Below are 121896 nucleotides of genomic sequence, written 5' to 3'. Positions count from 1 at the left end.
AAATCATGGAGAGCAATTGTCAAGATTACGAAAAAAGAACAAAAGACTTCCACAAATGCACAGTACCGTGGCTTCAAATGTTTGACACATGGAAGTGATTTTCAAAACGGATAAGAACAGTAGACAACTAGGTATATACACATTTAGAAGGAATGAAAAATGCATGCTTGTAGAACAACAAGCTGTTCAGGAAGGTTCTACAGATATTACCTGAATGCAGATCCTACATCCAAACGTCTGGCAATGGATTCTAAAGCAGCAGCTCCTGCTTTAAAGGGACCTCCTCCTTAACTTCCTCCTCACCCCAAAGCCTTCTGATTGGACGCTTTCTTCACCTGCTTTACCTGTTAACAAGGCGGTTTCCTTGGTGATGCCATTCAGCTGCTAACGTTGCCTTTAACACCCTCTGACTTTTCCGAATACTTTCCGAGTGCTTTGTAATTACCACAACTAAATTAAACTAAATGATGTAAAATACGATTTTTTGTCAAATTAGAATTAAAAAAAGGAAATCATCGCCCTGGCAGCTGGATAACAATAGCAATCCATTGGTAAACAAGTGGAACTGGTGGAGCAACCATATAATTAGACGTAATCTCAGGGTGCTAATTTGATGAGGACTGAAAGCAAAACATCTGCAACCCGATGCTGCTTTGACTATTGTCAAAACTATTTACTTATTTGGTAAAAAAACTAAAACTCAAACTGGAAAATGCAGATCAACTGCCTCCACCTACACAAGGAAACATACAGCCACTGCACCCTCCTTCTTATTAGTTGGATACACAATACACCACACACCACTTTAGCACTACTCATTCGTCAGATGTCTGTGGTTTCAAAGAATAAGGAAGACAAAGAGAACGCATGAGGTCTCAAGTGACAAGAAACTGGTTGTTCAGCCAAAAAACATGAGCCTGCAAGGTTTGTCCAAAAAACATGAGCCTGCGAGGTTTGTATACATCACCGAGATGTATGAAAAGAATGCACAGAGCTTATCCCTGTGCAAGATCTACAGGGGAAAGAGCTTTTATAAACGAGTAAGGGTGGGGTGTCCCTCAGCAGATACATGTAGAGAATGGATTAATAATAACGATAAAAAAGCCTTATCTCCAATTGTATAAGAAATATCACCAAATGGCACTTCTTTAAATCTTCATGTGGATTTACAGAGACAGAGCCATCTAAAAACCAACTAAACTGACTGGAAAGCAACATTTGTCCAGGAATGGGATGGCCTTTGCTGGAGGAAATTGTATGTAATTGCTTTAAAAGCATGGAGCTGGTACTCTGACTTTCTCCTCATTACTTCAATATGGAAAAAAGAACCATTCGAACAAATGGTTCAGGACGGCCATAACGTACGCTACATGCCAACCACTAAACTGAAGTTAGATTGATACACAGTTTATGCAGCTGTGTTGTATTTATTGCTATAAACTGTAGTCTGTCTGCTGGGATATACTTGCCTGCCCTCAGCAAAGTATCCCGTGCTGGATGTACGTGATGTTGGGAAGCCGGGAACCTGTGACAGAGCAGCTGTCTGCACTGTTCCTACACAGGGATGTTTGCTGAGGATGCAGGCACTGGTGAAGCAGTAAAAGCTGCATAGATCCTCAGAAACAGGTGGACAGGTCAAATGTGGACACCACAGAACTTAAAGAGGAACTCCACACTAATAATATATATATATATATATGTGCAAAAAAAAAGAAGCAGATTGTCATGGCTGGTAACCCTTAAAACCACCTCAACATCTCTATCCATGCTACTGAGGGATGGTTCGTCAGTCTCCCTCGTGTCCCCTAAACCAGTGGTGGGCCGTTAGGGCCTGCAAGGCCTTCTCTGCTGGCCTAAACAGAATCACAAACTATATCTATTTTATAATTTAATCATTTTTCTGAAATACACTACATGTATTATTATTTATAAAAATATTTTTCCCATTATCTTATGTTCTCATTGCACAGCTGTCTTCCTCAGTTGCTCTGCTTCCAGTGCAGCTTGTTTTAAGTAGGGCTTTTATCCAATCAGATTTCACCTCTGTGTCTCTAGGTGCAGATTAAAGTAAATAGGGACCATATTGTTGATTGTTATAGTGTTCAACCAATCAGATCTTTAGTTTGACATGTTGGGCGTATTCTTTGACGTATCAGAGCCTGCGAGCCGGCCTATAATGACGTCAGCATTACATGCTGCTCAGTGTCCATGTGTAGCTCTGCCGCGAGGTGCAAAGTGTGCTGTGATTGGTCAGTGGGCGAGCACGTGACTATCGTGAAACGAAACTTAACAGCAGAGGCTGTTGGGTAGTGAATCACATCACGTGATGCAGCTCAGCCAATCAAATATGGACATTCTGATCCGAGTAAGATGAACCACACGCCATGACACAGGGGACTGAGACGAGGAAAGACATTGCAGAGCAGTACGTACAATGTTGAAAGTAAAATCCTATGATAACCTCTTTGGGTCGCGGCTTGTCATTCAGGAATGACGGTAGAACCCAGTCAGACCAGCTGAGGACGTTATACTTTCCTGAATTTAGGCTTTTGCATTTTCTAAATGCTCGAGCATTATTCAAACGACTCCTACCGAAAGGTTTAATACGAAGATGTACATAGTTACAGCCTTAAAAATGAATAATAGTTGTGGCGCCATCATGTGGTTATAAGGTGGTATTTCAGCTGCAGGACAGCAGTGAAGGCCCAGGTATAAAATGAACGGCCCGCCACTGCTAACTCGTATGCCTTCAGTACAGCATCCTTGACCGATTTATGAGTTAGATCATTACCTAAAGCTGCATATGCCTCCTTGGCTTTTTCTGGCAACACACACTGCAACAGCAAGGTTTGCACAGAGTCTGACCAATTTCTTGCCTGTGCAATCCACTCAAACAGTGAGAAAAACACATCCGGATCCTTCTCGTTAAACTTAGGCAAGAGATGCAAATTACTCACAATATTACGAGAATGCGATGATGAACTATTTCCCATGTGCAAAACATCTCCAGAAAGCTTACCCTCTCTAATTAACGCCATCTTTTCCTGTTCTATTTTGTACAGCAACCGCTCAATTTCCACTTGCTTATCCACTTCCACTCTTTGTTTCTCCTTCTCATGAGAAAACTGTAACAAAAGCAGTTATTTTTGCTGCTCATAGGTCAGGTTCCCTGATGGAACTGAAAGTGCCGGTGCTGCTATTGACTGACCCAGTCCCTCTTGTTTAGCCACCAGCATCCCTCTCTCAACCAACTGCTTTTTAACCATAGCCTTAAGCCGTTTACCACCAAAACCACTTCGATCAATATCATACTCTTCTGCAATCTTGAAGAGCTGATCTGTAGAGCAACAATCCAGAACCTCCTCACATGGAGCATCAACAAAGTCCTCTACCCCTGCCATGATAGACCAGGTCAAAGGCCACCACAAAACCAGACAGTGTTTTCTAGGTCAACTAGTGCCGTAAAAGAGACAATGGTTTGTCCCCCAAACTGATGTGGAAGTCCCTCTACCTAGACTGCCTATCCCAAACTAATCTGCCTCACTGAACCCTAGTCTTCATGCAGATTAGCGGGAGGCTTTTTAAACACTTAAACCAGTAGCCCGGTTAGGCCCCCAGCAAGCTGGTTACTCACCTGACAGCTATGGATGTGTCCCCGAGACAACTGCTCTGACCGCACACCACACAAAAACAACAAATGATGATTGTGTGCTGGACAAAACCATTGTTAATCAGAACATAATATCAGCCTCAAACCAATCAATATGGACGGACGAGCCCCCACTTGTCACAAACCGGGCCGAACGGCCATGACAAAAAAGGGAGATGCACTCAATGAAGCAGTTTGTCTATTATTTATTAGGTTTAAAGTAATATAAAAGACAAACATAAACGAACAGAGACATGTGAGGTCAGTCATTTCAGCAGTGTAAGTGAGTGGGTGGGTGCGTGTAAAGTGTACGTGCAGTGTTGTAGTGAAGAAACCAACCATAACCGCAACCAAAACCAAAGTGGGTGTCTCAGGAAGGATTTAAAGAAGAAAGCACTTCCTGTTAGTCAGAGAAGAAGGAAGAGAGGCGAAGGTAAACCATCAGAGTCTCATCATGAAAGTCTGTCACACTCTGATCTGCTTCTTCTTCCTCTGTGAGTACATTCACTTTGTATTTCTGTCTCTCTCTCTTCTTCATGTTGATCTTGTATTGTTACTGTTGGGCTCTGGCCTATGGCTTAAACATGTGCTGTGGACAAAGAAGAACCAACTTTCTCCGCCAGCGCAACGCTGGCCACGAGGAAACAACGGCCCTTCAACCCTACTCAAACCCTCACGAGCCATTTCGCTGGACGAAACAGCCCGCGATAACGAATCTGCATCAGCATTCGTTCAGTGCTTTCTGCTTCTTTTTATTTTGTGCACAAACCGGCACAGAGGAGCCGACGAAGCCTCGCTCCTCTCCTGACCGATGATTACCGGGAGACCTACGGACCACGTCGTCTCAGCCGAAGTTAAACTGTCCTCCCTGCAGCGAGGACAGATCACGTCTGCGTTTGCTCCAGAGCGAGCTGCGCCACGACAGACCGAAACAGCGCCGCTGCAAAGCCGCGCTGCAAGCAGCCCCCCCCCCCTGTCCCCCTTCCCGACGAGGAAGACGGACCATTTTGCCACAAACACTTCCACGTTGCAACGAAGCATCTACAAGTAAGATTCTTGGCATTTGGGCATAGCTTAGCTTAAATTAACGTAAGTTTAATTCAGGCCATTCATTTATATGTTGATATCCCCGTGTTTTTGTGTGTTTAAATTACTGTCGCGTGATATCGAGATATTGCGCAATCATTACGGAACAGAGAAGTTCCGTTGTATTTGTGTATCAACTATGACTGTTTGCTTGGGATTTATTTGATTTCTTTTCATTCATTGTCTTCCACTCCGGGTGGAAGTTCTCTTTTCATTAACTCGACTCGGTGAGTGAGCTGAGGTGCGTGGTTTATCACGGCATAAGTTACCGGCAGTTCAAAGACGACAGCGGTATATTTATGCATGATAGAACCAGCAATCAGGCTCCCTACCACATCGCACGCCGAAGCGTGATTCACTTCGAGTTCTCGCTCCTTTTTTCTCTTTCCTCCTTTCACGAAACACACACACATACAGCAGCCTACTGCCATTTTGGTCCGCGTCACTCGACTCCGCCATCTTTGTAGTTTTTAGCTGTAGTTCTTAAGGCCCCTCCCCTTTGGCCAGCGTCACTCGACGCCGCCATCTTTGTAGTCTTTAGCGTAGCTGTAAGACTCCTTCCTGTTCACCCACAGACACACACATACACATACACACACAGACATACACCCTCATCCATTTTATTCATTCTTTAGTTTAGGCATATAAAATTGTATGATAACGTTTGTTGGTTGCAATATTAATTGATTTGATCATTTATTATTTTGATTCAATAAACTCTGTTATACTTTCAGGAGCAGTCGTCTGTGATTACTTGTGCATATGTATTTGATAAGACTGTATGTAGTAGCCTGTGCTCGAACTTAAACCTTCACTGTCACTGAATGTGTAGTCATACGCAGACTATTGACATTATGAGTGACTACTAATTATGAGACTTAGTTTTATCGTTTGGTTATTGGTCCCTGTTCGCAGGGTGGTGCCCCGTTTATATTAATAATCATTAATAATTGTTACATACATCAATAATTCTATTGATGTCAAGAATTCAGTTTCTTAAATGCTGATAACCCAAACACGCTCCTTTAGATCCCAACATTACTTACATCTTGCAAAAGAGATTTTTAATCTCAATGAGACTACCTGGTTAAATAAAGGTTTAAAAAAAAATATATATATATATATATATATATTTTTTTTTTTTATTCAAAACGTAGTCGGTTCGTCATGCGTACCGAACCGTGAGCCTCGTACTAAACGGTTCAATACGAATACGCGTATCGGTACACCCCTATTGTAGATGGTGAGTTTCTGCTAAAAGTCGTGAAAACGTTCTTTCTTCTATCTTCACCATGAACACGGATTCATAGTCACATTGTGACAGGTCTGCTGTGAAGTAACTGATGAGACTGATTCACATCATCATTGGACTAAACACACATAACTACTGATTGTTTGGATCTCATCTCAGAGGCAGAAGCTGAGAGATGAACGTGTGTCATTGTGGATGCGTTGAACGTTATTATCCAGACTTGTTCCTGTTGACATCAGTGTGACAGATGAACACTTTGTGCTGAAGAGAGTTTTCATCGACATGTCGTCGGCAATTTACTAGTATTCATCCAAGCGTTCACCTGGCATGACATATTTATATTAACTTAATACTGTCAAATTAAAAATAGAAACTCTTATTTCATATGCAGAGAGATTAACATGTTATAAATCCGTCTTTATGCAAGAGACTAGAATAGAAAGTAAAAAAATATCTTACATATTAAACAATATCGATTCAATAATTTACTTTTCATAATCTACACTTTAAAATTGTTGCAAAAACATCACTAAAAAAGAACAGTTGAACTGTGATTATGATGCATCGAATCTTGAGTGTTGTGTTAAACTGTGAGAGTCACAGACTGGTGGAAGTGGGCAGCTCCCAGTGTACCTGTGGATCATCATCTTAACTACAGACAGTAACTAGTGATTGATCATCTTGTCAACAGCTATGGAGATTATTCTGAAGAAACAACCTTCTATTCAAGATCTGGAGGAAACATCATAGTTGGATGGTTCTTTAATGAAACCAGGAAGTACTTCTGTAAGGGAAGATGTAAAGAGGAAGACATTCTTGTTGAAACAACTGGTAAGAGAGCTCAGAGAGACAGATACAGCATCAGATATGTAAAAGGATATAAGTCAGGAGGATTTGTGTATGTGGGCATCACACCGCTGACCAGGTCTGACTCAGGACGGTACCGCTGTGCTCTGGACAGGACTTTGTTTCCAGATTCCTACTATGGGTTTAAGATCGTTGTCACAGATGGTGAGTTTCTACTTGAAAACGTTTGTTTGTGTCTCTGGAGGTCTGAAGCCAGTCAGTTTTTTAAATATATATATACACTCAGCTAGCCGCTAGCCCAGGGGTCGGCAACCTGCGGCTCTTCAGCCCGTCTGTTGCGGCTCCCTGAGTCTACATCAGGGGTCTCCAACTGGCGGACCGGATCCGGACCCAGGCCCTAAATCCGATAGATAATTCGGAATTATACATATTGGGCACCGAGTTTATACTTTAACGCGTCTTATTCAGCCGTTACGGGACTTGTTCGGCGGTACAGGAAACACACACCAACCAATGCGTCTAAATCACATCAGGTGATGCAGCTCAATATGAGTATTCTGACAAGTTTCCTGACTCGAGCAAGGTTTACACACACCGTGACACACGGGGGAGAGACGAGGAAATAGAAAGAAGAGCAGGGAAATTGCTCCGATCGAAGAAGATATCTCGCATGACTTTCTCCAAAAAGAGAAACGTGTTCAGAGAGAATATAATTTATAGGCAAGAATGAACAGAATCTTATGTTAATTATTCCCACAGGCAGTTAAATCGTCTATCCCTGTCAAGCGCTTTTCCCCCGTGAACGCGAACGGCTAATCATGATTTTCAGACGCCCGCCCTCTGTAAACTATCAATGGATAAATCCAAAAAAAGAAAAGTCACGGAGGAAAATAGAGTTTGACTCTGCGTGGACGTCTTCATTTGCTTTCACTGGCAACGATGCTGGCTTACCTGTACGCTTCCAAAACAAGCACACAGCATGTGCTGAAAAGTGTCACGCTGGAGATGAGCGAAAAAGAGCGATTTCTCAGCTGCTGCAGCAAACTCTCCTCTTCATAAGAGTTTGGTATTGTTATATCAGGTAAAATAGCAATAAAATGTCAAGAATTGCCTGAGGGAGAACCGGAGGCTGAGGCAGATGCAGAGTTTCCTCATCTAATCTTCATCGTCTGATGATCACAGGAAACCAGGATCCTCACTCGAGACCTAGGAGCCCCTTTGACAGAATTAGCTAAATATTTGTTTCATTATTTTCTCTCAGCACTTTGTATAAAATGCTGACTAAGGCTTTAGGGCTGTCACTCTCTGACATGTTTGGTGTACCAGCTCCGTGTTGAACAGCAGTGTTGAACTAGTGTACCCCAATGCTCTTACAACCCAGATATCCACACAGAGTCCGTCACATATAACTTCATGTTTCTGTACATCTTGAATTGATTCATTGCTTCCTTTAAATGAATGATTTCTTGCTTCATACATTTGTCTTAAATTCTACCAGAATGAACTCCAAACATGTGACTTTAATAAAGGCATGAAAGAGTGGTGGAAAGAAAAGCTTGGAAGTTAAGAAGGTCCTCCGGGAGTTTGCCTTTTCTCCATTTTCGCTCAGCCTCTCTTAGGCTCCGTCTGTCAGTACGCACTGAAAACCAGCTCAACATCTCTGTCCGTGCTACTGAGGGATGGTTAGTCAGTCTCCCTCGTGTCCCCTAAACCCCCCATGTCACATGCTAAGTAACCATGAGGCCACGCCTCCTGCAGTCGCTGCTCCCTCACTCCTCTGTTGAATTCTAAAAACATGCTGGGAGGAAGGGCTCCAGCAGAATTTGAAGGTGTAGTCACCCGTTAACACTTAAGACACGCTCCACATGTGCTCCATTGATGCAAAAAGGGCATTTGTCTTCAGCCGCTATGCGCTCAATGGTCTCCTTTGTTTTGAGGGCCAGGTGCTGGACCTCGTCCCTGTAAACCGTCTCTTCGTCACAGCCCTGTGGAACTCCAGCGTTCTGGCTCAGAGTGAGAAGAGGTGTGGTTGTCTAACCTCGTTCGGTAATGATTGCCTGAAAACCATCTTCGTTCATTCTATCCTTTAAAATACAAACACACATTTGTGTATTGTGCATCATGAGTGTTCGGCCTTGCCTAATTAGTTGCACACCATGTACACGAACATACCAATTTGGTTTCTCTTTGATTTAGAGCTAGAAAACAGCTTAAGTAGATACAAATAGATAAAGACACTTGAAAACAGGCATTCCAAGTGTATACAGCAGGGAGTTCCACTGCTTGAATTAATACACGAGTGCTTGAAAACATTTAAATCGTACCTGTTCCACGAACCCTTGTTAGCTTGCTGTAATGTTTCTGTTTTATAATAACGTATTACCCTTTAAAGAAAGACATTCAGTACTTCTTTGGACATTGATATGAATGTCGTTGACATTTCGTAAGGAAATGAATCTGCCAAATGACACCCAAGGTGGTAGTTCTTCTTCTATAAGATGGACAACAGAGTTAGCACAGTACCATGTCGGGCACCTGACCTGATTGATTTTACATCCAACCTTTTTTCTTTGGCACGTACAGTAACACTGTGGTTTCTACACAGGTGCTTTATGTCCAGCTACAATTTGCACCTCACACCATTAATATCGTTGGCCTGACATTTCAGTGTTTTCTATTTTTTCAAACTTTGTTTTTCCGTCTACTCCCAGCTGTTTGCAAAAATTATATTACACATGTGAAAACGACAAAAGAAGAAAAAGAACAAATACAAAGTGAGTACATGAGAGCAAGTGGATTCATACTGAGCTATATTGTGACATAATATTAATATTTACATTTTTTTTCCATTCTGTTTACTTAGCACACTTTTGAGAACATAACATTGACTTACATCAATTTCCTGGAGACTTACCCTAACCATACCCACTACTAGCCTGACCCTAACCTCGACCTAACATTAACCACTATCTTTTCTTTCCTTCCAAATCTGGGACACACGTTTTTGTTTGCAATCGCACAAGCTGTCCCCAATTAACTGGTCTCTTGTCTGAATTGTGTCCCCCGAAGGTAGCCTAAGTCAAGAACACACATACACACTTTCATACTTTAAATCTGCTTGTCCATTGCCCTTTTGAAGGTCCATCCTGGCTGGGCTAATGTCCCCCGTTTCCTTGCTGTAACCCGAAGAATATTAAGGTGCATGTGACTAAGTCTGAGTGTACAATGTTCAGGGGTTACTCACACTAGGGCAGTTGTAGGATCCCTTTACAGGGAGTATGTTCCTCTGCATGATTTTTACTGAAGCCTTCTCCTAGCTTTCTCTGCTGGAGTTTCAGTTGACACTGCCAATTCTCTGCCAAGTAGGCCACAAGCTCAGTTGTTCCCAGTTCCAAAGTGCACTTTTATGAAAGCAGCCCTGGCTTTGCAAGGTAACCCGATTGATACGGAGAAGAAAAGGGAAAACAAGTTGGATTTCTGTTTCCTAGTCACTTGAGCTCGACTATGACTGCAGACATTTGGGACGTTATTATTGTTGGCGCAGGACTATCTGGGCTGAGCGCAGCTCATTTGCTCAGAAAAAGGAATGCCAAGTTGAAAATGCTGATACTGGAAGGAAAAGGTTTGTAAAAATTCAAAGCAATGGGTAAGCTGAAATGAGGGTGATTTGCTGGATTCTTCAGCTATGATATTGTCTCTAACTAAATCATGTCTGGTGTGCCATGCAGATCGGGTGGGGGGTCGCACAGTGACCACTGAAATACCAGCAGCCAATGGTGTTGATCGCTGGGACTTTGGGGGGCAGTGGGTAGGAAGGTAAGGTTGATCAAAAACTGGAGGAATAATCACACATCACATCAATGTAGCAGTCACCTCGTTAAGATCACAAGGATATTTATTATCTGATTCTATAATTATGTCTTACAGGGATTTTCTAGATGACAAAAACAGAGGAAAATTCTGCAGTTTTGAATTTTTTGTTTTGTTTATGACACTGAAAAGCATTTAGTAGCAATTTGAAATGCAGAAGAGTTCCACCAGACACAGAGAGGAAACAGTGGTTAGCATTTTCACATGGCTCAGGTTCTGGGGTTGAGCCTGCCGACTGAATGCAAGCTAAGATTGGCTCCAGCCGTGTAGCAGATTTTGAGTAGTTAAGGCACGATGATTTATTGATTGCGGTTTGGAAACAACATTCAAAGTTAGCCCCTCCTCCCGGGCTTAACAAGGTTTATGGTGCTCACAAGAAACAACTTACCGTAGTTCACTTGTAGTTTTTCGTGGTTATATTCATGTTTTGTCTGTGCTGCTGTCCGCCATTTTGTTAGCTTTTGTTCAATGCACGCTTGTGATCTAGCACCTGGTTGCTACGTTTTCAATAAGGTTGACGTCAGAAACTTACCGAACACAGCTACATTAATATGAAGGAGGAACACAGGTAGAGTCTATGCAGATACAGACGCAGCCACACAGTCCTAGTGGGTCATAAATTGATCATAAGTTGATGATTGAGAGGGATTTTTTTTGTACGAAATCCTGCTCAACCTAATATTGACGTCACTCAAAGCAACAAATAAGGTGCACATAACTGCCCATTATCTTCTTTAAAAAAAAAAGCATTTAAGCTTGCTTCTCTGTGAAGGTTTTTGCCTGTCAGCCGTAGTAATGTGTCTGTTTTCAACATCAAGTGGACCACTGTCACCAATCATACAACGACCAGCCTATCTCAGAAGTGTCTCATTTCTCCTACATTTGTGGGATTATTGTGCAGTCACATTATAAGAGACATTGCAGTCATGATTCAGACCACATCTGTCACGATTTATGTTTTGATTTAGTTATTCATCCTGCTTTATTGAGATGTTCCGTGTCTTGCACTTTCTTTCCTGCCTCTGTCTGTCTCACCCCTGTGAGGGTCTGCCCTTCCCCTAATTAGACACAGCTGCCTTCAATCAGCTGCACCTCCTCAGTCTGCTTCACTTCACTTTCTGCGCCTCTCTCTTCCTCTCGTGATCGTCTGCCCCGCCCTTCATTGAAACCTGCTGTGTCTAATCACCTGCATTTAAACCGTGTGTGTCCCTTGGCTCAGTCTTCGTCGGTCTGTCGTCTGCCTGCCATTTCCTCCCGGTGTGTTTCGCGTCTGCTCCCCTTTGCCGTGTTCCTTGTTCCTTTTGGATGTTTCATTTTCATGGACTTGTGATTCACACGTTTTTGTGTTGAATCATTTTTTGTAGTGATGGCGAGATGAAGCCTCATGAGGCATCGAACCACTTCAGCCAATTTGTTCGCGAAAGGGTTCATTTCTCGAAGCTTCATGTGCACACGATACCACCTACTGGCCAAGTGTATAATCACAGGCAGCTGTATCTGAACCACATAATGTGATGCATTGAATTTTTTGTCTGTTATGGCTGTTGGGAATGACTATGAATTACAAAAATGTATGACCAAATAATTTCTGTACGTAAATTATCACATATGTGCATAATAAAATATTTTTTGAATGTATTCTGTGTGTGTACATTTTCCCAAAATGGTAGTATCATATGATCTGGCAGGTTGTGTAATAATATTATGTCACTTTAGGAAAATGGCATGGGCTTAAGCAGGCAGAGGACAGTGAAAGTGCTTGTGGAACTAGGACGAGGGGACTGAATATGCTTGTGTAACTTGGACAGTGATGTACAGGACACGGGACATTTTTTTTGACACAACCTCTCCGGCCTTTGAAAACACCCTTTCACAGGGTACAGAAGATGCTGGCGTGCACAAAAACGCAAGAGCAAGTCTACATACATTTTGATACAGGAATTTTTGCCTCTCCCAGTACTCCAGAGGCAAAATCTGAACCACTTCCCGAAGCAGTCACGTGGTACAGCGAGGCTTCGGACGTCATCATTTTTGGCTCCTCCCCTAAATGAAGCAAGCCTCGATACGCGCTTCGAGGAAACGCCCCCTCCATTACTCGACACACGCTTCGAAGCGTCGGCACATCTCGTAACATTAGTTTTTTGTTACAATTAAACCCACACTTATCCAACCCTCCGTTTCCCCGAGTCTCCCTGCATTTGGGTCCAGCCCTTTCATTTTCTGCAAACACTTTACAACATCAAAGAAACAAACTGCTTTGATTGAAGTTACCACTGCTTACATATTTGTATAGTTGCTAACTGGACTACAACATGTAGTCAACTGTTGGAAATAGCACAGCTCCACTAGAGAATGTGTGAAGTGTGTTGTTCAGGAGCACTTTGATACCTTGCATCTTTCAGGTGCTCCATGTCACTTCACACCTTGGCATATATTTTTTTTCCCCAGTTGCTCAAGCAATGTTGTATTCTCAAGCCCACTTCTCTTAACTAAGAATAAATGCATTTCTGATGTTCAGCTGAAAGTGTTAAAACCCTACACCAAATCCTCAAACACTGTAAACCTAAGCATATATAAAGTGGCTTCTTTTCTTTCTTCAGCACCCAAACACACATCTTGGAGCTCATAAAGGAGCTGGGCTTAGAGACGTTCCCACAATTCAATATTGGCAAGAAGGTTCACCACACGGGAGGGCCAGGTGCCAAAGTTCGCACCTACAGAACCAGTATCCCTGCTCTATCCCCAGTGGTGCTTCTGGACCTCACCCAGCTCCTGTGGAAGGTGAGGCAAGCAGACTTACACAGCAATATGCTGTACTTCTGACTTTGTTTAATCATGGCTTTCCTCCCAAATTCTTAGAAATGATATGAATCAGTCAAATAACTCCTAGTGGAATGATTTAATTAATTACTTGTTGCATGTGTACCAATAACAAGATGATATACAGCATATTAGAAGCCAGCTTTTACGACAATATCTTTCTATAATCCGCTTCATTGAACAATATCCTTACCATTCTGGGAATCAATAAGCAGTCCTAAATGGTTGTGGTGTGGAGGCTAAAACTCACCCCACAGAGAAGGAGGCCAGAGCACACGTGTGTCCTCTGCTTTGTGCAGACGACACGCTCCAATAAGAAATCTACCAAGACTGGTTTACAATTATAAGGAATTTAATTCCACTGATGCAAGTACGATTACAGTTAAACATTGGAGTACATACTCCTATGAAATATTACAATATAAACCCACTTTGGAAAAAAACTACCTCTGGTCCCATGAGACACAGCTGTCCCAGGAAACCGCATGCTAGAAAGAGGCAGAAAAAACACTTCTAACTCCGCCCACATATTCGTTTGCGACTCCTCCCCTTCCGTCTATCTCAATTTCTATTGGCTACCTCCTCTCACACCTCAGTAAACGCCTATCTCACATCTCTCTCTCCTGAGCAGCTAACACATTCAAATCCTGTCAGTTATGACTTACTCCCTTCTATGATAGTCCTTCAGTATATAAGTTAAACTTCTGCAACTTGGCAGAAGCTTCATTTCTTTTAGCTACTAATCCTACATCACTTTATGTTTATCTTAATTATGCATTCCCAAAACCCTTATGTTTATGACTAATTATGAATTCTTAATTATGAATTATTAAACACTTTTATTATATCTACTAACTACAGTTTTTTGCTCAAATTTCTTACAGTGGTAATGGTATTTTACATGTATAATGCTGTGTGCTTTCAGATGAATACAACAAGCATATATGAATCACACAACAAAGTACCACAAAATGTCCTGCCCAGGATAAGTGCTTAGAGTGGGAAGCAGAACATGTGCAGGGAAAGCCCTGACAGAATCATGCGTGATCATGTTTTGTCAACTATACTCCTTTTTGTTCTGTATCAATTGGATGATTCTTTTTTTTTATGGTGAAGCATCATGTGTGGGTGTGTTGTAATTGTACTTTGCACTCAGATTGACAGACTGTGTGCCACAGTATGCGTCCAGGATCCTTGGAGGACTCCCAACGCTGTTGAACTGGACAGTATGACCCTGCATTCATACATTAAGCAACATGCTTGGACTGCAGGCATGTTTAAAAGTTGCTTTCGCTATTGCACCCTCTGTTTCCTTCAACAGAGCATGTTCACATGTTGACCAAAGTCAGTGACTCTTGATACAGTGTTCCATATACAGTATTTGTACACAACAATTATGAGTCTACAGGCTGTGATGTCGGGAAAAAGATGAAGATGTATAATAGTTGAGGTCAAAAATGTGTCTCTGATCCTTAAAGGAGCTGTATTTAACATTCCTAATGATACAGAAGCAAATAACGATTTGATATGTAAAAATATATATATTAAGAATAAAGACAGGAAAACAACTCCATCATTAACTTACAAAGTACAGCTGAGGCTAATAAGAATGTCGTACATTTTGCTGGTCATCAACTAAGTACTGCATACATTGTCACGGATAGAAAGACATTAGCTGGAAATATTGAATGTCCGCACCAAATTTCATGCCAGTCCATCTTTTATTAGCTGAGGAATTTCACTGTATAGGTGTTAGCTATGTAATGGTTCACACCTTGGCAGGACACTGATATGGTCTGGGAATGCATATAATTACTGCATGTGTGAGAGCTACAGTATGTCTTCATTCATCTGCCAGAGCTAAAAGAAGAGATGGGTCTGTGTAGCAGATCTGTCTTTGGCATGGAGCCATCGCAGATGTCCTTCCTGTTCTTCCTCATGTATGCTGCAGCAGCTGGAGGGGTACTGCCACTGCTGGAAAGCACTCCGGGTTCTGCGCAAGAGCTCAAGATAAAGGTACACAGCTGATATCCTTCCACAAACTCCAGATTGTTGACGTGAGAGCTTTTTCAAAAACAAAGACCGCAGTGGCTTTCTTCTCTCCTTTAATAAAATGTCCCGGTAAACCCCTCAACAGAGTCAGAACATCTTGTACGAGCACTGTCTTAACAAACACAGAGCCTTTGTTCATCCCAGACGCATCATCGATTGACACAGCTAGAACACTTGGAGTGGTTTTGCTGTTGATTTTCCTATTTTCTCTCAGCTACCTGAGCAAGTTACGGTTCCATGCTTTCTATGTTTGAGCCATTGCTTCTAAACCTTCTCTCTCCACAGAGTGGTGGAGTGTGAAATGGCTAATGGCCAAAAGGGGAAGAAAAAGAAAATTGTAACAATGCTTTTTTAGTTACAAACCTCTGTAATAGCAGATTTTCTCCCCTCATATTTATCTGCAGCAATTTTCTTATTTTGGCATTTCAGCTGTGTCCTGAGGGAATTATTACAAGTAGCACTGTGAGCATGGCAACACCACAGATGCAGTAAGAGCAGCATCAAATGTAAGGAGCTTCATCAGTTGTTATTGGACTTACTCCAATTATTTTGAATACATTTTATCTGAAAATGTAGATTAAAGTCAGAACTCTTTGTGTGTATTTCTTCTTTATACTTCAAATTCAAGCGTACATTTGGCTTTTATTTTTCCTGTTTTTAGGATTTTTCATATGCTTATCACATTAAAAAAGTTATTTTGAACCATGGGAAGAAAAAGGTTCCCACTGACTGTTCACTGCAGAATAACCAGGACATTGTTTACAGAAAATGGTGTTGCTGATGAGGATTTATTTTAAATGTAGCCTACAGTTCTAATTGCGCCAGAATAAATAAAAAGTTGTATTGCATTGGGATGTCAGCATGTCTCATATGAGGCAGGTCCATATAAAAATGGCTCAAATAACTGAACTATCTGCATAGGAGGAGTTTTGTGTTTTAATGATTTGGCTGAAGAAACCCTTAAACGTCAAGCACTCTGCCCACCCCGGGTATCAATGGTGTAGTTTCTGTCTCTCCACAGGGAGGCACCCAACAACTTTCACAGTGTCTGGCAGAACGTGTCGGTGGAAGAATGTCCGGCTGGGTTCTGCTGTGACGGCCATATGGCAGGTAGAGTACAGTAACATCTCACTCAGGGTTTGATGAGGCGCGACACAGAGATAACAGCTTCCACAGAGGGGAAATAGGCCGTCTCCTGTGAGGCCACGGCCTGTTCTGCTTGACTGTCTTCCTTATCCAGAGCTGAGAGACCAAGAAGGCTCCATGCACTCTGAAGTGGAGAGCTTTGCCTTGAAGTGTTGTTTGTTCTTGCTGATTATGTATTGTTTGTTAGTGCATAGATTATTGATAACTGGATGGTACAATATCCAATGGGATTGCTGGATTTTAGACGATAGAATATTAAATTGAATACCAAAATCGGTTAGAGGACTACATTTTCTAATATGCTCCAAAGTAGAGCTGAAACAATTATCGATTTGGCAATTATGTCTGTCACCAAGACAACAATGCCATGAATGAACTGGCTGCAGCCTCTTTAAAGGAGAGTATTTTGTGTTTCTTCTGTTTGTATCACGGTAAATTTACTTCTGCAGGACATAAGCAGATTGAAGATGTCAGCCCAGACTCTGGCACAGAGCGGAAACATTTGTCAATTAATGAATTAGCGGATCAACAGAAAAACAATCGTCGATTATCTGAGTCATTTATTGTTTAAAATATTTGTGGGGCAAAAATGCCACAAAAGTCACAGGGTTGAGCCTTTCAGATGGTTTACAGCGTTTTTCAGAATTTAGACTCTTCAAGAAGACGCCTTATGTTCTACAAATCGTTATTATGATTAAACAATTACAAAAATGTTGGCAAATGAATCCATAATGAAAATAATTGTTGCTTCCGGCCCTACATTGTACATACTAAAGAATAGAATAGAATAGAAATGTACTTTATTCATCCCCAAGGGGAAATTTGTCTGTGGCAGCAGCAAACAGGGTTACACAATAAAATAAAATATTGGGTATGGAAAATGCACAATATATACAATATAGTAAAATAACAGAGCAGGACCTATTAGATTTAAGAAACAAAGTAATACAAATGCACAGTATATACACTGAATAGAATTGTATTAAGTTAACTAAGTAGGAAAAAAAAAAAAAAATCAATAAATAATAAATCAATTCATCAATTACCTGAAATAATAATCAAATTAATCAATATTGAAAATAATCACAAAGTGCGGTCCTACTCCCAAGTACTAAACAGTAATAATATGAACACGGATGAGATAAGGAAGAAAAAAAGTAGCATGGGCAGATTGACAGGAGGCTTTAGCCGGTCCCAGCATGCATTGGGTGACAGGGAGGGCACACCGTTGACATTTAGTCATGTCTGTCAAGAGCACACAACTTGACACAAATTGACAAACAAACACACTCACAGCTACAGGAGATGTTCAGTTTCCAGTCCATCCTAAGCTAAACTGGAGCACCCGGAAGAAACCCACATCGGCACCAGGAGCACATGCAAACCTCACACAGCTGGCCGGGTGGGCTTCATACCAAGGACCTTCTTGCTGCAAGACAAGAATACATACAAATCAAAACATATATAAAATCAGTATTCTGGCTTCTTTAGGACATTGAGGAGAGCTTGTCCAAATAGGGAAAGCTGGGACACCTTTAGTCTCTGCTCTGAAGGTGGTTACAGTGGTGCTGGACGATATCAACTCCTTACGCTTTACTGTTTTAATGGTGTGTGTGTATAAAAATATCTTTTTTAATAATCCTAACGTTACTCAAGAGCCAGTCAAGACAAAAAAAATGCAGGAAATGTAATTTTCAAATTTTCAGCATCCAAAAATATACAGCTGTTTTACAATCTCAGAGGAGAAGTGCTTTCTATGTTGTACACAGTAATGTTCTGTGGTGGGTGAGTTTTAATTATCACCAGAGGCTTAAGTTAAGTGCATGTGAGACCAAGGGAGCAAGCACACAGGAGCTCTGCAGTGATTCAAAAAACCCAGTGATATATATAGTAGAACATTTTGCCATCACATTTAAGTTGATTTTACTACGTCATTAGTTTAAATTACTACAACATCCATAAAAATACAAAACACAATCGAATAGAATGAAATCAGTTTGATTCACAGAACTATGCCTCATGTATAAATATATAGAAACCTATTGTTGCTTCACTGTTACATGATACTACTGATACATGACTACTGTAGTGTGTCTGTCTACACTATGTATCACAGGCTCAAGGTTAATGTGTAGACATATAATAAAACACCGGCATTATTGGTTTGCAGAAACGCCGAATTCGGCTGTGAAGATATAAACATTTCGCCAAAAATAATTTCAGATATGCAGAGTGAGATGCTTAAAATATACTGTAAAGAAGTGATGTGAAGTACAGAACTGAAATTCAGTTTGTGCATACCATATTTTAAATACTCTTTTTTTCCATAATCAGTCAGCAAATCACACTAATAAATAGCTCCATCACACAAGAGGGGATGTAATGTACTAACAAATCTGTGCAGCTTGCTTATCAAATAAAGCTGTGTTTCTGTTTACGTGTGTCGACAGGATGCTGAGTGGGCCAGGGTGACCACCACGACCAACACCTTCCTGTGCAGAGCTGTGATTGTCACCTGCCCCCCTCATTTGGCAGGTCAGTGTGCGTCTCCCACCTCCGTCGACTCGCTAAATTAAATTCTCACCGATGCAGAAGGCAAATATCCTCCCCTCGCACTACTACATCAGTCAAATGTGGTAAAATGTGCATCCATGCTGATACAGGACTTTGATTTCCCGAAATCGTTTTGGCTCTGGGATGTGGCAGTCACTTCGGTTGAAGTCGATTTGTTCCGAGGTCGGGCTATGGGCTGAGGAATTGCCTGGATTGGATTTTGAACCAGAGCAAAAGTGAAGGCCAAAACCTTTACTGGGGCCTAACTTGACATTCGTTATAGGAGGCAGTGGGAAGTTGAAAGTGACAAACACGTCATAACCGAGGAAAAAATTGACCCTGACAGTAAACTGTTCGCAAGAGCCAAAAAGTTGTAATTGCACCAAATAATAGCCTTTAAAACCCATGCCCTTTTTAATTAACAACAAGCGTTACAGCAACATCTGTCGATTTGAATGCAAATCCATTTTCCATGTTGCGGCAGTGAGTTTGAGGAAACATATAGATATCATATCTTGAGTAGAATCCACTTCCTTTTCTCTTGTTTTTTCTTGGTTCAGAAAATAGAAAACCTGCATTCCAAACTCAATTGGTGGGTAACATAGCAGTGCCTTGGAGTTGATTTAATGTTCGCAGTCTGGCTGGTGCTTGTGACATACTAAGACAGGAGTCGTGCTGGTTGATGCCAAGGCTGGAGCCGAAGTAGTTCTTGCCAGGTTTTGAAGGGGCCGAAGCGGAATCTGAAGCCGGGATTTACACTGGGTCTGTGCCTGCATGTACTAAGCTGGCAACAGATCTGTCACTCAAATCCTCATACTCATAGCCATGGACCACAGCCAGGATCCTTAATGAGACAGGTTTGAAAGCAGTGTTGAATTATGCAGCATGGATTGCTCTGGCTCGGATGCCACTGGGCCACGCTTTGGCCTTAAATCAGTTCGGGTAAATTGACAGGGGACTTTCAAAAGCCAAAGTCAGGCCAGTGATTGAGACGTCACCTCTGGGATAAATTAAAGGGAGGATTGCTGCTTGAAGTCATCTGTGTGACATGTTTTGTTTTAATTTCCTGGAGGTGAATAAACCTGAGGAGCCTTCCAGTTGGTGGGGGAGCGAAGGACAGAGCTTTAATGGTGATAGTGACTGTAGACGATTCCTCGCCTGGACAGTAAAGAGTACATTGCTCCATAACCGCTCATATTTAGTTCCTTTGTTACAGACGTTTGTTTCTGACGTTCTTAATTATCTCAGAAGTCACTTGCTTTTGATGCAATAAATCGGTAGATGGATGACTGAACAAAGAAATGAATACTCTCTTGGGTCCAAGAGGTGCTTGGCATCAAAAGACCCCCCCCCCCCCCCACTGTACACACACACACACACACACACACACACACACACACACACACACACACAATCGCAACTGCTGGATATGAGCTGTTCGTTCCCCAATATGTCACGTTTGTCCTGTTCTTGGCTCCTGGATTCATCTCCCCATTCATCCATCCATCTTTTATAATGAGTTCCGTCAGGTTTTTTTTCCCCTCCCGTTTTTTGTTACCACTTCTCTCACTCACCTCAATGATTTATGAACTGTTTGGTTTCACTGCATATGAGATTGCCATGCAAGAAAAATGAGGACTTTGCCATGCGGTGTGTTGAATTTCGATGATGTGATTGAAGTATGTGCATATATTAGTAAGAATAGGTTCCCATGTATATTTATTATGAGACTGCATTGTATAAAGACAAATACTAATTAAGCTTTCACAGCATGCGGTTGGAGTATAATGCAATTAGGCGTACAGTCTAACATTCAGCGGTAGTTACAGAGACGGCTCTGCAGTTACTAAATTAACATTTAGTTTCAATGTGTTTTTCTGTCTCTCTTCATCAAGTAGGACGTTCCTTGCAGATGATGCCAACCATCTGTCTGTGTGTGCACATTTGTGTCTGTTGGCATGTGCGAGGATATTTATTGTTAAGTGGGTGAAGCCAAAGCTCTTGACGTCTCTTGCAAAAAGTCGTCGTACCTGACTAAAAGCGGGATTTCATCTGACTGCGAGTGAACTTGACAGGCAGCCAAGCAACACTATATGTGATGTTGCAATTTATCTTCTAATGGAGGAGCTGCAGTAACGACAGCAGGCTCGGGCGGTGGTGAGGAAATGATTACATCTGCCACTCACAGTTTAGTCCACAGGCTTGTTTGCACTAGTAGAAAAACAGGTAAGCAGTGCATTAGCACTGATTTGCCAAGTGACGCTTTGAGTCTGGATTCTAGGCCACGGATTTGCTGTGCTGTGAATGAAACTAATGGAGTCTCATTTAGGGATTACACATTAAGGAAGAGCTGAGGTGATTGGGAAGATAGCTAACGCGATGCGATTTCCATCTCGCTGAATTTAAACTCTGTGGAAATGAATTAAGGGATCTGTGTGTTTTGCATCTCTTCTGATGAGCAACATAGTGTTGATGTGCAGGCTAGTATCGTACATGTGGCTTTGTTCAGCAATGGGAAATGTTAAAAAGCGATATATATTATGAAAAACTTTCAGCGTTGCGCACACACAACATAAACTCTCTTCTAAAGTTATAATTTCTGTGTGGTATGTTGAGGCAAATACTGTTGATTGTTCGATTATTCAGGATCTCTTACATTTGGATGTCGAAGAATTTTGACCAAGACATTTGTGATGACTAAAAGGTCATAGTACTCTCAGGTGGACGTTCTTCGTTATGGTGACATTGTTTCGGAATTACTTCAAACATATTCTTAGTACGTCTGGACTGTAATCAACTGATACTGATCTGTGAGAGACTAATCGACCAGTAAGTCAAGCTCTGTTTCTATGTAACATTATCAAGAGTTTGAAAAAAAAAATTCTAATTCTCAATTAACAGCAATTAAAAAGAAGGAAACTAAATAAATGAATAACAGTCAACTCAAAAACACAATTGATTTGCTTGCGAGGGACTGCGTGGGGTGTGGTAAGATCAGATTCGGCTGACGGCGGTGACTCTCTTATAATGTGTTCATGTACCCAATCCCTTTTACTAACAAACTGATTGAGATAAGAAAAATGTTGTCAGGACCCTCACATCACAATGAAATGCATCTTCTGTTTGTGGCTACGCTTAGTTGGCCGTTTATTCATAGGAGATTAAAAGCCATCCAATATTGAACCACAGTTCAATGAATTCCTAAACTAATGAAGGCAATTTCAGCCAAAAGGGGTCATCCTCCTCCTATTCTCATCAGGACCACCAATGATCAAGTAATGTTGGAACTGCAGTGCAGATGGGGGATGGTGTCTGCTGCTCCTGCCGTGCCTTCAATTTCCATAAGTGTCAAGGGGCTACGCACGTAATTCAACAAAAGATCTGCGATGTAACGTGCCCACAGATACAGGAATCCATCTTCAGCGTTTGGATTAAGTGGTTGGTGAATATGGCCCTTAAGATTTATGAAGGCTGTTTATTTCTTCTTCTTTGGTATCCATCTGTCTTTATTGCCTCATCTTTTTGAATTTACCTTCTAGAGTTATAAGAGGTTCTTATATCTTTGTTTTGAAGCAAAGCTTTGACAGTATACTGTAAAGGCTGTTTCTCTTGTCACATGGCCATTTTCTCAGCCACACACCTCACAAAAGGTTTTTCATACAAGTACTTCTCCTCCTGAACGGGCTGTTGCATCATAAGCTGTGCACTGCTCGATTGGCTTTTTAGGATGAAAGAGGCGATCCAATTTCACAGTATATGCAGACACAGCTATGAACGAAACTTCAGCTCTAGCTAGCTTTAACCATTTTTCATACCTTTTAAGGTTTCTTTGCACCACTCTTCATAAATTGCCATTTGGCAGCTGCATCTCTGAAGCATCATCCCTTTGATGTCATGTCTTGATTTGAGCGGCTTTCCGTGTTTTACTTTCCTCATCGCTCTGACTGTCAGACACTGAAAGTGCGTGTGCGCTACGGTAAAACTTCAGTGTGTGAGAGTAATGGAAATGTTGAAGCCCCTTGCTGAAGGCTACCACAGATGGAACGCACAGGTCAGTGAGAAAGTAAGGTCAGCGTTGTCCAGTAGGGCATTAACATATCGGAGTGAAATGCCACAGTATTCCAAAAGGAGAAAGTAAGAATAAGACGGACAGAACGACAATGAAAAGACTAAAAGGAAATCACTCTGGGGCAAGCGGTGCCCTTAAAAGTCAGAGTACAAAGGGTCAGGAACCAGCAGTCGCACAGATTGCCCCGGAGCCAATAGACGTCCGTGAACCTGCCGCTGGTTTCCAAAGATGACAGGTTGATGCAAAAAGCCGTCTGATAAAGTGTCAAATGAGAGTACTTCAGTTCAGGGATGGGTGCGGGTAAGGATGGCGTCACCATCCTTTAGGGGAAACTTGCTGTACTCCATGTCTGATCCAAGATGAAACCTCCTCGTTTCACTTGGAGGTTTCATCCATAAAGCAGGGATTTTTTGCCAAAAATGGCTCAGGATACTGATTGCCATCATAGAAATTGTTCATAAGATAAATAGGTTGTTCTTGAATACAATTATTTTTTTTTTGCTGCTGTTCACATTTAAAAATCCAAGTGGTAGAACCATATAAATGCTCTTGTGTGAGAGCGAGAGCGAGAGAGAGAGCGAGAGAGAGAGAGATGCACGATTATGGCTAGAATGATTATTTTGATCAGTACTTGGATCACAATTATTCATCACGATTATGCATTCATTATAGGGACAAAATATTTTGATTGCACTTTCACATTTGAATAAAGAGAGCACTGCTTTCACTCTCTGCATTACAATAGGACTGGTCGTTATTTAAAGTGCATCTCCTTGAAACAAAACTAAATTGTATCAACATTCCCTACCCACAATAAAAACAGAGCAGTGCTTTCACTTTCACATTGTGCTACATTCCTGCTAATTAACAAATTGTCTGCCCATAAAACACCAGCATATCATTCGTCTGCTGTGGACTGCAGTCAGGACATTCAAATACGGTTTTCACAGGCGTGCGCAGCAGCATGGCAACTCTAATAATGAACCTAAAATGAAGCCAGAACCTGTTCTTCGCATGCCACCATTTGCTAATTCACATTTGTCTATTTCACGAAAAGCCTCAAATGTAAACCTGTTGGTGGCACTAGATAAACAGTCAGGGGATTGCTAAAGTCAGTAAGAATCCATGTTTTAGTGTTTAGACCGACTACACTCCGACCTCATAAACTTCTGATTAGCTGGAGAATTTTTACATTTTCTCTCGTTCAGCTCGTGTACCATCTTTTTGTATGCTGGCCTGAGTAGTTTGAAGGTACGCCCACTCAAAAAACACTGGACAATTTTTCGAGCGCCTTTTTCAGCCACCTTTTGGGCACACAGCATCAGATTAGTGTGCACTCATTTATCGCGTTATATAAACTGCCATCCCTTTGAACCTGCTTATTCACATCATCCTGATTTAACTGCGATGCTGAGTTGTGTTGAAGTTCCACGAAAGCGTCACTGCTGATTAGTGCACGTTTAGATCGAATGACAGTGCTGTCACAGTGGAGCACCATAGCGTTATAAAGAATACGGTGACAGAATATGTCTCATTTAACCATCAATTACTAAATAATGAGGTAGAAGGCATTTCCTGCCATCAACTTAGAAGGCTTTGGTGTCAAAACAAGCAGCTTTATGGATATGACACCACTTGACAGGCCTTGTGTCTTGTGTACAGTGCTGTCATTTGAACGTCTAACTGACCATGTCAAATTAGTTTGGAGCCACTTATCATGTCACTGTTTTTCAATTGTACAGCTTTGGGATCATCAATTGTGTTTATCATTAAGGGCATTATTTTGAGGTTGCTGACAGGCTCTTGACAGTTTCTAAATGATGTTTCACGTCTTCCAGTGGTTCATTCGTTAAAAGCCTGGCTTTTGGCCAGATGTCACTTCACTTGCCAGAGCAAGCACGGAAAACAGGCTGGCTGGCTTCTTCAGCATGCGTGACATACAGTACCTCCAACAGTACTGATGAAGTTCCTTGACTGCTCTCACATCAGTGAGATGAAGCTTTTTACGGATATAAGTGCCCTGCAGCATAGCAACAGCCAGCGTAGTGTTCGAACATGGGGATTTCTAAGCGAGGTCATTAATACTACTCAATGATTCAAGATAAAACCACCCTGGTTAATCGCGGGATCAGCGTGTGCCGTCTGTCTTCGCTTATTTTTTTATTTAAGTCTGTCTCTAAAAATAAAGCCCACATGTTTTTTATCTTGTAAAGTACATCAAGTGAGAACAGAGAAGGCGGCTTAAATGGAATTAAAACTAGCATGTTTTGTGAGTCATAGTGATTCAATACTTTTGTTTTCCCCACAGCAAAGATCCACTACCAGCCAGCCCTACCCAGCCAGAGGGAGTTCCTCACCCAGAACATGCCTGTGGGCCACATGATAAAATTCATAATTACCTACCAGACGGTGAGTGACAGAAGATAAATCACAATTGCACATTCGTTCACATAAATAGATACACATTTAGAAACATTCATTTGAAACAGTCATTCTTTGTCGCAGCTTTGACATGTTTTTCCTCCCCAAAGGGTTTATCTTTAATTAACAGTGAATACAACTGTTCTAACTCTCACAGGCTCTGCCCTGTACAGGACTCGATGCGCAATTCCCTCCTCAAACACGAGTATGCATTTGGCCTCTGAAAATTTCCATAAGCACAGCTGACCAATCACACATGCCTACCCAAATGCCCGCTGACTGATCTTCCTAGCTATGGGCCCGACATGTCATGTAATCAATATCAATTTCTCAAAGAGCACATTCCTCTTCACCTACCCTGCTCCAAATGACAAGTCATTGACCTGCACAAACGGATATGACGTTTGGATGCTCAAGGTAAAAAAAGTCCAACACACACGGGTCGTTTCCGCCCCACCTCCAGTAAAGGGGGCATCGAGAGGATCACACGAGTATGAGCTATCAGACCCGGTGACACAGCGCTTTGAAAGCTATCTCGGTGTGATATTCTCAGACGTGTCACGCGGTAAAGCAGCTTTGAGTAGCATATTTGCGGGCGAGCATGCAATGATGTGTTCAGAGGCCTCATCACAGGCTCTGCCTTTTCCACTCTACTTACCTTTGTAGCTGCCACTTCTGTGTTAATACGGATTGGCGTGCACAAATCATGATCATACTGAGGGATCTGCACACCTTAAAACAAATCGTGATGTACCTACATCCTCGTGTTCCCGCCCTGCTGCTCCTATGGCGCTCACTAAAGAGGGTGTAGAATGTTGAGCAACAATTTGTGCTATATGCTGTTTGATTTGCACATTTTTAGATAGGTGCCTCCTGATCAGCCAGCTGCATTCATGCAAATTTCTAGTGGGCGAATGGATAGTATTACCCATAACTATTTCAATTCATGGTTCATAGAAAAAAGCATGTATAAGCACTGCTTACATGGAAATGGTGGCTGCGACTCGTTTCAAGATTAATTGTTGCTTGCAGATGCATGTAGATAAGATAAGATAAAATAGACTTTATTATCCCGAAGGAAATTTGTCTTGGAAACATACAGTATCTACTGTTAAAACAATACAAATAACATATTGCATACATACATTACATACAGACTGTCGCCAGTCCACATACACGCACACACAGTACCTACCACAGCCAACAAATAAAAGCATGTGAGTCCTGAGCTCTCGCATGCTCATGCATGGGTTTGCAAATAAGCTGTTTTGATGAGTGAAATTTGTTAAATTAATAGGGGACCTTATGTCATGTTGCAAATTAGTTAAATGGGCCCTTTAATTTGAATATTCCCCACATTTATTGAACCTCATTTATGAAATAGAAAGCCTGTAGCAAGCAGCAATCAATCATTTTGGCACAAGTTCTTTATAGATCTCACACACTTTGTTCACAATCACTTCTTGCACATAAATTTTGATTTGTTGAATATTTTCCATTTTGCACTCCACAGCCATATGATTAATCAACTAAATGTGCAAATAAAGCAGACTTAACGAAGAGCAGCAGCTAAGGGGCAGAAAAAAAGGATGCCCCCGACCAGTGCACTGAATACTGATCAAGGCAAAGCGGAATTACAACCAAAACCAAAACGGACAACAAATATCTTAATTACTGATCAAAACGGGTGCAGACTATCAGATTTAATTCGGTAAAACAAGCCAAAGGCAAAGTCACACAAATTGTCTCTGAATTTAGTCCCTAATTATGATATAATTCACTACATTTACCCTCCGCAATTTCTTTTTTAAGGGTCCAAATTGTAAATGTATGTAATAGAGTTCCCGCAAAAATGTTCCCAATCGAAAAAAAAGACGTTTGTGTCTGTGGCACCTTTGTTGTGTTGACAATCCCACAACACATTGCTGACCATTCTGAAAATGTAAACATTTCAGTCTCAATGAAGCTGTCAGCGATGACACAAAATGGCTAAATAAGGGTCTGCCATTGACTTGGCTTTGGGCTGAATGCAAAGATCTGGACTTCCCCAAACTTGTAGAGTCATACACTTTACATCAGCATGCGCGGGTACTCTAGAATTTCCCGTCCAAATCCAAAATTCATCAAGTCTTGAGTAAACTTGACTGTGGACCTAAAGGTAATCTGCTCCAAGTGCAGGCAAAGGGTTAAACAATTGCTGAAGATTCTTTGCTTCGAAGCTTCGTTTAATCCATGTAAACAACGCACAGTGTTTCACAAAGACGATAATTACTTCTGCACAATGCTCTAATGCTGTGCACCGTACTCGCATAACGTAAAAAAGATGTGGTCGCTGGTTGGAAAATCAAGAAAAAGAGAGGAAATAGCGAGGGGTAGAAGACGAGTCAGGGCAGAGAAAATGAAAAAGCGTGGGATCATTTCAAGCTGAAAAAAAACAAAAACTCTGTACAGCATGTCTATTGTAAAACCAAATTAGTCAACCACAATAGCACGACGTCAGTGTTCAGAATCTCTGCAGGGCATAGAGTCTGATTTCAGCCACTCCTCCCAAATGTATATCTTACAACCCTTGGCCTTTGCCGTCAATTGTGAGTGTCAGTATACTGGGTAAAGAAGCATATTGGCCATGGCATGAAAACCTTAATGAGCAGAACAATGTCCACTGATCTGCAGGCCTCTCACCAAGGCCAAGGTGTACTGTGTGACCTGAGAAAAGCTGTTCATGTTTGAAAACCCAAAAATGTCATCGACTGGAAACAGGTCTTGCATGAAAGAGTGTGCCGAATACCTCCATAGTGTGGTGAGAAACTGATCAGTTTCAACAGGAAACAGCCGAGTGTACTTTTTGCCATTTATTGAGCCTAAGAGGCAATGATAGTTTGGAAGTTAAATTCTTGTGATTATAATAATAACCCGAACTCCAAAATACTCAAGTCCATGTTTCCTAAAGTTATGTTCTGAGAGAAATTAGGTACGTTTTTGCACCTCATTTGCGTTAAAAAGCTTTGCGATAAAGATGCATCCAAGACTAAGCACACACTAAATGACAAGACAGCTGAGTAAGCAATTACAAACAAGTCAGAATCTGTATGTTGGAAGGGTGATGTCGCTGCCACTGTTCAAACCGCTCTATCTAATGTCTTTGTTTGTCAATCAGGTAATATTGTCTGTGTTTGCATTCAATTTAAAAATGCATTACAGGAACGCAAAACTGATGCATTTTATTTAAATATTTTTCTTGTGTAACAAATAGGCTACAACTTAATTTTGTTTTGCAACCCTGTGTTGCATAGCCAAATCACAATACATTATCCTAAAATCCTTCAGATGTCCTCCTACAAAACAACATGCATTGGTCATGTCAGACTCTACAATCTCCCAGGCTCTTATTCTTTCTGAACACTGTAGTGCAGGGGTCTTCAATGTTTTTCAGGCCAAGGACCCCCAAACTAGAGAGATGGAGCAGGGACATCCGACAATATATATTGTATTCAATTGTGTTTTATATTAAATGGGCCTAGTACCGTGTATACCTCTTTATTGTGCATTCAATACTAAGCTATTCAAATAATACTCAGGTTCATATATTCATGTTTTTATTTTAAACATGTGCAAGGTACAGTGAGTCGGGAGGCCGTGCCACTGCCATTTATAAACACACCTTGTCAACTGATGTCAACATCAACATTGTCTGTCAATTGCATGATAATCATGCACACAAGCTATTCAAATTGATGTTTTCATTTTAAACGTAAATGTGGAAATGAAAATGAGTGATGGCCTATTAGTGCCACTGCCATGCATAAACATACCTGTTATCTTGCATACAATACTGAACTATTAAAATAATGGACACATTCATTTTTAGAAAAAAAAGGTTTTGTAATTGTTTTTCTTTTTCTAAATTGTTTATTCAACCAAAAATTTCGCGGACCCCCTGCGGTACCTCCGGACCCCCTAGGGGTCGTGGACCCCCTGTTGAAGACCTCTGGTTTAGACTGTAGTGGGGCCTAGGTGATACTACACTCAGAGCTGAATGGAAATGGCGTGCAATTCACTCCATTCCGGTTTAGGTTCAAAATGGCACAAGTGCACAGTGCATAGAAACAGCTGCCAATAAAAGGACATCAAGAAGCAGCAGCAATGGCTATTTACGGGAGAGGAAGAGCGAGTTTTGTCCCGGACACGGCTATCTTACTCCCTGCCTGAAACATGTCAAAGAAAAGTGGTTTAAAACCTACCTCCCAGGAAATCACTCCGAGACTTTGATAGCAGATGGCAGCAGACGACACCTCTCTAGAAGATTATGGAATAAAACTGAGCTGAGTGAGCAGTTCACTGGAACACTATTGTCCCACCACTTGTGCAAGCCCAAGGACTTTGCATTTTCAGCAGGAATAGTTGAGTCTGCATTCCTGCCTAGAAGCACCAGCATGTCCCTCTCAGGATCCAAGTCTTGAGAGGCAGCCTCAGGCTAGGCATCACATCTGTCTCTCCACTTACCTCTGGCAATGCTCCCCAATGTTAGTTCTTCAGGGCAACGCCCGTAGCAGCTGTAAAAACCACATTATACGAAGCTTATGTGAAGTCTGGATGTAAAAGACTGAACAAAAGCAAATTCTACAGCCTGAAGGTGCCTGTTTGTGCATAGCATGTATAGGTAAACCGCTCCTATCCCAGTAGTGTATTGTTATGTGATGACAGGTCAGGCTAAAGATGGCAGCAACCTGTCTTGATGTATACACAATGAAATAAAAAAGACAAAAGGTACACTGTTGCAATTATAACCTGGGAGGTAACTGAGGCAGCTGAGCCCAGAACAGTGGTTTGCAGAACCCTGTCCAGCATGCTGTGCCTCTTCTCCTCAGTGTCTCCTGTGGTCTAGAGTTGGATGAAGGTATGCCATCATATTTCATGGCTGGTGATAACGCAAAACAAGAGCTCTTAGGACAAATGTCCTGTGCAAAAAGGGGATAGGTTTGGCCCTGAAGAAATAATTAGAAAGAAACATGTCATTTAGAGTGCTTTTGCTACTTCAAATCATTTTTTCATTGTAGAGAAAAATTGTAATGCAAGAATCTTCTTCTTACATTAGTCATTTAGCAGACACTTTTATCCAAAGCGACTTACAATAAGAGTATTCAACATAGGTATTCAAGAGAACTACGAGTCACCAGAAGTCATAAATGCATCAAAACAGTTATGTGAAATATCTTATATCTTATATCTATATATTCCTCACACAAAACGACCGTAACTTCTATTTATTCCCTGTGCTGGGTGAATTCAGTCTTCTAAATGAATGTGCTGGCTCGCTCTATAATGAGAAACCATGGCAACAGGGACGCAGTCAAAGCCTCAGTTTATAATTTATTGCAAGATGTTAAAATGCTATTTTCTAATTAACAATGAGTTCAATATTATTTTCAGCGACTCGTCCTCTTAACACAAGCTGGAAGAAGTAACTTCTGTATCACATAACATCTCACATCCATCTCACATCTCTTCATTCATAATGCATTAGAACCTTATGGTAATGCTTGTTCCAGGTATTAACACACGCAGGCATTACTAGTAAAACTGAGTTATGGCTTGGAAAAAACTTTGACTGTAAAATGCATGAAAATAAAGATTAATGGTCTGAACCATATTTATTTGGCAAGTGGCCGTTCAGTCAGGAGCACTCTTGTAGATTTTTATCCATTTATTGCAAAAAATGAAAATACAGTTATACTTGGCGCTGGTGGCTCTGCTTTTAAAATGCTCCCCAGATTAGCCAAGCAACTAGCCAAAACAGTTATGTGAAATATCTAGTATGTGTAGCAGCAAGCCTGCTGCACACCTCAGCTGTCAGGTGTAACTTCATGGGATGCATGCATCCCAAGAGAGGTCATACTACCTAAATCAAGCAGTGAAACCCAGCCAACCACTTTCAATTCATTATCATGCATGGAGGTACTAATGCTAGTCTCCAAGGTAGCACTCATTGAGCTGCGATTATCTCCACAATTCCTGGGTGAACATAACGTTAATAGGACCACTGAAGACCACTGGCCCATAGCTGTCAGAGTGGATGCTGGGACAAAAACAGCTGCGGAGCTACACCGATGTGGAATGAGTGAGAACTGTATGGGCGAGGAGGGACTCCACATCGTTTGCGGAGACAGAGTTGGGTTGTGAAGCAAGACCTTGATATGGCTTTTACTTTGTCGGTCAGAAACAAGGGTTTGTTTTGCCTCGCGCCACAGGACGCTGTTGCAGGTCGAACCTTTACCTTCCCTGTCAGTGTTTGAATGTTTAGATGGAGTACTATCATGCAAAGGATCGAAAGAGTGCGAGTTGGTTGTGAATTCACCACACCGGAGGAACCCAGTTTGTGTACTAAAAGGTATTGAGAGGAGAAGACGTTATCATTGCTTCCTGGATGCTCTTTTTTCAGGCCGTTGAACAGGAGGCGAATGGAGGCATTCCCGGGTAGGCTACATACTGAGGGATCTGCACATCTTAACCCTTGTGTTGTCTTAGGGGTCAGAAATGACCCGCCACTCTGTTTAACAGCATAGGAAACCCCCTTAGTGACCTTTTTTTCAACTTGAAATTCGATGACTTTTCCTAGAATCACCCCAACATGAGAAAAAGTTAAACATTGCCTTTGTTCATATTTCCATAAAAGCTGTACACCAACAGGGTACAAATCATGTCTTAGGGGTCATTTTTGACCCGGCAGTTATGAAATCATTTTCATTCTACAGAAACCATAAAAGACACACCACACACTCATAACACAATAGTTCAGATGCTTTTTCACTACGGACTTTGATTCTTAACCACTGCAAAGCAATAGTAAAAGTACATGCATTGTGTGGTCTCTATTCCCTCTAAGAAAATGATTGTTCCAATTGAACACATGCAAGATGTAGCTGGACTTAAGACTTGACACCTAAAAGTGACTTGCATGCTTAACATCATCAAAGGTTAGTTTGAAATATATTCAGTCTACATTTCCAATTGTTTTAGATGAGTGTTGCTGTTCAAGCTTAATTAGGAGAACAGCATATGCTGATAGTGGTTTCTGGGCTTACACATAAGACAATGGAACAGATGTTTTGAATTGCATTATACGCGGTTATAGTTTTCAACATTTTATTTGCAAATTCACAAAGTTACGATTAATAGTGTTGATCCCTTTGAAGAGATTCTGTTTTGTGCTAAACACGCAGTGACCAGAAATCATTAGCTTGGTCAAGGATGCTTACCTGACGCGCCATATAACGGTTTGTCATCGAGAAGCATCTGAGAAGCTGTCAATGGAAACTATTTGGAAAAGGGCAAGCACTTAAAAAAAATTATTAGCAGGTCTTTGGATGAACCCTCTGTCAATCAACTCTTGCCAAAGCCAGTCGGGAGAAGAGCAAAACACATATTTTTCTCTGAGAAATGCCTTCATCGTCATTACTGCTCATCTTTTACGTGTCGCGTCACACACACCTAAACCACACTCGTAGTAACTCCTCACAGGAAGCTGATTTGTCCGGACACTGGTAGTCCAGACAAAAAATGCATTGCTTGAAGCCTGCCAAGATGGATTTTCGTGTGATCTTGTGATCCTGCGAGAATGCAGCTGCTGTGCAAGATGACAAGAATGCTGGCAGAGTAAGGCAATTTAAGAAAATGTTGAAATTCAACAGTAAAGTTGATGGAAAGTAGTCAGTGAACCAATTGTGAATGCTGTGTTTATTTTAACCTTTGTGTGACAATAAGGCTCTATTCAGCTTTTTGGTGCAGTTCAATCCCTTTGGGTAGAGGTCTGCAGAGAAAGAGATGGCACTCGATATATAACTTAACAGCCGTTAATAACGCAAGTGATTTCTAAATGGGTTTTGTGCTTCTGCAACCACTGATATATGATGCAGCTGTGAACTATCTCTGTTTCTCTACAGGCTTTTTGGAAGGAGAAGGGCTTCTCTGGGGAAATTGTGGCAGGATCCTCCAGTGGGTGTCCATTCTGTGTTACCTTTGATGCCACCAGCCCCAGTGGTAATGCCGCCTTGGTGGGCTTCATTGCCGGCCAGCAGGCTTCTCAATGGAGCTCCGAGGAGGTAATGCGTTATCAATGTGGAGACAGATTTAAATGATTAGTCTTCATCTATAATTTGAAAATGTCATATTATGTGCTAAAGACACAGCTTTTCCCCGGGTCATCGGTTCGAATTTCCATTGTAATTCATTAAAATGGCATGTTAATGCATAGAAATAGTAAATGAGAAAAATAATTGATGCAGTTTTTTTCCATCATCGAGTTGATATGTTGTAATTGTACTTAGGTTGATGATGGGTATCAGTTGTGGTTTGCTAGATATGCACAACTTGTGGAATTGCATGAAAGATTCTATTACCAAGAGATAATCCTGAACTTGCAAGTCTCCTGGTGAAATGACAGTTTTCAACAGCTTAACTCTGGGTCCCGTAGTTTAGATATAGGTCATATTGTTGGGGATTGGACCCTGGTGAATACAATGAATACACTATCAACTAAACAATACAATGTCATGAAATGCAGAGAGAGAAATTAGGTATTGTAGTATATGAACTGTTTAGCAGTTGTACTACAACTTACATCGTTAAGGAGTTTTGCGCTGGACTTCTGCTGAAAATCTTGCATTAGCCGGAAGATGGGTTGCCACAGTTGGCTGATTACTTGTCCACTGCAGCACTGAGGTCTATTTTATTGCACACCGTTCAGTACGTTGAAAAGCCCATCAGAGGGTTGCACACCTGCAACTAAATCCTGCAATTTCTGGTAGAATCAAGGTCTATTGAGCACAGTCATCCAAGACAGCAAAAGTCGACATGGCCTTTGAATCATTTTACAGCAGGACCTGGATCACCATTACGACCACTTTGCTTATTTAATGTAATGCTGGGGGTCAAGTTGACTTGATTTTCTGAGGCCCTTGACTGTGGACGTTGGGCTATATACAGATAGATAATTTAGTTACTGTGCTCCATGAACATTATAGCATTAGTACGACAACTTACATTGTTAGGGACTTTTGCACTGGACTTCTGAACCAATAATAACAGCAGAAACATGACAGAGCTGAGGCGGAATGCAAAATGTAAGTCAATTTCAAAATAAAGGTCTCTGAATATGAAGAATTCCCAACACTAATGATAAATCTACGTGTCGAAAAATGCTCACGGTAGCAATATTAAAATTGTGTGCGAGAATAGGACATCATATAGACTGAGAACAGTGGAACGGTCATGCTTTCAACAACTATTACTTTGCTAAATAGAGAAAATAAAGGTTTTTCAACTCAATGCTACAGTCTTTCAATTTAATTTATGTTCATTTTTTTGCCGTACTATTTGCACCAGGCACAAATGTAGTTTTTGGACATCTCTATATCTGAAGTGTCAAAGATTTGCTTTGTTAACAAAGACTTCATTTCACATACTCTGCTTCTACTAAACCTCCATCCTCTCCTCTTTCCTTTCCTTGCTTTCTACTGTGTTGACATTTTCATTGGGTTCCAGTGCTTTCCCTTTACCTGAAAAGACAAATAACACCTAGCCTTGTCTCTAGTGTTTTGGCATTTCAGTCATTAGCCTGACTTGCTACAGAGCTCAAGCTTAGCCCTCTCCCTGCTGTGCCATGAAGAACAAAGAGCCAAATAATTAACTTCCACATGCTACTTCACAGCTAAAGAGAGGGAAGTGGACATCAAGGTTCCAATTATACGCTCTTTGTGCTGTTTAAGTCACATTCAGCTGTATATATTATCTTTTTTTTCATACCATGTACTTGGTTGGATTCACTGTGTTGAACTTTTAATTTGTTGATTGCTTTTGGTTTGCACAGGTGGAGTTAACAAATGGCATTTTCCGCAGTAGTTTTTAATTGGAATTTTAGCTGACACTATCAGCAGGCCTGCAGCTAATAAACACTTCCAATAGAAAGCAATTTGGCACCATGCTTCAATTCACTCTTGGTTTTTATGGAAGGATTCTTCCAAGAGACTTCAAATTATTGCACAAGGGTGTGCTGAAAATGCAGGTAAAGTGACATGCAGATGAAGATTCTGAGACAGCTTTGCAACATGCGTCAGCATGTTTTATGGAGATCTGTCCTTTTGGTCCTCAGGCCTCAGCTGCTCAGTACATAACTCACCACGTCTCACCAGGAGGTTGACCATGCTTGAGTTATTCAAATTGGCTGCTGCTTCCTTTGTCCAGCTTCGATTGGTTTCTTGAATATGTATTAATGTTTTTGCAGCCGGCTGTTATAATTGTCATGTAAGTATCATGTTGGCACAGGCATTTCCTTCTGTTCGCAGGGTGGGGAGAGAAGAGAAGCTGTGCTTTCCAGTCTGGTTAAATACCTAGGTTGTGAGGCTGCATCTTTCATCCACTATGAAGAAAAAGTAAGTAGTTCAGTGGCAGATGTCTAATAAACAAGAATAATTTGGTTTGAGGCATTATTTTTTAGGTGCCAAAATTCATCGTCTCATTTTATACCCTGTATCCCAGTGAGGAAAGCCATGCTATGTTGCAACGGCTGACATATCTGTCAGTAAAACTGAACCCAATTGATTTTTTAAAGACTTAGAAGACTGAGAAAACCAGTTGCTAAAAAAATAATTGCTAGTAAGCTTTAGTTTGATAATAGTTACAGTGTAGTCTAACATTACAACGCAAGACAATTTTAAAAACGGGGCCAAGATGGGTCTAGCAAAGACCTCTGATAATTACATTTCTATTACCTTAACTTTGTATTCCAGCAATACAGTTGTTAATCCATATTCATGCAGCTAAGGCTAACAAGCTATAAGAAGCTTGGCAATATGCTCCGCTGTAAACATGTTTATTTCTGCTGTAAAGTTGGGCCTTTTAACATGGGGATTTATAGGGATGGACTCTCTTTTGGAGCCAGACTCAAGCGGCCATTTAATGAACTGCAGTTTTTGTCACGGAGACAGACACAGGCAGAGCAGAGAGAAATCTCGGAGAGTAGAGCAGATGTAGTAATGATGCGCGCTCACTTTTTGGGCGCACTGGCCTGTTCCGGCAACTGGCTGTTTGTATTTCCTGAACCTACATAACTTTTTACTGTTCCTGGGCCGAGGCTAATCCTTATTGTTGGACCCTGCCGAATGACGAGGCCTGTGTTTGACTGGCTAGAGAGTTAACAGAATTTAGCGTATCAGACAACATAGCACCTACAGACAGATATTATTGAACACATTGTGTCACGGGAGTTCACAGATAGGACCCAAACGCAAGACCACAGGAGACAGAAGTGAATGTTAAACAGGTTTTATTTATAGACAGGGGGGGTGCAGGTGTGGAGCCCGTGGTCCGACACCCGAGTGGCAGATCGACAGTGTGATGTCCCGTGGCTCGACACTGGAGAGTTGACAGATCGACGGTGTGAGTCCCGTGGCTCGACACTGGAGGGCTGGTGAGTTGACGGCGTGAAGTCCCGTGGCTCGATACTGGAGTCGACAGAGTGTAATCCGTAGACCACAACGAGAGCAGAGCGGCGGAGCGCATCCACAAACACAAGGAGGGCAGAGCGGCGGAGTGTAATCCACAGACACAAGGAGGGCAGAGCGGCGGAGTGTAATCCACAGACACAAGGAGGGCAGAGGATGCCACGGGGTTTCAGCCGGTTAAAGACGGTACGACCTGACACTCCCAGACTGCAGGACCAGAGTTTATATAGTGGCAGGCTACTCATTAAGGGGCCCTGAGTCTGGTGTGTCAGGCTGCAGGAGGTGATCAGCTTGAGTGTCCTCAGCCGTGCACGATTAAGGGTGCGGCCCTGGGAGGTGTCTGAAGGCAGAGGACAAACAGAGCACATGGCACACCACAACAGACAGGGGAATCCTGGATCCTGACAGTACCCCCCCCTTAAGGCACGGATTCCAGACGTAACACAAGACCCAACACAGGGCGGGTGGAGGGGGTCCGGAGGAGGGATGTCCCCACAGCTATAAGGCCGACTAGGGTGGGCGGCGGGGGTCCGAGGAGGGGTGACAGGATCTGACCCGCCACGGGGCCGCCGAAGAGCGTCGGCCCCCGGTGCTCCGGCGGCCGGCCGGGAGGGCAGAAGGGCTCCGGACACGGGTGCTCCGGCGGACGGCCGGGAGGGCAGAAGGGCTCCGGCCACGGGTGCTCCGGCGGACGGCCGGGCGGGCGGAAGGGCTCCGGCCCCGGGTGCTCCGGCGGGCGGCCGGGCGGGCGGAAGGGCTCTGGAGAATAGGATGCTGGTGCCGCAGTGGCAGGTACTGGAGGTCTCTGCTGCTCCGCGACGGCAGCGGGCACTGGAGGCCGCTGCTGCTCAGAGACGGCAGCGGGCACTGGAGGTCGCTGCTGCTCAGAGACGGCAGCGGGCACTGGAGGTCGCTGCCGCTCAGAGACGGCAACTGGAGGTCGTTGCGCCTCTGGGACGGCGGCCGGGTGTAGGAGAGGCTGCGGCACGGAGGCGGCGACAGGAACTGGAGCGGACTGCGGCGCTGAGGCGGCAGGAACTGGAGCGGGCTGCGGCGCTGAGGCGGCAGGAACCGAAGCGGGCTGCGGCGTAGAGGCGGCAGCGGCAGGAACTGGCGTAGAGGTGGCAGCGGCAGGAACTGGAGCTGGCGCTGCGGCGGCAGGAACTGGAGCGGGCTGCGGCGTAGAGGCGGCAGCAACTGGAGCTGGCGCTGCGGCGGCAGGAACTGGAGCGGGCTGCGGCGTAGAGGCGGCAGCAACTGGAGCTGGCGCTGCGGCGGCAGGAACTGGCGTAGAGGCGGCCGCGGCAGGAACTGGAGCTGCGGCGGCAGGAACTGGCGCTGGCCCTGCGGCGGCAGGAACTGGAGCTGCGGCGGCAGGAACTGGAGCTGGCCCTGCGGCGGCAGGAACTGGAGCTGCGGCGGCAGGAACTGGAGCTGCGGCGGCAGGAACTGGAGCTGCGGCGGCAGGAACTGGAGCTGGCCCTGCGGCGGCAGGAACTGGAGCTGGCCCTGCGGCGGCAGGAACTGGAGCTGGCCCTGCGGCGGCAGGACCAGAGAGCGGCTCTGGCTCCGCGGCCGCGAGGTCCGGGGATAGCTGCGGCTCCGAGACCACAGCTGGGACTGGAGGTCGCTGCTGCTCCGGGACGGCAGCGGCAGGACCTGGAGGTCGCTGCTGCTCCGGGACGGCAGCGGCGGGACCTGGAGGTCGCTGCTGCTCCGGGACGACAGCGGCGGGAACTGGAGGTTGCTGCTGCTCCGGGATGACAGCGGCGGGAACTGGAGGTCGCTGCTGCTCCGGGATGACAGCGGCGGGAACTGGAGGTCGCTGCTGCTCCGGGACGGCAGCGGCGGGAACTGGCGGTCGCTGCTCTGGGACGGCAGCGGCGGGAGCTGGAGGTCGCTGCTGATCTGGGACGGCAGCGGCGGGAACTGGAGGTCGCTGCTGCTCCGGGATGACAGCGGCGGGAACTGGAGGTCGCTGCTGCTCCGGGACGGCAGCGGCGGGAACTGGAGGTCGCTGCTGCTCCGGGACGGCAGCGGCGGGAACTGGCGGTCGCTGCTCTGGGACGGCAGCGGCGGGAGCTGGAGGTCGCTGCTGATCTGGGACGGCAGCGGCGGGACCTGGAGGTTGCTGCTGCTCCGGGACGGCAGCGGCGGGAACTGGAGGTCGCTGCTGCACTGCGACTGCGGCGGCCGGGACTGGAGGTCGCCACGGTATGGAGACAGCGGCGGCCGGGACTCGAGGTCGCCGCGGTACGGAGACGGCGGCGGCCGGGACTGGCGAAAGCTGTGCCGCAGAGGCGGTAGGAACCGGAGCTAGCTGCGGCGAAGAGGTGACAGGAACAGGAGCCGGCTGCAATGCAGTCTGACTACGGGGAGCCGGAGTCGACCGGGCCACTGAGTGTTCCGCTACCCTTGCATGGCTCAGTCTCCGGCTGAGAAGGCGCTTGACCATATACTCAGAGTTCCCCAGAGGGTCAAAAACTCTCATCAGAGCAATCACAAAGTCCACATACCCCACAGTATTAGGCTGGTCGCTGCTCACTGTGTACATGGCCCAGTCCAAAGCCCTTCCCCGCAGTAAGCAGACCACGTAAGACACCTTGGACCTGTCTGAGGCGAAAGTCAGGGGCTGTCGGTCAAACACCGATTGGCATAGCAACAGGAAGCCTTGACACTTCCCCAGTGTTCCATCATAGGGACTCGGAGCCGGCACGGGGGATTCCCAGACCGGCGGAGCGAGGACAGGCGGGAACAGTGCGGGTGCTGGAACTGGTGGAGACTTGACTGTCCGGGCTAGTTCCTGCCCGCACCAGCCAACCCGAGAAACCTCAGCAGCGAAACGTCTCATCTCCTCCAGGGAAGGTCTCGTCTCCTCCAGCAGCCTGGTAGTGCTGTACAGCGTAGCTGCTCCTGTGGTTGCTGGGTCCCCCTCAGAGACCTCAGCTTCCATGGATTGCAGGGCTTGACGCATCTTCATGAGCCTCTGCTGGTGTGCCTCCAGCTGCGTGCTATATCCGGCCACCGTAGCTGCTCCTGTGGTTGCTGGGTCCATTATGGTCAGGTCGTTCTGTCACGGGAGTTCACAGATAGGACCCAAACGCAAGACCACAGGAGACAGAAGTGAATGTTAAACAGGTTTTATTTATAGACAGGGGGGTGCAGGTGTGGAGCCCGTGGTCCGACACCCGAGTGGCAGATCGACAGTGTGATGTCCCGTGGCTCGACACTGGAGAGTTGACAGATCGACGGTGTGAGTCCCGTGGCTCGACACTGGAGGGCTGGTGAGTTGACGGCGTGAAGTCCCGTGGCTCGATACTGGAGTCGACAGAGTGTAATCCGTAGACCACAACGAGAGCAGAGCGGCGGAGCGCATCCACAAACACAAGGAGGGCAGAGCGGCGGAGTGTAATCCACAGACACAAGGAGGGCAGAGCGGCGGAGTGTAATCCACAGACACAAGGAGGGCAGAGGATGCCACGGGGTTTCAGCCGGTTAAAGACGGTACGACCTGACACTCCCAGACTGCAGGACCAGAGTTTATATAGTGGCAGGCTACTCATTAAGGGGCCCTGAGTCTGGTGTGTCAGGCTGCAGGAGGTGATCAGCTTGAGTGTCCTCAGCCGTGCACGATTAAGGGTGCGGCCCTGGGAGGTGTCTGAAGGCAGAGGACAAACAGAGCACATGGCACACCACAACAGACAGGGGAATCCTGGATCCTGACACATTGTTACTATCTTTAAAGTGCAATATTGCAGTTAATATCACACGGGAGATTAAAAAACAGCTAAACCAGTATGTTTCGGTATTGTCTGGGGGGGGGGGGGGGGCTGTACAATGTGCTCAGATTAAATTAGACGAGGGAATTGTCAATTGTTGATTGAAACAAAGCAATGTTTTTGTACTGTGCCATTAAATACATGTAAATGTCACTTTACAGGACTGGGCTAAGGAGGACTACAGCGGGGGCTGCCCTGTTAATGTCATGGCACCAGGTCTGCTAACCTATTACCACCCCAGCCTGAGGCAGCCCTGTGGCAGGTAATCACCCCACTGATGACAAATACACCACAGCATCGCACCTTTCCATCTCCCCAGACCCAAGAGAGTCACCTTTCTTCTAGACTCCCACCACAACTAATGTAGGATGTTGAGTAAACCGATGTGAGTCTCTAAACATTTAAACTCTTTTCAAGACCTAAATCTGGAGTTCATAGTTCGGTACATTGCACCATTACACCAGATGACAGTGAGATAGTGACTGTGGATGCTGGATGATCATGCCAACCTGGTATTACTCACGAGCACACAATGCCTACAAATCATTGACACGAGTCGTGGGAGTTATTATGCCTTTCGCTGATTGATACACATTCGTCCAGTTCTAAAGAAATGGCAGGAGGTCGTCAGCAATGGAAAAGTTCCCGTAATCCATTTCTCATGGCCTGTTCAGAGATGCATACGGCTGAAAGAAGGAGAGCGAGAGGTGGGGAGGAGGATGCAGGTAATGTATTTCCATAATGACATTAAGTCTGTGGGGAGCAGAGGAAGCTCATTGCATAACTTGACTCAATCAGCAGCATGGGGCAGTAGCGCTTATCCACATTCCTACCCCCTATAGAACATGGATCCTCAAGGACACGTTGTGGCTTTGACTCAAACCCAGCACGTGTAATGAAGACAAGCCCATGCTCGGTTGACAAAATTGCTGCTGGTGCTTCAAACATAATGTACATAATAGCACGTCGGATTCCAGTAGAGTCTGGTAGGTTATGGAATTTAGTTTGGGAAAGTAAGAATCTCAATACAGTGTTGTTTTTATTTAAAAAACTAAAAATGATAATCCTCAGTGGGTACTATGTGTGCTCAGTATGAAATATCTTTACACAGAAGACCTTGCTGCTCAATTCTAGTTGGGGTTAGAGAGTCGAGACAATAATGAGTGAGAAGAAAAAAAAGCAAGAAGTCAGAATATATTGACCCCAGTGGGTTCATGCTTTACTGAGTTAACAACCACAACATGCATGCAGAATAAACTCTGCGCTCACTGGAGTTGCTTTGTAGGACGCTGAAATGTTTCAAAAGAAAAACATGGTTGTTTGTGGTGCTCATCATATTTTTTGGAGTATTACTACCAACAGAGAAGGATTAGTTCAGTCAACCTAAGATACAAAGAGTCTAACAGAATACATTTAAAATGTAGAAAACAGTTTGTCAAAAAACATGTTTTTTTATTTTGCTATTTCAGAAATTGCTGCAGAGAATAACAATGTCTACAAGTCTAGTTATGGCACCTAACTGATAATTATAAGTGGAGCTCTCCATCGGAGGTCTACAGGCTTAGCACTTCATCCCTGTGTGACCACACAGTGAAGTTTGGATCCATTCAGCTATTTCAGGATTAGTCCTCCTCATCCTGAAACACTAGAATGATTCCTCAGGGAGCCCAAAAGAAGTAGTGTTACAATATGTTGTATCATCTTTTTTTTTACAGACATCTCCTTCTTAAAAGGGGCAATGTCTGATCTTTACATCCCAATGTGTACATCGAAAGCCTGACTGCACACCAACATACAACATCTCAGCAAGAAATGATCATTACAAACACCTATCCTTTGCACAACGTCACATGAGTGCTTAATGTACTTAATACATGTACTCCACTGGGACATTTTGGTGTTGGTAAAAGCCAGAAAACATAGATACAGTGATAGAATGTTTGACCCGTTGTTCATATACATTAATGAGGTGATGATATGTCAATGTTGAGTTCACACTTCCCCCAGATGGCCAAAACAAAAAAAACAGTTATTGTAAGAGTCGGTTTCTTGGTCAGCTCAGTGTTCAAGATTTGAAAGATCAATCGTGGATGAAGGAAATGGATTGAAGCTCTTTAGGTTTAATCCCAGCACTGACCCGAAGATCTGTTAGCAACTACGTCTAGAAGCCTGATCCCTACAGAGCATTTGCACCATAGAATGGACTTAAAGAAACAGCATTCAAGGGGTCAAATGTGATGAACACGAGCCACAGACCTGCTGCACAAATCTCCTCCACATAGAGTAGAGTCCTCTGGAACAGACTCATTGCAGCCACACTGCTTCTAGAATTTGCATGAAACAGCCTTGAGAGGATCCCATCCTGCCAACATTGTGATTGTGATATGCCAATACAGAGGCCGAATGTATAAAATCATGAATTGCATGAATTTAATCTGTACCACCACTGATACAACAGGCAATTATATATCAGTACAAAGTACAGAACACAACCAGTAAGCATCAGACCTTAGTGAGGCTGTGACTTAATGTGAATCACATGAACATCTCAACATATCGATTCATGATCCTTACACATCCAAAGGTTTGCAATATTATCCGCCAAACATATATTTATCCCAGAGTGGAACTTTGTCAATCTGGCTTTTAGGGAAATATATTTCAAAGAGATGAGATGATTGTGTCATATGTCTCACTGGGGATGCTACTGACAAGACTGTACAGTCGGAGCAGTGAGGAACCGACTGCAAGAACACCAAACACTCTGACAACAGATCTCAATTCACAACGTCTGTTGATTAGGTCATCATGAGGACATACTGCACACACCTTTAGTTTTTTGGTCATTGATTACAGATACTTCATTCCAGAATGTAAAACTAGTAGGGAAAGGACAGCATTGAGCCTTGTGTCTCAATTATTAACTACCATTCAATCCGTCAGACATATTTCCATATACAGTACAGACATTACACTAGTTCATTCTACAGAATGCTTGGATCACTGTGATAAAATGCTTGAGAAAGGTTGATGATCTTCCTCGAGTCTGTATTTGTCTTTAAAGTGACAACAATGCGGACCGGTTTCTTTCTAAATCCATTTTGTTCATTTGCTGTTTGTTACAGTGTCTGACTCAGCACACTGGGAAATGTGATTAAATTGAACACGGCAGGACAGTTTGTATACAGCGGAGGTCAAAATGACGTCCCACTAGCTCAGAGGGATTCTTTTATCTTTATTCCTGCTTTTACAGATTAGATTAATCCAGTGCGCGTTTCAGGAAATCCTCCACGTTGGAGACTTGAAATGGTAGACCAACATAATCACCTACGTCACCTTTCTCCACAACTTACAAAAACAAAGCATTGCATTCATTTTCACAGAGCACCAAAGTCTGCTTCACTTCGCCCAAGTCATCGTATAATCACCGATTTAAACAAGGCACGAATCAAGTCCAATCAAGAACACAAAGCGGTCATTGTAAGTTTGACAAGCTCTCACTCTTCCCAGTATTATGCTGCTGCTCATTATACCGTTTACTACCATCTGCAATGTATGTTGCTGTTCTGGTTGAGTTGATTGATTTCTCCCTACACCACTCCTGCCTTTTTCATGTTTTATTACCATACTTGGTGAAAACATTGCTTTTGTTATTCGTTATCATTTGTGTTAAAGTCTCAGTGGTGATTAGGTTTGTGTCACTCCTAGCCTAGTCACTGCTGTATAAATGTGTCACAGAGCACTCTGAAACAAAAGTTTACCACCCTGTGTTCCAGTGAAAGGTCCTATACTTGGGGCGACGTCAGGCACCTTCAACAAACTCATTTTTTAGGATCAGTTTAAGGAAACCAATCAGGATACTAAAGCTCTCAGTGGCTAGACAGGTGGTGTGCATTACAAACTCCAAACTTGTTGACATGTTGCCAAAAGGCCTTTCAGTCTGAGGTCAAATTCTTCTTGGGTACTCTGCTGATGAAGTCTCAAGTGGCATCTTTCAGTAGGCTGGACTGAATACTCAAAATGCTTCTGAACATTTCTCATTGCCGCTTTGGCACACACTGAACCTTTGGTCAGTCCTGACTACCGGTACTCATCCAATTTCTTGTCTGCACCCTTCAAGAAAAGTGTTGGGTAAATCCATGCTTTTGCTGGTCCGGTGAGCAAGGTTTGATTTTATGTGAACCAGCTGAACCGACATTTGTCATTGTGACACGTTCTGGCAATTTAAAAAGGGGCCTACATCAGCAATTGAGGAGCTCTTCAATGTCCTCTCTCCACCACAGTTGGGTTCAGGAGGTCCTTTAAAGTGCTCGAAAATACCACGAGAACACAGCCTGACCCGTGCCCTGCTTTTCCTTTCTGAGTTATCTAACAGTTTGTAACTACTTCCTGGAGGACAACCAAAGGTCCTTGTCCATAGCCTCCCTGAACTATTCCCACACCCGGGGTTTGACTTTGGCAAACTACCTTCTCCAAAGACCGATACTGTATTATTATATTTCCGTGGTTTATGCTACCGATGCTCTTTTGTTTGTTTTTGAATTTTACCATCTTGCCAATAACGAAGCCCTGCAGTCTGCACACTCCAGCTCTGCTTTGACAGCGGTATGTTCAACTCGAAGGCTGTGGACTGATGTTTTTGGGCACCATTGACAGAAATTCAAGGAGTAGCAGCATTTTCAAGCTGGTTTTGTAAAGAACGATACGTTATAAAAGTCGCAGACTGCTTTCAGGAACAATTAGTGCATAGGCTGTGTGCTTAACGTTAGCGTGCTTTACCTCTCTTGAGAGAGAGAGAGACGGCGAGCGGGTGTGTAACTCACAGTGAGCATGATGTTGGCAGTAATGTTAAAGCTGTGAATGTAGAGATGTAGTACACAGTTCAGGCTGTCGGTGAACAAATCCTCAAGACCTGAAGCTAGCGACAGCAACCTACCAGGTTGGTGAGCTGACCTTTAAGGACCAGTGCTATTCTATTTTAGTGACACAGAAACACACACACTTGACCGCCGGGTCCAACAACTTTTCTGGTGGAAACCTGTATTTGCAAATGTCAGTGAACAGAGACTTGATGTCAACAGATTTACATTCAACTGATTGTTAATATCTTAAGATAATCTCTAAATGTGTGTAAAGGGATGCAATTAATCCAAAAGGAAGATAAAATGAACGTGTCTTTTTCAAACAACATAAAGCTTTGTGTTCAATATTTGGCTCATTGATTTTCTTGATTCACAGGATCCATTGGGCAGGCACAGAGACAGCCACCCTCTGGTATGGGTACATGAGTGGTGCAGTACAAGCTGGTCAGCGAGCAGCTGTGGAAGTACTGGCTGAACTCTGCCCCATGACTCTGACCCAGGAGGAGCAGCAAGCAGTTGAGCACAGTCTTACTGTCAAGGATGCTGTGAAGAAAACACCATCGTCTAAACACACGTACCTGTCCACAACCAAAGCTATGGTCGTAGCAACACTGGCAATAGGTGCAGTCCTCTTGCTGGCTCAGAATCAAAATGCATTGCTAAAGGTCAAAAGTTACTTGACGAATGTATTTTCAACAACCACGCAGAATATATTGCTATTGTAACAGAAACCTGTAAAACAAGTGTTTGGTTTGGTTAATGAACGAGTTAGTTTAGCTGGGGCTCTCACAAAACGTTGATCTCTATACTCTGATAGCTGACGTTTTCCCTTTTTTGCTTGGGTTGCAAAAAAAAGTTGAAAACTAATATCTAAGATTTTTTTCCCTTTTCTGTGCTGATTTTCATGTACTGCGTATTTCATAGAAAGTTCAACTCAATTAGATTAATTTGAATGATATCCTATAATGTTAATTCATATTATAACATGTGTTATTTGTGGCATTGTTTAATATGGTAAATCAAAAAAGTGCTCTTAAAACAGTTGAGTTATGTTTTCTGTCATTGTGTTTCTTTAAAGATTATAGTACAATTATCAGTCCGATAATGATAATATAATTTATTACATTTTTGAGTGAGTACATTATATTATTACATATATATTTTTCTTTTTAAGAAGGCTTTTAAGTCTTTTCCCATTCTTGTTTGCTAAATTACAATAAAACCTCTGAAGGAAAATAACTGAATGACTCCTGAACCTTCACTTTAATGACTTTAATGATTTGGTCATGATGAATAAGATTTGTTTTCCTATAGTTGTACCTACAGAAAGCAACTTCAGATATTCACATCCTATCTTATTTGTTTTTTTAACATTGAAAATTGTGACCGGAAAATGTAGGTTGTGCTCGTAAACTGAGGGCTTCAGAGGGATTATGCTGTGTTTAAACCACTTTGCAGTGGGAAAATGCAGCTTTCGTACGGCATGCCTCGCATTGTTTCCCAGCGATCCATAAAACCTGCTTGAGGGGCTTGGAGCAGAGTCGCACGCGGGTCTGTGCACCCACAAAACCACCAACAGACATTCAAACGGGTGAAAGATGGATGAACGAGTCACACAATGATCACGTCCCAGAGAAAGTGATTTAATCGCTTGATTGCACAATTGATTGAAAGGATTTTGTCAGTCCTCAAACGCCTACTGATCATAGGACGGTAGTCTGAGACTCCGTTGGCGCCATTGCTGGCTGTTTGTCTTTGTTATCACTAGCTTGCACTGGATGTCTGTTGCCCCTGGTTTAATTAAAGCCAGTCCAGTCTGAATCAAGACCAAAAGCTCAACATCACCAATATGTGTACGTTTATTTGCACCATTTGGTCTCTGATTTGGTCCATTTTTGATTGACAGTCACGAGAGTAATGGCTGTCAGGTGGATTTGAGTTTCTGAACAGATTTCATGCAACAACTTTTTTTTCTGACCTTACACTCTGAGATGAAGGGTAAAGCAGATTGCTCTGCTATTTCAGCGACTCTGTGCTGTTTAAAGGTTCCATCAAATGGTCTATGTTATTGCCATCTTAAGGCATGCATGCCATAATCCAACCATCTGGGGGAATGGCAGATCAGATTATCAGTCCCTGTTTTGTTGTTGTGTGTATGTGTGTGTGTGCGTGTGACAAACTGTACTGTACATTTAATGTTTGCATCCACCGTCACTCTCGCTTTGTCGCTCAACAACCTACTCGCTGTGCACATTGAGCTACTCTTACACCAACGACATATGTGAAGATGGGGATTACACCTAAACCTGGCCTTGGCCATTTTCCAACCATGTGACCATTTCAAAGCTTGCTTGTGAAATTTATAGTCATTGTTTTCTTCATTTACACTTGTTCACAATGCAGGACTCTGTGTGAGGGCTGTGCAGTGCAATTAGCTAGCCAGTATACAGACAGAGATTCCATTCACATGATAGGTATTGATGGAAGTACTGCTATTGGTAAAGTGGTATTGGTATCACTTTAAAGATATTGGTATTGGTATTGGTACTGATTTTTTTCAACGATACAGCCCTAACGCGCCCTAGCAACATGGCTTATGAATAATTTCTTGATGGGTTTAATCTTGGCAGCAATGTACAATATATATCTCAATATTTTCATATCTTTTTGAAAATAACGTCTGATTTAACCCTTTGCTGCTTTCCAGCATGATCATCGTAGCAAACTGAACTAATCTAAACACAGTGGTGTTTTAAATGTATTAATTATTGACAGAATGACTTGTTGACTGAATGTGAACATTCACAGAACATTTGGTGCTTAGACTCCACAGGGAGATTTGTAATAGAGGGCCGTCTGCCCTGAGCTGCAGCAAGATCAATCCCCCAGTGGGGGGAATGATCAATCTGCGAAGACTGGGCGTTGATTAGGAGGTGGAGGCGCGTGTGTGATTAGGAGGTGGAGGCGCGTGTGTAACAGCGTTGTGAACGTACTACAGACACAGACACAATCATACTTAAAAAGAGACAGCAGCAAGATGATAGACTAACGATGTAAAGTGTGTCATTGTGCTACTGGATAGAAGAGACCAGCTGCTTAGACCAGCTCATATCATGATCGAAAGCACCAAATAATGACAGGAAGGAAAATTATGCATGAGGAGTTCATGGTAGATGTATGAAAAATAAACTACAGGCCTAAGAATACAAAAGTAAAGTCTTCCTGAGTGGACTGACACTAAAGCTTCATTTCATGGTCACTTTTATTTTGAACTCTGTTCTTTTGTAATGCCTAGTACATACATTTACTGGAAAACAACAACGTGGGCGCTAGTTTCCCAATTTCACTGTGAAAAGCTTCAAGAGGCACATCGACGCATTTCATATAATAGAGTCATATCATGCAGAGGGAATATTGTTTTTCAAAATGAATCTGGAAGGAAGCCAGTTTGCTCAATATGTTGATTCTCCCAAGATAAGGATGATGTGCAATTATGAATTTCTCAGCCCCTGAAAGTTTGAAATCCTGAAATGTCGTACATAAATGAAAAACAAGAGTACAGATCAGAGTCTTTCACAAGCACCCTCTACTCTGCACGGTGGACTGTGTGTTGTTGTACCCATTTGTTAGGGTTGCTGTAATTACTGTAGCCTCTGTAAACGCCTGCCGTAGAACTTGCCTTCGTGTTTGCCTTCGGGCAATAGCACCGGCTTTAAAAATGCATACACTGCAGTGCAGTCTTATCGATATTTGTCACCATAAACAACTCTTCGCATTTTTTTTAAGACGATGTGGCTAGGATACTGCAGCATGCTATTCTGACTTAAATTTAGTGATACTGGCATAACAGGAGCACCATAACGCAACTCAGCAAACCTGCCTTCAATAAATACTGCCTTCGTGAAGTTTATAATGTTCTTTTATTTGGAATTACATCAGCAAGTGACGTAATTCAACTCCGGCAATTGTGTTCAGATTTCATTTTGTAACCTATCGTGTGCCTTGAAGTTAATGTTTGAAAGGATTGCCTCTGCTCCTCATGCCAAAGCAACTTTCCTGTGTTTAACATGCATCATGACGTGAATTATGTCAAAACAATGATCCTGCAGCACCAATTTGCTTCCTGTGCCAACAGTGTTCATTATCTGATGATGTAGAAAGTAAAAGTGTGATTTAGCATTGTGCTCTTATAACATTGTTGGACTTATTTGATGTAATCTGGGTTTTTTTTTACATCATATCCATTATGATAATTATCCATTATCAACATTCTGTCTGGAAGATACAACAGTCATCGGCACAATTCATTTTCTTAAATCATTGTTGTTTTAAAAGGAAATATTAGGCAACACACAGGGGAACAACAAGATCTGCTCGTCAGAATGAACTGCACAAACCAATCATACAATGAAAACATCTCAGACAAAGGGATTTAATCGTTATCTCTTAATTACACGGTTGATTGACAGGATTTTTGTCAGTCCCAATTTCTCTCCTGGAGAGTATCACCAACACCCACTGATTGTTGAACAGTAGTCTGGCAACATGGCTATTTGTCTTTGTTATCACCAGCTTGCACTGGATCAACTGCCTGTTCTCCCCGGTTCCATTTAAGCCAGCCCACGCTGAATCAAGGCCAACAACCCAACATACAGTACAGTGTCCAAGCCACAACAAAATAAAACAACCTGATACCCACATGGGGGACGCACACAAAGCCACTGCATGTGAGCAACAAGGTGTATAGAGAGGCAGCCTATCGGATGCTGCTGAACAAGAATAAATGGCCAAGCCTCCAGGCGTTCAAAGGCATTCGGAACCAAACCGGAACTAACAGGCATTGATATACACCAACACAACAGAAAAAAAAGACAGAAACAAGACACATGCCTCTGCATTCCCAACACATCACTACAGCCACGATTCAGCACCAAGGACAGCGACAATGTTGACCATCCACAGGAAAGCAGGCAGTCGTGGACGTGAGTGACATACAAATGAACAAACAGCAGCACAGCGGAGCCAAGGGGTTAAACATAAGCTTCACCCACCCTGAGAATAGTTGAAGGTGGCGAGTGTCTGCGCCGAGCTGTGTGACAATTACATCTTTCCGGTCATTACCGGTATTGCTCTTCAAGTTCTCTCTCACTTGACAGCCAGCTGCACTAACTGGGCCTTCCCGTGAGTTAAACGTGGCTCCGTGGTGTTCAGCAAGAATGGCATTTTTTTTAAAACTTTTTCCTCATGTGGCAGTCAAGAAAACAGTATGGTTTGAATGCAGTGAAGAATACCCGGCAATGCTCCGGTACCTGGGAGAAACAATGTGCGCTATCATTGGTCTTGAAAGACAATTCCAACAGGTCTCGGTCCAGGTGTAAGCAGCCCGGTGGCTATGAGGAGTAGAGTTAATTAGCTGCACCTGTGTCCACCGCTAAGCCGCCAAAGGTGGCAACTTCTCTGCAGCAGTTATTGCTAAAATATGCCGATTTCTACACTAGCCTGGGTCCCAACTCTTCGTCACATGCTGCGATGTCTGACCTTATAGCTGCTTGTGTACTTTGGGGAGAAAGCCGTTTTGCAAAGTCCTTTTTTAAAATTATTTATGCATCTAAAATGTGTTTAAAACGGTTGTAATGTTTGTAAAGTGTCTTTGAGAATTTTGAGAAGCGCTGTATAAATAAAATGTATCATTATTATTCATTATTGCAGGAGGGCACATGTAATCATAAATACTGTTCACTGAGGATATCAAGTCATACAAATAATGATTATTTGTTTTATGGATCTGTTGGACACATTGCACTTCATTTGAGCTAAAATCTTTTTATTGTCTGCCACTTGTAAATACTGGAAAATTCAAAGGCAGCTAATCAAGTGAGTTTTCAGTCAAGGTCAATGCGACGTCATACATCAGCTTCTGTGAGGACAGCTGTGTTCCAACAAGCACCAGCGTGAGTTATAACAACGACAAACCCTGATTTACAGCAGGACTCACACAGCTAAGGCTGCACAAGGATCAGGCATTTAGGAGTCGGGACAAGGACTTGTATAAAGAGTCAAAATACAGATTTAGCAAGGCGGCGGGAGACGCTAAACGACTTAACTGCCACACCAGCTCTCAGCAAGTGACTCTGCTTCTGTCTGGAGAGGTCTCAGACAGATCATCAACTACAAGCCAAAAGCCCCCCACTCCATGAACGGAGTTACAGTCAGGGCCATGAGTATTTGGACTGTGACACAATGTTTCTAATTTTGCCTCTTTGCACAACTCCAATCGATTTTAAACGAATCAGTCAATATATGGTTGAAGTGTAGACTTTCAGCTTTAATTCAATGGAAAAAACAAAAAATATCTCAATCACCGTTTCGGAATTACAGTCATCTGCATTTTTAGAGGCTCAAAAGTATTTAGACAAACCAACATAATTGTTGGAATGCTGTTAAGCATTCCAACAATTATGTTAGTTCCACTATTATTCCACTATTTCTTCCGTCCCCCTTTTTTTTTAACTCTTCTTCTCCTTCATATTTTAAGCTACAGAAACCGTTCAACGATCAAAATGTTCAGCTCTTTCAGCAGAGGGGTGCTATCTCTCTTCATATTTCTAACCTTTAAACTTTTTGAATTATTAAGCTTTTAGCAACTTTTTTTTGAATGGGTTTCTATGGAGAAGATTTTCAAATCCTCTTAAACTTCTTCAACTTTCAAATCCTTCAACTTCCTCATACTTTCAGCTACAGACACCATTTCAACTTTCAAATGTTGAGAAAACCCTTAACTAATTCATAATTTCTGATATCTTTTAAACTTTTTGAACTGCAGCAATTTCATTTTTATGATTTTTCAGCCCTTTTCTGACTTTATAATGGGTGTGTATTGAGAAGCTTAGAGTGCACCAATTAGTGATGTTGATAAACACACATACACACATGCGCACTACTTAAGTACAGTAACGAAGTATTTATACTTCGTTACTATACACCACTGGTCTCCTCTCCCCCTTTCCCCCCACCCAGCACCACCCTTTCAAAATAAAAGCCCCATGGATTAACTGTATTTAAACAAGCTCAAAATTAGGCTTTTTTGTTAAAAAAATGAATGCTCTTAATACTGCGACAACTACTTCTGCTGCTGCTAATATAGTATTACTACTACTGCTACTACTACTTCTACTATAACTTTTGCTGATGCTACTATTACTACTACTGCTACTGCTACATCAATATTATTACTACCACTACTGCTATTACTACCACAACTACTATTACTTATACAACAACTGCTACTACTACTACTGCTATTCATGCTACTAAAATTAGTAATACTACTACAGCTATTAGTACAACTGCTACTAGTACTACTACTACTGCTACATCTTCTACTGCCATTACTACTACTACTACTACTACTGTGATATTAAATACTATGACCAATACTACAGCTATTACTATGACTGCTGATACTACGTCTTCTACTACTTCTTCTAATTACTAATACTTTTACGACTAATACTTATACTACGACTACTACTTATTCTAATGCTACTAATACTTCTACCAATAATACTTATACTACTACAAATATCACCACTGATGAATTCTTTTAAGCCACAGAAACTGTTCAAATATCAAAATGTTCAGCTCTTTCAGGAGAGGTGTGATATGACTTTTCATATTTGTAATCTTTAAACTTTTTGAATTATTAAGCTTTTTGCAATTTGTTTTTGAATTGGATATCTATTTTCAGCAATGTTTTTGCGATTCATTTCAGTTTTCAGCATTCCAACGCATTTTCAGCAGGAAATGCTTTTTCTAGTTGTGAACATAATCATTATTTTTAATACTTGGAGGACAATCATTTGCAGTCAATGATTGCCTGAAGTCTGCCGCCCATAGACGTCACCAGAAACGATGAGTTTCCTCCCTTGAGATGCTTTGACAGACCTTTTACTGCAGCCTTCTTCAGCTGCTGCTTGTTTGTGGGTCTTTCTGCCTTCAGTTTTATCTCAAGTAAGTGAAAAGCCTGCTCAATTGGGTTGAGCTCAAGTGACTGACTTGGCCATTGAATAATATTCCATTCCTTTGCCTTGAGAAGCTCTTGGGTTGTGTTCACAGTATGTTTTAGGTCATTATACATCTGCACTCCGAGGCGCCATCCAATCAGTTTTGTAGCATTAGGCTGAATCTGAGCAGATAGTTTAACCCTAAACACCTCAGAACTCATCCTGCTACTTCTGTCAGCTGTGACATCATCAATGAACACCAGTGACCCAGTTCCATTTAAAGTTCAAAGTTCAAAGTTCAAAGTTCACTTTATTGTCAAAGTTTCCACATGTGTTATGCATACAGAAAATTTGAAATGCCGTTTCTTGCAGTCCCACAGTGTAATATAGACATGAACATATAACATATAATAGAATAAAATAGAAAAAAAAGTTAAGAACATAAGGGCCTAGATAAAGGATGAACAAGTAGCAGCAGAGAATAAAAAGTGACTGGTGCTGGATGAGGGGAGGGTGTGAGGGGGAGTAGATGTCCTGGTATGTTCCATTTGAGGCAGTGGGGAAGGTGGGTGAGGGGGAGGGTAGAGAGGTCAGGGGAGAGATGGCAGAGATGGCAGGGGGGGAGAGAGGGGGAGCGCGAGGAGAGAGGGAGGGAGAGAGTTCAGCATCCTGACCGCCTGGTGGAAGAAGCTGTTCCTCAGCTGTGACATCATCAATGTTGTTTTCCCCACATTGAGGAAGAGATTGTTATTTTGGCACCAACGGACCAGCTGGTTCACTTCCTTCCTGTAGTTAGTCTCATCGTTGTGGCTGATGAGACCTACCACGGTAGTGTCGTCAGCGAACTTCACGATGTGGTTGGAGCTGTAGTTGGGTTTACAGTCATGGGTCAGCAGGGTGAAGAGAAGGGGGCTGAGCACACAACCTTGGGGGGCCCCCGTACTCAGTGTTAGTGTGTTCGAAGTGTTGTTGTTGACCCGAACAGCTTGTGGTCTCTCTGTGAGGAAGTCCAGCAACCAGTTGCAGAGAGAGGGGCTGAGGCCCAGGTCTGTAAGTTTACACACAAGCTGCTGGGGGATGATTGTATTGAATGCTGAGCTGAAATCTATGAACAGCATTCTGACGTAGGAGTTCTTAGTGTCCAGGTGTGTGAGGGCTGGGTGTAGAGCGGAGGAGATTGCATCCTCTGTGGACCGTTTAGTTCGGTAAGCAAACTGAAACTGGTCCAGGGAGGGAGGAAGGGTGGATTTGATCTGCTTCATGACCAGCCTTTCGAAGCACTTCATGATGGTAGAAGTCAATGCGACGGGGCGGTAGTCGTTGAAGCAGACTGGAGATGACTTCTTCGGCACAGGAATGATGGTGGTTTCCTTGAAGCACGTGGGAACAACAGCCTGGCTCAGGGAGGTGTTAAAGATGTCGGTGAGGACATCCGTGAGCTCCTCTGCGCAGTCCCTCAGCACACGACCAGGAATGTTGTCAGGTACCGCAGCCTTGCGGGTATTAATCCTCAGCAGTGTGCTCCTCACACTGGCTGGGGACAGGCACAGAGCCTGGTCGTCGGTGGGGGGGGGGTGGTTTTCTGCGCAGGTGTGTTGTTCTGTGCTTCGAAGCGTGCAAAGAAGCAGTTCCATTGGCAGCCATTCATGCCCATGTCATAGCACTGCCTCCACCATGTTGAACGGATGATGTGGTTTATTTCGGATCATGAGCCGTTGCTTTCCTTCTCCACACTTCTCTCTTTCCATCATTCTGCTACAAGTTCATCTTGGTTTCATCTGTCCAAAGAATCTTGCTCCCAAACTGGTCAGGCTTCTTTCAGATGTTTTCTAGCAAAGTCTAATCGGGCCTTCCTGTTCTCCAGTGTCACCAGAGGTTTGCACCTTGTTGTAAACCCTCTGTACTTAGATTCATGAAGGCGTCTCTTGATTGTAGACTACCTCCTCCAGAGTGTTCTTGACTTCAGTAGACGTTATGAAGGGTTTTTCTTCACCAAGGTACACCAATGTTTTTAACCTAATAATGGCCTCCTTCACTTGCATTGACACCTTTTTGGTCCGCATGCTGAGAGTTCCAAGGACCAACTACCAAATGCAAATATAACATTTTGAATCCTATTGTCGGCATCATTTATCGACAGAACAGGCCACACCTGGCCATGAATCCGTTTGTCAGACAATTGTCCAATTACTTTTGAGCCTCTGAAAATGTGGGTGGCTGTATAAAAATGGCTGCAATTCCGAAACGGTTATTGTGATATTTTAGTTTTATCCATTGAATTAAAGCTGAAAGTCTACACTTCAACCACATATTGACTGATTAATTTCAAATCCATTGGAGTTGTGTAAATAAGCTAAATTAGAAAAATGTTGTCATACTTATGGCCCTGACTGTAGTTGTTGTTGGTTGTTAAATGTTATGCACCACCTGTCATGTCAAATTCCTTGTATGTGCAACATACCGTGGCAATAAACAGTTCTGATTCTGGTTCATTTACATACAATTCTGCCACTGGTTTTTGATTAAATTAACAGAATTATGAGTCACTTTCAATTATCACAGACGCTATGCCTATGCAGTATGCACATGAATGATAGGAGCTAGGTGTTCGTGATTTCGATGCGAGTAGAACGTTTGTTTTGCTATGCAGACTTTCTAAAATCAATCTGGATATGCCAAACAACACATTTGCAGTCTGAACAAGGCCCATGTAGGGAAATGCATGTCACAGGTGCAATAAGAACAGGCTGAAAAAGCTTTAAACAGAGACAGTATCAACTTTTTTGATGATACAAAAAATTATGGATTTTTTTTATGTATATTTATTTTCAGTTTAACTTAGTTAACCTACTATGGATGTGGTTGCTTTGAATAACCAATTATTGAAGAGTGAGTGACATTTATTTGGTTCAATAACTTCTAAGGTCATGTGGATTGAGGCTGGATCTTCAGAGCAGAATTGCAAAGAATATGAGCACGAGAGAGACACAGAGAGAGGGACGCAGTTATTCATTTTCAGGAAAGGTTTCCTAAGATGCACAACCTGCCCTGGAGATGACAATAATGAAAGAAGTTCAATGCATACATTCCATACATTTTGTGTATTTACGGTTTGTTTTTTATCAGTGCAATTTAAAAGTAATTTTGCCAATTTTCAATGTTCAAATCACAGTTTTTAATTCCCACAAAAAAGGGTATTTTGGTCTTGGATGTGGATGGAGTCCGTGACCTTTCTCCGGCCATCTGCTGACTCTTGGTTGATAACTTTGACCCCTCCCAGGTCGATGCTGTGACCTGTTTTGCTGTGGTAGTCACAGAAGGCTGTGTGCCAGCTTGCATTATTCATTCAGTCTTTTGCATATCGGGCCCTGAACAGCTGAATACAACTATATGTATACTGTCATAACCTTTGTGTCCCAATCCGCAAGTAACTCCCCTTTTCAACATCATTGGTTTCCTTTCCGTGTCTACAGCTGCTGGAGAACACTTTGCTTCTCAGCTCTTGCTGCTCAGGGAGATAACATGACCTCATCCTTGTACTTAATTCCCCCCACTGTCTCCCAGTTTGACCCTGTGTTGACTTAAGGGTTGCTGCTGATTGTTTTGAAGGCTTAAAATGGACCGGATGGTCCGGGCCTTTTTGGTTAGCTCATGGAAAGCTCAGAGTGATTCCACAGAGGGCTCTGGCTTTTCAGGTTTTCAGACTCTAGGCTGTGGAAGAACCCTTTTTTTAAATCAAAATCTGCAAAACTTATTTTATTCTTAAGTGTTTCAATGGAAGTCGGCATGGCTGGGAATGTATTAACGTTTGTGTCGTGCATGTGTGATCAAATATATTGAGTTTATTATTTTACCATTTACCATTATTGTTTTCCATGCATATTTTAATAATTCCAGTCCCATTTCAAACATCTAAGTCTCCCTAATGATTCAGTCCTGAGGTTCATTGAGTGAACATTTAAATCACTTTGCTGTGGCAAGAATGTCACAGGACACATACAGCGCTCACACGCACACACTAGAGTTTCCAGAGGCACGACTTAACAATAGTGCAATTGTGCATTCTAAGCTGAAGCCCAGATGTCCAAGGTAACAACAACAAACATTCCAGGCATCTGCTTCATGAAAGATGATGAACACGAGGTCAATTTGGCAGTAATGTGTATATATATACACATATACAAATGACAAACAAATACACAAATCCATAACCTGAGACCAGATTCTAAGGGAATTCAAGCTGAATATGAAAGAAGAGGGGCTGAAGGCTACCTCAGTTTGTGGAGAAACTGCTGAGTGTGAAATGTTCGGTCCTCAAACGACAGATTTACAGATTCCGCCAGCACAGAGAGCCCTGACGCAAAAAAAACAAGCTTCAAGTCACCTTTCAGATCCATCGTCAACTTTTTCCAATTTTAAGTACAGCAGATGGTTCTCAAAACGGCACGGCAAGGTTCAACCTGGAGAACAAATGCTTTCTTTTGACCATGACTATGCTACAGCTCTAGTACATCAACATAAGGCACACATACACACACATTGAAAACATCCTAAAAGAGGAAGGAATCCAATTTTAGATGACATTCACCAAGCTGCATATTCCCTCGACCCCAAACCTAAAACAAAGCAAGTGAAGCCGTGCAAGAGCTTCAACGGAGAGGCTACAAAGTGTAAGAGCCACGCGGAGTAACAGACGTGCCACCGCTGCTTGAACAGCTCCGACAAAAAAGGCACCGTGGCAGCACGTCAGGAGACGAGGAGAATCAGAGACAGTCAAACAGACACAGGACAATTTCCTCCAAAACATTTAATGAAAGACTCATTCTTGAGTCTTGAGACAAACACAGGACATCATTAGAAGAACCTTTCATATAATGCATACGATTCAAAAGGACATGTGCAGCCCCGATAAGCCTTGATGTACAAAAGCCCTTTGATTGGGTTAATTGTGAATTCTTATATCAAACACTAGAAAGATTTGGTTTTACTAAATAATCAACTCAACGTATTGGAGCCATTTACCAGCAACCTACTTCAAGGATAACGGTGAATGTCTCCTTTAACTTAGAGAATTGTGCTAGAAAGAGGAGTGAGACAGAGATGTGCTTAGCCCTACCCTGTTTGCTATCTAGATTGAACCATTGGCCCGAGCGATTCCTCAAGATAGGAAATGGAGGGGGGACAGGGAACATAGAATTGGCCTTTTTTTGTGAATGATGTGAATATATATCGAACATATGTCAATGCCTCCTTTTCGAGGATGATGGGGATCATACAGAAATGTCATTTATATGCAGTACATAGCTGTAATATTTCAAAAACTTAAATTCTATTTTTTAATTATGCACCACAGGCTGGCTGGGGGATTCAAAATCAGTCAAAATACCAATGGGGTATATGTAGCAAAGAAGGTATCACTGTTGTTTGAGGATAATTATAATCACATTAAGCAAAACATTCGAAAGGATACAGAAAGACGGTTGTTTATTTCAATTCTTACCAGTAAAACAATTTACAGAGTGGGGGAAATTAAATCTATTTGGGGAGGGAAGAAAGCCAGAGTTCGACACACTACACTCCAGTTGCCACAGCACAACGGTGGGATTTTAAGATGTATTTCTATGCAGCCCAACTTCAACCACTGATTTCGTGGTGTGATGATAGCTTGATGGCTGGGTGGAATGCGATTGAGACACATATCCCTGGCTACCACACCCAAACACTCTTGGGAGTAAAGGCTCTTCCTGGACAATATCATGAGTATGATCGATCTAATTACAATATTTACTTTTGAAATCTGGTTCACTGTACTGCAACTGAAAATGGAGAATTTGTCAAGATTTGAAAGACGGAGTATTACAACAACAAAAAAGTAAATAGGGAGGCAGCTGAAGAAAAGGATCTAGTGGTAAAAGTGATGGTCAATATGTATCAACCAAAAACATTGGGGATTGTTTCTAAACTTGATCATACTTCAATGGAATGTCAGGCTGAAAGGACATTTTGTTGTCAAACTTAGTGGTAAAAGGAATTGAACATCATCATTTCAGAAGAAGAATGGCATCAAGTGTGGGTAAAGACATCAACACATTCCCAGTAATGGAGAGTATATGATTGGAAAACTGAAATCTGTTTCTTTATTAAGCCTAATATAGAATGGTAAATGGACTGTACTTGTATAGCGCTTTTCTAGTCGTTCGACCAATCTAAGTGCTTTAACACTACATTTCATCATTCACCCATTCACACGCATTAGTACACTGGCAGGGGCAAACACCCAAGGTGCCACCTGCATCAGGACTAACTTACTCATACACATTCACACACCGCAGGAACAGCCTGCATCGAACAGCAGGAAGAGGAGCAATTTGGGATAAGGTGTCTTACCCAAGGACACATCGACACGGACTAGCAGTGCCGGTAATCGAACCACCGATACTCTGATTGAAGGACGACCCTGCTCTACCACTGAGCCACAGTCGCCCCTAACTCTTTCTAAGGCAACAAACTTGACTTGATCTAAATCCTTCTCACAGCTGGCAGGAAGGCCATCACAAGAAACGGGCTTGTAACTGAGCCTCCCACACACACACACACACACACACACACACACACACACACACCTACACACACACACACACACACACACACACACACACACACACACACACACACACACACATACAATGTTAGATAGAGTACAGGAAATATGTGTGTTGGAAACAAAAGACTTCTAAGAGTAAAAGGAGATGAGTTTACCAGAAAATAAGAAATAAAGACATCAGCAATGTAAATTATTGTATAAAAGTTGTAATAAACAAATAGTACTTTATCACGCATCACTAGTTGTAAACTGTATCCTATTTGCAGTTGTAAGTTTTGATATTGTATTTTTGTTTTATTTGTGTATGTATGAAGTCAATAAAGTGAAAAAAAATGAAGTAACTTGTAACGTGTTATTGCAAATGGATGGAAGGAAAGGAGAGAGAGCAAGCCGACTTAGCGGCAGCCGCAGGTAGTTATGTCACCTCCGGTGGCACCTCCAGCTGCCGGAGAGATGCCACGGCAGCCGTCGGGGTTTGTTGTTCATAATGAGGCACCATCAGGGAAAGAATGTGCTGCACATATTTAACCACAGGTGTGTAGTGGTTTACTCCACAGCAGCGATCTGGCAGGATTTACCAATCGGGTAGCGATCGGTCGTTGTTCCTCTGTAGTGTATATGTGCTGATAAACGACAACGTGATATTGGATCGGTGGATAGTCTCACATTCTAGCTGATCCCCGATCCAGCATTAGGTTCTATCGAAGCCATTTTAGGCACTGGTATTGGAACAACTCTCGTGGACGACTAACTGTAACTCCTGAGCTCAAACCGCCCGGTGGTCAAAGTCACATCTCTAAGTATCATCTCTGTACACTCACTTCAAGAAATCCAGTCCTTATGAGTTATCTAAAAGAAATTAGGCATCTTTTCCAATTCTCTCCCAGAGCCCATGCATGTACATTTTGGAATACTTCTTGAAAACTCAAAAAGCTAACAGTTCTTGGGCTCTTGATGAATGCTGAGCTATCAGGACGCACATTACAGGCTGCATTCTCCCAATCAATGATACATGGGCAAAAAGCAAACATTTCCTTGGTTTCCATGGCAGTGTTTGCTCATCCTGATTGAAGATTCGAAAAGGAGTTGGAGGTCAGGAGAAAGCACCAGACCAGCAGTTGGTTGATGATGGCATCAGAGATGATCTCAGCAAGAGCTCTGCGATCCCCCAGTCAGGAGCAGATGGCTGACCAACATGATGTGTTGAAAGCCTCTTCTGTTGTGGGTCTGCCAAAGCAGTGATGTGACTGTTTTTGAAATAACGGGTGCTTGACATTCAAGTCAAGGCTTGACATTCATTCGATGATAGAGTTTGGCATTTTGGTTTCTAAGTCATTTCTCTTCAGCAGTCGCTGGCTAATTGCTCCAACTGTCACAATTGAAATGAAAGCCACCCAGTGAGCTGGACTCTGAGTTGACAATTATATGAGGATATGAGTGATTCAAAGTCATTCTAAGAGAGTCGTACGAGTTGCTGTTAAAAAAAAAGCTGCTGAATGAAACTTCAAATTTAAGTGTCAAATCCAATTAATATGCCTGACATGACAAGAATGATTCATTGATGAGTCAGCCATCATGAGGCAAGGCAAAGTTATTATTGCACATATCCTTTCTATCAGAAGCTGGTCCGTTTGAATATTGACTCAAGGTACATGTTCAAAATTGTCCTACGTGGCATTTGTTATGATCTTCATTGTAGTGTGCCATACAATCTGACCATCTCTTAAATCATCTGAAAGTAATCTAATCTTTCTTATAAAATCTTCTTTGTCTGAATTGAAGCTTTCCTCAAGTCTCTATATTGTGACCATCGTCTTGCTTGGCCTGTATGCGCATGTCTTTTGCTTCAAAGGTTTTCACACACTTTAAACAAGCCTCCAATCTGAGATGGTGGATGTCTATGCCATAACAGTGTCTTGATACATCAGTGTATTTTGCTTATGGTTTAACTTCTTCTTCCTGGGGACTTTCTGTGGAAGGGTTGTAGACTGCCAACTGTTTGGACTCGGGTCAACAGGGAGCCCAAGCCACATGAATAATGCATGGTGTCTGCTCTCAGGCATACAGCCCCGTCTGTGCTGCCACTGCACATGCAGCGCCGGGGTCTGAGTTACGGAGATCACAGAGAACAGCGGCGGATACGACAGAGAGACAGAGAGACAGAGAGTAGGGGGGGACAGAGAAACACAGACGATAATACCAATCACAGAGAATGTAAAAATGTGACCGTGGATACTTGAGAATGTACGAGAAAATATTTTAGACTAAATGATTATTTTAAAAAGAAACTTGCAAAAACTTGCAGGTGCGCTTCTGGTCCATGCGAGTACGGTCTAAAAAGCGTGTGTTTGTGGAGTATGACCGGATTAATGAGACTTGGATTATTATTATTAATAAATGAGTGTTATTGTGTGAGAGCCTGTATATAGTTTGATATCGTTTTGCATACTGCCCCAATTAACATCAATTCTTCAAGACATTTCTCCATATTTTGGATTTTTCGTTCATCGTGGAGATATGCGAGTTTTTTTTCACAAATTCAAGGTAACACCGGGATGAACATTGGTATACAAATGATCAGTTTGTGATATGGTCTTTAAAGACAGAAGAAGAAAATAGCCTAAAACTTTCCAAAACGTCTTAAATAATGTTAAGAAGCCGAGAGTCAGTGAGATGTGGACACCCGGGGGGGATAGGTAGAGAAGGAGTATGCGAAAATACCACAGGGAGCGTCGGGCAGATTGGCCATCTGGACCTCTGAGCTGACAGCATGACATGTTCCAAGTGCAGCAAACGTGGAGCAAATTCACCAAGCAGGCCCCCCTCTTGAGATATCCAACACATTACACAGGAAGCGTAATTAGAGGGCTGGTGGGGCCAGCAGTGAGCGTCACCGTGAACAGAACGGTCGACCAGAGATCAATGTTCTGCTCTCTAAATTAATGAGGCTAAAGTTGATGTGACGGCCTCGTCAACGTCGATCTGGGGACGGGATAGGACAGACTTCTAACAGGCGTGAATGGAGACGCGAAACAGGGCAGCGGCTGATTAAATTACAGCGGGCAGCAAGCATAAACACACACACACACACAATAAGAAATGCTTCATACACACTTGAACACAGAAAAATGATGAATGAATATTTTAATTTGACCAATTCAATTTGCTCACCAATAAAGTCATTATTCTCATTATAAAACATACTGTTGAAAGTAAACAAAGAATACAGCTGCATACTAAATATCAACAAATTCAAAGGGGGGGAGAAGAGAAATGTACAATAGAAAATCATCATTTTCAGGTGTAGAAAGATTATGTCTGAAGGTTGAAACAAACAATTCACAACTCAGTGCGTCTCCAAGCCTAATTGGGAACTCATAACGGATGAAACACAAGCACACAGGGAGCCGTGCACAGCAACATCTGGAGTGTCTTCGAGGGGAGAGATGCAGATTATTGGGAGGAAAGTGAAGCACGTATTGAACATAAGTCATAAAATGTAAACAGTGCTCGAGGTTATCTTTCAGACAAGATCCTCTGAATGAAGACTGCTGCCGTTGTCAGATCGTTTGTTCACAAAGACTTTTACATTACACACAGAAGAAAAACGAAAGCCAGAGTACTGCTGGACGTGAGGGAAAGTTGAGGCTTTCTTTTAAAAGAGCAACTCCTGGACATGTTACACCCCATGGGTAGGAGAGCCAACAAATGCTCCATTTGGCTCTTTGGTATTTGGTGTTGAAAATGGCAGAAACACATATTCATAAAGTACAACATTAACAACATTAAAATTGCAGAAAATTACATTTTACCCTTGATAGGAGCTTTTTCTCCCCCCCCCCGCATTCCTTTGCTTCCGATTGCCCTTACTGTCCTCAAAATCAAACGAAGTAGTCGAGGTTTGATTGCAATTAGAAACAACTCGGAAAAATGTTTTTTTTTTTTTTTTTTTTTTTTTCTTAAAAAAAAGCAAACAAACAATCAAACGAAAAAAACTTCACCAAAGGTCAGTGGCTGGGGGACAGTTTGCTTTCCCATCTGGCAAACTATACCCCAGCTGCCGCCTTGATTTCCACCTGATGGAGCGGAATCGTCGAAAATGACACACAGACACTCCTTTTTTTAATAATGTTTCTGCTCCAGTGAGGCACATTTACACCATCCTAGCCTTTGATTAGTCTTTCTTAAACAAACATATATATATTGAAAGGTGATAACATGATGCTCAATATGGAATCAAAATAGGGAAACCCACTTTAAATTATACACGGCTGTGTTAGCAGAGCGGTCGGAGCCACCTCTTCAGTGCATTTGTCATTCGTAATTCATTGCTCAGTTTACACTTTTTAAAGCCTCTTGAATTTGTACAGTCTCTCGCCTCTTTTTTTCAACACAATGCCACATTGTCCTCGTGGAGACAATAAGCTTTTAATGTCTATACAATAAGCCTCCATGTTGGTTATAACCATCCATTAGTGGCCATGAGTCTTCTTCCAAGGCTCTGCTACCCACCGCAACCCTCTGCGTCAGTGTTTGTGTCGGGATGAAGCACGACGGAATGCAGCAAAGCGGATGACCAGAGACCACAGGTCGAAAAAGAAGACATTATAAAATCTTAGGAAAAAGAAAAGGACAGTATTATCTCCTGTTTGTCTTGGTCAGTGGATGCCCTCAGCGTGGAGGTTTTTTTAAACGTATCCTTGAATGTGAATGATGGGTTCTCTGCATATGTCTTTCTCCTCTATCCCTGTTTCAGTGTGGTTCACTGCACCACCCAAAGCAGTTCCCTTTTAGGGGTTAATGAATGGTAGGCACATCTCCCAGCCAGGCACCAGGTAGCGGGCGCGGGCACGTGTACTCATTCTGCAAGAAAAGAACAAAAAAAAGAAAAGGGCAATATAGTTAAATCCATTTAACAGCTGGTCTGTGCCAGTTACAGAGGTGGTGCTTACAATGTAAAGTTAATTGCAGTGTCCAGTGACTTGATAACGGCACAATGGGGCTGTGATAGAGCCAGCAAAGGAAATTAGGCTCGGCAATTAAGCAGATGATGAAATCCAATGTACTCAGATAGCTTAGAAAGCTGAGGTGGAGAGACTTCCCCAACGTCTTATACAGAGATCAAATAAAAGCTCCACACAGAGAACTCGTACAAGTATTTGTGTTGAAAATTGTAATTTGGGATGAAATAATTCAATTAAGAAGATTTGTTCAATTGAACCCGCTCACCTAGAAATGTTGTCACATTACGTCAGGTTTTTTGCAACAACAGATATTCTAATTATCCTCCCGTCAAGCAATGATCGGCATCTGAACAACAGCTGGAATAGCAACTGTCATTCTGTCAGTGTATGCAAGTTAATTACATGACAAGTGCCATCAAGACTTTTGTTTGTCAGATGGATGGTTATCTTTAGAAATACTTACTGCATTTACATTGACAGTGATACAGAAGAACACGCCGTCTTATGTTTCAATACATTTTTTCAATAATGCAAAAATAGAGTGCTTATATTTTCAATGTATCCCCAATGCAGCACGCGTTACATTTCCAGAGTCAGTATACAATACATTTACTAAAGATAAACAGGTTCGTTCGTATCGCTTAGCATGTTGGCATCACTAGAAATCGTGACGAGTGAATAATTCGGGGCATTTACATGCTTTCCCACAGGTCAACAACTCAAACTTGTTGAGAGGTGGATGCACATTTTGTGAGAATCTTTTTTTAAACATTTTGCTGTTATTTAAGAGCCTCGTGCTTTGGATTGATCTTCACACTGAAGGAGTCAAACTCGCATATCCAAGTTTGCCTCTGAGCAACTTGGCTACAGGTAAATCCACCTCGCCTTAATAACACAAGTGCTGTGAGTTTTTGCCAGGCTCAGCAATTTCTAAAGCTTTCAGAATCTGCTCGAGAAATTACCCCCGGTCGACTTTTTGCTGCTCAAGCCGAGATTGTTGTCGGTGTGAAAGCAGATCTCTGCAACGCGGGGTTTCAAGACGAGTATGCCCTGAGCACGACTTTTATTTAAACGTTATCAAACAGGCTGATAAGCCTTCACTCCAACTCTTTATCTCCGTCTCAGGTGGATGTGAGCGGAGCGAAGACAGCTGCCTGCACAAATTGTCATGTCTTAGAGTCAGACAATCCCACCAGAGCACAAAAACAGAAGCAACTCGCAGCAAAAAAAAGCTCAGGCACATTGTGAGCACATGCGCGTTGAGGTGAACTCTGAAGCGAGTGACACAGACACAAAAAAAAGAGCCGTGCAGGCAGCCCTCTGATCAGGCACACACACACACACACACACACACACACACTTAAACAGACACACATCAGCATAGGTGGAATAAAGATGCAACAAATGAGGAAATTAGTCGATCGTCGCCCCATTTAAATGTTGTCATTACACAGGATTTAATATGACACTTCTTTGCCCCATTACAGTAATGGAGCATGAGCTGGCCTTGACAGCCTTGTTTATCTCATATAACTGAGTGGATACAGGAAATCCATTATGATAAAAGTAACACACGGCAAGTCGCACAAATGGCAAGATGTATTGTTATATATATGAACAGTCTTATTTGGTGTTTAGTCTCATCTGCAAGTTATCAAACATTCTGCCTGGTTTGTTTATTCAAATGTTTTATTCTCATCGGCTCAAACACATTTTTCCATGGTGCTGTGTAGAATCCGGTGAGTGGTCAAATGTTGGCAGCAAATGGAAAGTAATTCTCTGTCACGTCTCTCGTGTCTGAATTCGAGCGGTGTTTCCCACACCCCTTGTTGAGCGACTGCAGGATTGCATCGCTTGTTAGACAGTGGTTACAGGGCCGACTCTTGTGCCTCGTTGTGCTTTATTTGTTGGGAAATGCCCACCATTTTCACAACAAGAGTGCATAAGCAATCATTTCCTTCATTGTGTTGTTTTTTTTCTCCTTTCTGTGGATTTGTTGCTGTCATAATGTATCATGCAGTTATTTCAGCCCCGCTCCAATGTGTGCTTTATGGACACAGCTGAGCTGTTATTTGTGAGAACTCATTATGCTTCAACAAGATTTTCTTCAAGTGCTTCGTTAATGAGGACCACTGGAATTCACTCTACTGCCTGTGCCTCTTTCAACACTTTCATTGCAAACAGCCAAAAGTCTTTTGATGGCTGAAAGCCATGGGTTGAAGACAGCACTTTTATTTTTTATTTTTTTTACATCACTTTACATGAAAGGATGCGATGGGCTGTGGATGTTTCTGTCCCCAGACTCCACCAATCCTCATCACGTGTGCTGCCGGCAGTCAAGACTTGACCGACGTCGTTCACGGCGGCAAGGTATTTGTGCCGCGGCTCATCCATGAGGAGGTTTAGTCATCTTTCACCAGGGACACGCGCTTCTCTCTTGCGCTCTCAGAAGTGGCGCTTTCCAGTGGTAAAAAGGGAACTAAAGTGATTTGCTGCCGGTTCTCTGGCATTGATATCGGAGTCACCTGGACTGCACTATCCTTTCACAACAGAGCAACATCTTTAATGCATCAGAAGGAGCATTTGTCTCCCAGTGGCAGCCTTTTGAAAATGCTGCAAAAAGCAAGGAGAGGGTAGCTTCCTCGGCTATAGCAAAAGTGGGAGTTACGACAAGCTGGCAAGGGTCCAGGGTGAACTTGGCAGACATTATGATCAGGGGTCCTTCTCTCCCAACAATGCACCATGGCAGCGCGTTGTAGAACTGTAGCCGTTGGCTATTTACACTGTTCAAGATCTCGGAGAACCTGTGTCACTGAGCCACAAGAAATCTGCTCTGCCTCAAAGACAAGCCAGTAGCATCCTGGAAAGTTGAGTCTGATTTAGAATAAGTCTTAGTGACAGAGGATTTATTTTGCTCACGGACAAACACCCACTACCCTTTGTGGATCCCGGACCACCCGATAACAATATACCTTTGGGAGGCCCCTCTACATCCCATCAGCCTTCAGTGCTTGATAATATTAGTAAGAACTCCTGCTAATTTAAACCAGACTCTGGTGTGATAGCACTCAAAGTACTGTTCAAAATTAACAAACTATATAAAAGTAATTCTCAAAGAACCTTGAACCTTTGCCAACAAAAGCCACAGAGATAAATTCATTTACAGTCAGAGCAAATCTGGAAATGCATGTGTGATTTTGTATGCAGTGTTGCAGGTGAAGGGACATGCGTTGTACAAGGGAAGCTCTCGAGGACCTGCTGCGACCTGCATGGCGAGGCTCACTTGACTCTGCCATTGGTAGCTGAGCTAACTATACTGCCTGCACACTGCTAATGCTACGTTGGTGTCTTATATCCGCTGCCTTATTAACAGCAGTAGCTGTGGGTTTGACCATGTTGTTGTGTGAGTTTTTTTGTTTCTGAAAATGTTTGAGGATGAAACGATTCATTCGAAATAAAATACAATTATTAATTATGTGTACTCCTGTGTCCTCTCCATCTTTGACATTTCTCCAGTCTGCATAGCGTTCGTTGAAGTCGCCCGCATTAAAACATCTGAGGGAGAATTCTGTGAAAACAAATGCAATACAGAAAGTGAAAACTGACCGATATCGGGATATTCCTAAAAAATGTAAAATCTGTATAACTAGAAGTTCTGTTTACGTGAATATTCATGATGAATACAATGCTATATAGGTTGGCTTACTACAATTCTTTAGTTATTTTTTTCTAATGTTCATTATATTGCAATTGAAAATGTTTCAAATCTCAATTTGTAAATTTTTGGCAGGAGCTTTATTACCTTTCATCGTAAGCACTTCGTTTACTCGGACCACATTTTAATTTAAGCTTGGAATGAGATAGTAAAATGACTTCAAATCTTACTTGGTTATAGTCGAGCTGTAAACATGAAGACAGAAGAAAATAGAGAAAATAAAGTATTCTGGCCTTGTTCACAGAATTAGGGTTACAATGTGTAACCATTGATTCTGATACAAGATATCAGATGCAACACACCAGTAAGACTGTATAATCCCTCCAACTATCAGCAACATTAAAGATGCAGTTGCACCAGCCCTATTGGCCCAAGCAATATGATTTTATGTTATCAGAACAAAGCTCCAAAATGCATTATCTGTTCAATTTAAATGTCAGCTGAGATGACACGTACAGGACTGTGAACACCGCAAAATAACCTTGTTTACAGGAAACCAACTGTTGGGGTTTGTGAGGACGTAAAATCTATTTAAAATCCATCTACTTCTCAAAAACAAACCCAGGTATTCCTTTGGTGAAAACTAAAAACAGAAACAAACCTGACACAAACCTTTGTGGTCAGTCCACTCTGCTTTAAAATCATTGCGTACACAACAAAACAACACTATCAATCATAAATGCTGTTCCCCTGCAATGGATGCATTCCAAAGGGAAACCTACTACTTCCAACATTCAATGTTCGGTCTTTTGAAGAACACAGGTTACATGTGTCCAGATCGGTCCCTGCAAACACCCACGTCTACTAAACGTCTTCATGTGCGTTTAACTCGGAGGCGAATTAGCATGCGACACACATGATGTAATTACTTTGCTGTGATTAAGGACAGCTGGAAGTAACAGACATATACCAGCCACTCTCAAAGGGTTCACAAGGCTGTTCAATTAGCCCGTTCTATCTCCTCACCAGTTTGCCTTTGTGTTCGTGTCACGTTTCATGTTCCTCTATAGACCATGAAAAGAGAGGCAGACAATAGGAAAATATCCCGCTGTGTAAATTCTTAGCAAAAAGTGAATGAAACAATTGAAATGCTGTGTGCACTGCAACTTAGTCTGGTATGTATGTATGTACGTATGTATGAACACAGTTGCTCATGTGTGTTTATATGCACATGTAGTGCGTAGCTGCATGTCTGTTTTAGATTCACACGCGCCGACAAAAAATGAGATAATGTTGGAAATGGATCAGCTCCAATCCAAACAAGCGACACAGACAACGGATGGCAAATTAAAGCATCACAACCGAGCTTATTCCTTCAGACAAAAACAACAATTGTTGTTCTTCCTGGGGAGCTGATGCCTGTATAAGCTCTTGATCTCAGCAACACTTAAACACTGAACACTTCCACTTTTTTCTTAAGCCCTCGCTCTCTCCCTGACACAAACACACTCTCAATCCTCTGATTAACCAAGACCAAGTGATGCTTCTGTCTTTACAAGTCGCAGCATCGGTTCACTTTTTGTTTGATGTTTCAGTCGCTGGTAAAAGAACATCGCGGTAGATTGGCCACTGTGAACAAAGGTGTCTGTAAACGTCTGTAGACGCTGGTTCGGAGAAATTGGGATCCTCTCTTTGATAACGAGACAACTTTGAGTGGAAATAAAAGGTAGATTAATGGACTAATGGTCTGATAACAATTCTACTTGTGATCTCAGCAATGTCACATCAGCCATGCCGGGCTATTACATATATAAAACATTAATGATGCAATACTTGTATCATGGGAAAATTCAACTGTATTTTTTATCTAAGTTGTTATTTCCACAAACATCTGAGATGATATTTCATGTCTACAACACATTTTTAGGTAGTATAAAACACATGTAGTATAGTGCCCAACATATTTGTTTGTTTTGAAACGCATGGCCATCTCTGTTTCGGTAATATGAACCCAGATTAATATGCCAAGAGCATAAATATACGTATATAAAAGATCTTGACAGCAAGTGCAATATTTTTCCTCCAGCCATACTTTATGACCTAGATTTCCAATAACAGCATTCAGACAAGACACCAATTAAGGAAAACATATGGAAAGCAATACGGATACAATAACACACAAGCATCACCACAGAGTTCATGTTATCACACATTGTATCCTCTTGCTGCTGGATGAGTCCAGCCTGAATCACTGGATGTGCAGAGAACAGAGGCTGAACCAGTCACTTTATTGGCAGGTCGGAGGGTAAAACCTATATTTAGCGACCTCATCACCTAATCCAAACCGTAAGAACAACTACCATCCAGCCACGGTGGAATTCTAGCGAACGCTATTCTAAACATGCACATGTGTCTGTGCAACAGAAATGTATTTTTAATATTCTATTATGTCTGTGTGTTGAGTCACCACAGTATCTGAGGGTAAAATAAATAAGCTTAACTGAGCTGAGATGCATTCCTGCTCTCCACTATCCCCGTCTCGAACGACACAAAATACATTCCATTAGAAGCAAGGGCATAATGACACATACTCAAGTGAGCCAGTAAGAGTAAGCTCCTCTAAAGGAGACGCATTTGAAGTTAAACAGAGAGCGATTTGCCGTTTGTATGCATTAGGCACGAGATGCAAACCGTGGTGTACAGGTATAGAGCTCCAACGTCTCCCCGAGGAAATCTGATCGAGTGTGTTGTGGATGGAAGCAAACCGATGGCATGTCTCAGTGTGCGCGCATATCTACGTATAAGAGCATGCACATGCATGCTTATCTGTGCTCGGAGCGTTATGATTTATATGATTGTGATTCATGCAGGTGATGGATGACCACATTAGAAGCAGCAGGTTCACCCCCCCCCCCCCAAGTCTCTCTTTTGAATATTAAATGTGGTGCACAATGAATAAAAAAACATATGTAAATGAATACATAAAGCAAGAAAATGATTTCTTACCCTCGTTAGGATACATGCATCATAGAGGTGCATCCATTACTCGTATTATCACAGTGACAAACCTAGTCCTCAACGAAACATCTTTTATGTTTGTTTTTGTTTTGTTTCTTCGTTTTATGACTAATTTCTGATCTTTCCCTTTTGTTATAAATATCACAAAAATAATGATACCTATGCCTTAAAATGCCTTCGTGTGTGTGTTGCTAGGCAACATGTCGTCTGGCTTAACATGAAAGGGCATGACTATGTAGGGATTTCATGTTTCTGAATGTCTAGAACAACTTTGAAAAGAAGTTTCATCCCACAAAGCTTCAGTGACCACCTGCTCCGACACGACAAGAATACAGAATAGTGTTGCACCATCCACTACAGCGTATTCAGAGAAAAGTATTTCACTCAAAGAAGTCAGCAGAATAAACTCTTAACAAACTGTGTGAACTGAGCATACAGGCTACTGTACAACAATAAAATACAATAAATAGCCTGGCTAATGTTAATTAAATAAAGACATTAACCTTAAATGTGTCCTACATTTAATTTGTATACCTTTGTTTATGTGTTTTATCCTCAATATTTATTGTGTAAATCTGGCTTTACTGTGAGCCAGCGTCCAGCCGCTGTTGTATGTTGATGCAGTGGTGAGCGGCGCTCTCCAAGGTGCTGATCCCGTTGCTGCGAGTTGTCCCCGTGCATCACTAGCGTGGAGCTTATGTGTATGTTTCCTTCATTCATTTCTACAAATGAATGTTCATCAAAGTATACAAACCTACAGGACACATAAGCCAATAAGTTAGCCCACTTGGTGGGGATCAGAAACGGCAAATGTACTGTTTATTAGTTCTCCACAAAATGATTTAATAAAATTAGAGACATTTTAAAAATGTAATCTAATTTGTTTGGTAGTAGATGCATTAAGAATCAAAAACTCTCCAAAATGTTCGACCATGTTGGATGTTTTGAATAAAAAATGATTTCAGAACATTTGAGTCATTTTCTTGTTCTTGTGACGTGGATTCCCATTAAATTTTTGTCTTATTAGCTGATAAGTGGTCAGGAGCAAATCCAACTCCATCACATTTACTGATGACGGTGTAGTGAAAGGCTGGATCGGCAACAACGAAGCGAGGGCCTATCTTAAAGAAGTGGGGGGGGGGGGGCGCCTGTGGGGGACTATGGTGTAAAGCCAACAACCTCTTACTAAATAACAGCAAAACTAAGGAGCTAGTTATTGAAGGCTGGGCACGCTTCGGAGTTTACATGAGTGAAAATCCAACAACAACATTTTATAAAGGAAAGGCAATGCAGTTTAGGAAATGAGTGGGTCCTACAGACCTTCTCCTCTGGTGGAAAGCATCCTGACCAACATATACTCATTCCCAACTCGTCAAATACCGACGCTTTGTCAGGGGCCCTGCACTTCAAACTATAACCTTCTAGGTACCCCTCTGGTGTCGGTGTTAGATGTGTCAGGGACAGCACGGACAGAAAAGATCATGGTTTGTGTTGAAATAAGTACACTTATCACATAACTTATGTATGTTACATTCATTTACATAACAGAACAAAGGTAAAAATAAGTAACTTTGACTTGATTTCGCACAGGACACAAAGAGCGTCAAAGTCCCTGTCTGTCTGACACATCCACCCGCCCCAAACCTCCTCTCTAAGTGGACTGTCCCACTCTTTCTACTATTTCAGTAGCTCTGACGGTCTAACACTGACCCAGTGGTGTTTCCACTCCAGTGAGTTGAACGCCATGTGCATCTCACACAAAGGCTAAAGGGTGCTTTGTGCGTCAGTATGTGACAAGGTGGGAAGTGAGAACGGGTTGTTCTAACAGAAGGGATCACCACTCAGGGCTGTATGCCTGCAGAGAGTGGCGGACCGTCTGATCTGAAGTCCCCACTCTGCAGGATTTACACCACAAGGCGCAGAACCAGCGCTAGCAGGATTATGAAGGATCCTTACCACCATATCGATATACTATTGCAGGTCCTACCCTCAAGCGAATGAATGAATGAATGAATTTTATTTATATGGCGCTTTTCACAGACAGTAGTATCACAAAGTGCTTAACAGAGCAGACATTTAAAAGCATAAAAAACACAATGTGACCCAAGGGTCAATAAATGATCTACACAGAGAAAATTAAAAAATAAAATTAAAAATAATAAAAAATAAAATTAAAAATAATAAAAAATCAAATTAAAAATGTGATGTATCCATCACAGATAGAAACAGGACGAAATGAAGCTGGTGAGCTGTGTCCTCTGTATATCCTTGGCCCTGTCGAGCACATTGTCCACGGTGAATCCATTGCATTTTTCTTTTGTACGAAAAGGCATTTTTATCTCACGTTTTTCTTCTGTGTTCTGTTTTTCTTTGCCAATGTCATCCATCCATCCACCTGCTGCCTTGAGCTGGTCACCATAAAAGGCCACTCTAAAACACGGATTTCACATGACAAGGGCTACAGATATGCATTTCCTTTATTCTAGAAAAATCTATGGTCGTTGACAAATTTCCATTTTCTCTCGGCATAAATCATCATATCATCCAACCTGACTGCGCACTGTGCTGCGACACGACTCAGATATGAAACTGAGCGATTATGGGGTTCAGCTTTATGTCATGGCGCCTCCCTGCAAATCCTCTCAGCTCAGCTGAGGACGTTCCCTCAGTTTGTCCATCATCTCAGTTGTATTTGGGAATACTGGGTCATATTTGAGCAACATGTAATAAGGCATCAATAATACTGTCATTAGCCCTAGCTGCAAAGGTGTCTCAAAACTAAAGTCAATTTTTCAAATTTTCTATTATTGACTTAATTTTGTTACATGGGAGGTTAAACTGATACAAATCTGACAGACCACAATGACTTGCTGTGTGAAATGAGCCAATAATCACTGATTGAGGAAAGGAAAAGTCACCCCCAATGAGAGTTCATGCGTATAGTTTCTGTTGTCACATACAATTCAATGAATCAACGTGTCATAAGCATGAATGACTCATCACCACCGGCACACTGTTGATTCATGACTTCATACAGTTTAGTGCTAAAATGTGCAGCGATCTATAGTTTAGTTGTAGTCGGTGATATTGCCAATATTTGCGGTTTGTATCTTTCCTTCTGACACTGACATCTTTATATGGAATATTAATCTGTATTTGTTGACTTAATGAAATTACTTTCAGGCCTGTCTTGATGCAATACAATTGAATATGATTAAGTATAATATAGTCGTTGTAAATCTTTTTTATTATTCCATTATGTCTACTGGACAGTATTTTGGCCACTGGTTAGAGGGGGGCATTTTTGTCCTCACGGACAAACACCCACTATCCTTTGTGGATCCCGGACCACCCGATAACAATATACCTTTGGGAGGCCCCTCTACATCCCATCAGCCTTCAGTGCTTGATAATATGAGTAAGAACTCCTGCTAATTTAAACCAGACTCTGGTGTGATAGCACTCAAAGTACTGTTCAAAATTAACAAACTATATAAAAGTAATTCTCAAAGAACCTTGAACCTTTGCCAACAAAAGCCACAGAGATAAATTCATTTACAGTCAGAGCAAATCTGGAAATGCATGTGTGATTTTGTATGCAGTGTTGCAGGTGAAGGGACATGCGTTGTACAAGGGAAGCTCTCGAGGACCTGCTGCGACCTGCATGGCGAGGCTCACTTGACTCTGCCATTGGTAGCTGAGCTAACTATACTGCCTGCACACTGCTAATGCTACGTTGGTGTCTTATATCCGCTGCCTTATTAACAGCAGTAGCTGTGGGTTTGACCATGTTGTTGTGTGAGTTTTTTTGTTTCTGAAAATGTTTGAGGATGAAACGATTCATTCGAAATAAAATACAATTATTAATTATGTCCTCAACAAAACATCTTTTATGTTTGTTTTTGTTTTGCTTCTTCGTTTTATGACTCATTTTTGAGCTTTCCCTTTTGTTATAAATATCACAAAAAGAATGATACCTATGCCTTAAAATGCCTTTGTGTGTGTGTTGCTAGGCAACATGTCGTCTGGCTTAACATGAAAGGGCATGACTATGTAGGGATTTCATGTTTCTGAATGTCTAGAACAACTTTGAAAAGAAGTTTCATCCCACAAAGCTTCAGTGACCACCTGCTCCGACACGACAAGAATACAGAATAGTGTTGCACCATCCACTACAGCGTATTCAGAGAAAAGTATTTCACTCAAAGAAGTCAGCAGAATAAACTCTTAACAAACTGTGTGAACTGAGCATACAGGCTACTGTACAACAATAAAATACAATAAATAGCCTGGCTAATGTTAATTAAATAAAGACATTAACCTTAAATGTGTCCTACATTTAATTTGTATACCTTTGTTTATGTGTTTTATCCTCAATATTTATTGTGTAAATCTGGCTTTACTGTGAGCCAGCGTCCAGCCGCTGTTGTATGTTGATGCAGTGGTGAGCGGCGCTCTCCAAGGTGCTGATCCCGTTGCTGCGAGTTGTCCCCGTGCATCACTAGCGTGGAGCTTATGTGTATGTTTCCTTCATTCATTTCTACAAATGAATGTTCATCAAAGTATACAAACCTACAGGACACATAAGCCAATAAGTTAGCCCACTTGGTGGGGATCAGAAACGGCAAATGTACTGTTTATTAGTTCTCCACAAAATGATTTAATAAAATTAGAGACATTTTAAAAATGTAATCTAATTTGTTTGGTAGCAGATGCATTAAGAATCAAAAACTCTCCAAAATGTTCGACCATGTTGGATGTTTTGAATAAAAAATGATTTCAGAACATTTGAGTCATTTTCTTGTTCTTGTGACGTGGATTCCCATTACATTTTTGTCTTATTAGCTGATAAGTGGTCAGGAGCAAATCCAACTCCATCGTCACGTTTACTGATGACGGTGTAGTGAAAGGCTGGATCGGCAACAACGAAGCGAGGGCCTATCTTAAAGAAGTGGGGGGGGGGGGGGGCGCCTGTGGGGGACTATGGTGTAAAGCCAACAACCTCTTACTAAATAACAGCAAAACCAGGGAGCTAGTTATAGAAGGCTGGGCACGCTTCGGAGTTTACATGAGTGAAAATCCAACAATAACATTTTATAAAGGAAAGGCAATGCAGTTTAGGAAATGAGTGGGTCCTACAGACCTTCTCCTCTGGTGGAAAGAATCCTGACCAACATATACTCATTCCCAACTCGTCAAATACCGACGCTTTGTCAGGGGCCCTGCACTTCAAACTATAACCTTCTAGGTACCCCTCTGGTGTCGGTGTTAGATGTGTCAGGGACAGCACGAACAGAAAAGATCATGGTTTGTGTTGAAATAAGTACACTTGTCACATAACTTATGTATGTTACATTCATTTACATAACAGAACAAAGGTAAAAATAAGTAACTTTGACTTGATTTCGCACAGGACACAAAGAGCGTCAAAGTCCCTGTCTGTCTGACACATCCACCCGCCCCAAACCTCCTCTCTAAGTGGACTGTCCCACTCTTTATACTATTTCAGTAGCTCTGACTGTCTAACACTGACCCAGTGATGTTTCCACTCCAGTGAGTTGAACGCCATGTGCATCTCACACAAACGCTAAAGGGTGCTTTGTGCGTCAATATGTGACAAGGTGGGAAGTGAGAACGGGTTGTTCTAACAGAAGGGATCACCACTCAGGGCCGTATGCCTGCAGAGAGTGGCGGACCGTCTGATCTGAAGTCCCCACTCTGCAGGATTTACACCACAAGGCGCAGAACCAGCGCTAGCAGGATTATGAAGGATCCTTACCACCATATCGATATACTATTGCAGGTCCTACCCTCAAGCGAATGAATGAATGAATTTTATTTATATGGCGCTTTTCACAGACAGTAGTATCACAAAGTGCTTAACAGAGCAGACATTTAAAAGCATAAAAAACACAATGTGACCCAAGGGTCAATAAATGATCTACACAGAGAAAATTTAAAAATTTAAAAATAAAATTAAAAATAATAAAAAAATTAAATTAAAAATAATAAAAAATAAAATTAAAAATAATAAAAAATAAAATTAAAAATAATAAAAAATAAAATTAAAAATGTGATGTATCCATCACAGATAGAAACAGGACGAAATCAAGCTGGTGAGCTGTGTCCTCTGTATATCCTTGGCCCTGTCGAGCACATTGTCCACGGTGAATCCATTGCATTTTTCTTTTGTACGAAAAGGCATTTTTATCTCACGTTTTTCTTCTGTGTTCTGTTTTTCTTTGCCAATGTCATCCATCCACCTGCTGCCTTGAGTTGGTCACCATAAAAGGCCACTCTAAAACACGGATTTCACATGACAAGGGCTACAGATATGCATTTCCTTTATTCTAGAAAAATCTATGGTCGTTGACAAATTTCCATTTTCTCTCGGCATAAATCATCATATCATCCAACCTGACTGCGCACTGTGCTGCGACACGACTCAGATATGAAACTGAGCGATTATGGGGTTCAGCTTTATGTCATGGCGCCTCCCTGCAAATCCTCTCAGCTCAGCTGAGGACGTTCCCTCAGTTTGTCCATCATCTCAGTTGTATTTGGGAATACTGGGTCATATTTGAGCAACATGTAATAAGGCATCAATAATACTGTCATTAGCCCTAGCTGCAAAGGTGTCTCAAAACTAAAGTCAATTTTTCAAATTTTCTATTATTGACTTAATTTTGTTACATGGGAGGTTAAACTGATACAAATCTGACAGACCACAATGACTTGCTGTGTGAAATGAGCCAATACTCACTGATTGAGGAAAGGAAAAGTCACCCCCAATGAGAGTTCATGCGTATAGTTTCTGTTGTCACATACAATTCAATGAATCAACGTGTCATAAGCATGAATGACTCATCACCACCGGCACACTGTTGATTCATGACTTCATACAGTTTAGTGCTAAAATGTGCAGCGATCTATAGTTTAGTTGTAGTCGGTGATATTGCCAATATTTGCGGTTTGTATCTTTCCTTCTGACACTGACATCTTTATATGGAATATTAATCTGTATTTGTTGACTTAATGAAATTACTTTCAGGCCTGTCTTGATGCAATACAATTGAATATGATTAAGTATGATATAGTCGTTGTAAATCTTTTTTATTATTCCATTATGTCTACTGGACAGTATTTTGGCCACTGGTTAGAGGGGGGCATTTTTGGCATCGGTACGAGAGAAGATGTAAATTACAATGGACTCAATGTAAGGATCATGATAAAAAGCTTTTTAGACGATTAATCATATTCCGTTTGGACAGATATTGTTACAATTTAATTTTATTAGAAGTAAAATGGAAATCAGTCATCTAAAATTAAGCCTTTCAAAGTATATATGCTGCGTCTTCAAGATTTGATTTTGACCATGCAAAGCTGTTGGTGAGTGAAAACACTGTATATTGATAGCTTTGTGATGGCACAGTTACAGCTGGCTGTAGATAAAGTGAACCAGATGGAACAATGACAGTTGAAATTGAATCTCACCAATATGAAGTTCTAGTGAAGGAGTAATTTGACCCATCATCAGTGGCATTGGCCCCATTCACACTTAGTCTCTCCATGTGCAATCTCTATCGACAGATTCTGCATGTAGTCCGAGTAGCGGCGATCAATCACCGTCGAGCAGGCTTTGGTTGAATTCAGGTAATTCCGTCCGTGTGGAGAGCAATAAAGGCAGAACGCATTCGCTGAAATGCAATCTGGGATTCCACCGGCTATCGTCAGATTTAAGTGCTTTAAAATTGGTTTATAAACTGGCTACTTGTTAAAACAATCTGGCTGTTCACATAGTCTCCAACTCCAGCATTTCAAGTTGCTAATCGGACTGTAAACAATGAGCAGGGCAGCTTGGCCTGGGTGCACTGGAACCCAAGAAATATAGCCTCTTACCGCCAGAGGCTTATCCTCAGACCGATAGCTGATGTTATCTCATGCATCTGAATTGCTCTGTTTGATCATGAAAAAGTTCAATTTAAATGGACTCGAGGTTCATTCGCGACTGATTGAAATCTTGTGGAGTGTTTTGAAACTGGCCAAATAAAGAGACGTATGCATCTTCAACTTTATGGAAATAGTTACGAACAGTGCAGATAGCAGCTGAAGTTACACTAAAAGTACACTCGTCTTATCAAAGAAACCAGCAATTCACGTGATTCAATCATACAGGATGTGCAGCTGTTGTCTTTGAAGACAACGGTCAGATGATATGAAAAGGGGGATCAGGCTCACAGTGAATGGTGCCGCATTCAGTTGTGTTTCTGGCACAAACACAACAAAGATTGTGAAAGATTTATATTGTTCTGATAAGGATCAGGGTCAGAATGTATAATTTTTTTCATGAAACGGTGTAGCTTTTAGATAGAGTATCATTTTTATCTCAGAAATAGATGCCACCTTTAATGCTTTGTGTAATGTTTATGAACCCACGTTAGTTTCCCAGCTTGGATGAGAGGGCGTAAAAAGTAACATTCCTAAAACTCCTCTTATACGTCTTAGGGTTGGTGGGACATGCTACGGAAATTGAAATGCATCCAAATATAACAGGACTCTTGAGTGTTCTTATTAACACAACCAAACACAAACACAGTTCCGTCTTTAGGCTACTCTGCCTCTAATTTCTAGTTTTCTGGCCCAAAGGAAAAGCATGTTTCGTTTTATAGTTCAGCTTGAGTAATTAATTGACTTAGTTTCAGAGAGAACCATGCCATGCCGAAGCTGTGCCAGTGTTTTGCTGTGTTTCATGTTGCCAGTGGAAACTACAAGGCGTAGGAATTGTTTGTCTTCCTGTCCTTTTGTTAAAGGCTTTTCAATCCTGTTCACATGTTCCTGAATCAGCTGAGACAAGCTTGAAACAAATATTTACAATATGTCTATGGAGATACATTGGCAAATACAACAGGATTTGATCCTGAAGAACTGCAATAGCTACAGGAGAAATATCTTTTTTTCCATTTCCCTCCCCACTGGAGTGGCTGTTGACACTTGCCAGAGGGTGCAATTGTGCAATTATCACTCCTACTGCAACTGCTAGCGACAGTGTCATACGAAAAAACATAGCAGGCATAATGTGACATTGAACATAATATGGAATGCAAATGATAGCATGATCCTGAATGTGATGCCTTGAACTTTTTCAAGCGCCCTGGTATGAAAACAATGTCAGGGTTTTTTAATAAAACGTAAAACCGTACAAATGGAACGTGAAAATTAGTTAAAAGGAAAAGCACAGAGTCCCTCAGGAACTGCCTCAATTTAAATGAATACATTTAGAAAAATATTATGTCATAACATGTACTAAAAGTATTTCTTCACACAGGGTTCCAGCACTACTTCTTTCCCACAGTGGGAAAGTTTATGGCATCAGACTCTGGGATGCTGATGTAAGCGCAGAGCCCCTGTTTGGTGTTGCTTTAGCGTACGAGCACCTTGAGTGGAGTAAAAGGCTGTGCAGTTCATGATGAGGAACCTCGTTAAAGGCTTGCTCATATCATTAGTGTTCTTTTACAAGACTTGATTAAAGGAGAGAGGTATCAATGTGGTAAGAAGAACAAAGCAACAAATGATCAGGGCTGGTTAATACTGCATATTTGGTAAAACTACCTTCAAACCAAGGATTTATCATCACAGAGACACTGAATATCAAGCAGTTCAGGAAAAGTCATCTGGAATTTCGCAAAACTCACCACTTATACATATAAGACAATCAGACAATTCAAGGCTGCTTTACATTTAGTTATTATTTTTATTGTTTATTTATAACACTGCTACACTGTTGCTGATCTTGTGCACTGCTGTTTTGTTTATTTTTTCCTACTTAGTTAATTTAATACGATTCTATTTCGTGTATGTACTGTGCATTTTTATTACTTTATTTTCTTAAATTGAATAGGTCCTGCTCTGTTATTTTATTATATTGTTTATACTGTGCATTTTCCATGCTTAATATTTTTATTTTATTGTGTAACCCTGTTTGCTGCTGCCACAGACAAATCTCCCCTTGGGGATGAATAAATTATATTTCTATTCTATTCTATCACGCATTGCTTATTTTTGTCACTACCCACCAGGGTCTTTACTTCATTATGTATAATAAATCCTATATATATACAGTCTGGTAAGATGCTAAACTGTATTAAATTGGACAGCTTACCAATACAGCTGGAAGTTAAATCGGACCTAATATCGATATGGTTACACTTCATTTCAACGAGGTCTATTTAGAATCATGAGCAGTATACAAACAATTAACGAATGGTTTGTAACACAATATAAAACATTATAGTGCACTTTTAAGCTGCTAGACATATTTTAACATTCATAACTGTGGTATAAACACTTAATGAATGCTTGATGACACATGATAATCAGGTTGTTGTCATTTACACTGTTTAGAAAAAACATGATCTGGATGACGGTCAGGACTTTGGAAGAGGAATCAAAACATTCCCTCCACATTTATTTCCCCCGACAATGGCTTCAAATTGAAGCTTTTCAAACATTACGCCGAAGCAGAAAAGCTAATTTACACGTCATTACTCTGTGGTCTCTGTGGGGGGCTGTTGGCTGATTCTAGCAAAACGAACATGCCTATAGGACAGCACCATTCAGAAATATGTGATCTCCACACATGTCGCGGCTCCCTTCTGAGAAAAACACTTTAATAATTTAAACATTTGCTGAGGAGGACCGAGAGCCGTTTGAAATTAAAATTAATGTGACTTGTAAAAAAAGAGGACGGGACAAACTTATATAATATAGACAGTGTCCAATGTTATTCTGATAATACTGGCAACTTACAATATGGCACTCCAGAGAAAACAAAAACAAAGTCTGAAATGATATTCTCTAACTTGAACTGAAAGGTGATTTTCTTTATAACCTGATAAACCTTGGAGCACAAACCAATGAACTGTGCTGAAGTGTACTGACAAAGGGCTTGTATTGTCACATTTATGAAAGGCTAAAATATTTCTGACTGTGCTGACTCTTGAAGAGTAGAAGCATTTAAGGGCTTTTAACCGGACCACCTCACAGTTTCAAGGTTCAGGATGCGTGGCAGGACAGCTTTGTCTCAACCCTTCACTGCTGTGACCCTTTTTAAGGAGCTCCAGCGCTGCTCTCCCTGCGTAGAGGTAATTTCAAAGCACGTCTTGCCCATTATCCACCAACCTCATAATGGTATCAATAGCAATTGAAATGGCATGGAGCCTCCTTCTTTCCTCCTGTGATTCCAACTGATTTCCTGCAGGCTTTATTTCCCCTTCATCCTCTGATCTCAGTTGACTCACAGTTGCCCATAAAACTGCAAACTAAGAATCAAAGGTGCTGCAAGCGAAGGTTAAATAAGAAAAAGGGCTGTAAGTAAGTTTATCTCTCTAAGTTTGTTCTGCTCAACAAATTATAATATTTCAGCAGTCTGTAAGTCAGTCCACCACTTGGGTGCAGACTGGTATACCATATTAGCTATTGGATGGATTGCCATGACTCAAACTCAGATGGTGAACACGGTAAACATTGAACCTGCTTGACACCAGCATGTTAGCATTGTCATTGCGAGCGTGTTGACATGCTATTAGCATTTAGCTCAAAGATACGCTGTGCCTTAAGTCCAGCCTTAAACAGCTGCCGGCATGGCAAGAGTGTGAAAGATTGGAAGATACCAACTCAAACTCAAGACTGCTGAAGCCTCATATCTACCTCGGCTGCACTTAGTGTGGAACAAGGGCTGAGGATGTTGCCCTCCATATACAGAGTAGCTGCAAAAAAGAAGAAGAAGAAAGGAATTTCTGAAAAACGTCATGGCCAGTATGGACAGGAGTTTGTCTGCAGCTTGTGGATATTTGTTTCTCAATAATCCCTTTGGTGTATAAAGTGTCAGAAAATGTCAAAAAGACTCAATCACAATTTCCCAACGCCTAAGGGGACATCTTCACGTTGATGTTTTTGTCACAGAGCCAGACAGACCACATTTATTGTAAACCCAAAAGATTTCCTCTCTACTGTGACAAGACAAAGAAAGGGGGGGGGGGCGGATTTGAGATGCTGACTCGGTAATTGCAATGTTTCGAGTTCGGCCAGGGACCTTTGTTGCATGTCATTCCGTATCTTTCTTTACCCCAGTCGTTTTGTAAAGTGGTACAGTTGTCATTGTCGACCAACTCATCAATTGATCAGTTAACCGTCTCATTCCATACTTTACGAGCCGTAAAGTTGTACGCACTTTGGAAAGAGACTGTGTGAGCGAGTGTAGGCAGGAGTGCTGTTCACTTTAATTACACTTACACTTTCCAGTGGAGTAGTGTCATGATACTGCTAGTTATTCCCTCTCAGCACCTGCACATGTTAGGGACGGTTATGTATTCATGCCAGTGAACCGTGGCAGAAGAAGACGTTTGTGGACTTTTGAAAGAACAAGTGAAGGTGAGTGGGTTCATACTACTGCTATCTGAGGACAAAGCATGCAGGGGCCACCAAAGCCCGTGGCAAGAGTAAAAAGGAGGGGGTTATAAAATGAAATAATGGGCAATAGGGCGATAGATGTGGTCAATCTCTTTTTATAAAGCTGCTACTGAGCCCTGCTTTCCTTTTCAGCCCAGGAACGAAACAGACATGCATACACACGGCTTCAAAACTACGCCGTAGAATCTCCTCTCTCTGTGTTTTTGTTGTGATATCCAGCAAAACAGAAGATCCCTATTTGTCTTTGCTGCAGGGCCGAGCCAAGCTCCAGATGCTGCTAATAATGCACGGCTCATTGGGGCTTGTGAGTACGTGTGACTGTATTTCTGCATGTGCAATATGGAGGAGGGCCTGGGGCAGAAAGAGCCACGTCTACAACATTTCAGCACATGCATTATCATCGAGTACAGCCTCTGCAGGGAGCAGTTCTTTTGAGGATGACCCAGCAATCGAGGGAAGAGGGCATGAAATTGCCCCTCTGAGATATTTAAGAGGCAGTTGCACTGAATAAGTGGAAATATGTCTCACCAAGAGCTGCGCCGGCATTGTCATCCGAGCAGCTGTTCGTTCACCAAATGAAGATAAAACAAGGTGTTTTGCAGTTTTCCTCTGTTTCGTCGAGCAGAAAAACACTTGAGCCAAGCAGAGAAAAACATATATCTCGTCCTAATTAGCCCCCCCGTTTCCTTTAATAGCGGTTCATTCATTGGCTGACAAGAGCAGCATGATCTCGCTCCAACTCCAGTGTAAGACTCTGGGAGTTTAGGAGCTGCATTGAACAGAAACGGAAAGCTTATTTTAAACTGTAAAAGACTCTTAATAATTCAGTCTTTTAAAGCTCTATCTTGCTTGATCACAGATATGATGAATTTAATAATTCAAGGCCAAAAAGCATTTCATGATGTACACATCCAAAGCTGCCATTTCCGTGTCATGAAGGGAGAATATTTTTTGGGGCGGCTGGGATCGGAGAACAAACGTCTTAACTAGCCTATGAGACCATAGGAGACCTCGCTCCGTGGTACACGCCTGCTTGCACTTAAGCTCTTAATAGTTCCTTAAAACTGATGAAGTAAAGGGGAGAGGGACCCGTAAAATCAAAGTGTTCTTCTACATTTTTTTGTTTTTGGCAGAACGCCTATCGAGTGGAACGGAACTGGCGGGGAAATTAGCCAGGGGACATGCAAAGTGAGTGCTGTGGAAGGTTGTGTGACATCCTCATCTCTTTGAAGTGGTCTGAGGGGAGGAGGCGTACAGTCACAGTATCTCCAAAAGGCAGGGAGTGCTTGAGGAGAAGACCGGAGGGAGCCGGTGAACGGGCTAATCTGTTCTTTTGTCAGTTACCTGCTGCTGCTTCTTTAGACTGGTTTTGTGATTGTTTTTGCTAATAAAGTATTTATATCCATCTACTTGTCCTTTCAGAGTTGTGCAAGCTGTAGACTAATTTCAACCATCAAGAAAAATGATGACGGGTATTGCTAGAATTCTATCAATCCCACTATAGATGCCTGTGCTGCTGATCAATATCAACGATTACTTTGATAAAGTACTCTTATAAATACTCCTGAATTCCAAAGGGATTCAAATCTACCACTGATCAATGTGCCCTTGCTTACTTCCTTTTTGCAACGTGACCATGGCCTATTGTTAGTTGCTGTTTACAGGGAGGTGGAGAGAATTAATGTGTGAGTTCTAGATCGAGTGATTGGCTGTGGAGCCTACATGGTACAGAATAATTGCAAAACACTGCAAATACTGAATGTGGAATGTTGTCCCATTAGGTCCCTGACCATAACCAAGTAGTATACCATGACCAACCTAAACTAAGTGGTTATTTTAGCTGCAATCTTTACCAAGTTGTGTTTGTGCCTAAACCTACCAAAGCGCAACCACATTAAATATGTATATAGTAAGTGGACGTAGTCACTGGGACATCACCCATTGGCTTGTGGACTGCCGTTTTGAAGCCTCAAGTTTGGCATTTTTGCTGCGCCATCTTGGATTTTTGCAACCAAAGTGACATGAGAAAGTGGAGCTAAGTACGACTGAATGCTGAATAAGACATTTTTAGGAGACCAAAAATGTTACAACTGTCAGTTCGTAAAATTGATGTATTGTTGTCTTGGAAGACAATGACAAATGCTAAATACCATCTGAAAATGCTGAATTTTAAATGAATGAAACCAAATAAAGATAGCAGTACCAACTGGTCCTATAGCTGACTAGTCATCACTGAATTTACCATTTTTGGAACCAGTACCTATTGATGACCAGTCATCGGTATGTATCCCTAAAGCCACATCAAACAAAGGTATTTCCAGTTGCTTTTCTTTTACTTCATCGGAGGTGTCATTTTAACTGACGCAATCTGACATTTTTATTCATCTCTCAAAGCACCGTCATCATTATGGGGCCACACATGCAGAGTGTTAAACTATAAGGAGGCAGAATGTAACTCAATTGTAATTCACTGTATTACAGTCATTAACTCTATTTACAATATGATGTTGATGTTGGTTTCTTAATCGTAAAACGTAAGAAAACGTAAGTCCCCCCACAGAGACCACAGAGTAATGACGTCTAATGTGGTTTTTTTTAGACAAATCCCAATGCAGCTGCAATTTTCTAAAGACATTTTTGTCTGAAAACAACAATAAATATTGAATTACTAACCTGGTTTATCAGTTCATAAAGAGCGCCCCACTGTGTTTTATCAGCTCATGAAAGAGGAATTTACAGAAAAAAACAGAGTGAACTTCATTCTGTCTAGTTATACAGTTATCATTCAATAGTTGAGTAAAAATAGTGTTACCGCATGCTCATATTGCAAACATAATGCAACACTAATTGGGTATTTGGCGTATTTTAAATCTCCTAAACATGGATCACCCACATGTGTATTTCCACTTGTTTTGCTCTTTGTGGCTCAACCGCAGCGTGATAACGTTACATAATTTAGCTCTTTCGGAATGAATAGGTACCGTCCACTTCCTCAATACATGCACAGATTTGTTTTCCCCCCAGAGGCCTATACAATATATTTTCCTGTACATGGGTTTTAAACGTGATTCATCTCGTAGTTGTAGGATGTTGAAACAGTTTGATGCTTTGAGAATAGCGTCTGGGCGTGGCTGTGTGGTCGAGCGGTAAAGTTGTCTAGAGGTGGTAAATGTACAGTGTAGGTTTCAGTTTGTATATGAATAAAAACTGCAGCTTTGAGGCAGTGGGCATGTTCATATTCATCATGGGATGCAACCTAGGTCTGGTCTGTTTAAAATGTACGCAATAACATCTTAAATGAGTAATCCAGAACATCACATTGTTGAAATAGCATGACTTTAGCCTATTGTCGAATCAATTCAATTAAAGCCATCCTCAATCTTGTTTTAAAAGTAGCTTAACCAGGTCATAATACGATATCTGTTGTTAATAAAAATGCTTGTGACATCTCAAATGTGGCTTTGATTTACAACTGAACATTCATATTGTAATAAATAGTGTGTATTGCCATTCCGCTTAAAAAATACCAATGACGTTTGGGCCATTTCGTCCTGCAATAATACAACATTCTTAAATGTTTTAGTGGGAAATTCCAACAACTCTGTTCACCAACTGCAGAGCTACCTGTTAGACAATCGCCTAGGTTATGTACAACTCTTTGGGAACCTGACCATCAATAGAATCTCAATTCAAAAGTGACAGTGTTTGTCTATGTTTTTATATCTCTAGCAGTGCCACAACTTTGAGTTATTTCCTTTACTGAATCACGGTTGGCTGAAGATTTGTCAAGTGGTGCAGAGTGTGTTAGTTGGCCAGCTCGTTTGTTAATGCTGGGGTTCAATGATCGATCGCTAACGCTAATCTCTGGCTGACTTTCTTCTTGCAAAGCTACTTTCGAGGTCGTAAATCCAAAGTGTGCTCAACCACTGGCCTGCTTTGGAGATTACCAATGCTACTTTTGGAATCTCTTGATTCAGACTCGAACAAGACAGACGTCCCAACTCATATATATATATATATATATATATATATATATATATATATATATATATATATTATATATATGTATATATATATATATATATATCTCAACTTTTTTCCCTCACCCCCACTTCTAAGGGCACTGCTAATTATTTAATTTACAATTACAATTGTGGCTCTGGCGAATTGAAAATTGCACTTTAATATTGAAATACTTAATTGTCCAGCCCTAACAGATATAACCAGTGTAGGCTACATTTTAATTAGCTGATTTTATTCGTGTTCAGAGCCTTCTGTAGTTCTTTTCTCAAAGTGGAGACGTAGCTGTGAGATATTCCGACTTACTCCTCCGCGAGACGAACTTAACTGCATTTCCCTTCAACTGCTCACATTTACATTCGCACAATGTGATGAGAATTTGGTATGAGTGAATGGATTCTGGTGATCTCAGCGAAACTCCCAGCATAACTGCATCAAACATTTACATGAGCGAAAGACCAAATCAGCCAGAGTAGATATCCCCTTCTGGATTTGAGGGGGCTTTGAGGTTTGGAGTATCCAGCCCCAAAGTGAAACAGACTGTTCTGTTCAAACTCTTTTGCTGCTGGGCTCTGATACCATTCTATGCCGAGCATGACATACCTCATTGAATCCTTCAGCAGGGTGAATGTGTTGTGTTGCCTTTTGTTCTTCCACATTGCCATCCACAGAGACTGCTGCCGCTGCACAGACCCACAATGAAAAGCACAGTCGGCTGTGCTGGCCAGCAAGATGGCCCTTTCATCAAAGTAAACCCAGCTGCCGCCCGCTTCTCAATTATTAAACACCTGAAATAAGCAACAGTGTAGCGAGCTCACCCAGCAAGAAACTACCAGAGAACACCTGTCAGTGATGTTGAAAAGGAGAGATTGTTTTTCAGATGAGGAGATTTGGATTACGGTTATGTAGAAAGATAATACAATCACGCTGATTGCTACAGAAATACTTGCAGTGTTGGAGGAGAGAATCGGAACACCTCTTTTGTTTTGTGGCATCGTGTCGTCAAGCTGCATATTGACTCCAGATGCATGACTAACACATCAGGTTTGCAGCCGGGCCCAAAATAAATCGGTCGGTCATAATGTGAATTTGCTTATGACATACTATATTAGACTTATAATAGAGCATGGCAACAGCTTCAAAAGGATTATACGTAAACATGTCAATGTATTTCTTTCTCGTTAAAAATACATCAAAATGTGATTTTTTCTTCTTACTCAGCAAACTTCTCCACCGTGCCATGCGTCACAGTTGAAAATAGGAAGGTACGTAAGTGGAATTGCTGTATATGTGAAAGGAGTCAAATCTCTCAGTGAGGCAGAATAAAACGGGAATCAATTTGGTCTCACAATAATGTTCTTTAACATCGCCTTTTCAAAATTGCTTATGCGCAATATGAAATCATAATCCAGCACAACCACTACCATTCCTCTAGAGCTCCGAATGTTCGCTTTTATCATAAGGAAGTAAGTAAACCCGCTTTGTTGTGGCTGTCAAGCTTTTCTTCTAAACACAGGACACGAGCAATAATTGCCGTAACTGCAAGAAGGAGCTTGAGAAAATGTTAATAGTCGATGCAAAAAGAAAAAAGCTAACTCTGCTCCACTGTCAATATCAAGACATTTATGACTCTTACAAAGTGGGATGACATGCTTTGCATCCATTTGACTTTTCCTATGCTTTAAAGATGATGATCCCACAGCTAAATCATATACCCTGTGCTGCACGTAATAAACTATCGAAGATAATAACAACAACTTTTAACATTTTTTTTCCGGTGAAGGAAAGAGTTCAGTAAGGTACAGTAACAACAATAATTTGGCTTGCGCAATGTGTAGGATTTAAACAAAAGTAGTGTGATTACTGTATTATGCAGCGTAGGGAATTCCAATAATACTAAACATCACAAGGAATCTTTACTTTTCATTTCAAAAAGTTTGTGAAAGTTGCAAATAATTTTCTTAGACATTTGTATACATTTCCGTACCTTTAATCTAATGATATAATACATTTTGAGCCCAAAGTTCAGAATATGCAGGATTTAAGGCTTTGCACATCGAGTCTCTGTCAAAGCTATGTTAACTTCCTGCAACTAGGGAGATGTTACAGTTTGAGGTGGTAATATACCCCATGGTGTCAGATTTGTTTTGTTACTTCTCTTCACATCTTACTAAACTACTTTGTTTGTTTGTTGTTGAACCATTAAAGTCTATAGCACCCATGAATAAATCTGTTTTAGGCGTGCACCTAAACCATGCTTCCTGAGATCAAACAAAGACGCGTGACTGTAATTACCCTGGTTTATAAATATACTCCTTATCATAGCAGAGGGATCCACAGTTAAGACATATCATATGCTTTGGGATTACTGTAGTGCCTCTCCTCTGTACAGATTACCATAAATCTTCCCACACGGCTCAGGGAAACATAAAGGGCAGTTACAGTGCACATCCACAGACAAACCGTAGTCACCTGTGATTGATGTTCAACAACAAGTTAACAGCAGCTTTTCAGTTGCATCAATTGCCTCTCAAGCTAAATACGACACTGTCAAATCCTGATCAAAACTAATACAGTTCACTTCATCCACCACTGCTGTGAATTTTGCACAAATAATGCAAATGAGACTGACAAAAGTTATGGCACTTTAGAGGTTTGCATTGGTATATACAATACACATTTCCAGAGAATCTAAGGTCTGTAGACCACCCTCAAAACTCCCATAAACACACACACACATACGGTACAAACACACAGCAAACAAATAGCATATCAGCCATGCCATGCTGATGCAGTGTCAAATTAGTTAGACAGCGTCCAATTATTCATGGTCCATTGAGGTCAACATACCATAAAGAACATTTGCAAAAGAGTAGCTTGGCAACACAAATTTGATACAGAGATGAAAACCATGTTAAAGCTGCACTCAATTAACCTCAGAGAACACAACAATTTAGTACTAATGTTAGACAGTGGTCTCTGAACCCATTTTGTAGATTGCTTTCCCTGAATCGGATTAGTAATTTTCTGTTTTCCACTTAAATGTTTTAAAAGTAAAACCTGAATAATTGGACACATCTAACATTTTAAGTCAAGTGTGTAATGAGCAAAGAGTCAAATGTGCTGAACTGTGAATCAACAGTGTGTTTTTAAAAGGCATACTTGATAAAGGATTTACCTCTCTGTTGAGCCTTTGTATTTTGATTTTGATTTTTGATTTTTAGGGCTGAGGCGATGGATCATACCTCACACTCCCTGGAGCCAGAAATTGTGCATGTGCAGGAACCAGTGCCATTGCCTAGCACATCCAATGCCTCTGGTGTGGCTGCAGGGTTGTAGCTCATGTAATACTCTTGGAGCTGGGAGCTCAGATTCTGCTCTGGCTCTGGACTCTTGTTGCGACGCCTCCGCCCCACCATGGATCGCTGCTGCAGCAACCTGGTTGCTCCTGGATAGCGCCGCCAGAACACATAGATAATTGTCAAGATTAGGGACATGGTGAAGAAGAGTGCCACGCTGCCCACCACCACTTTGTGCAGAGTCATGTGCTCCATCTCTGGGGGTGGTATAGGAGTGGGTCGAGTGCGAGCAACTGAGTCTCTTGGGTCTTTGCTCATATGCCCAGGCAGGGTAGGATGAGGAATCGGTCGAGGTCTGAATGGTGGGACAGGACCAAAGGTGCCGGCTGGTGGCATAGATGGAGAGCCGCTAGTAGGGGCAAAGGTTGGTTCACCAGTGGCTTCAGAAATGAGATCTGACATTGGTGAAGGTGTTTCAGTCAGAACGTAATCAGTTTCCTCACAAATACCATGGCTCCTTGTGGCTTCCATAATTTTTTCTCCCTGGAGAAATTTTGGGCTGCTACATATCATAGTGGTGTCTTTACTACCCCGGAAATTCCTCAACCAAGCCACAAGTGGGCATATGCCAGTTCCACAATCCCACATGTTCCCTGCTAGGCTGATAGAGGTCAGTGAGATCCATGCTGACACCGCCTCTTGAGACACATTCGACAGTTTGTTGGATTCCAGGTTGAGGACTTGAAGGTTGGGCAAGCAGTGAAACACAGCTGGGTCCAGGGTCTGGATTTCATTTCCAGACAGATCAAGTTTCTGCACTGTATACCAAGTCCATGGAAGGCCCTGGTTGACCACCCTAATGCGGTTCCACTGCAGATAGAGTGATCTTAGGTTGGCTAATCGTGGAAACAGAAAAAAATTGATCCGTGAGAACTGGTTGTGCTCCAGATGCAACTCCATCAGCTTCTGCAGCCCCAAAAAGGTGGTGCGGGTAAGAGCCTTGATTCGATTGTAGCCCAAATCCAGAAACTCCAAACTTCGGCATTCCAGGAATGCTCGAATTGGGATGTTGGAGAGACCATTTGAGCGTAGGTGTAGGTTTTGTAATTTTCGCAAGCCATGGAATTGACCTGGCTGCAGGATTTCCAGTTTGTTGTAGGACAAGTCCAGACTGCGAAGATTGGGAATCCCATGGAATGTTGAGTTGTGTAGGGATGTGATTCTGTTGGAGCTCAGTATCAGCTCTTTAAGCCTGCGAACCCCCTGGAATGCTCGACTGTCAACAGCTGAAATCTGATTATGGTCCAAGTATATCCAGAGAAGCTGGCTGAGGTGAGCAAATTGATATGGCAGCAGGGTGTGCAGTTCATTGTAGCGCAGAGAGAGGCCTTGGCAGCCTACCGAGATGTTTTCTGGGACATCTAAGAAGCCAGCTGAATCACAATGGACGGTTTTCCCCTCACATCGGCAGCTATTGGGACAGGTGCGTTCACCAAAGCTGAACAACAGGGGAGCTCGCAAGAGGAGGAGAAGAGGAAAGAGGAGGTGTTTCAGTCTTCCATAACACAGCAATGGACCTATAAGAGAATATAAGACACAGAAGAAGGGCAATTTAAGGATTTTGCTGAAGTAAATTTTTCACATTCTACATCTTGCAGTACAGAGCCAACAGTTACAGGATGTGTCACTGACCTAATACATTCTGACTGCACTATATGTCAAGGACACACATCCTTGACCGAGGGCTCTCATCTGGTCTGGCACTGAATAATGCTCTGACTAAGGGTATTCACATCGCAGGACAACGCTGCTTTCAAATATACTTTTACCTCTCCCCAGGCACCTATCTGCTCTCTGTTCGGTTTTGCGGCAGCTGCTTTGCTGTTAATAGCTAGATTTGAAAATTAACAATGATAAGCTCATCTAAAAAGGCATAAAGGGAGGAAGGGTTTACATTTTTGTTTGGCCAGGCTAAAATGACAATGGTTGTGAGTCAGGTAAGGTGAGGGTGGGAATGAAATGTTTCATTGTGGAGATGTATAAAGTAGTAGTTACAGCTCGTATGTAATTAGTTTCTTTCATAGGAGGTTTAAAGGTCTGGTGGTTTTTAATAATAAATGCTGCCACAGGCAATTTGTAATTTGAGTGTTGGGAGAACTATCATTTGTTGAATTACTGAGATCATAATTGTGTGCGTGATTGCTATATCTCAGAGAGAGATAGAAAAATGATTTCCTTAAGTGGGGACTATTAAGAGTTCCATATGCATTGGCAACAGGAGTAGAGGTAATGATAGATATAATTACATTGTAAGATATTCATATTCAGCATATTGTAGTATTTTTATGAGATTTTTAATGGTGGGTGGTCTTCCATTTTTCCCTCCTGTTTTTAGTGAGTTGAGTTTTGTTTTTAAAGTGCCGGTATTGCACACGATTTCGGTTACAAGTCTCTACATATATTATACATGAACAAAAAATACCTCCATCTATCCGTTCTCATACACATGGGTTGCAAATATGAGAAAACACATATTGACTAGGGATGCCCCCCGATACCCGGTTCTAAACGGGAACCGATAAGACAGTAGTTTATACACGGCGTATCGATAAGGTCCGGAGTTAACGGTTCTGCCATCGGTACTTTAGAAGTTACGGTGTGAGATCTACGTGTAAAAAAGCAGTGTTGAAAACCTCCTCTCTCTGTTTCTGTGCCTGTCTTTGCACGAGGGGCGGAGCTGTGCTTTACTCTGACACACACACACACACACACAGACTCTGGCTCAGTACAGCGTGAGACACACATCATGGCAGAGAGAAGAAAATGATTGAAAGTGCGGCTACATTGCACGCCAGTAGATGCTGATAACTGTCGTCTCAAATGCAATAAAACCCTGAAAAGTGTGTGAGTTAATACCAGCAGTTTATCAAAACATTTGGCAACCAAGCAGAACACAACTGTGCAGAAATGCTCAGTTTTCTACTGTTTGTCGAGCAGCCGTCCATCCTTGACCTCTGCAGGTACAGTTAGCGATGCCATAGTTTGATAATATGTGCAGACAAAATAAATGAAAGCGAATCGGTGAGCGAATTGTTTTGCTGCGATTGTATTTTAGGGATTTGGGAACTTCTTGTAGATTGTCAGGTGAAGTTGCAGCCATGACCCATGCGAGCAGCTACAGGGAAGATGGCACAGGAGGGTTGAACAAGTCTTACCCAGTTTATTGTTAAAGGCATACACCCCTTCTCAACAGTGGAGTCAAAGTGTCAGTGTATATTGAGTTGTTTGATGCATAGTTATTAATAAGGGGAGCAGCTGTGTTATAAATCAGTGTTATTAGTAGTGTATAGTAAGTTATTTTGAAGCTGCTAGTCCCACTACCACTCCAGTCAACACACCTTAACAATACTTGTTTCTTTACTGTAGGGAGATGGCCAAGGCTCTCAACTCCATTTACTGTATATTCCTCCCTGTAAGAGTATATTTGTTGTTGGCATTAAAATAGTATCGTCAACAATAGTAAGTTATTTAAACATTTCTGCTGTTGCCATTTAAGAAAGACTATTTGTTTACGTATGAATAATCAATTAATGTTGATTCTTTTTTAATTGTCTTTTTTCTCACAAAATACACAAAAAGGACCGATGAGCAGTATCGACAATAGTACTAGTGTCGATAAAATCCTAACGATCCCTAATATTGACAGATCAAGGAAATCAAATTAGTGATGATGAAACATTAGCATCAATTCATGCATATTACAATACAACTATAGTAAACTGTTGACCTGATGTTAGCTGCCCACCATGTTAGCTTCCATTTGATTTGGAAGGAGTTGACTACGTGTACAACACACACACATTTGTACCCCAAAACCTTGATCCTAACCTTAACCTAAACCTAATACCAACCCCAGCCATTAAACTAAGTCCTAACCCTGAAACAACAGCTCTTGGTCGAGGTAGGGATTGAATAAAATGTCCTCACTCTCAAGGTCGAACACTCAAATTGGTCCTCACAAAAATAGAAGTACAAGAGCACACACACAAATGTTTTGATTTGGTATATGCATAAGAAGTTTGACTTTTGACAAGGTTAATAAAATGATAGCAAGTGAATGAGATGAATACAAATACAGAAACTGATCATTTTACTGGCAGAATGTGCAACTCTGTATAGATAAGTTTTGGAGAGACATATTGCTTTCCAGAACTTGGTGGACAAACAGACAGAGATTGTTAAAGATAAACAGACGGAGGGAGACTGCTTGATGGCAAATTCAATATGGAAATGCAAATTCAGAATCTAACAAATAATGTGTGTTGTTGTCACTTTATATTCACATTGACAAGTCTTCAGACAGCTGGACCAGGACTACAAGTTTGTTATGTTCAGAAAATGACTTGTCAATTGTTCTGTGTGCTGACCTGCTGTTGTAACTAAAATAAATCGTCTGTTGTCTGGCAGATAGTGTGCAGAACACATTATTATGCATCATTACACCACAAATCGTTGGGTGTCACACATCACTGGTACAATTTCTTGCTAAAATGGGTAGCAAACATGCACTGTCACAAATAATCTACACGTATCACAAGCTTCCGGTGTGTCACTATGCTACACCTCGGTACAGGCAGGGTTTGTTTTGAGCCATAACGTTACCAAAGAACCACAGCTCAGGTCATATTGATTGAAATTACATGGTTGAAGGTGGCAACCTAGTTGTAAGTTTCTCGCTAATGTGCAACATTCAATAGGATAGAGGGTGTGTGTGCTCGGCCCTAATTACATTTGCAATGTGACGACAAAGAAGCACTCTAAGAGTGCATATAGCTTCGCCAAAGCTGAATAAACCAGTCACGTGAGTTGATAGTCAATCGCGCTTTCCGAAACCTAACTAAGTGTTGTTTTTTTACCTAACTAACTTCATGTGGGGACAGAAGTTTATTTTGAAAAGACCATAAGCATGTATGTAGATGCACGCATATGGCAAAGAAATAAATCCCGTGAGTGCCCCAAACAGATGGAGTGCCATACCCATCACCTCCATTAGGAACTCTGTGAACTGAAGCATCCACGGCACCACACATAGCAATGTGTCCGTTGTGAAGCTCTTAGGGAAACCTCATTATGTCATATCACTAAAACTGCATTTGGGATCAAACTGAGAAGGGGGTTTGCACATATTTTAGATGGTAAACAAACCCTCCAAGCTGTACGCTGTGATAGCAAGCCACAACCTTCAGACACTGGCTCATTGACGCCTCCGCAAGACATTATCTTCAATTAGCACACATTGGTTCAGCAATGGAATTATACGTAGAGACGAGTAACAACAACTAACTGGACATGTGTACAACGGGTTGCTAGGGGACATGATACAGAGCAGAATGAAGAGAGACTTCCACTTCAGCACAGATCGATTACCCAGTCAGTCAGAAGCAAGAAACGAGGACTCCCGCAGAACAGCATACAGTGTATCGGGGCAAGCTGTGCAAGCCTCCTACAGCTTTCCAAATATACATGAATCATTTCAAACGCTTGTCTCTGAGTCTGACCGACAGCAAACAGAGAAACTAGCCACCTGGAACGGCCATTACGGCTAACTCCACAGAGATCTACATCCCTACATCTGTGTCACTGCAGGAAAAGACCGCAAGGTAGGATCATTAAATATGAATATAATGCTGCAACCATGGTTCGGCAGGCATTGCTATCAGTTCCCAGCAGAAGAGATATCATCTCATGTGGTAACACACATCTGTTTATCTCTTCTTAGTAGAGCATGACCAATCAGAGCCGGAGGGTTTTGGAAATTTCATATCTCCCAGAAGTTAAATCTTGGAGATTTGAGCAACTTGCAGTGCAGCAATACGGAAGTACACATTAGTGTCGTTATCACAAAGATAAATCTGTTCCTAACTTTCAAGTCCCAATTCAGTTTTTTCCACTTCTTTTTAAGTATTCAATGGCAGTGGATTGGGTTAGTGTGGTAGGCTGGCAGTCTAATAATGCTGTTCATGCTATAATTTTGCATTGATTAATATCTGTCACAGAACATCTATGGATTGAGCCTAGAGAGTCTCTTTGTTTCCTGCATGGAATCCTCCTATTACACCTAACCAAAAAAGTGTTGTTGCCATCTTCCAAACACTATTCATTCTATATTAAGAGCACCAATTTAGCATTGTGAACCCAAACCACATTGACAGACTCATGTATGACAGTAAAAACAAAATAAAGAATCTAAATTGATTTAGAAGGGACCAGTGACAGGTTTTTTCATTCCATGCATTGTTCTCCCATCTCAAAACCTGGTGCTTGCATTCCACACAATGCAGCAGTAAAACCTGTTATTCTTAAACTGGCCGAAGTTAGAACCTTGTTGGCATAAACCCAGTGTATTGCACTTCATCCAGCAGAACAGAGCTCTCGAAGAAGGACAAGATGGATGGTTGTGCTTCAAGAAAACTGGGGCACATTGCGTTATCTTTATTGCGTGCGGCCAACAATGCTTCAACACAATTTGCATCTCATGAAGATGCAATTGCAGCCAATGAATATCCATTAAAGAACAGGCTCTGCGCCCCAGCTTTCCTCTGGGTTAAACTACTCACTAACTGGGAGCATTTGGACACTAAATGTCAACTGAACTGGACTTGCAAATGCACAAAACAGCAAATGTTGAATCATTATATAATTTAATAAAATATATCTTATCCCCGATTACCTCACCTAAGGTCAACTTTCAATGCGACTGCTCCCCCGCCCCCGAGGGAAAGAGTGGATTCTGGCAGGCCCAATAGATTCAGCTGTCGTCTTCCTTGGCGGTGCGACAAAGTTGATATTTCATTTGAATGCACGGCGCTCTGAGCACTGATGCAGAGGCTATTACCCAGAGTGCCCGAGTGGGTTGGCCAGTAGGGCTAAGGCTGCACGCCGGGGCACTTCAAAGAAATGAAAAGTGCGCAAGAAAACAAAATATTTCTTATTAAATGGTCAACTGTAGTACAGGTTATATACATTCAAATTAAGTGTTTCTTTGTGGAAGCTATTCAAGGTTATAGACGGGCAGAATTGTACAGTCAACGTTTTTATGAATTTATTGCAGGCCTGCTATATTTCTTTATATATTTACTGAAGACATTATGTACTGTACTATACTTGATTGTACTTGCTTGTGTATATGTCCTCTCCCTAAAACTGTACAAAATGTATACATGTTGCCTTCTCAGGGAGAGACTGATCACAACAGAACTAAGAGGCTGTATGATATATAATCTGTATTTTTACATAACTTGCCTCAGATAGAGATTTGGTAATTCTTCCCCTCTGACAACGGAAGCCAAGGGTTTTAAACTGTGTGAAGTGCGATCGAGCTTCGGCAAGCAGAACTGTAGGACACAACAGCATGTGTGACATATTACATTATTGAGTGTGCTCACTCAGATTTAAGGCATATCGGATTCAAAATACATTCAGGGCACTGAAGTATGTGACACATTACCAGTCACGTAGCCGACCGTGCGACACTGATAAATTGGACACACTGCCTTTACAATATTGAAATGGGGTACCTTCTACACACTTAAAACCAATTATTGTATGCCCTTTCATTTGCAAATTGGAGTCAGCTGTAATTTGAACTCGCAGCAAAAGCAAGAAGCAGTGTGAAACTTAAAAGTAAAAGTAAACTCATGTCCTAGACCTGCTCTTAAAATATGTTTTACATTTTTATTTTATTTTTATTTTATTTTTATTTCATTCTTTAACATTTTTTATTCACTCTGTGTAGATAATGTATTGACCCTTGGGTCACATTGTGTTTTTTATGCTTTTAAATGTCTGCTCTGTTAAGCACTTTGTGATAGTACTGTCTGTGAAAAGCGCTATATAAATAAAATTCATTCATTCATTCATTCAAACGGCCCGATTTATGATAAAATAGAACGCGGCTGGTTAATATCTCAGTAGAAATGGCGAAATATACAACTTAAATGGGGCAGCAACCATTCAAATTTGAAATGAAATGAACAGTTGATTTTGGGAGCTCAGTTATTCTGTCTGCATTCCCGAGGGATGTAGTAATTGAGGTCTAGCGAGTCTGTGACCTACTCAAGAATAAAAGTGTAAAAGGGGAATGAAGACAGACGGATTGCTCTAGCTTTGCCTGCTGAGCCCTTTTATAGGAAAAAGAGAGAGGCCTAAATTATTACCACTTAAAGATCTAATGCCATGATTAAGTGTATTGATTTGCTAAGTCTTACTACAACTGGAGCTGCACATACATGCAGACCAATGGGATGAGCAACATAGGGTTTAGAATTCTTATTGAAGACAGACTGCCTGTAACGTGCATCAACTTCTCACTGGAAGTGTAGTGCAGCCAAGCTGGCCGCCATGTCTATTGACTGATGTGTCTATAATTCTAATGAATACCAGGACCACTGTGAATGCTCAATTCCTATTGGCTGGCAGGCGTGGATTAACTTGTAGTAACCACACAGCAGGTCGCTTTTGACGATAACCGTGATATATAAAAATCATGTCAATGAGAAACAGAATTAAAAATGATTTTAGAAAAAAACGGGGGGATTTCATCCTTCCGTAATTTAGTATTTTATCTGTAAATTGTATTTTCTCAGTAGAGCCTGCTTCTGATAACAAGTCAAGGTAAATGACTTACTACGATAACTGGCGACTATTTATTTTTTATTAATCGATTAATGTTCTCTCTAAAGTGTCTGACCAAGCCTCACGATATTGAGTTTATTTTGTATTGTATTTTTATTTGTCATTTTAGGGGACAAGAATATGACACCAACGTTGGTCGAGGAAGTGACTTTTTCAAAAAGCTTCAGCCAAACCATACTGTGGTCTACAGCTTCTCTCTAAGCCATAGTGCTGTGCCTGATATTTCAGTGACTTGGATCCCAATGAATATCCAATAATCGTTGATCTGTTGAAGCATGTTTGTGTAGAATATTTTAATAAAAACATGAAAACATCACGTTTCAGAGTAGACAAACATAAAACATAAAAATAAAAGATGTTGGCACTTAAGAGAGGTCAGAGCAAATGTTCAATCTACACACTTCTTTATATCCCCATTAAAACTTCAATTATCTCTTGCTGCAGTGTTTTGATCTAACAGGAAGTTCATGCCTGATGAAGATCTATCAAAGATAGCAAAACTGCAGCAAAAGATAATTAAATGTATCAAACAGTAAAGCGATTTAATTGTTTGCCTTGATATCTGCGTCTTTATCCAGCTAGTGTGCTGCTTATCTTCCTTAGACACTGGCAGTAGCTTCATTCCTTTGCTGTAAAGACACAACGATTCCTTCCCCTCAAAGTAATTGAAGTCTAATGGAAGCTATTTGAATGTGGTGGCATTTAAGAGGTCTAATTAGGGTGAGGTCTGACTTTTAGTTATCTTATATATTTATGTTTGCTTACATCGTACAGTGTGCCTCTTACAGCAGCATGAGGAAGACACTTTGCTGCTCTAGCAGCTGCACCCTATGAATCTAAAGTTGTACACCCACACTGCCAGACTCAGCGTGTCAAAATGTGACAGCCGGAACTCTTTACAGGCCAATAATACAACACATATCAGGAACTTTACTGACACTGGCTTTCCTATGGCTCTACACACAAATGCACGCACACCCATTATTGGTTTGGAAATCTGTGAGAGGCAGAGCGCTGCATTGATCGATATGAGAGCTGGTGTCAAAAGATCAGCAGAAACCAAAACGTCGAAGCTGGCCACTGTGAAGTAAGCCTGTTGTAAAGGCTGAGAAGTTCACATCATGGATGATGACCGTGTGTGTGTGTGTGTGTGTGGTATGCTGGTAATCAGTAAAGGTCAAAAGTGGACCTGTTCAGGGTTGTGAAAAACAATATATATCTTTAATAAGAATTCAGCACTTAACGCCAGTGTACATACACTGTATACGTAACCTTTAGAAAAACTTTCTGTATGTGTCATTTGTTAATTATTTGAGCTTTGGCCTTCACACTGACCCTGGCTGTGGCTGTGGAAGAGTTGGCCAGGAAATCATGATAGAAAATAACATTTTTTTTACATTTGGGTGCAAATCCAGTTGTGAGCCTAAAGATAGCTGAATAATAAACATACATACTGTAATGTTCAGTCCCGATACAAATAGATTACCTGGACTTTGGGTATTGGCCAATACCCAATAACGTTAATTAGGAATTGTGACTCCAGGTTCGATGAATATGGGCGTAGCCCTCTGATAACTGTTGCTATGGCTTTAGCTCAGTGCACATGAGCAGTCATGAATATTTCTTGTCGCGCCTTTGCGCTCAACAGAGACCTCCCTTAGAGACCTCCCGCACTTGCAACACATAACAGCCATGCGCCCATAGTTCTGTTTCAAAATTAAACAAGCATTTATTTGCAGCTGGCACAGATCGAGCCAAAGCGTCCCACAGCTGAGAGGGCTACTCCTACACTCATAGACTCTAGAGTTACAATACGTAACTGACTTGCCAAATCGCATATAAACTATGCAATTTATGTTGGGGTTCTATGAGGACTGACTCACTTTTGGAGCCAGCCTCAAGTGGTCATTTGATGAACTGCAGTTTTGGCAATTCTGTGTTGGCTTTATTGTTCAGCCTCGGAGGGTGCGGCTGGAAGGCCAACGGATGCTCCATTCCCCCTGCAGCGTAGGCTTGTGAGATGGCGACTTTGCACTGAATGAACAGCTGCTGTGTCTGCCTAATTCTGTGCATAGAACATACTGAGACAAAGCACACACTGGGCAATGTTGGTGAGACATTTCTGCCTCATTCTGATGAGGAAAAAGGGAGAGCCAATCGAGAGAAATGATTCTTGACCAGACTGACAGCACGCATATGTCACTCATGGGCCTTTCACAACAGTTTGCGTTGGGTGCAGTGCACATTGTGACGCATTGCGCCCTACGTTTCACCAGGTTGAACCAGCATTCTGCAAGCAGAGCGCTGTGGCCACGCATTGTTCAATATAGCGGAAAGAAAACATCATGGCGCCGTGCTAGCCATTGGACATAATGGGTTTCAGAGCACAATGCTGCCATTGTCGTTCTGGGTGCAAGGTGCTCAAATCTAGCTGATGTCAGGGCTTGGAGGAGCGCTGTCTTGACTGATGGCATCTTGAGAGCGATTTGGGCTAGCGGCTCGAAAGGGAGATGCATGACAGCGTCAGCGTTTGACTCCGAGGTCAAACCCCGAGTTTGACACAGGTCGGGGCCGGGACATCACCACTAACTCGCTCCGATTAGCGGGAAGAGGTTGATAACACTTTAAGGTCTGTAATGCATGTTAATAAGGAGGATTATTGCTCATGAAAATGTGATGAAATGACTGGGTTTGTGTCTACTGCTTTGTTTGTGCAGAGGCAAGCCACTGTTTGTGTTTGGGGAGCATGTACTGTGAAGATGATAGATGCTCAGTGGGAGCATTAGCAGACTGGCTGAGAGGAAACTGCTATTTACAGAAAGTGGGTGGCCCTAAAAAGGGTTTATTTTGCTTCCATTGGCACTGATGCCATTGTATTCATTGTATCAATCTCTGACTGCTATAGCATAGAGCTGCTGGGCCAAGGAGGGTTATAGTTTAAAAACACATTGAAGTGTTGAGTTCTTATTTAAACATTGCTTTCCTAACTTTCTAAAACATAATGTAACAAATACGTCTGAATAAATGTAATGAATTGTAAATAATAAATCGTACACCAGCAACTTTGAAGGAAATCTTCAAAATGATCAGAAAATTTGAATTGAAGTGTAAACCTTTTTAATGCAGCATAAATTGTTTAATATGGTGTATTGGTTAGCACTACCGCCTCACAGCAAGAGGGGCCAGCCTTCTCTGTGGAGTTTGGATGTTTTCACCGTGTCAGCATGGGGTTCTCCTGCTTCCTCCTGCATGTAGATGTAACTGTGAGAATGAATGGTTCTCAATATGTGTCAGCCCCGTGATAGCCCCATGAGCTGTCTAAGGTGTGGCCTGCTTTCGTTGGGATGGGCTCCACCCTGTATTGGGCAACATTGAGTGATCCTGCAATCCTGAATCCTAGATAATGGATTGATTGATGTTCGATACATTTAATAGATCCGCCGCATAGTCACTGATACCTTATTCAACCATTTGAGTCAAATATTGATTTTGGCCCGATATCCAATATCAATATCGGTGTAAAAAAACTACACAGATTATACATCAAAATATTCCTCCGAATCTGAACCTTAATCACAGTACCAGAGGTACATAACAAACATGTTACTGTTGTTTTGACTTTGATTCCCAGATGTCCGATCAACCTAAAAGAACATTAAGCTGTGTGTTTTTTTGAGATCTATATTTGTCTCCATGTTCCTTCTAGAGATCAGCCTCTTACTGTGAGCTATTGTAAGAAATTTGAGCAAAAAACTGTAGTTAGTAGATATAATAAAAGTGCTTAATAATTCATAATTGAGAATTCATAATTAGTCATAATCATAAGGGTTTTGGGAATGCATAATTAAGATAAACATAAAGTGATGTAGGATTAGTAGCTAAAAGAAATGAAGCTTCTGCCAAGTTGCAGAAGTCTAGCTTATATACTGAAGGACTATCATAGAAGGGAGTAAGTCATAACTGACAGGATTTGAATGTGTTAGCTGCTCAGGGAGAGAGAGATGTGAGATAGGCGTTTGCAGAATGCGTAGGGAAATTGGCCAATAGCAATTGAGATAGACGTAAGGGGAGGAGTCGCGAACGAATATGTGGGAGGTTTGAATTAAGTCTTTTTCTCTCTCGCGTGAAGGCTCTCAGACGACGGACGTGTTTTTTATACCTGAGAAGCTGAGTTGAGTTTTTTGCAAATGGGGTTTTATTGATTTAATATTTCATAGGAGTATGTACTCCAATGTTTAACTGTAATCATACTTGCATCAGTGGAATTAAATTCCTTATAATTGTAAACCAGTCTTGGTAGATTTCTTATTGGAGCGTGTCGTCTGCACAAAGCAGCCGGACACACGTGCTCCGGCCTTCTCTCTGTGGGGTGTGAGTTTCAGCCTCGACACTATGAGGGGCTTTACATGAACTCCCATTTGTTGTTTGACAATGTCAGCACAGTTAAGGTTATGTCACATGTGACTTTGATGTGTCTCTGTCTGAACTCTCTCACTGGTTTGAAGGGAGCGGGGTTTCTGCTGGAAATGGCACGTGCAGCCTAGCAGCGATTAGGATGCAACATTTGAGTCAAAATATGATGACAGTATGGTTTGGCCATATGCAGGGCTTCAGATATACCAGGGTCCAGAAACTGATCTTAATGGGGTTGGGGACATGCCCCCTTCCCCAAATATATATATTTTTTGATTTCCCTGACCTAAATGGCACCTTTTAGGATGTTTGGACAACAAAAGAGGAACAACAATAGCTTTGAAAGCATTTCAGTGGGCAGCAGCATAAATGGCCTGTCAGCAGTAATACATGAACATAAGGTTAAATGTTGCAATGAATGATCCACACTACAATCTGAAAATACAGATGGAAGCTAAAAAATGATCACAAAACATCAGAAAATGAATGTTGACATGTTCCATAACGTGCTCCCTCTCTCTCTTGTATCCTCTCGTCCTTCTGCCTTCAACATTACATTATTTCTGTTCATTTCTATCTTTGTCCTTGACTCATTGCTCTCTCTCTCACCTTGTGCTTTCACCTACTGTCTCTCGCTCTAACTCCTCACTTGCCCCTCCTGTGAAAGTTTATTAACAATAGAGTGAAATTAAATACACCCTCTTTATTTTATCTTTGTGCTTGAGTTTGCATTATTTTTATAGAAATGTGTCTCAAACGGTGCATGTGTGTTTTAGTGAGCCTGTAGGTTCCACAGTATAAACCACATACACATATATCTCTGTGGTAATAACAGTTCAAATTGGATCAGGTGAGATTTTGTTTTGTGTTGAACAGCACCTGTCCTGGACCCAGTGGTCAGTACCTGGTCCTCCTCTCTCATCTCCATCTCCATCACCTTCTCTCTTTCTCTGGGTTCCCTCATCTTTTATCTCTTCCATTCCCAAAAACGGAGCTTTGATTGGTCAGTCTCAGTGGAGAAGAAAGTAACTATATGTAGGCTGATTATGGTTGAAAGTGAAACCAAGTAACCGACATCACTGACCACTGCTTCACGTAGTGCGACTGCACAGGAGCTATTGTCAGATGATGTCTGTCAGGGGATGAATAGCACTGAACTCAGAGCAGTCCACTAGTAAAAGTACATGTGGCGGCTTACTGGATGACCCACCTGTCAATCAAACTGTTACCGAAGTGAGTCGGTACATCATTTATTCTACCAAGAAAAGCCTTCAGTGGCATTCTTCGCTCTTCTTTCAATGGAGAAATGCTATAACTGACACTTTTGAAGAATCTATAGCCATTGTTGTTTTGAGCAAACAGTGGCCTCTCGTGTCGCCGCACACACACACCTAAGCCACAGCTGTAGCTGGTAGCAGCTCCTCTCCCGGGATGCTGATTGGCCTGCGCACTGGCTTGCCGGACACAAATGCATGACAATGCATGACAATGCAATGACAAGATGGATTTTCCTGTGATATGTAATCCCGCGATTCTTGCCGAATCCCGGGACATTCTGAGAATCCCGCTGCCGTGCAAGGCAGCGTTGCCATGCCACTGTCAATCAAATCGAATCAAACCACACCACGCCCCGATCAAGCAGATCAGCTGTGTCACATTGCATAAACAATGAGGATGTTGTTTTCAGAACCTTAACTTTCAGCATTGGTTATTTTGTCATTGATATTTACAGAGAAATGCAACTAAATTTAAGCTTTCAGGGGCTTTTTTGACAACCGGCCTCTTCTGACTGAGGGAATAATGACTGAGGAATTAAGGCGGAAGTAGATTCACATTGTCACAATGTGACTTTGACATCTGAAACCACTGTCAACAGGCCGTCATCTACTGTACCAACAGTGTGTTGGTTTCTTCTAACCATGGCCAAAATCTTCCCCCCCCAACCTTAACCAAGTTATTTCAGGGGCCTGAATTTAACCACAAGGTCATATGCATTGTTTTGGAAGAGTGACGCATTCTCTTTTTCATCTTTGAGGCTGGAAGACCATGACAAGCAAACGTGGGCTGTAGTGTCCTCCGGGGGCCAACAAATAAACACAATACCTTATGTGCTTCTTGTTGCATCGTCTTCTTTTTTGTGCATGCTCAGCTCCCACAGCTTACTGCCAGGCTTTGTTCTGTTATGTGTCTCTGCCCATATTTCACCGCATGGGCTCAATGTGCAGGACACATTACTTGGGGAAGTATCTTTGCAGAATTTTAAGGATAAAAAAAAAGAAGAAACTTTGAGGAAATGTTGCAATTCAAGACAGTCTGACGGGGGCAAATCAACTTGAAATGAAAGACCTCGAGGTATGTAGGGAAAGAGTTCGATGTGATATGCTGTGTTATGATGGCGTGTGTGGGTAGTAGTGAAGTGAATATTACTAAACTGCAGTAAGAAAGTGCCTGATGGGGGCTTTCAGTCAGGCTCGGAATGAGGAAACATGCCTCACACTGACAGAATAATCCTTATTGATGGCTTCAGCTATCTGAAAAGGAGCTACAGCTGAAGCCCGTTCAAGGATAGTTCGGTTTTCTTCTCTCTGTTTTCAGTGGGCCGCGGCGAAGCAGGAGCCAGCCCTGCAGTGTCAACTCAAAAGTCTGTCACTGAGCGAGCGAGCGACGAAGTTACGTCATTGGCCGGTCGACTTGGAGTTTCCCCATTTGGTCGTTGCTCTTTCAAAATGGATCGGCACGACAGTGTTCCTCGCAAGTGATGTCTTTGCCTCTGTGATGAATCATTCAATCCACAATAACTACGCAATATTTGTTGCTCTCCCACACGCTTGTTCACCGAAGTGAGCATCAGCTTTGGCCCCGGAGGCAAAACAAAGTCTCCCCTGTGCCTCCCGAACCACGGTCTGGAAGCCGCAGCAGTCATGTTATCTTGATCTGTTTACTATAAGACCAACATTTAAAGCTCAAAATTGTGATGGGATGCAACTTAGGTCTAGTTTGTCAAAAGAAAGTAACATTAATTACACAATCACACCACATGTGAGTAATCCAGAACAACAAATTGTTCAACAATAGCACGCTAATATTGTTGAATTAAAATAAATTGAAGCAGTCCTACGTTATTTGTCTGGAATATAGCCCAAGCATGTCATATGATATCCTATTTCAGTGGTAGTCAGAGAACAATTATTACTGTTGACCGCTACATAAAAATTCAGAAGAGCATTTATCACATATCCCTGTAACAATCTGACCACAATTTATCACATTGACCAAACAGTGTTCATCCATGAACTAGCTTCCCACCTCGTCTTAGGTATAAAGCATACGCAGGCTTTGTCTTCATACATTGCATGGCTCTGGAGGAAGGCCCTAAAACCAACCACAGTCTAGCTGCTGCTTTAATCTGTAGATTAGAGAGACCTTGTCCTTCAACAAAAAAGTGTTCATCTAATTGGTTGATTTAATTACGACTTGGCAGTTTTACTGATGATAAACGTATAGAGCTGAGAAACTACATCCACATCCATTGTCTAACACTGCATAATGGTCTTAAATTGGCATGAAAAGTACATGATTTTGTGCCAGTGGGAAACCTGTGAGTAACATCTTCTAATTATCTGCACTATAAGCTTGAAGAAAAAAATCCTGTGTGCCCACAGGTTTGTTATTTTGTCCATCGTAATTCAGCTTAGCTGTTCCTGGCTTGTGGTCTTGGGGCAATTACTGTCTCTGTCTGCCCGAGGAAGCTGATGGATTGTCGAATAAATTGAAGGTTATTTGAGCGTAATTGCCCTGTTGCTCTTACCCGAGCAGCAGACGAGTGTGTACAGTCAGACCGGAGACTACTGAGCCTCCTGCGTTGTTCACAATGACTCCTGTATTGCTCTTCCCTGCACTTACCAGCACAGCAAAAACATCACCACTGAAGACGGTATGAAGTTTTTGCTCCCATTTAATCGGTGGAAACCAATGTCGATGGATGAAGATGGAGTGGATACTGTGAGAGAGCTTCAGAAGTGTTGATATCCTAACAAATGCAGCCTCTTATTTGGGCTGATAGTAATTGTGATGACATAATTAAAACTGCATTAGCGTGTGCTCATTAGTTGCACTAAGCTGCTCATTACTTGGGTAAGTGCCACATTTCTGCACAGATGTTTGGGCAGCAGGCATCTCTCCAGAATGTCTCAACTTTTCATTCAATTTGAAAATGAAAAAGAACCAAAACCAGCAGCACAAATGAAGCGAGTAGTTGAGACAGACAGAATGCAAATGAATGGTGTAGTTTCAAAACGTCTCTCTCTCGCCGCACCTCGCCCCCCATCACGAGTGTGTGCGCGTGTGCGGGCGTATAACAATATCAGTCTTTCCCTGAGATATTCAACAACAAAAGTTCCGCTGAAAGAAAGGACACGAAGCAATTGTGCGGCTTTGTGTTCGAACAGCTGCAGAGTGCCCGAAAGTCAGCGCTGTTTCATCGCACAGTGAGTGACAATTGTGAACACCCACTGTTCTCTTTGAGCCCCCCCCCCCCCCCCCCCAAAACAAAAAATTGAAAAAGAAGAAACACTGAAGAGAAGTGCGGGTTTGTGAGGTTGAGCGGTGCGTTTAGCTTTGGAGCACCCAGAGTCAGTAAAATGGTGGAGGTGATAGGCAGTGTGGGATGCCCAGAACTGTCAGGAGAAGGGGGGGGGGGGGGGGGGGGGGGGGGAATAGAATGGAGTCAAAACATGTCAGAGCATCGAAGGGGGACATGAGGGGGAGGCCACAGAAAACACAATCATCACATCTCTGCCCTTTAAAGTCGGTTTGGGATTTTAGGGTATAAAGTTGCTTCAATAACAACGAGGACGTCACCTGACAGATAAGGAGCTATTGTTCAGCTTCAACTCATTGTGCATTCACTGGAACCTAGAGTAGACAGACCCATGTCGACTGATTAAGACAATGGGCTACATCTCTTCCACATCATAAAGGGTGAAAGCATTATTGTCTCCCTCCTCCCACTTGGTTTTCAGAGGCACCAGCACTCCCTCCTGCAGCAGGCTATTTGTTTTGTTTTTTATTCGCGAGTAGAGATGGAGAACCTCTCAGTGGTGATTCAAGATGCTCTTGGATGCAAATTAAAAAAATAAATAAAAAGAATTCTCAGGGAATATTTGAAGGAAAATGGAGCAAAAGTGCTACTCTGAAACACTGGAGATGTCAGTTTGCAGCGCAAGAATAAGCCGCGAAAATATTTTGGGGGGATTTTCTGAAAATCCAACACACTCACAGATGCGCCAGAGGAGAAAAAGGCAACCCATAATGTCATTGCAAGGACTGCGCTCAACTAACAATAGTCATGATTTGCGGAACTCGCGGTGTTCGTAAAATCCCTGGCGGCAATCGTGTCACAACGACACAATCCTCCACTTACTTACCCATGATGTCTCATCTGCCCGTTCCCCTCCGTCCTCCGTGGCGCAATCCGCCGCACAGATCACGACTTCCACCGCGTCGCCTTTCCTTTCGTACCTATAGAGCCCGGGAGCTCTGCGCGTCTCTCACGCGAGAGGTGACTCACCTGCCTTCATATATATATATATATATATATATGTAAAAAAAAAAACTGTCTCTCGATTTCAATTAAAAAGGGAGGAAACCGCTTTTAAACTTTGCGCCCATGCTCCCTGACGCATGGCAACTTTCCAAACCCGTCACTCACAAATATCCATCAAGTGCCAAGTTGGATGTCAAACGCACGGCTCTACAGGGTTTTTTTCTCCCGATGCAAACAGAGTCTTGGAACAGGTGCCTGCTACAAAACAAACTATAGAAGAAAAATACAAAGAAACCAACAAAACGTCACAATTTGCAAAAGTTAGGAGGTGGACACGAGGTGGATTTTGCTGCGTGGATCGGTGCAGTCAGCCGCGGAGGTAGGTGTCCTCTGCGCAAACATCCAGTGGAGCGGTAGAGACGACAGGCTGCGTTCACGGCAGGCACTGGCACTGTCCGGGGCTCCTGTGCTGTGCATTAGCGAGCAGGTCTGCGTGTGCGCGCGCGCTCGGCTGCGTGGGAACGTGTGCGAGCGTGTGCAGGCGCGCGCATGTGGGAGAAAGGAAAAAAAGGCACGAGGGAGAAAGCATTCGATGCAGTGTTTAACAGCTGCAGGCATTTTTTGGTCAAATGTGAGATTTTGTTTTGTGTAGATCTGCCTTTTATTTTTTTTAATTTTGTTGCCGTCTCTATCACCGCCAACACAAACAACCCAATGCAGGAAGCCGTCTCCCCCGTTCCACCATGCTTTTCCTATGGAAGTCCATTATGCAGGTGTTGTGGAGGATATGCTGATGGCTCTATGTGGGCATCATTATAGCATGAGTGGGTAGCGGCCCGATCCCACATCTTGTTGCATAATTATTGCGGATGGCAAGGCTAAATACAAGAGTGCTGTTAGAGCAGGTATACTGCTGGGCATGCATTTTGAGACATTCAAAAAATGTATACTGTGGTGAAGCATTTCAGTGTCTCCCTCATTAGGGAGCATGCCTTTGAGGTTGTTTCAAGTCCCAATACGTTTTTCGATTTTTGTATGATTACTTTTTTTTTTAGCAATAATAAAAGTGTGTGTTGTTGGACTTGCTAACCTTAATACTTTGCTCTTTGCTGTAATTGCACACCTACCTGCTTGACTGCACCTTTTTCTATCATCCATTGCTACTCTGCATTGCAATTGCCTGGTGACCTTGGTATATCCGCCAGCTGTCACTTGTCCCATTTTTAAAGCCTTTTTTTAATTTTTGCAAAGCAGTGTGCCTTGATATGTTTGTGGTTATGACTTGTTGATCACAAAGCTGAGTACAAGTCAAATCCTTCTCTGTGTTTGTTCTCATCATAGCCTTGGATCCTAAGCGCACATGTTTTTTTTTTTTTTAAATATACCTGCTTTCGTGAAGTAGCACTCCTCAGACAATCTACTGGCATTCTTTTTCTCACGAACAAAAGTCCTACAGCAATGCCTTTTAGCCTTGGCACACAATTTAGTGACTTCGTGAAAGTTGTATGGGGGCATGACATTGAAAGTATGGCTACGATGTTCGAAGTGAGCAAGTGCAGACGATGAACTCCGTCTTTTGTCAGGCTTTGAGTTTCGCACTGAGAATAAAACGTGAAGGCTGTAATAGCAGCACGATAAAGCCTACGGATCTGGAATGACAATTTCAGCAATCTCCCGCGATGTCGGTGTTACGCTCACTTGTCCACGATCATTCATTTCATGAAATGTTCTGCCACACGCCAGAAAAGTTTAGGCCACTGATCGGAAAGGCAGACTGATTACAATTCAAAGCTTTACTTAAAGATCCTTTACGAAAGAAAGCCCTTTCTCGTGCCTTTGACTTCAATCTCTACTCTGCAAATGTACACAATCAGTGCACATGTGACAGCAAGCCATAACAAGGAACTCCTCCAGGTGTGTGCGGGACTCAGACCCTCAGCTCTGTGCTTTGCGATGATGGGGAGCTGCTATTGTGAAGCAGCTCCGGCTGAATTTATCGGAATTTCGCACATATTTTAACGATAGCATAGTGATAGCATTAATAGTGATAGCGATACTATTTAGTGCAGTGCAGCTCATCCAGGGAAGACGCTTTGGACAAGGGGCGACAAGAAATGAATGTAACAAGCACACGGAGTCTGACAGTGGCCCCGTTGCCTGGAGCCACTGTCACAAGGAGGCAGGGCCGTAAATCAGCAGCGCTATTGGTATCCCTCCCCCTCCCCTTCGCTTCTCCGCCTATTCCTCCTCCTCCTTGACCAGAGACGGGGCCTTGATGCTGCTGGTGAGGAGGAGGAGGAGGAGGAGGAGGAGAGTCGAACTGCGACAAAGTGCGGCGTCAGCACAGAGATGTCAGGTAAATACGAGGAGGAAGGGCCCCACTACAGATGAGGCGGAACAGTGGCAACACAGTGGAAAGGACAGGACAGTCTCACATGCCTGCATATCACTAAATTGTGAGAAGATCATTTTTTCTTACACACCCAATGTGTAGCATTAAAGAAGCTATTCCCACAAAGACTCTCCACTAATCTGCCTTCCCGGCTCATCGGAATGGCATCACCTCCCAACTGTAGTTTGAAGCCAAGTGTTTTGTATTTATTTATATTTATAGTATACTTTAACAGTTAATATATTGTTCAATTTGAAGAAAAAAGTATCGGTTCAGGCACCGTTCAGGCACCAGTATCGTTTTAAAAGTATCGTTTTAGCACCGGTATCGGAAAAAAACGCAAATGATACCCAACCCTACTACTGACATACATATACATATAAGTAATCACTCTGCGTCACCCTGCGTCACTCTCTGGCAGCTTGTGTCACTCTGCGTCATCCTGCGTCACTCTCTGGCAGCTTGTGTCACTCTGCGTCACTCTGCGTCACTCTCTGGCAGCTTGTGTCACTCTGCGTCACTCTCTGGCAGCTTGTGTCACTCTGCGTTACTCTGCGTCACTCTCTGGCAGCTTGTGTCACTCTGCGTCACTCTCTGGCGGCTTGTGTCACCTACTGACATACATATACATATAAGCAGAGGAAGAGTGAAGATATTTTCAAACATGTATTTTTGGATTGGACATTTTATGTCTTAATTTTAATATATACTTTTAAATGATTATAAAACGGATGATTTATTTTAAGTGACTATAAAAGTAATAATTTGGAAAGTGTATTATGTTTCATTTTGTTTCAAAACCAGCAAAATCATACTGAAATAAAATGAATGAGAAACAAAAAAGTACAACGTACTTACTCTAAGGATGCATACAGAGAACAGGGAGCTCCGGTGACTCAACTAAAATCATAAAACTGATTTATGGAAGCTGATCTGTCGTAACAACAACGGGTGTTCTCAGGAAATGTCTCAGGAAATGTGTCTCCGCCCCCTCAGCTCCGCAGCTTCTTGACGATTGCCGAACTATGCTCGCCTGCCACAGCTGAATCTTTCCGCTGAACTGACACAGACTGACGCTGAGTGACACAGACTGACGCTGAGTGACGCAGAGGTGCCAGTGCCACAAGAAGGATCTCGCTGTCTCTCGATTTCTTTCCCCACCCGTTTTCCAGGGAGACCCGCCCTACTCTGCCTCTGATTGGCTGGAACTCATTGCTTTCTTCACAGAATTGTTTTAAGTTTATTACTGATGAACAAGACTGGTGGAAGGTTGGAGGGGTTAATGATTTCAAACAGATGAGGATGTTTTTATTCAGACGGCAACTTTCCTTTATCGTGCTCTCATATAATATTATATCTCATACATTGTCAGGATTATGCGAGAATTTTTTTAATAGTGCAATGCATGTTGCCTATGTAGATGAAATATAATAACAGACCCGTTGGGAATTAAAATGTTGATGTGGTTTCATAATTAAACTTAATGTTAACCTTTATGGTCACACTGTATGGGCACACTGAGGAAATTAAAAAAATAAATTGACATACATAACTGGCTTCCACATGTGATAAGATTGTCTGTGACTTGACATTGCCTAATATGTATGGTAAGTGGATTTAAGACAGCATTGTGATGAAAGAATTGGTTAATGGCTTTATTTTTGTTGAGATTACCTTCAAAGTCTGCCATAGGTGTGTATGATGAAACCATCTCGCAAATTGTGTGCAAGCTGCTGCTCTATCATTATGCATGATGCTGTTCCCCATGTTCTTACTTTAAAGTACAAAAAGCTGCAAGAAGAATGGCTTTTCTCTCGCGACATTTATCTCTTTGAGGATTAAAGTTGACATCAAAACTCTCAACATGTGTCAGTGCTCTGTAGCTTCGGTGTGATTGGGGAAAGGATCTGTTCCTGATTCTGTGGAATCTGTTGCAAGTTTATGTCGGGGGGTAAAAACTTTTTGTCATATCTGGGACAACAAAATGAATAACAGATGTTAAATGTCTCAACTGGGCAGCCATCATTCTTTATCACTACACCCCTGCTGATGTGAAACATTACTGTCTGAAAATGATCATGGGAGAGTCTGAAGAAGAGAATAATGAGCTGCATTTTGATTTTTAATGCAGAACCCAAACTTTGAACTGATGTTCTATTGTTACATTTGAGCTGAAATGTATTGGCAATGCAAAGTACATTTCTAGGCTATAAATAGTTGTGTATTCTGTTCCATGTGACGCAGAAAAATACAGATCAGGAGAAAACATGATATATATATTTTAAACTCAGCAAAAGCGAGTTTGATTGAATAACATTTCTCAGCGCTCTGAAACATGAAACAGTTGCTGTCAGTCTCACATCATCAAAGTGCAAAGGCTTGTTTCTAGACTCCATTATTCCCACCAACATTCAACGGGGAGGAAACTCTTCAAGAGGCAGCAGAGATAAGAGCATCTCTACATTGAGTTCACAATGCTGTGCAGCCACCAGACGTTTAAGTAACCCCTCTTCCCATTCAAAGGTCCAGCCGTGTTGTTGGGCTCATTCACATGAATGGAGCAATGGAAATAGCTTGGCTATTGGTTCATTTTACAACTTTTAGGATCTAAGGATTTATAAGTGATATTCATGTGTTTGAACTGGGAAGATGTTTTACAGACAAAAAAACAATTAAAATCTGCTGAGTTATAGACATCTCTTCATCAATGTAAGTCTATGGGGAAAAGTATTTATAGGCACATGCATCACCTGCAGGGCCTGGAAATTGTAATTCCACCATTTGGCAACTGTATGTAAAATATACTTCAAACCGCGGCACTCTTCCTGGGGGTTTGGTTGGACTGTTTACGGACTGTTGAACTGCATTCAACCAAAGCCTGCTCCAACATGATTGGTCACTACTACTCGGACTACAAACGGAGACCAGCATGTCACATTTCCTACAGAGTCTACATATGAATCTGGGATCTGTTTGTAGACATTAGTACTTCCCCTGCGGAGTTATTCCCTGACAATCATCACCTTTCCTGTTCCGAACATGTTTCCACCCTGCCAGTCAGCTCCCTGCATGTTCACCTGCCCGATGAGCTTCTCCACCCATCTCTCCATATCTGCCCTTCATCCCCCTTTTTAGAGTATTTTGTATTTTAATGCTGTGTTCCAGTCAACTCGGAGGTCGTCATTTTTCCCAGTTGAAATTTTCCAACTTCCATCCTCCAAGCGTTCCAGGTCCACGACTTCAGGTTCTTTAAGTTCCTGTCGCCTGGAGTCTTTTGCATTTGGTTCCACCCGCTCCACTTCATCACAATGTATCAAAGACTGACATTCTAATGACTGACAATACAATTAATTGCTCAAAATTGTTGTTGATTAATTTTCTGTCAATAGATATATCAGTCTCGGCTCTACTCAAATTAATAATACTTGACATTTGAAACACCCAACGACTTGTCTTCCAAAGGAAACTGTTATTATTTTTGGGCCGTTTTCATCGGAATATGGTTGACAGAGAGGTGTGTGGATGATCCACACTTATAGGGACATTGTCATGATCACTGGTTGCCTGGCAACACTGTGAATACGACTCCAGGAAGTATTTGTGACTGATCGCTGACTGAGAAGGAATAGTGACCTTATAAACACACAGATGTGTACAGATTCAACAAAAGATATGCAATGTGTTCATTAGTGAGATTTACAGGTGTTGGTAGTATTGCTCATGTGTTGACTGAATTTAGACAGCTGTTTCCCCTCATTGAAGTCTTTTAATAAATAAACCAAGCTGACTCGCCACAAAGAACATTTTCTAATGTGGTTAACGATTATTCTAAAGAAACAATTCATTGAGCTTTAGAGCTAATTGGATTGGTCACTTTATTTCCCTGAATGCAATATCCAAAGTCTTGATAAAAGTCTTTTGGTCTCCAGTTGATCTGTGCTTAAAGTTCCAGCGTGTAGGATTAGGACTAATGACCATGGCCGTACCCACCATTGATCGGACTTCAGTATTTTATGACTAAAAATAACTTGACTTTGGTTCGGCTAAGATGTCGGACTTGCTCATCTTGTCACATTGCCTGTGTCCGTGTTAGTTTCGCTTCCTCCCCTACGTGGCCGACATGCGTCTACTTTCTTCAGGTTTTGGGAGGTGGAGAGACACGGGACAAGATGAGGAGAACCAGAGAAAAAGAAAGAGAGAAGGTGATGGAGATGACAGAGGAAGAGCAGGTACTGCTAAATGTGCCCAGGATATGGATTTGCATTAAGCTGCTCAACACAAGCAAAAACTCACTTCATAATAAGAGATTACCAGTGGCATTTGTTTGCTATTTCTCCAATTCAAACAATGTAGTTACCACAGAAATATACATGTTCTCTGGATTATATAGGCTCAATTTAAGAACACAAACACCAAGCATAATTGTAGTGCAATAACTATATATTACAATTGTAAAACACACATTTTGCTTATGTTTATGTGCCGTTTGAGACAAATCCATAATGATGCAAACTCAAACACAAAGATGAAACGATTAATGTCATTTTAGAAAACTATTTTTCAACACATGTTGACAGGAGAGACAAGTGAGGAGTCAGAGAAAAGGACAGGCGGAGAACATAGAGGGTGAGCGAGAACACGACTGTGCATTTCCTCTGACTTGAACACTGTAATCAGACATTGTCAACATTCATTTTCAAATGTTGTACATCATTTTAGCCTCTTCAGTATATCCAGAGTGTAGTTTTGATCATGCATTGCAACATATAACTTTATGAATCCTCATTACTGCTTGACAGATTATTTACGCTACCCCCCCACGGACATTTGAAAGCTTTCGTTATCTATTTTTTGCTCTCCTAACATTTTAAAAAGCAACATATTTACATCACGAAAAACTAAAAAATATATGGTCTATATTTTGGCCAATTATACACGTTTTGAAAGTGACTATACTTACTCAATGATAAATGTAAGGGTTATAGGATGCTGTTCATTCCATGAATCCACCAGTGACATCTACTGTCATAGTTGGTTGGCAGATACTCAGAGATTGCTGAGGTGATTTATTTTATTTATTTCTTTTTGAATTTGTTGAGGATAAGGAATCAAGGACTTCCTTTTCAGCGAACTGATAAAAGCAGAACCTCTCGCTTTGTGTACTGTATGTGGAGCTGGAGAGGAAGTTTCAGTTTTTCAATTTGTACCATTTCATCCAGGGTAATCTTAATAGAATCTTCAGTGTGTGTGTGTGCGTGTGTGTGTGTGTTCGAACGAGCCGAGACAGAGAGAAACGCAGGGAAAGACAAAGCGAGAAGAAGCTATTTCTCATCAATCTAACAGACAGTCATCAATGTACATTTGTATGGCTCTCTCGCGGCAAACAGTCTAAGTGTACTTAAGTTGTAAAGCACTTGGAGGCAACGGCTGTTTTTGCTGTTTGAATTAAGGGCAGCTAGAAAGCTATTCACTTTCACCGTGCATCAAAAACCTTCCACTGCGTGCTGAGAAACCATAAGCGAGCGTGTCATTTAACGATTCAAAGTGAAATGTTAATCACAGGATACATGTCAGTATTCCTATTTTTGCACATTGTGTCTCTAAGTGGGAGTCTACACTCATGATGTACAGGCATAAAAGCTGCAGATTTGGTTGCTAGGTTGCAGACTCATGAACGTGTGCAGTGCCAGACATAAGAGGGGAACCAGCAACCGAGAAGCAGCAGCAGCAAAAATGAATTTGCTCGGTGTTGTTTTCCTCCGTCCACACACAAACACTCTCCACCTTTAGTAATCAGTAGCAACTGAAGAGAGGCCAATTTTCTGCACTTTGTTGTCTACGTGTGTGCTTTATAGTCTTTATTAGCTTTACTGGAGGATGAAACCAAGCATTTATTGTGTTCAATGTAAGATTTTTTCTTTTTGTCACATTCAGTTATTTAGATATACATTGACAGAAACCAGAAAATGCATTCAACTTAAACTGCTTACATGCCGCACTACGTGGGTGGTTTTAGCAGCACGAAATCAATTTGACAACTTAAGACAGGCCAAACCTTTATGTATATAACTTCTGCCTGCAATCATCAATCAGGTCCACAGGGTGTCTGCAGGCAGGAGCCACACCTCAGCCTCCTACTGCATGTCAACCCAACAGCTTTGTCAGACTTGAGCAGAAAACCAGGAGAGGTCTGACTTTGTTTCTCTTTCATGGCTTACAGTGAACAAACAACAACACTCTCCTCGCATGTTCCATTTTTTGTTAACCATGGAAACGAACAGACTAGATTATAGCCTCTATACATATATGGAATAAGTGGGATGTGGAGAATAATACTGCATATGTTTCCACATGTGCTCATGTCTGGGAAAAAAAAAATCAAATCTTTTGTACATAAGCTCTCAGGGGGGAAACTGCAATGTCTCACCAGGTGATCGCAAACCAGCATGTTATGAATTAAGCTGGATGTGGCTTATTTGTATAATTGTATTTAACAATAAAAGGAAGCATTCAGTGCAAATGTGTCAAATGCAAATAAATAAATATACGGTCAAAAGGCCTAGAATGGATTCAATGAGTGATACCTTAAGCTCTTAAAGCTCCAGGACACAGAAAACATATTTCAGGGAAAGTTTAACCAAGACCTTGAAGTGAAAAGATGTAATGGCCGGGTGGAGACACTGATGTCATTTGTGGCAATATTTCTACGTTGAAAACGTTGACTCCATTACCTTCTCCCGTTGCGTTACAATGGTACCGCTGGCTTCAGTATGATGATTTCACAGTGGCAAGTTTTCTCTTCTCTTCATAACGGCCACTGCAAATTAACCCAACATTTCAAATTCTCAAAATGAATTATCATTATAATGATCATTAATATTATAAATATCTATAGATACACCATTAAAACTATTACTTTGCAGAACTCAGGTTTAAACACGTGTTAAAATCATGGCCAAATCAAATTTGGCGGCCCTGCCTGACCGGCTGCACAAAACGCGCCGGCAGCAGCATGGAGTGCCTTTTGGATGAATCAGAAACAACGCGGTGCCCTAAGTCAGAGGACAGAGCTTGAGTGTTAGTTTCAGTTTTCCACCACTGATTAAAAGAAGCGCATAACTTTGTGTCATCCACAGAGTCAGACGGTAATACACTGCAGTTTTTTTTCTCCTTATAATTTTTTTCGTCTTTTCTCACAATATTGCCACTTCACATGAATGTGCAGAAGGCTTTGAACATGAGCAGAACATCTTGCTGAGAAAACATATGAGCTAACAAAGTACAGTGGATTCTATATTCACTTCCTCAAACAAAAGACACAAAAGTCTGCAGGGATGGCATTGAATGAACAGTTGATCTACAGGAAAAAAAAAGATGTTTGAAAGCAATACAGAATGTCTGAGAGGCTCATCGCATCACATTCCATTACGTTTTTATTTTGTATCGTCACCCGGCTCCTGAATGTTGGGTTTAATAAACATGAATAAAGACATTTATGCTAAGTGTTGTGCACTCCTCGGATATTTGTTCAGGCGGCGACACTGTTGACGGATCAACAAAAAACACCAGTGATTGAATGACGAATGAACAATAAGTGTGGGTGCTTTTCCATGCTCCTTTGTTTGCTGTCAGGCTGCTTCACTCATATGGTACTGGAGCCGAGCTGCTGAGAGCCATTAAGTCTTTGTTTTGTTGTTTTTTGTTGTTGCTCCTTTGTCTTCTGTTTTAGTCCTGAGCTGAGAGCGCCAGTGAAGTTTAAACGTATCTCATAATTTGTGTTTTTCTTGCTCTGGTTGTCATCTAAATTGAGTGCAAATTTGAATCAGAATTTCCGGATAATCTAAAAAAATAAAAGCTCATTAATGTGCATTTCCATCCACAACTGTTATGCAAATATTAGAAGTTGGGCGCATCGAGATAAACAGTCGGTGTCACCGATTCTCCAGTCAGGCGCAAACACGCAACTTTCACCGGTAAATGTAATTTGACAGGTTTGCGCTGATGACGGCACAGTAAAGTTTCTGTGGCCGTGGTTACACTTGTCTGTCCAATGGCAGAACGCATTTACTATCACGTTTGTTCGCTTCAAGATCAGATCTTGCTCGCACTGGGATCCGATCTGCCAGGCCACATGCCGAGGTGGCCTGGCTCGTAAGTCAGTGAGGTGTGGACAGCATCTTGGCACAATCCAACAGTTTATCAGACGTAGGTCTTGCATTATCGTCCCCCCCCCCCATACCGGAGTACCTCTCCTGAGGAAAGCAAAGAGAGGAAGAAAACTGGCGCTGGAGTACATTTGGGAGCCGCTGTCTGAGTCGTGTTGAGTCACTGCTGATGGAAACACAACATTTCATGATTTTGCTCCTTCAAAATGAAAGCATTTAGATAAAAAAAAAGAATGGGGGACTTTAATTGGGATAAACTTATACAAAACTGCAGGGGAGAATGCAGCAAAAGCTACGGGGGACATTTATCCAAAATAATTTACAGGAAATATATTCAGCGTTTTACAGCGCTCCTTTGACCGCAACATCCAATCACCATAGGTCAGGCAGGTCACATTGAAGTGATAAGTGTGCGCACACATCTGCTGACACAGTTATGATGTGGAGCATCCGATCACAAAAGTCGCATCGAAAAGACAAGTGCGACCACGGCGTGAGAAAAGGATATTTACAAATCCTGAGTTAGTCCAGTTGATGATTGAAGTATTTGCCTTTGTACATAATCTGTCGTGATAATATTGATTGAAGACTTTTCCCGCTCTGGTTCTTTGTTGGCATGTCTCTAACCCGTTATTGGTCAACTCCTACACCATGATTGCTCTGATCAAACATTCCCTTTGTTATTGTTGTTGTTGTTGTTGTTGTTGTTTTCTTTTCTTCACAGCCATTGCTGTTGCCACCTCAATTCCCAGTCCCCCCCCCCCCGGTTACAGTCAGTCCTCTGCATGTGTC

The 121896-nt window shown here is 42.0% G+C and overlaps 2 protein-coding genes across 2 annotated transcripts; one reads left to right on the top strand and one right to left on the bottom strand.

Moving 5' to 3' along the window:
- Positions 1-10298: 10298 nt before the first annotated feature.
- LOC306792353 (putative flavin-containing monoamine oxidase A) lies at positions 10299-65265 on the top strand (the record flags this gene model as incomplete). The annotated part of the gene is given in 14 exon segments (XM_079289424.1): positions 10299-10416; positions 10523-10610; positions 13265-13445; positions 14641-14755; positions 15343-15500; positions 16558-16600; positions 16603-16646; positions 19133-19217; positions 25613-25713; positions 33666-33824; positions 36066-36152; positions 41164-41264; positions 46241-46485; positions 65228-65265. Coding segments are annotated over 14 exon segments (1563 nt in total).
- LOC306792352 (leucine-rich repeat transmembrane neuronal protein 4-like) lies at positions 65140-105966 on the bottom strand (the record flags this gene model as incomplete). The annotated part of the gene is made up of 3 exons (XM_079289423.1): positions 65140-65334; positions 91842-93472; positions 105882-105966. The coding sequence occupies 3 exons, from the start codon at positions 105964-105966 to the stop codon at positions 65269-65271; spliced, it is 1782 nt and encodes a 593-aa protein (XP_079145549.1). The 3' UTR covers positions 65140-65268.
- Between the last annotated feature and the right edge of the window lie 15930 nt (positions 105967-121896).

This window comes from Melanostigma gelatinosum (assembly GCF_949748355.1).
Source record: "Melanostigma gelatinosum genome assembly, chromosome: 18".
NCBI lineage: Eukaryota > Metazoa > Chordata > Actinopteri > Perciformes > Zoarcidae > Melanostigma > Melanostigma gelatinosum.
This window is presented reverse-complemented; position numbering and strand designations above follow the sequence as displayed.